The sequence below is a fragment of the Balaenoptera ricei genome, chromosome 6 (assembly GCF_028023285.1).
Source record: "Balaenoptera ricei isolate mBalRic1 chromosome 6, mBalRic1.hap2, whole genome shotgun sequence".
Lineage (NCBI taxonomy): Eukaryota > Metazoa > Chordata > Mammalia > Artiodactyla > Balaenopteridae > Balaenoptera > Balaenoptera ricei.
This window is the reverse complement of record NC_082644.1, coordinates 28,098,888-28,243,066: the sequence shown is the minus strand read 5'-3', so window position 1 is coordinate 28,243,066 and position 144,179 is coordinate 28,098,888. Positions and strand designations below refer to the sequence as shown.

General features: G+C 43.9%; 1 protein-coding gene and 1 long non-coding RNA gene across 2 annotated transcripts; one reads left to right on the top strand and one right to left on the bottom strand.

Moving 5' to 3' along the window:
• Nucleotides 1-51,628: 51,628 nt before the first annotated feature.
• LOC132367776 (NUT family member 2G-like) lies at nt 51,629-140,478 on the top strand. The gene is made up of 13 exons (XM_059926363.1): nt 51,629-51,668; nt 54,396-54,638; nt 57,555-57,663; nt 57,722-57,919; nt 58,115-58,257; nt 58,381-58,875; nt 58,971-59,051; nt 134,768-135,482; nt 136,436-136,564; nt 137,611-137,783; nt 138,236-138,531; nt 138,947-139,063; nt 139,585-140,478. The coding sequence occupies exons 1-13, from the start codon at nt 51,629-51,631 to the stop codon at nt 140,374-140,376; spliced, it is 3,531 nt and encodes a 1,176-aa protein (XP_059782346.1). The 3' UTR covers nt 140,377-140,478.
• LOC132366917 (uncharacterized) lies at nt 128,012-128,989 on the bottom strand. The gene is made up of 3 exons (XR_009503600.1): nt 128,891-128,989; nt 128,290-128,374; nt 128,012-128,157 (listed from the first exon to the last, which is right to left on the bottom strand). It is a non-coding gene; the product is annotated as an uncharacterized LOC132366917 (long non-coding RNA).
• Nucleotides 140,479-144,179: the final 3,701 nt, after the last annotated feature.

The following is a 144,179-nucleotide window of genomic DNA, read 5'->3' as shown; positions in this document are numbered from 1 at the left end:
GGAAGAAATGGACAAATGCTTAGAAAGGTATAACCTTCCAAGACTGAATCAGGAAGAAACAGAAAATATGAACAGACCAATCACAAGTAATGAAATTGAAACTGTGATTAAAAATCTTCCAACAAACAAAAGTCCAGGACCAGATGGCTTCACAGGTGAATTCTATCAAACATTTAGAGAAGAGCTAACACCTATCTTTCTCAAACACTTCCAAAATATTGCAGAGGGAGGAACACTCCCAAACTCATTCTACGAGGCCACCATCACCCTGATACCAAAACCAGACAAAGATGTCACAAAGAAAGAAAACTACAGGCCAATATCACTGATGAACATAGATGCAAAAATCCTCAACAAAATACTAGCAAACAGAATCCAACAGCACATTAAAAGTATCATACACCATGATCAAGTGGGGTTTATCCCAGGAATGCAAGGATTCTTCAATATACGCAAATCAATCAATGTGATACACCATATTAACAAATTGAAGGAGAAAAACCATATGATCATCTCAATAGATGCAGAGAAAGCTTTCGACAAAATTCAACACCCATTTATGATAAAAGCCCTGCAGACAGTAGGCATAGAGGGAACTTTCCTCAACATAATAATGGCCATATACGACAAACCCACAGCAAACATCATTCTCAATGGTGAAAAACTGGAAGCATGTCCTCTAAGATCAGGAACGAGACAAGGATGTCCACTCTCACCACTATTATTCAACATAGTTTTGGAAGTCCTAGCCACAGCGATCAGAGAAGAAAAAGAAATAAAAGGAATACAAATTGTAAAAGAATAAGTAAAACTGTCACTGTTTGCAGATGACATGGTACCATACATAGAGAACCCTAAAAATGACACCAGAAAATTACTAGAGCTAATCAATTAATTTGGTAAAGTTGCAGGATACAAAATCAATGCACAGAAATCTCTTGCATTCCTATACAATAATGATGAAAAATCTGAAAGAGAAATTAAGGAGACACTCCTATTTACCACTGCAACAAAAAGAATAAAATACCTAGGAATAAACCTACCTAGGGAGACAAAAGACCTGTATGCAGAAAACTATAAGACACTGATGAAAGAAATTAAAGATGATACCAACAGATGGAGAGATATACCATGTTCTTGGATTGGAAGAATCAATATTGTGAAAATGACTATACTACCCAAAGCAATCTACAGATTCAATGCAATCCTTATCAAATTACCAATGGCATTTTTTACGAAACTAGAACAAATCATCTTAAAATTTGTATGGAGACACAAAAGACCCCGAATAGCCAAAGCAGTCTTGAGGGAAAAAAACGGAGCTGGAGGAATCAGACTCCCTGACTTCAGACTATACTACAAAGCTACAGTAATCAAGACAATATGGTACTGGCACAAAAACAGAAACATAGATCAATGGAACAAGATAGAAAGCCCAGAGATAAACCCACGCACCTATGGTCAACTAATCTATGACAAAGGAGGCAAAGATATACAATGGAGAAAAGACAGTCTCTTCAATAAGTGGTGCTGGGAAAACTGGACAGCTACATGTAAAAGAATGAAATTAGAATACTCCCTAACACCATACACAAAAATAAACTCAAAATGGATTTGAGACCTAAATGTAAGACCTGACACTATAAAACTCTTAGAGGAAAACATAGGAAGAACACTCTTTGACTAAATCACAGCAAGATCTTTTTTGATCCACCTCCTAGAGTAATGGAAATAAAAACAAAAATAAACAAATGGGACCTAATGAAACTTCAAAGCTTTTGCACAGCAAAGGAAACCATAAACAAGATGAAAAGACAACCTTCAGAATGGGAGAAAATATTTGCAAACGAATCAACAGACAAAAGATTAATCTCCAAAATATATAAACAGCTCATTCAGCTCAATATTAAAGAAACAAACAACCCAATCCAAAAATGGGCAGAAGACCTAAATAGACATTTCTCCAAAGAAGACATACAGATGGCCAAGAAGCACATGAAAAGCTGCTCAACATCACTAATTATTAGAGAAATGCAAATCAAATCTACAATGACGTATCACCTCACACCAGTCAGAATGGGCATCATCAGAAAATCTACAAACAACAAATGCTGGAGAGGGTGTGGAGAAAAGGGAACCCTCTTGCACTGTTGGTGGGAATGTAAATTGATACAGCCACTATGGAGAACAGTATGGAGGTTCCTTAAGAATCTAAAAATAGATTTACCATATGATCCAGCAATCCCACTACTGGGCATATACCCAGAGAAAACCATAATTCAAAAAGACACATGCACCCCAATGTTCATTGCAGCACTATTTACAATAGCCAGGTCATGGAAGCAACCTAAATGCCCATCGACAGACAAATGGTTAAAGAAGTTGTGGTACATATATACAATGGAATATTACTCAGCCATAAAAAGGAACGAAATTGAGTCATTTGCTGAGCCGTGGATAGATCTAGAGACTGTCATACAGAGTGAAGTAAGTCAGAAAGAGAAAAACAAATATCGTATATTAATGCATGTATGTGGAACCTAAAAAACTGGTACAGATGAGCCAGTTTGCAGGGTAGAAGTTGAGACACAGATGTAGAGAACGGACATATGGACACCAAGGGGGGAAAACTGCTGTGGGGTGGGGATGGTGGTGTGCTGAATTGGGCGATTGGGATTGACATGTATACACTGATGTGTATAAAATTGAAGACTAATAAGAATATGCAGTATAAAACAAACAAAGAAAACAACTAGTACTAAACTTTCATTGGGTTATTTGTATGGAAATATGTTAATATAAATGTTTCAGACATTACATGAAATTTCAAAAAAAAATATGTAATTCATTGTGATTTATTTTCTTGTTATAGACATTCATAAGCAGAGGTAATTTTGTACCTATTTTGTCTTCTTTTATTTAAAGGGTTTCCCTTAAAACTCTGTAAGCATCAAGGCCTATAGAGTTTTGGACATCACTGACATGTTCCCTGGACTAAGTTAGTTTACCTGTGTAATCCTAGTCCGAGGAGGAGGTGGGTTTCTCAGAGAAACAAACATGCAATACCCATCACTGCCATGGGAACATGAACTCACTGAAGATTAGGAGAGTGGCAATAGCTCCTGGCCTGCAGTAGCATATATTTACTAAGACTTTCTACTGTTTAAATGAATTAGCTACTGCTGTGTAATAAAGTACTACAAACACTTGATGGCCAAAGCAACAACCACTTATTTAGCTCCTGAGTGGCTCTGTTGATCTGGGCCAGGTCCAGCTAATTTTGGATAGGCTGCTGGTGCTTCTGCATCAGCCATCCAGTGGGCCAAAAGTTGGCTGGTTTAGGATGGTCTCAGCTGTGATGACTCATCTCCACTCATCTTCCAGGTAGTCAGTCTCTCATCCTCTAGGAGGCTAGCCTGAGTGTTCATATGGTAGTTGGGTAGGTTCCAGGAGAGAGAACAAATCACATGGGGCTTCTTGAGACCTGGATTCAGAACTGACCATCACTCTTCTGTTGCATTCTGTCAGCCTAAGCAAGCAGATGTCTCTCCTTTCCCTAAAGCAGTTAAGGAACACCCTGGTAAAGGAGACCCAGCATCTTTGACAAATTTGATGGTGACTCTTTGCTATTGGCCTGAATTGACAGTGGGAGATACTACCATGGCAATACCAATGAGGATGTAGAGATTCCAGAATGGCAGAAACCAAGAGGCAGCACTTAATTATCAGTGGGAAGGTGGATATAATTACATAATAGAGCAGTGCAAGAGTGGTTACCAAGTACCTTGACCTTTGGATTGTATAACAGTGGCTACTTTGTCATAGTGTCCCTAGGGGCAAGGTAAATGTAGAGCACACTAGCATTTCTTTAATTGCATGATACTGGCTCCTCCCCTAGTATACAGAATTCGTGTCAGTTCACAGACACACAAACCAATCAATGAGGGGACTGTTGACTGTTTTTCCTATCTGAAGAAAAACATGGTAATACCAGTGTGTGCGTGTGTGTGTGTGTGTGTATTGTCCTATTTCCCAAAGGTTGTTGAAGTTATTATTCAGAGTAACTGTGGGGATGGGGAATATGAAGACTCTTCAAAGCCTCCATAAACCCAATCTGTGTATAGCCCCAGCTCCACAATGTATAAGTGGGATAGATGTGGGAATAGATGCTGCAGAATCCTCCCACTGATCTTCAAACTTGTAGAGTAAGAGCTATTTCAATAGAAAGAGCCAAGTGGAAACCCTGGAAACTGACATTTTAGCCAAAACAACAACTCAGAAAGAATAATGCACTTCAGGAGGATTTACTGAGATTAATGCCAGAAGAGTCATAAAAGATGTAGTGGTAGTAGTCTCCATGATATTCCTTTTCCATTTATGATCCTTGCAAAACCAGAAGAATCATAATGGATAACAGTAGTCTGCTATAACAAAGTATGGTAGTCTCAATTTATAACTTCTATGCTGAGTGTTGAATCGTTGCTAAAAGACATCTACCAAATTCAGACACTTAGTATGTGGTGTTGACCTGGTGATCACATTACTTTCCATTCTCATTAATGAAGAGGCTGGGCTTCCCTGGTAGCGCAGTGGTTAAGAATTCGCCTGCCAATGCAGGGGACACGGGTTCGAGCCCTGGTTCGGGAAGATCCCACATGCTGCAGAGCAACTAAACCCGTGTGCCACAGCTACTGAGCCCGCATGCTGCAACTATTGAAGCCCACGCTCCTAGAGCCCATGCTCCGCAACAAAGAGAAGCCATCACAGTGAGAAGCCCATGCACTGCAACGAAGAGGAGCCCCCGCTCACCGCAACTAGAGAAAGCCCGCGTGCAGCAATGAAGACCCAATGCAGCCAAAAATAAATAAATAAATAAATAAATAAATTTATTTTAAAAACAAGAGGCTCATGAGCAGTTGGCTTTTTCATGGGAAAACAGAAGTATACATTCATTGTCTTGCCAGGGGCCCATGTTAACATTCTTGCTCTTTGTCACATATAGTTCACAGGGACCTTGACTTTATGCAGAAATACCACAACAGTCCACAATAATATCAAACTCTTGATTGGACCTGGTGAACAAGAGTGACAAACAACTCAGATGCCCTAGTAATTTACATTTGAGTTTAGCTGATCAGTAGGGCTGCCTTAGGCTGACTCTGTCTCTCAGCTGAGGTCACTGCTTCTCTCAAGGCAACCTTCTGCACATGAATTTCACCTTCTGTGTTCCAGCAACCTTCAGTGCTCCTCCTCACTTTGGTCTTGGAGTTAGCAGTAGCTCCACAGGTACAAGTTCTGGGTGTATCACTATCTCTTGTTTGTTTCCCTACCTCCTGCTCACACATTTAAAAGTTCCTGTATTAAACCCTCATAAGTTGCCTGAAGTATCCCATCTGTACTCTGCTAGGACCTTGGTGGGACATGTCCCACTGGTTGGAAATTCTCAGGAGAGAATATTTTCTCAATTCACCTATAAGGGATGACAGCTTTCCATGTATGGAAAGTCTATGTATGTCTCTGTCTTGGCCTCCCAATTTCACATAGGTCTCAATGTTTGTACTGTGTCTTTTTGTACTGCAGTCTTTTAAAGTTCAGCTGTGGGGTTCTAAAGTAAAATGCTTTAGTTTTTGCTTATTTTCATGGATTCATAATCACAGGTGACTTTGATTACTTGCAGTAATTAACTCTGAAGGATTCAGAGGATTTTCCTCTCAAACCAGCCCCAGTCTGAATTCAAAATACTAACCTCCCTCCCCCATATACTCTCATATTCCTTAGATTGAAATTCTATTATGGTATGTTTGTTTGCTACCTTTATCTCCATCTAATTAATACTCTGCCCAGGATTAGAGCAAATGTTTCTTACTACTCTTACTCCACAATGCCAGCTGAAGTGTCTTTTTCTGATCCATAGAAGGCAGTTTTTTCCTAATACACTTAACATAATTATTCTGGGCTTGCCAATCAAAATCTACTACACCTAGAATGATGAGACAAAATTTACTTCATTTTTTACCATAACACATTTTCAAAGAGTACATCACCAGAAAATTGTGTCCAGTTTTTTCTTGACATAGCACACTCTATGCTCACATCATCATGTCTGGCTTTGGATATGTAGCTGCAGACAGAAGGGACATCATCACCAATGGGGAAACAGGCATGCAGCTGGTTCTATTACCAAACATATAAAGCAAAGGTTGGACAGAGATATAGCTCACGTTGGAAAAACCTGACAAGCCTATGCTTAATTGGCTCACTCTTGGATTTGGATTTGAATACATGAATTATCTGAGAGGGTATCACTGCATTTTTAATCTCAGGAGGGACTGAGATAACAAAGGCACCCAAGTTATAACTCTGCCCGGAGTCTTGAGTTCTGTCTGATTTGAAAGGTTCTCTGGTTCATCAATTATGAAAGAGGATTTTCACCAAAAATGGCTTTCTGTTTGTGTCAAGGCTATTCAGAGAATGTTATAATTATCTATTTTCCAGAACTACTCAATTGACAGATAAGTGGAACAACTAAAACCGAACTATTTTTGTTATCCAAGATTGTTTTTCATTTTTAAATTTGTATATTTTCCTAAATATTTATAACTAAGGTATAGAGTATAACACAAGAAAATTATTTTTTAATCCCTTAAAAATATACATTAACAGGTATCTAGGACCCAAACAAAAATGTAGGCCAAATATACACAATTGTGGAATTTTAAGCAATATTTAAGGAACAGCAGTTAGATGCTAATTACACTTCATAAAGTCAGGCTGATCAAATATGCCTTCCTTGGGTCTCATGGATGTACAGGCCTAACATTAGGTCTGTTGTATTATTTTAAAACATTTCCCCTTGGCGCTTTAACATTAATGAGGTATGATCACAGCACTTCTCAGTATGATACACTGGCCCTGAAGGTAAGTGACAGACCTGCCAACTGCTGACTGCCAACTGGCAAGTGGTGGTGAGAGCTAGAGTGTGAATCCTGGCTCTAGCACTCACTTGCTGAGTGACTTCAGACAAATGATTTCCATCTGAGGCTCAGTTAAAATATTAAATATGTACTTTATTTCTTGTAGAACTTTTGAATGACTAGTATGGTACTAAGCTAGGTGCTGGGGTTCCACACGAAAGTCTCAGTTTTGTCTTTATGAGGCTTGTGGTAAAGGAGAAAGAAACAAATAATCACAAACACACATAATTACAATATGTAATTGGTTCTATAAAGGCAAAACATAGCATGCTGTGTGAGACCATAACAAGGACAGTGAATTATAATTGTGGGTGCCATGGAGAAAGTCTTCTAAGAAAGTCATAACTAAGCTACAGCATGAAGAATAAGGAAAAGTGAGACCAGCACAGTGGTCAGGAGCAGTAGTCCAAGCAGGGACCAGAGATGTGAAGGGTCTGATGGGAACATCATGTTCTTGAAGGAACTGGAGGGAGGTCAGTGTGACTGAAGCACAGACGAAGATACCAAAGAACAAGGCTGTAGACATTGGCTGGGCCTCATCAGCCATTATAAGGATTTTTAAAGAATCTTAAATGCAAAGGAGATCCTTCTTGGGCTTTTAAGCAGGGGTGTGAAATGATTTGAATTGCACTTTAAAAACCTCACTCTGGGCCCTACAGAAAGGATAGATGGCAATGGAAAAGGAAGGACTTTGGGAAAGACAGTAAAGAGCCTGGGAAAGCAGTGTAACTCCAGGTGAGAAGTGATGACTGAGAATTTTTCAGACTGTATGAAAATACATGAATCCTTGAGAAAGAGCACAAAAATTATCAAAAATGTGAAATAAAAATTGTACATCTTTTAAGATTCAGAGCACCAAAGGCAAAGGAGAATTTTTAAAAATAGAAGAAAGCATATGAGTAGTAATCAATTGCATTCTTATATACAGCAAAAAAACTAAACAGATTTTTAAAAAGATAATATTTATAATGACAAATACTATCAATATATTAATTATATACACGACACAATAAATTTAATAAAACTTGTGAAAAAATAAACAAAACTTCAGTGAGACATGTTAAATAAAAATTAGATAACTGTTAATTATATATATGTATGTATGTATGTATATATAATTAACATATAATATGTATGTGTGTGTATATATATATATATATATATATATATATATATATATATATAACTATGGATGGGAAGAAAATGTCATAAAGATGTCAACTCCCAAATATAACCATATATGCAATGCAATTTCAATAAAAATAATGACAAGGATTTTTATGAAAATTCCAAAGCACATATTAAATTTCTTATGAAAGATAAAGAAGCCAAACATAGCCAAGACAGTTTTGAAGAAGAGCAAGGCAAAATTCAGTGTAGAAGGGGCATGTTTTAAAGTTTAATAAGTTTTGATAGGCAATAATGTAGCAAAGATAGGGGTGAGATAAGAGAAGAGAATAAAAAATATGCAACATAATCACAATCATATGGAAATTTGATATATGACTAAGGTGACACTGAAGATAATTTGGCGAAAGAATGGATATGCTAGAGTCAAGACGGCGTACTAGGAGGACACGGAATTCACGTCTCCTCACAACCAGGGTACCTACCAGGCACCAGTGGGGGACCACAGACACCTAAAGGGAAGGGAGGAACCCCCAACGACCGAGTAGGACACGGGGAATGGGGGGAGTGAAGGGGGAGAAGTGGAGGCGGGACAGGACTGGCACCCCTGAGGGGTGGCTCGGGGAGGGGAAGGGATCCCATGCCCGAAGGGGGAAATTGGGGAACCATTGGGAGGGCAGAGGATCAAAAGGGAGTATGGCCAGGTTTCCCCTGCCCACTTGGACCCCCAGGAACCTGTTGGGATCCTGGGCCTGATCCTCTGCCCACCTAGACCCCCTCCAGCCACGCAGGCCCTGAGGGAGTGGGAGGGAGGGAAGGGGGAGAAAAAGTAAAGGCTGGAGCTCCAGGACTGGCACTCTGAGTGGTGGCTGTAGTTTCTACACCCAGCGGGACCCACCTACAGTTAGGGGTCCAGCGGTGACAGGGGAGACCGTAGGGGAGGGGCACAAAGGAACGGAAGGGAATGCAGCCAGTGCTTTCCCTGTCCACTTAGGCACCAGGAACCCTGTTGGGTTCCCAGGCCTAATGCTATACCCTCAGAGCCTCCCTCCTGCCACGCAGAGCACAAGCCCCACCACTACATCCCCACCCAGGGCCCTACTTCTACACTTGGAGAACCCCTCCAACGAGCTGGGCCTAAACCCCACACACACACTCTCACTCAGGGACCTACCTCCAAACTCCGGAACACCACACTCCAGAGGCCCTCTCACCTTCTGTGCAGGTCCTAAGCAGAGGCCCGGCCCCATGCTTGAAGGTCGCCCCACCTAGGCCCCATCCAATGCTCAAACGTAACCCCCCCACCTGCCTAGGTCCTGCCCCACCAAAAACCACGCCCCTGCCTAACTTCCACCCCTGCTTAAACTCCGCCCCATAGCCAAGGCTTTTTTTTTCCCCCCCTCTTTTAGATTGGGGTCCTATTTTACCTTGTTGATTCATTGTTGATTCTTTTATATTTTTATTTTTCCTAATACATCTTTTATTTTTCTAATTTTATTTTATTCTTTATACTTTGTTAGTGTTCTCTCCTTTTGGCTTGCCACCCCCCCCCTTTTTTTTTTCTTTTTTCTGTTGTGGTTTTATTTTACCTTGTTGCAGTTGTTTCAAATGTAGTTTTATTTTTCCTAATATATTTTTTATCTTTCTAATTTTATTTTGTTTTTTATTCTTTGATATTGTACTGCTCTTTTTTTTCTTTTTTTCTTCTTTTTTTTTTCCCTCACCATGAAGCTTGCAGAATCTTGATTTCCAGGCTGGAGGTGAGGCTCAAGCTCCTGAGGTGGGAGCTCTGAGTCCAAACTGCTGGACTAACAGAGAACCTCAGACCCCAGAGAATATCAATTGGGGTGAGGCCTCCCAGAGGTCCTCATCTCAGGACCAAGACCCAGCTCTATCCAACTGTCTGTAAACTCTAGTGCTGGATGGCTCAGGCCAAACAACCAGTAAGACAGGAATACAGCATCACCCCCCCCAAAAAAAAGAAATGACAAAAAAATTTGTTACAGACAAAGGAGCAAGGTAAAAACTTACAAGGCCAAATCAGTGAAGACGAAGTAGGCAACCTACCTGAAAAAGAATTCAGAGTAATGACAGTAAACATGATCCAAAATCTCGGAAAAAGAATGGAGAAAATAAAAGAAACATTTAACAAGGATCTAGAAGAACTAAAGAGCAAACAAATAGTGATGACCAACACAATCACTGAAATTAAAAATACTCTAGTAGGAATCAATAACAGAATAACTGAGGCAGAAGAACGGATAAGTGAGCTGGAAGATAAAATGGTGGAAATAACTGCCAGGGAGCAGAATAAAGAAAACAGAATGAAAAGAATTGAGGAGAGTCTCAGAGACCTCTGGGACAACAATAAACGCACCAACATTCGAATGATAGGGGTCCCAGAAGAAGAAGAGAAAAAGAAAGGGTCTGAGAAAATATTTGAAGAGATTATAGTTATAGAAAACTTCCCTAACATGGGAAAGGAAATAGTCAATCAAGTCCAGGAAGCACAGGGAGTACCATACAGGATAAACCCAAAGAGAAACCCACCAAGACACATATTAGTCAAATTATCAAAAATTATTTTCAAAGAAGAAATATTAAAAGCAGCAAGGGAAAAGCAACAAATAACATACAAGGGAATCCCCATAAGGTTAACAGCTGATCTTCCAGCAAAAACTCTGCAAGCCAGAAGGGAGTGGCAGGACATATTTAAAGTGATGAAAGGGAAAAACCTACAACCAAGATTACTCTACCTAGCGAGGATCTCATTTCAATTCCATAGAGAAATTAAAACCTTTACAGATAAGCAAAAGTTAAGAGAATGCAGCATCACCAAACCAGCTTTACAACAAATGCTAAAGGTACTTCTCTAGGCAAGAAAAACACAAGAGAAGGAAAAGACCTACAAAAAAAAGCCCGAAACAATTAAGAAAATGGTCATAGGAACATACATATCGATAATTACTTCAAATGTAAATGGATTCAATGCTCCAACCAAAAGACACAGACTGGCTGAATGGATACAAAAACAAGACCTGTACATACGCTGTCTACAAGAGACCCACTTCAGACCTAGGAACACATACAGACTGAAAGTGAGGGGATGGAAAAAGATATTCCATGCAAATGGAAATCATAAGAAAGCTGGGGGCTTCCCTGGTGGGTCAGCGGTTAAGAATCCACCTGCCAACGCAGGGGACACAGATTCGATCCCTAGTCTGGGAAGATCCCACATGCCACAGAGCAACTAAGCCTGTGCGCCACAACTACTGAGCCTGCACTCTAGAGCCCATGAGTCACAACTACTGAGCTCACGTGCTACAACTACTGAAGCCCACACACCTAGAGGCCGTGCTCCGCAACAAGAGAAGCCACTGCAATGAGAAGCCTGTGCACCACAAGGAAGACTAGCCCATGCTCGCTGCAAATAGAAAAAGCCTCTGCACAGCAAGGAAGACTATCCCATGCTCGCTGCAAATAGAAAAAGCCTCTGCACAGCAAGGAAGACCTAAAGCAGCCAAAAATAAATAAACTAATTTTTTAAAAAAAGAATATTTGACATTGTAACATTTAAAATATTTAGGGCTTCCCTGGTGGCACAGTGGCTAAGAATCCACCTGGCAATGCAGGGAAAACAGGTTCAAGCCCTGGGCCGGGAAGATCTCACATGCCACAGAGCAACTAAGGCTGTGTGCCACAACTACTTAGCCTGCACGCTAGAGCCCGTGAGCCACATCTACTGAAGCCCACGTGCCTAGAGCCTGTGCTCTACAACAAGAGAAGCCACCGCAATGAGAAGTCCGAGCACTGCAATGAAGAGTAGCCCCCGCTCGCCACAACTAGAGAAAGCCCACGCACAGCAACAGAGACCCAACTCAGCCAAAAATAGGAAAATAAATTAATTAATTTAAAAATATAATATTTTTTAAAAAAGCAAGCTAGAGTAGCAATTCTCATATCACACAAAATAGACTTTAAAATAAAGACTATTACATGAGACAAAGAAGGACACTACATAATGATCAATGGATCAATCCAAGAAGAAGATATAACAATTGTAAATATTTATGCACCCAATATAGGAGCACCTCAATACATAAGGCAAATGGTAACAGCCATAAAAGTGGAAAACATCAGGAACACAGTCATAGTAGGGAACTTTAACACCCCACTTTCACAAAAGGACAGGTCATCCAAAGTTAAAATAAATAAGGAAATACAAGCTTTAAAGGATACATTAAACAAGATGGACTTAATAGATATTTATAGGGCATTCCATCCAAAACCAAGCAAATACACTTCTCAAGTGCTCATGGAACATTCTCCAGGATAGACCGTATTTGGGTGACATATCAAGCCTTGGTAAATTTGAGGAAATTGAAATCTTATCAAGTATCTTTTCTGATCACAATGCCATGAGACTAGACACCAATTACAGGAAAAAAATTATAAAAAATACAAACACAAGGAAGCTAAACAATACACTACTTAATAACCAAGAGATCACCGAAGAAATCAAAGAGGAAATCAAAAAAATACCTAGAAACAAATGACAATGAAAACAAGACGGGCCAAAACCTATGGGATGCAGCAAAAGCCGATCTAAGAGGGAAGTTTATAGCAATACAATCCTACCTCAAGAAACAAGAAACATCTCAAATAAACAATGAAACCTTACAACTAAAGCAATTAGAGAAAGAAGAACAAAAAAACCCCAAAGTTAGCAGAAGGAAAGAAATCATAGAGATCAAATCAGAAATAAATGAAAAAGAAATGAAGGAAACGATAGCAAAGATCAATAAAACTAAAAGCTGGATCTTTGAGAAGATAAACAAAGTTGATAAACCATTAGCCAGACTCATCACGAAAAAAAAGGGAGAAGACTCAAATCAATAGAATTAGAAATGAAAAAGGAGAAGTAACAACTGACACTACAGAAACACAAAGGATCATGAGAGATTACTACAAGCAACTATATGCCAATAAAATGGACAAGCTGGAAGAAATGGACAAATTCTTAGAAAAGCACAACCTTCCAAGACTGAACCAGGAAGAATTAGAAAATATAAACAGACCGGGCTTCCCTAGTAGCGCAGTGGTTGAGAATCCGCCTGCCAATGCAGGGGACACGGGTTCGAGGCCTGGTCTGGGAAGATCCCACATGCCGAGGGGCAACTGGGCCCGTGTGCCACAACTACTGAGCCTGCGCGTCTGCAGCCTGTGCTCCGCAGCAAGAGAGTCCGCGACAGTGAGAGGCCTGCGCACCGCGATGAGGAGTGGGCCCCGCTTGCCACAACTAGAGAAAGCCCTAGCACAGAAACAAGGACCCAACACAGCCATAAATAAATAAATAAATAAATAAATAAAAATTTTTAAAAATATAAACAGACCAATCACAAGCACTGAAATTGAGACTGTGATTAAAAATCTTCCAACAAACAAAAGCCCAGGACCAGACGGCTTCACAGGTAAATTCTATCAAACATTTACAGAAGAGCTAACACCTATCCTTCTCAAACTCTTCCAAAATATAGCAGAGGGAGGAACACTCCCAAACTCATTCTACGAGGCCACCATCACCCTGATACCAAAACCAGACAAAGATGTCACAAAGAAAGAAAACTACAGGCCAATATCTCTGATGAACATAGATGCAAAAATCCTCAACAAACTACCAGCAAACAGAATCCACTAGCACATTAAAAGGAACATACACCATGATCAAGTGGGGTTTATCCCAGGAATGCAAGGATTCTTCAATATATGCAAATCAATCAATGTGATACACCATATTGGCAAAATTGAAGGATAAAAACCATATGATAATCTCACTAGATGCAGAAAAAGCTTTTGACAAAATTCAACACCCATTTATGATAAAAACTCTCCAAAAAATAAGCATAAAGGGAACCTACCTCAACATAATAAAGGACATATATGACAAACCCAAAGCCAACATCATTATCAATGGTGAAAAACTGAAACCATTTCCTCTAAGATCAGGAACAAGGCAAGGTTGCCCACTCTCACCACTATTATTCAACATAGTTTTGGAACTTTAAGCGACAGCAATGAGAGAAGAAAAAGAAATAAAAGGAATCCAAATCGGAAAAAGAAGTAAAACTGTCACTGTTTGCAGATAACATGATACTATACATAGAGAATCCTAAAGATGCCACCAGAAAACTACCAGAGCTAATCAATGAATTTGGTAAAGTAGCAGGATACAAAATTAATGCACAGAAATTTTCTGCATTCCTATACACTAATAATGAAAAATCTGAAAGAGAAATTAAGGAAACACTCCCATTTACCATTGTAACAAAAAGAATAAAATACCTAGGAATAAAACTACCTAAGGAGACAAAAGACCTGTACGCAGAAAACTATAAGACACCGATGAAAGAAATTAAAGATGATACAAACAGATGGAGAGATATACCATGTTCTTGGATTGGAAGAATCAACATTGTGAAAATGACTCTACTACCCCAAGCAATCTACAGGTTCAATGCAGTCCCTATTAAACAACCAATGGCATTTTTCACAGAACTAGAACAAAAAATTCCACAATTTCTATGGAAACAGAAAAGACCCCAAAGAGCCAAAACAATCTTCAGAAAGAAAAACGGAGCTGGAGGAATCAGGTTCCCAGACCTCAGACTATACTACAAAGCTACAGTAATCAAGACAGTATGCAACTGGCACAGAAACAGAAATAAAGATCAATGGAACAGGACAGAAAGCCCAGAGATAAACCCACGCACATACGGTCACCTTATCTTTGATAAAGGAGGCAAGATTATACAATAGAGAAAAGACAGCCTCTTTAATAAGTGTTGCTGGGAAAACTGGACAGCTAGATGTAAAAGAATGAAATTGGAACACTTCCTAACACCATACACAAAAATAAACTCAAGATGGATTAAAGACCTAAATGTAAGGCCAGACACCATCAAACTCTTAGAGGAAAACATAGGCAGAACACTCTATGACATATATCACAGCAAAAGAAATGGAAATGAAAACAAAAATAAACAAATGAGACCTAATGAAACTTAAAAGCTTTTGCACAGCAAAGGAAAGCATAAATCAGACGAAAAGGCAACCCTCGGAATGGGACAAGATATTTGCAAATGAAGCAACTGACAAAGGATTAATCTCCAAAATATACAAGCAGCTCATGCAGCTCAATATCAAAAAAAACAAACAACCCAATGTAAAAATGGGGTGAGGACCTAAACAGACATTTCTCCAAAGAAGATATACAGATTGGCAACAAACACATGAAAAGATGCTCAACATCACTAATCATTAGAGAAATGCAAATCAAAACTACAATGAGGTATCACCTCACACAGGTTAGAATGGCCATCATCAAAATATCTACAAACAATAAATGATGGAGAGGGTGTGGAGAAAAGGGAACCCTTTTGCACTGTTGGTGGGAATGTAAATTGGTAGAGCCACTATAGAGAACAGTATGGACGTTTCTTTAAAAACTAAAAATAGGGGCTTCCCTGGTGGCGCAGTGGTAGAGAATCTGCCTGCCAATGCAGGGGACACGGGTTCGAGCCCTGGTCTGGGAAGATCCCACATGCCGCAGAGCAACTAGGCCCGTGAGCCACAACTACTGAGCCTGCGCGTCTGGAGCCTGTGCTCCGCAACAAGAGAGGCCATGACAGTGAGAGGCCCGTGCATCGCAATGAAGAGTGGCCCCCGCTTGCCGCAACTAGAGAAAGCCCTTGCACAGAAATGAAGACCCAACACAGCCAAAAAAAATAATAAATAAAAAATAAAATTTTTTAAAAATTAAAAAAAAATTAAAACAAAAATGTACCCTTATATCCTTTAAAAAAAAAAAAAAACTAAAAATAGAACTACCATATGACCCAGCAATCCCACTACTGGGCATATACCGAGTGAAAACCATAATTCAAAAAGAGTCATGTACCACAATGTTCACTGCAGCACTATTTACAATAGCCAGGACATGGAAGCAACCTAAGTGTCCATCGACAGATGAATGGATAAAGAAGATGTGACACATATACACAATGGAATATTGCTCAGCCATAAAAAGAAACGAAATTGAGTTATAGTGAGGTGGATGGACCTAGAGTCTGTCATACAGAGTGGAGTAAGTCTGAAAAAGAAAAACAAATACTGTATGGTAACACATATATATGGAATCTAAAAAAAAAAATATGGTTCTGATGAACCTAGGGGCAGGACCGGAATAAAGACACAGACATAGAAAATGAACTTGAGGACATGGGGAGGGGGAAGGGTAAGCTGGGACAAAGTTAGAGAGTAGCATTGACATATATACACTACCAAATGTAAAATAGATAGCTAGTGGGAAGCAGCTGCATGGCACAGGGAGATCAGCTTTGTTCTTTGCGACCACCTAGAGTGGTGGGATAAGGAGGGTGGGAGGGAGTCGTAAGAGGGAGGGGACATGGGGATATGCGTATGCATATAGCTGATTCACTTTGTTACACAGCAGAAATTAACACAACACTGTAAAGTAATTATACTCCAATAAAAAGTTTAAAAAAAAAAAGAATGGATATGCTATATTTGGAATTATGTCTTCCTGATGAATTGATCCTTTTTTGTTTAATAAGGTTTTTTAAAAATAAATTTATTATTATTATTTTTTTAAATTTTTGGCTGTGTTGGGTCTTCATTGATGTGTGTGGGCCTTCTCTAGTTGTGGTGAGTGGGGGCTACTCTTTGTTGTGGGGCACAGGCTTCTCATTGTGGTGGCTTCTCTTATTGCGGAGCACTGGCTCTAGGCACGTGGGCTTCAGTTGTTTTGGCACACAGGCTCAGCAGTTGTGGCTCGTGGGCTCTAGAGCGCAGGCTCAGTAATTGCAGCACACAGGCATAGTTGCTGCACGGCATGTGGGATCTTCCCAGACCAGGGCTCAAACCCGTGTCCCCTGCACTGGCAGGTGGATTCTTAACCACTGCTCCACCAGGGAATTCCCTGTATTGATCCTTTTCTCATTTGAATTATATCTGTTTTTTTTTATAATACTCCTTAACTGGAGATTACTTTTCTAATAAACCACTATAATTTTCTAAGGAAAAAAAAAAAAGAATGGATATGGTAGGGGTTTTAAACACTGGCTATGCATTTAATTCAACTGGGGAGTTTATAGAATAATTTCCGGGCCTCAGCTCAAAATCACAGACCTTGAAATAGGGAAAAGACTGAAGCTTTATGTTATATGAAAAATTTAATGCAGTTATTCAGCCAAAGAGACAATTTTCAAAAGTGAACACAGAGGCCAAGGGTTCAACTTCTAAGAATGGTGAAGTAACAGGTAATTTTAAACAATAAACACACTGAAAATGACTAAAAAATGATACAGAATATTTTTTTTTCAGAATATTTTAAAATCTGTTGTGAAGGAGAAGAATGTTCTAGAGGTATATTCCAAGAGCCTAACTTTTTTTTTTACCTGTAGAAAAAAAAGAATTTACCAATTCTATAAATGGCAGCAAAAAAACCTGAGGAGAAACCTGAGGAACTGATATATTAATGGAACTAACATATAAAAACTGATGTGAAAATCCTCACAAAGGAGAAGGCCCTTGTAAACCATGGAATGGCTATACACCATGGGTTAGGATAAGTGGAAAACAACCCAGCTTACACAGAGATTAAAACCCAGCTTTTAATCATCTCAATCTCTTATTGGACTAAGAAGATTGGAGGTTACTAGTGCCTGAGTATCCTTCCAGAATCAACTATAAATCCAAATTCCCTATTCAACTTTCCAAAACCAATTTCTAGTATTCAAACAAAAATAACCAGATATAAGAAAAGACAATATCCAAATAACCCAAAACAAACAAAAAGACCTTTGAAACAAAATCAGAGATACAGATAATGAAATAACTATGCATGTATATAAAGTAAATGTCCTTAATATTATTTGAATAATTAAAATGTAAGATTGTAATATTCCATTGTATATATGTACCACATCTTCTTTTACCCATTCCTCTGTCTATGGACATTTAGGTTGATTCCATGTCTTGGCTATTGTAAACAGTGCTTCAGTGAACATTTGGGTGCACATATCCTTTTGGACCATATTTTTCTCTGGATATATATACAATGGAATATTACTCAGTCATTAAAAAGAATGAAATAATGTCATTTGCAGCAACATGGAAGGACCTAGAGATTGTCATATTGAGTGAAGTAAGTCAGATAGAGAAAGAGAAATATCGTATGATATCCCTTATATACGGAATCTAAAAAGAAACGATACAGATGAACTTACTTACAAAACAGAAACAGACTCACTAACTTAGAGAACGAACTTATGGTTACCAGGGTGGAAGGGTGGGGGAAAGGGATAATTAGGTAGTTTGGGATTGACATGTACACACTGCTATATTTAAAACAGATAACCAACAGGGACATACTGTATAGCACAGGGAACTCTGCTCAATGTTATGTAGCAGCCTGGATGGGAGGGGAGTTTGGAGGAGAATGGATACATGTATATGTATGGCTGAGTCGCTTTGCTGTGCATCTGAAACTATCACAACATTGTTAATTGGCTATACTCCTATATAAAATAAAAAGTTTAAAAAAATCAATAAAATAAAATTTACATGAAAAAGTAAAAAAAAAAAAAGTAAGATTATAATCTAGGGCAGAGAATCCAGCAGAATTCCCAGGCTTGAAAAATATAACTTAAATTACAAACTCATTAAATGAGTTTCACTTCAGATTAGATACTGCCAAAGAGAGAATGAAGTGTTCTAGAACCGTGCCTCTCAAAGTTTGGGCAAATCACAGCAACATAAGCATCAGCAAAGAGCTAAAAAGAAGTGCACATTTTAAGGCCCCACCCCAGAAGTACTAATTGAGAATTATGAAGGTGGACCCAGGAATAAACTTTATCAAGATCTGGTGATGAAGAATTCTGGGAAGGCTTGGATGGGAAATTGTGCTTAACTTCAGTCAATTTCAGCTCTTAGCATAGTAGCAATTATCCATCCCCCACCCCCAGCCACATGGCAGGCAACTGTGCACATCTCCTGAAGCAGCTTGTACACAGCTTGTGGGAGTCAGGGTGGGAAAAAAGGATCCTATGCTCCAAATATTAGGGACCTGTGCTCTGATTTCTGATCGCTGCTTCTGATCACAGAGGTGCAGTCAAAGAAGTCAGTGGCCATTTTTGTTGTACCTACCGTAACTGTTACAAACCCCTCCCCCTCCAGCTAAAGTAACTTCCATGGGATATAAAGGGCCAGTACCTTTTCTTTCCCCCTCTTCATTTTTCTACTTTTCCCCTTTTAGGAGACATTAAGACACTCAAAAACAACTTCAAATATGGGGAAAACTAGAAATGCCCAGGAAAAGTTGCAGACTAAGAAAAGACCTGAGAAGAATTAAAGTTTACACCTCAGGCTGATCCTTGCCACAGAGACAGTCTACAACAATAAAATAAACAAACAAGACAATAACAAAAAAAGCAAACCATGGGGGAGGGAGAGAATCTGATATTCTGAGTTACAACCTCATTAGATTCAAATAGCCAGTATTCAATAAAAAATCAAAGAGCATACAAAGAGACAGGAAAGTATGGCTAATTCAAAGGAAAAAATACGTTAACAGAAACTGTCCCTGAAAATGACCTGATGGCAGACCTACTAGACTAAGACTTTTAAAAAACTGTCTTAAAGGTGTTCAAAGAACTAAAGGAAGACATGGGGAAAGTCAAGAAAATAACGTGTTAACAAAATGGAAACATAAATATAGAGAAATGCAACCTAAAAAGAGACCAAACACTAAATTCTGGAGCTGAAAAGTACAATAAATTAGATGAAAAATTCACTAGAGGGATTCAAAGGCAGATTTGAGTAGGCAGAAGAAAAAATCAGTGAAATTGAATATAAGACAATGGAAATTATTGAGGTTGAGGAACAGAAAGAAAAAAGATTTTAAAAAGCAAACAGACCCTAGGAATACCCTAGGAGACCCTAAGAGAACCCTAAGAGAACTATGGGACACCAACAGAAAGACCAACATACACATCATGCAAGCCCCAGAAGGAGAAGAGAGAAAAAGGGGCAGAGAGAATATGTGAAGAAATAGTGGCTGAAAACTTCCTAATTTGATGAAAGTCATGAATATAAACAGTCAAGAAATTCAATGAACTCCAAGAGACCCACAATGAAATAAAATAAGACCCCCATCGAGACACATTATAATCAAATATTTGGAAGACAAACACAAAGAGCAAATCATGAGGGGAGCAAGAGAGAAGTGAATACTAGGGATCACATACTAGGGATCCTCAACAAGATTAGTGGCAAATTTCTCATCAGAAACTTTGGAGTCCAGAAGACAGTGGGCTTGTATTTAAAGTGCTAAAAGAAAAAAAAAACCTGTCAATTCAGAATCCTAAATTCAGGCAGAATCCAATTTAGGCAAAACTGTCTTTGAATAGTGAGGGATAAATCAAGATTTTCCCAGATAAACAAAAGCTGAGTGAGTCTGTGACCATTAGATCTGCCTGAAAAAAATGCTCAAGGGAGTCTGCAAGGTGAAACAAAAGGACGTTGGACAATAATTTGAAACCATGTACAGAAATAAAGATATCTATAAAGGTAAATACATGGGCAATTATAAGAGCCAGTAGTATACTTTTTAAAAATTTCTTGGCTGTGTCACGCAGTATGCGGGATCTTAGTTCCCTGACCAGGGTTTGAACCTATGGCCCCTGCAGTGGAAGCATAGAGTATTAACCACTGGACTGCCAGGGAGGTCCCAAGAGCCAGTAGTTTTTTTAACAATGGTCTATAACTGTATTTTTTGTTTGCTAAAAAAACCCCCAAAAAACAAAAATTAATATGTTTAAAAAAAATTAACATAAAAGCTATTATTACTGTACCTTATTTTCTATATAACTCAGGAGACTAATGCATTTAAATCATTTGTTTGGGAGCACACAATGTATAAAGATGTAATTTTGTGATATCTACAACCAAAAGGGATGGGAATGGAGTTGTAAAGGAGCAGAGTTTTTATATGTTATTGAAGTTCAGCTGCTATAAATTCAAATTTGCATGTTATAACTTTATGATTAAATGTAATCCCCATGGCAACCACAAAGAAAATACCTACAGATTATAAACAAAAGAAAATTTACAAGGAATTTAAACATCTCACTGTGAGAAAACCCAACTAAACGCAAAAGAAGTCAGGAATGTAGTCAATGAGGAATGAAAAAGCTGTAGGGCATATAGAAAACATTAGTACAATTACAGAAGTAAGTCCCTGCTTACCAGTAATTACTTTAAAGGTAAATGGATTAAATTCTCCAATCAAAAGATAGAGATTGGCAGAAGAGATAAAAATACATTACCCACCTATATGCTGTCTACAAAAGACTCACTTGATATCCAAAAACACAAACAGTTTGAAAATAAAAGGATGGAAAATGATATTCCATGCAAACAGTAACTAAAAGAATGCAGGAGTGGCTATACTTACATCAAACTAAATATACTTTAATCAAAAAAGTTTACAAGAAATAATGAAGGCTACTATATATTAATAAAGGCCCAATGCAGCAAGATGTAACAATTATAAACAATTATGCACCTAATGACAGACCATTGAAATACATGAAGCAAAAACTGACTGAATAGAAGGGAGAAATAGACAATTCTGCTGTAATAGTTGGCGATATTAATCCTGCTCTTAAATAAAGGATAGAACAGCCAGACAGAAGACAAGTAAGGAAATAGAGAACTTAACACAATAAACCATTTATATCTAATAGACATATACAGAACACTCCTTCCAACAACAACTGCACACACGTTTTTCTCAAGTGCACATAGGACATATGCCAGGGTAGACCATATGACAGGCAACAAATCAATTCTCAAGATTTTAAAAAGATAAGTATCGTACAAAATATCTTCTCTGATCACAATGGAATGAAGTTAGAAATCAATAACATAAAGAACACTGGAAAATTCACAAAACTGTGGACATTAAATAATACACTTTTAAGTAATCAGTGAATCAAAGAAGAAATCACAAGGAAATTAGAAAATACTTAGAGATAAATGAAAACAAAACACAACATACCAAAACCTATGGATGCAGCAAAAGTGGTGGTAAGAGGGAAATTTGTTAAATTAAAAAAGAAATTTCTTGAATCAACAATCTAACTTTACAACTTTAAGGAACTATAAAAAGAATGAACTAAATCCAAACCTAGCAGAAGGAAGGAAATACTAAAGATTACAGCATAGGTAAATGAAATAGAGAATAGAAAAATGGAGATAATCAATGAAACCAAAAGTTGATTCTTTGCAAAACGTCAACAAAATTGACAAATCTTTAGCTAGATGGACTAAAAAATAGAAGACTCAGATTGCTAAAATCACAAGTGAAAGTGGGGACAATACTCCTAAATCTACAGAAATAAAAAGGATTACAAGAGAGAACTATGAACAATTTTATGTGAACCAATTGGATAACACACATAAAATGGACAAATCCCTAGAAAAACAAAACCTACCAAGACTACATTACACACAAAAAGAACAATCTGAAAAGGATCAGCCATGATGGTAGAGTATAAAGACTCTGAGTTCACCCACTCTCACAGGCACACCAAAATTTAAATTATTTACAGAACACCTATCAAAAAGACCAGAACCTACCAGAAAAGAGCTTCTACAAAGAAAGATATGAAGAAGGAACCACAACTAGGTGGGTAGAAGGGGTTAAGTGGTGGTATAGCCAAGACCCATACCCGTGGGTGGGTGACCCACAAACTGGAGAATAATTATAATTGAAGAGGTTATCTCCAAAGAGTGAGTGGTCTGAGCCCCACATCAGACTCCTCCACCCGGGGGTCCCAGAACATTTGGCTTTGAAGGCCGGCAGGACTTAACTTTGGGAGACCCAGAGGGCTGTGGGAAATAGAGACTCCATTACTAAAGGGCACACACAAAATCACATGCTACAAGATCCAAGGCAGAAGCAGTAATTTGAAAGGAGCCTGGGTCAGACCTACCTGCTGATCTTGGAGAGTCTCCTAGAGAGGCAGGAGGCAAGTGGAACTCACCCTGGGAATACAGACATTGACAGAAACTACTTTTGAGAGCTCATTCTACTACATGGACACCAGTACTGATAAGCACCATTATGGAATACTCCCTCTAGCTTATTAGCCTCAAGAACCAACCTCCAACTCCACCCCCTGCCCATCTAACAGCCTGTAGGCACCAGCACTGGGATGCCTCAGGCAAAGTATTAACTGGGCAGGACACAGCCCCACCCACCAGCAGACAGGCTGCTTTAAGAACCCCATAGCCCATAGCTACCCCTGGACATGGACCTGCCCTCCAGAGGGCCCAGAACCTGGCTTCCCACACAAGTGCACAGACACTAAACCTAGGACCCCCAATGCCCTGCAGTCAGAGACCCTGGGACCGAGCTGTGTGCACCAGAATGCAGGCAGCAGCCAGAGAATCTACAGCTCTGGCCGTCAGCAAGCCTGCTTTAGCTATGGGACCAACCTCACCCACCAGCAGGTGGACACTGACCCCACGGCAACTGTACTCCTGCAGCCTATGGACCCAGCTCACATACCAGCAGGCCTGCACCGGCCCTCAGACTGGCTGGGCCCCAGCTGCATCCAGCTTCCAGCCACCACAAGCTTCAGGACACCCCAAACCCTGAAATCAGCTGTGTCAGGAACCAGCTCAACCCACCAGCAGTCCAACACCAGCTCTGGGAACCCTGGGCCCTGCAGCCAAACTCCATGTCCCAGCATTAACCCTAGGACCTGGCTTCATCCATCAGAGGGTAAGCACAGGCTCAGGATCACCTGGACACTGACTCCACCCGCCAGGAAGCCAGCACTAGCCCTAGAATCCCCCAGGGTTCAGCAACTAGCTGCCTCATGACCTGGCCCTGCCAACCAGAAGCTGGCAGCCTCCACACAAGGTAGGGCTTGGCAACCAACCATACCGGGGGCCAGCCAAGCCTACTAGACTGCCCATTAGTAGTCAGCCCAACACAACAGAAGGACCTATGCAGCCCACATAGGCAGCAGCCCTAGAGCATATAGCTTTGGTGACCAGAGGGGAGCACACCGCTGGGATGCATAGGATGTCTCCTACAAAAGGCCACTTCTCCAAAGTTGGGAAATGTAACCAACTTAACAGATAAACAGAAATAAAAACAGGAAGTTAGGCAAAATGAGGTGACAGAGGAACATATTCCAAATGAAGGCACAAGATTAAAAACCCAGAAGAAAAACCAAGTGGAGAAAAGTAATCTACCCAAGAAAGAGTTCAAGGTAACAATCGTAAAGATGATCGAAGAAGAGAAGAGAAAAACGGATGAACAGAGTGAGAAGAAATAGACATTGTTAACAAAGAGAAAACATAAAGAACAATCAAAGAGAGATGAAGAATACAGTAACTAAAATGATAAATACACTAGAAGGAATCAGCAGTAGAATAAATGATACAGAGGAATGGATCAGTGAGCTGGAAGACAGAGTAGTGGAAATCACTGATGCTGAACAGAGAAACGAAAAAGGAGCAAAAAAAAATTAGATGGTCTAAGAGACCTCTAGAACAACATCAAATGTACCAGCATTCACATTATAGAGGTCCCAGATGGAGGAGAGAGAAAGGGGCAGAGAATGTATTTGAAGACATAACTGCTGAAAACTTCTCTAACCTGGGAAAGGAAACAGACTTTCAAGTCCAGGAATCAGAGTCCCAAACAGGATCAACCCAAAGAGGACCACACCAAGACAAATTGTAACTAAAATGGCAAAAAAGTAAAGATAAAGAGAGAATATTAAAAGCAGCAAGGGAAAAGCAACAAGTTACATACAAGGAAACATTCATAAAGCTATCAGCTGACTTCAGCAGAAACTCTGCAGACCTCAAGGGGAGTGACATGATATATTTAAAGTGATGAAGGGAAAAACCTACAACCAAGAATACTCTACCCAGCAAGACTCTCATTCAGATTTGATGGAGAGATTAAAAAAGTTTTACAGACAAGCAAAACCTAAGAGTTCAGCACCACTAAACCAGCTTTACAAGAAATGTTTAAAGGATTTCTCTAAACAAAAAAGAAAAGGCGACACTAGAAACATGAAATTATGAAAGGCTAGACCAACAATAAGAACTTAAGGGATACACAAAAAATTAGATGTAAAATATGATGTCAAAAACAGTTATCGTGAGAAGAGGGTAAAAATGCAGAGTAATTTAAAAGTGTTTGAAATTAAGAGATCAACAAATTTTAAAAATCATTTATACATATAGAGTTCTATATACAAAACTTGTGGTAACCATAAAACAAAAATCTATAATTGACACATGCCCAGAAAAAGGAAAGGAATCAAAATAGAACACTAAAGACAGTCATCAGATAACATGAGCAGAGAGAAAATAAGAAAAAAAACAAAAAAGAACCACAAAACAACCCAAAACAATGAACAAAATGGCCATAAGTGCATACATATCAATAATTACTTTAAACATAAATGGACTAAATGCTTTAATCAAAATATATAGAGTAACTGAATGGATATAAAAACAATACCCACGTACATGCTACCTACAAGAAACTCACTTCAGATTTAAAGACACACAGACTGAAAATGAAAGGATGTAAAAAAGTATTCCAGGCCAATGGAAACCTAAAGAAAGATGGGGTAGCAATACTTATATCAGACAAAATAGACTTTAAATCAAAGATTGTTACAAGAGACAAAAAAGGACATTTCATAACGATCAAGGGAGCAATCCAAAAAGAATAACAATTGTAAAGATATATGCACCCAATATGAGACAATCTAATTAACTAAAGCAAGTATTAACAGATATAAAAGGAGAAATTGACAGTAACGCAATAATATTAGGGGACATTAACTCCTCACTTACATCAACAGATCATCCAGACAGAAAATCAGTATGAAAAACCAGGCCTCCAGGCCTTATATGACACATTAGACTAGATAGACTTAATGGATATATACAGAACATTCCAACCCAAAGCATCAGGATACACATCCTTTTCAAGTGCACATGGAACATTCTTCAGGGTAGATCACATGCTGGACCACAAAACAAGTCTTGGTACATTTAAGAAAATTGAAATCATATCAAGCGTCTTTTCACACCATAAGGCTATGGCACTAAAAATCAACTCTAAGAAAAAAACTGCAAAAAATGCAAACATGTGAAGGCTAAATGATATGCTACTAAACAACCAATGGATCACTGAACAAATCAAAGAAGAAAGTTTTAAAAACACCTGGAGACAAATGAAAACAAAAACACAACGATCCAAAATCAATGGGACACAGCAAAAGCACTTCTAAGAGGGAAGTTTAGAATGACACAAGCTTACCTTGGGAAACAAGAAAAATCTCAAATAAACAACCTAACCTTACACCTAAAGGAACCAGGACAAGAAGAACAAACAAAACCCAAATGTAGTAGACGATCAAGGCAGAAATAAGTGGTATAGAAACTAATAAAACAGAAAATGAAACAATGAAATTAATAAAACAGAAAACTAATAAAATGAAACAATGAAACTAATAAAACAGAAAACTAATAAAATGAAACAATGAAACTAATAAAACAGAAAATGAAACTAATAAAACAGAAAATGAAACAATGCAACTAAGAACCGGTTCTTTGAAAACATAAACAAAATTGATACACCTTTACTCAAACTCATCAAGAAAAAGAGAGGGCACAAATCAATAAAATTAGAAATGAAAAAGAAGTTATAACCAACACCACAGAAATAAAAAGAATCTTAAGCAATTACTACAAATATGTATTTGTCCAATAAAATGGACAACCTAGAAGAAACAGACAAATTCCTAGAAATGTGTAATCTCCTTGAAAACATAAACAGACAAATTACCAGTAATGAAATTGAATCAGTCATTTTAAAACTCCCACAAACAAAAGTCCAGGAACAGATGGCTCACAGGCAAATTCTACCAAACATTTAGAGAAGAGTTAACACTTATTTTTCTCAAACTATTCCAAAACCTGAGGAGGAAGAAAGGCTTCCAAACTCATGTTAGGAAGCCAGCATCACCCTGATAACAAAACCAGAGAAAGATATCACAAAAAAAGAAAATTACAGGCCAATATCACTGATGAACATAGATGCAAAAATCCTTAATAAAATTTTAGCAAACCAAATCCAATGATACATTAAAAGGATAATACACCACGGTCAAGTGGAATTTATCCCAGGGATACAAGGATGGTTCAATATCTGAAAATAAATCAATATGATGCACCATATTAAAAAATTGAATAGTAAAAATCATATGGTTATCTCAGTTAATGCAGAAAAAGCTTTTGACAAAATTCAGCATCCATTTATGATTAAAACTTCAGAAAGTGAACTTAGAGGGAACACACCTCAACATAATACAGGCCATATATGACAAACCCACAGCTAACGTCATACTCAGTGGTGAAAACCTGAAAGCTTTTCCTCTAAGATCAGGAACAAGACAAAAACGCCCACTCTTGCCACTTTGATTCAACATAGTATTAGAAGATCTAGCCACAGCAATCAGAAAAAAGAAAGAAATAAAAGGAATCCAAATTGGAAAAGAAGAAGTAAACCTGTCACTGTTTGCAGATAACATGATAATATACATAGAAAATCCTAAAGGCATCATGAAAAAACTACTAGAGCTCATCAATGAATTCAGTAAAGTTGCAGAATACCAAATTAATATACAGAAATCTGTTGATATCTGTTGATATCAGAAAGGGAAATTAAGGAAACAATCCCATTTACAATCACATCAAAAACAAAAAAGTACCTAGAAATAAAACTACCTAAGTATGTAAAAGACCTGTGCTTGGAAAACTATGAGATACTAATGAAAGAAATAGAAGATGACACAAACAAATGGAAAGATATATCATGTTCATGGATTGGAAAAATTAATATTGTGACAATGACCATACTATCCAAGGCAATCTACAGATTCAATGCAATCCCTATCAAAGTAACAATGAAATTTTTCACAAAACTAGAACAAATAATTTAAAAATTTGTATGAAAACACAACAGACCTCTAAATAGCCAAAACAATCTTGAGAAAGAAGAACACAGCTGGAGTTATCACACTCCCTGACTTCTGAATATGCTATAAAGCTACAGTAATCAAAAGAGCATGGTACTGGCACAAAAACAGTCACAGAGATCAATGGAACAGAATAGGAAGCCCAGAAATAAATCCACATACTTGTGGTCAATTAATCAATGATAGAGGAGGCAAGAATATTTAATGGAGAAGAGACAGTCTCTTCAATAAGTGGCGCTTGTAAAACTGGACATCTACATATAAAAGAATGAAATCAGAACTTTTTCTCACACCATATACAATAAATTCAAAACAAATTAAATAATTAAACATAAGACTAGAGACCATAAAACTCCTAGAAGAAAACATAGGCAGAACACTCTTTGACATAAATAGTAGCAATAATTTTTTGCATATGTCTCCTAAGGCAACGGAAGTAAAAGCAAAAATAAACAAATAGGACCTAATTAAACTTAAAAGCATTTGCACAGCAAAGGAAATCATCGACAAAACAAAATGACAAAAAAACAAAAATATAACATACTGAATGGGAGAAAATATTTGCAAATGATATGACTGATAAGCAGTTAATATCCATAATATATAAACAGCTTGTACAATACTAAAAAAACAAACAATCTGATTAAAAAATGGGCCAAAGACCTCAATAGACATTCTTCCAAAGAAGAAATACACATGGCCAATACATACATGAAAAGATACTCAAAATCACTAACCTTTAGAGAAATGTAATCAAAACCAGAATGACTTCCAATACTATGTTAAATAAAAGTGGTGAGAGTGGGTGGTTTTGTCTTGTTCCTGATCTTAGAGGAAATGTCTTCAGCTTTTCACCATTGAGTATGACATTAGCTGTGGGTTTGTCATATATGGCCTTTATTATGTTGAGGTATGTTCCCTCTAAGTTCACTTTCTGGAGAGTTTTTATCATAAATGGATGTTGAATTTTGTCAAAAGCTTTTTCTGCATTAATTGAGAGGACCATATGTTTTTTCATCTTCAATTTGTTAATATGGTGTATCACATTGATTGATTTGTGGATATTGAAAAATCCTTGCATCCCTGGAATAAATCCCACTTGATCATGGTGTGTGAACCCTTTAATGTATTGTTGGATTCAGTTTGCTAATATTTTATTAAGGATTTTTGCGTCTATGTTCATCAGTGATATTCACCTGTAATTTTCTTGTGATATCTTAGTCTGGTTTTGGCATCAGGGTGATGGTGGCCTCATAAAATGAGTTAGGAAGTCTTCTTTCCTCTGCAGGTTTTGGAATAGTTTGAGAAGGATGAGTGTTAAGTCTTCTCTAAATGTTTGGTAGAATCACCTGTGAAGCAATCTGTTCCTGGACTTTTGTTTGTTGGGAGTTTTAAAATTACTGATTCAATTTCACTACTGGTAATTTCTTCCTGGTTCAGTCTTGGGAGACTGTACATTCCTAAGAATTTGCATATTTCTTCTAGATTGTCCATTTTAATGTCCACTTTGATAGTTGTTTGCAGTAGTTTCTTATGATCTTTTGTATTTCTCTGGCATCGGTTGTAACTTCTCCTTTTTCATTTCTGATTTTATTGATTTGGGCCCTCTTCCTTTTTTGTTGATGAGTCTGGCTAAAGTTTCATCAACGTTGTTTACCTCTTCAAAGACCAGCTTTTAGCTTCATTGATGTTTTCTATATCACCTCACAGCTGTCAGAATGGCTATCAGCAAAAAGAACACAAGTAACAAATGTTGGCGAGGATGTGGAATAAAGGGAACCCTTGTACACTGTTGGTAGGAATGTAAATTGGTGCAGCCACTGTGGAAAACAGTATGGCAGTTCCTTAAAAAATTAAAAATAGGGCTACCATATGATCCAGCAATTCCACTCCTGGGTATATATCCCAAGAAAAGGAAAACGCTAATTTTAAAAGATAACATGCACCTCTATATTCATAGCTGCATTATTTACAATAGCCAAGATGTGGAAGCAACCTAAGTGTCCATCAACAGATGAATGGATAAAGAAAATATGGCATATGTATACAATGTAATATTACTCACCCATAGAAAAGAATGAAATCTTGCCATTTGCAACAACATGGATAGAGCTGGAGTGTATTATGAAGCAAGTGAAGAAAGTCAGACAGAGAAAAACAAATACTGTGTGTTATCACTGTTACATGGAATCTAAACATAAAACAAATGAATGAAAATAACAAAACAGAAATATATGCACAGATACAGAGAAGAAACTAGTGAAGAAACTAGTGATTACCTAATCACTAAGAAACTAGTGATTACCTACCTAGAGAGAAGGGGGGAGGGGCAAGATTAAGGTAGGGGATTAAGAGATACAAACTAATATGTATAAAATAAATAAGCTACACGAATATTGTACAGCACAGGGAATATAGCCAATATTTCAAAATAACTGTAAATGGAGTATAATCTGTAAATATGTTTAATAACTATGTTGTACACTTGAAACCAATATGATATTGTAAATCAACTATATCGCAACTAAAAAAAAGAAAAAAAACGGGGTGTGGGGGGGTTCCCTGGCAGTCTAGTGGTTAGGATTTGGTGCTTTCACTGCCATGGCCTGGGTTCAGTCCCTGGTCAGGGAACTGAGATCCTGCAAGGCACGCAGCACAGCCAAAAACAAACAAACAAAAAGGTATCTAGAGGTAAATTCATACACCTCTCCCCCAAAAAAGATACAGACAATCAGAACTGTAAGTAGTAAGGAGACTGAATCAATAATCAAAAATCTTCCAAAAAAGAAAAGCCCTGGACCTGATGGCTTCACTGGCAAATTATACCAAACATTTAAAGAAGAACACTAATCCTTCTCAAACTTTTCCAAATAATTGAAGAGGAGGAAACACATCCTAATTCATTCTGTGAGGCCAAAATAACCCTGATACTAAAGCAAGACAAACACTATAAGAAAACTACAGATCAATATCCTTTACAAACACTGGTGCAAAAATCCTCAAGAAAATACTAGTGAACAGAATTTAGCATATATTGGAAGAACTTTACCCCATGACCAATTGGGATTTATTCCTGGAATTCAAGGATGCTTCAACAAACAAAAATCAACCAATATGCCACATCAACAAAATGAAAGAAAAAACACACGAACATCTGAATGATGCAGAAAAGTCATTTAGCAAAATTCAACAGCCTTTCATGATTAAAACCCTCAACAAAATAGGAATAGAAAGAAAGTACCTCCACATAATAAAATCTATACATGAAAAACCCACAGCCATCATAATTCTTAATGGTGAAAAACTGAAAGTGTTTCCTCTAAGATCAGGAACAAGGCCAGGATCCCCACTTTCACCACGTCTATTCAACATAGTACTGGAAGTTTTAGCCAGAGCAATTAGGCGAGAAAAAGAAATTAAAGGCTTCTAAATTGGAAAGGAAGAACTAAAATTATCTTTGTTTGCAATTAATATGATCTTATATCTAGAAAACCCTAAGATTCCACATCAAAAAAGTTAGAACTAATAAATGAATTCAGCAAAGTGGCAGGATATAAAGTCAACACACAAAAATCAGTTGCATTTCTATGCACAAGCAGTGAGCAATTTGAAAAAGAAAAAATTTTTAAACCCATTTACAATAACATCAAAAACAATAAAATACTTAGGGATTAGTTTAACCACAAAAGTGAAAGATTTGCAAAATGAAAACTACAAAACATTGCTAAAAGAAATAAAAGAAGACATAAATAAATGGAAATACATCCCAGTTTCATGGACTGAAAGACTTAATATTGTTAAAATGTCACTATTACCCAAAGTTATCCACAGAATCAATGTAATACTTATCAATATCCCAAAGATATTTTTGCAAAAATAGAAAAAAACCTAGCCTAAAATTCATATGGAATTTCAAGGGACCTCAGACAGCCCCAAAAAATCTTGAAAAAAACAAAACTGGAGGGCTCACACTTCTTGGTTTCAAAACATATTACAAAGCTACAGTAATCAAAACAATATAGTATTGGCATAAAGACAGACATATAGAGCAATGGAGTGGATTACAGAGACCAGAAATAAATACATATACAATCAAATGATTTTTGACAAGAATACCAAGACCATTTAATGGGTAAAGGGTAGTCTTTCCAACAAATGGTGCTGTTGAAAGTGGATATACACATACAAAAGAATGACATTTGATCCTTACCTAACACCATATACAGAATTGACTCAAAATGGATCAAGAACATAAATATAAGACCTAAAACAACAAAACTCTTAGAAGAAAACACAAGACAAAAGCTTCCTGATATTTGATTTGGTAATGACTTCTTAGAGAACAACGAGTACTGACAATGATGTGGTGAAATTGGCACACTTGTGCACTGTCAGTGGGAATCTAAAATGGTACAGCTACAATGGAAAAAAGTATGGCGGTTCCTCAATAAATTAAAAGTAGAATTACCATATTACCTAGAAATTCCACTTCTGGGTATATACTAAAAACAAAGTAGGGTCTTGAAGAGATATTTGTACACACACATTCCTAGCAGCATTATTCATATTATTTAAAACATGGATATAACTCAAGTGCCCATCAAATGAGGAATTAATAAGCAATATGTGGTATATACTTACAATGGAATATTTTGTTGTTTTATTCTAAAAACTTCCTTTTTAGGAAGGAAATTCTGTAATATGCTACAACATAGACAAACCTTGAATACATTATGTTAAGTGAAATAAACCAGTAACAAAAAGACAAAAACTGTATGAGTCCACTGATATGAGGCATTTACAGTAGTCAAAATCAAAAAGACAGAACATGTAATGGTGGTTGCCAGAGGCTGGGGGAATGGAGAAGTTGAGTTGTTTAATAAGTATACAGTTTCAGATTTACAATGAAAAGAGTTATAAGGATGGATGGTGGAGATGGCTGCACAACAATGTGAATGTATTTAGTACCACTGAACTGAATGCTTACAAATTATTAATATGGTAAACTTTATGTTAGATATATATTTAACTCAATAAAAAAGAAAGGTTAAAAAAAAAGAAAGGAAAAAAAAGAGACATCACTGAAAGCTAACATGAAACAAAGCTGTGTCTGGGTCCCAGTCTGCATCCCGTCTGGGTTTGCTGGCATCACAGAAACCCATCTGGGTACTTGGCAAGTTTGAGAATAGGATGTGGGCACCTGTAGGAAAGTTCAATGTGTGCGTGACAAATGCTTCCCTGCCACTTGGAAGGGCACCACACATTGGGTATAATGAATTAAATGGTCCCCCCACTGAATATGTCCATGTTCTAATCCTTGGAACCTGTTAGTGTGACCTTATTTTGGAAAAGGGTCTTCGCATATGTAATTATATCAAAAAGTAATTTGCAATCATTCTAGATTATCCAGGTGGGCCCTAAATCTAATGACAAGTGTCCTTATAATAAGAGAAGAAGACACAGACAGAAAGGAGGAGAAGGACCATGTGAAAATGGAGGCAGAGATTGGAGTGCGCAGCCACAAGCCAAGGAATGCCAACAGCCATTCGCTGAAGTTGGAAATTGCAAGGAAAGGAATCTTTTCTAGAGTCTCCAGAGAGATCGTGGCCCTGCAAACACCTTGATTTTGGACTTCTGGCCTCCAAAACTGTGAGAAAATAAATTTCTGCTCTTTTAAGCCAAAAAAGAAAGAAAGAATGGCTGATACCTTCCCAATCTGGGGAGAGAATATTTGGACATACAAGTTCATGAAGCTAATAAGTCAACACCAAATATCAACCCAAAATGATCTTCTCAAAGACACACTATTAAAAAACTGTGTAAAATCAAAGACAAAGAGAGAATTTTTTAAACTGTCAAGAGAAAAACAAACCCTCACATAATAAAGGAACCCCCAATAAGGCTATCAGTGGATACTCAGTGGAAACCTTGCAAGCGAGGAGAGAGTGGGATGAAAAATTCAAAGCGCAGAAAGAGAAACACTGCCAAAGAAGTTTATCCAGCAAAGCTATCTTTCAGAAACGAAGAAGAGATGTTTGTTCTCAAACAAAAGCTGAAGGAGCTATTCTACACTAGACCTGCCTCACAAAAAACGCTGATAGGATTTCTTCAAGCTGAAAGGAAATGACGGTAATTACTAACATGAGAACATATGAAAATATAAAACATTCTGGCAAAGGTATATATATAGGCAAATTCAGAATACTGTAATACAGTGTTGTGTTAATCACTTTAGTATAAAGGTTAAAGGACAAAATTATTAAAAATGACAATAATAATAATTTGTAAAAATATACAATATACAAAGAGGTAAATTTTGACATGAAAAACATAAAATGTGGGGTGGGGGAGTAAAAGGGTAGCATTTTGGTATGCAATTGAAGTTAAGTTGTCATCAACTTAAAATAAACTGTTACATCTATGTTTTATGTAAGGTTCATGGTAACCACATAGCAAAAACCTACAATAGACACATAACAGTTAAAGAGAGAAGAATCAAAGCTTACATTACAGGAAATCATCAATTCACAAAGAAAGCAAGAGAGGAAGAAAGAACAATGGAATTACAAAAGAGTCAGAAGAATATTAATAAGATGGCATTAGTAAGTCCTTACCCATCAACAGTTATTTTAAATATAAATGGATTAAATTCTCCAGTCAAAAGGCAGAGGAACTGGATGTTTTTTTATAAAAGATCCAACTAAATGCTCCCTACAGAAAACTCACTTCAGATTCAAAGACACATACAGACTGAAAGTGAAGGGAAAAAAAAATATTTCCTGCAAATGCAAACAACATGAGAACATGGATAGCTATACTTATATCAAACAAACAACTTTACTTAATTTTTTTAACATTTTTATCGGAGTATAGTTGTTTATAATGATGTGGTAGTTTCTGCTGTATAACAAAGTGAATCAGCTATACATATACATACATCCCCATATCTCCTCCCTCTTGCATCTCCCTCCCACCCTCCCTATCCCACCCCTCTAGATGGACACAAAGCCCCGAGCTGATCTCTCTGTGCTATGTGCCTTCTTCCCACTAGCTATCTATTTTACATTTGGTAGTGTATATATGTCCATGCCACTCTCTCACTTCTTCCCAGCTTACCCTTCCCCCTCCCCGTGGCTTCAAGTCCATTCTCTATGTCTGCATCTTTGACAAAGAGACTTTAACTCAAACACTGTAACAAGAGACAAAGAAGATCATTACATAATGATAAAGGGGTTGATTCACCAAGAGAATATAACAATCGTAAATTCATATGCACCCAACATTGGAGCACCCAAATATATTAACAGTGAAGAAGGCAGAAATAGACAACAATACAATAATAGTAGAAGACTTTACTATCCCACTTTTAACAATGAACAGACCATATAGACAGAAAAATCAATAAGGAAACACTGGACTCAAACTATACTTTAGGCCAAATGGACCTAACAGACATATGCAGAATATTCCATCCAAGAGCAGTGGAATACATAATCTTCTCCAGTGCACATGGAACATTCTCCAGGATAGATCATATGCTAGCTCACAAAACAATTCTCAGCAAGTTTAAGAAGACTGAATTGATACCAAACAACTTTTCAAACCATGATGGTATGAAACTAGAAATCAATTAACAGGAGAAAAGCTGAAAAACTCAGAAATATGTGGAAATTAAACAGCACACTCTTCAACAACCAGTGGGTCAAAGAAGAAATCAAAACAGAAATAAAATATCTTAAAACAAATGAAAATGGAAACACAACACACTAAAACTTATGGGAAGCAGCAAAAGCAGTTCTAACAGAAGTTTGTAACAATATATGACTACGTTAAGAAAAAATAAATATCTCAAATAAACAACCTAACTTCACACATCAAAAAATTTAAAGAAAAGAACAAACTACATCAAAAGTTAACAGAGGAAAGGAAACAACAAAAATCAGAGCAGAATCAAATGAAATAGAGACCAGAAAAACAATAGAAAAAAATGGAACAGCACATTAAAAGGATCATACACCATGATCAAGTGGAATTTATCCCTGTGCTGCAAGGATGGTTCAACATATGCAAATCAATAAATGTGATACACCACACTAATAAAATGAAAGATAAAAATAATATAATCATTGCAATAGATGGGGAAAGAGCATTTGATGAAACAAAATATCCTTTCATGATAAAAAAAAAAAACTCTTCACAAATTGAGTATAGAATACGGTCATATTCAACAATCCTACAGCTAAAATCACACTCAAGAGTGGAAGGGTGAAAGCTTTTCCTCTAAGATCAGAAACAAGAAAACAAGACAAGGGTACCCAGAGTGGCACCACACATATTCAACATGATACCAGAAGTCCCAACCAGAGAAGTCAGGCAAAAATAAGAAATAAAAGGCATGCAAGTCAGAAAGAAAGGAGTAAAACTGTTTGCATATTTATGATCTCATAGATAGAAAATCCTGAAGACTCCATCAAAAACTGTTAGCACTAATTTTTAAAATTCAGTAAAGTTCCAGGATACAAAAATCAACATCCAGATATCAATTGCATTTCTATACACTAGCAACCAAATATCTGAAAAAGAAATAAAGAAAACAATCTTATTTATAATAGCATCCAAAATAATTAAATACTTAGGAACAAATTTAACCAAGGAGGCAAAAGATCTGTACACTGCAACTCTATGACTTTGATGAAAGAATTTGACAGACACAAATAAATGGAAAGATACCCCATGTTCATGGATCAGAAGAATTAACATTGTTAAAATATCCACATTACCCAAGGCCATCTACAGATTCAATGTCATTCCTATCAAAATTCCAAGGGCATTTTTCACAGAAATAGAAAAAAACAATCCTAAAATTCAAATGGAACCACAAAGACCACGAAAAACCAAAGCAATCTTGACAAAGAATAAACAAAGCTGGAGTTACCCCACTTCCTGTTTTCAAACCTTATTACAAAGTTATAGTAATCAAAAGAGTATGGCATAAAAACAGACATATAAAACAATGGAACAGAGTAGACAGCCCGGAAATAAACCCACACATATACAGTCAATTATTATTTGACAAGGGAGCCAAGCATACTCACTGGGGAAAGGATAGTCTCTTCAAATAATGGTGTTAGGAAAACTGGATATCACGTGTAGAAGATGAAGCTGGACTCTTAACTTACACCACTCACAAAAATTACCTCAAAATAGATTAAAGACATAAACATAAGACCTGAAACTGTAAAACTCCTAGAAGAGAACATAGGGTAGAAGCTCCTTGACATTTGTCTTAGTGATATGACATCAAAAGCACAAACAACAAAAACAAAAATTAAAAAATGGGACTACATCAAACTAAAAACCTTCTGTACAGTAAAGTAACAATTCACAAAATGAAAAGGCAACATATGGAATGAGAGTAATATTTGTAAACAAACTAATAAGGGGTTAATAACCAAAATACGTAAGAAATTCATTTAACTCAACAGCAAAAAACCAAGCAATTCAATTAAAAAATGGACAGAAGATCTAAATAGACAGTTTTCCAAAGAACACATATAAATGACCAACAGGTGTATGAAAGGATGCTCAACATCAATAATCATTAATGAAACACAAAATCAAAACCACAATAAGATATCACTTCAAACCTATTAGAATGGCTATCATAAAAAAGACGAAAGATAAAAGTGGAGGAAAAGGAATGCTTGTACACTGTTGGTGGGAATGTAAATTGGTACAGCCATTATGCAAAACAGTATGCTCAAAAATTAAAAAGAGAACTACCATATGATCCAGCAATCCCACTTCTGGGTATATAGCCAAAGGAAATGGAATAAAATTACTAATTACTATCTCAAAGAAATATCTGCACTCCCATATTCACTGAAGCATTATTCACAATAGCCAAGATATGGAAACAACCTTAGTGTCCATCAACAGAAGAATGGTTAAAGAAGATGTGACAAATATATCTATACATATATAGATATACACACAATGGAATATTATTTAGCCAAGAAAAAGAATGAAATCTTGCCTTTTGAGCAACATGGATTGACCATGAGGGCATTATGCTAAGTGAAATAAATCAGAAAGACAAATACTGTGTGCTATCGCTTATACATGGAATGTAAAAAAGCTGAAACTCACAGAAACAGAGTAGGGTGGTAGTTGCCAAGGTCTAGGCATTGGGGGAAATGGGGAGATGTTGATCAAATGGTGGAAACTTCCAGTTATAAGACGAATAAGTTCTGGTCATCTAACGTACAGCATGGTGACTACAGTTAACTATACTGTATCATATACTTCAAAGTTGCTAAGAGAGTAGATCTCAAATGGCTTAACCACACACACACAAAGGTAACTGTGAAGGAATGGAAAAGTTAACTAACCATACTGTGGTAATCATTTTGCAATTATGTATGTGTAGCAAATCATCACATTGTATACCTTAAACTCATTCAATGTTATATGTTAATTATTTCTCAATGAAGATGAAAAACAAAACAAAACTGCAGTCCACCACTGTTCGCTTAGTTGATCAGACTGGCATCCCAACAGAGTCTATTGGAGGAAGCCTCTCCTCACTCACTTTTGGGAGAAGCCTCTGCCTTGTATGTTAACTAGTTATTCTAGTCACTCCTAGGGTCACCAGCCTAAAAAGCAGGTATGTTGATCTCAGACAAAAAGAGACTGATGAGATGAATCTGTCCTGGCTAAGGTGCCAACTAGTGAATTATAGCCTTTTCAGACCTATACTATAGCACCTTTAAGTTACAGAAGGAGCTGAGAAGGACCTTAAGGACTACTCCCTCAAGATCCTATAACAATTTAAGTTGGAATACAGCATATGGTAGACACAGCACAAAGTGGCAGCAGCCAAAGTGCAAATGCACCAAGAACTAACAGTGCCGTCTTAGGCAGAACTTGCTGTGTGGTAAAATCAGTTAGAAAGCCAAGAGCAGCCCAGAGGTGGCCCCTCCATTGAACACTTGAGTCATTCTGCTCACTGTGCCAACTGTTCTAAAATTATGTCCAGGATTTAATTTACGGAGGTGACCAAGTGATGATACAGAGAGGCCAATGCCTCTGAAACTCATTAGTTACATTTCCTGAAAGAAGGGGACATGCAACACCACACAGGGCTAGTGGGTAAGTACCAGGTTTGGTCAGGAGGCAGAAGCAGGAACAAGGAGAAAGCCTATGCCAGAGCGTTTATTGGAATTTTGACAGAAAATGTAAGGGAGGGCAGAGTAAACAATTTAGGATTGCTTAGTTTGAATAATTCTGGTGGGTTTTAGGCTATAGATGTGGTCGCTAGTTGCCTGGTACCTGGCCCTGGGACATTTTAGGTCAGGGGAAATATTGGCTTAGTGTGTAAGTTAGATGAATGGGGTAATTGGGGCTCTAGACTCCAGATTGGTTGGTTGATTTGCATATGAAAGACAAGCTCCCAGAGAACCCTTTGCTAGCCCAGTGTGGGGCAGTCTCTCCCTGGCCAGACAGCTTTTTAAGATGTCAAAACATCACAAAATACAGAAAATGAAAACTTGATTAATACACTGCTGCTGCTCTACATGGCCGTTTGTCCACCAGGCTCACTCATCTCAAGACCCATATGCCAGGACCACACAAATGCTGAAGGAGTGTGAACCTGCCTAGGTACAGACACCCTGAACCCATCTGCATGAAGAGGGGCCAGAAATCATCAACATTTATGGGGATTCTTTGGCCCTAGAGAATGGACCAACTCTAAAAATAGAGTTACCATGTGATCTTGCAATCCCACTCCTGGGCATATATCCAGAGAAAAGTCTAATTTGAAAAGATACATGCACTCCAAAGTTCATAGTAGCACTATTAACAATACCAAGACATGGAAACAACATAAGTGTCCATCAACAGATGAATGGATAAAGAAGATGTGCTATTTATATGCAATGGAATATTTCTCAGTCATAAAAGGAGAATGAAATAATGCCACTTGCAGCAACATGGATGGACCGAGAGATTATCATACTTAGTGAAGTAAGTCAAACAGAGAAAGATAAATATCATTTGATATCACTTATATGTGGAATCTAAAAAAAAAGATACAAATGAACTTATTTATGAAACAGAAATAGATCCACAGACATAGAAAACAAACTTATGGAACCAAAAGGGAAAGGAGGGGAGGGATAAATTAGGAGTTCAGAATTAACATATACACACGACCATATATATAATAGATAATCAACAAGGACCTACCATATAGCACAGGGAATGATACTCAGTATTTTGTAATAACCTGTAAGGGAAAAGAATCTGAAAAGAATCACTTTGCTGTACACCTGAAACTAACACAACATTGTAAATCAACTATACTTCAATAAAAAAAATATAATGCTTCCTTTGGAATTTTCCTGAAGGTCAATGACCAGTGGGTATATTTACTGTGCATTGGCAGGAGGTTATCTTAACCCATGAACTGATTATTTTGCTATCGATGAATAGAAAATTTAGTCCATACATAACAATTTTTTAAAAAGAGACAATTTATTTATTAAATATTTATTTATTTGTTTGTTTGTTTGTTTGGTTGTGCCAGGTCTATAGTTGCTGCATGCAGGATCTTCGTTGCGGCATGCAGGATCTTTAGTTGTGGCATGCGGGAATCTTTTAGTTTCGGCATGTGGGATCTAGTTCCTTGACCAGAGATCGAACCTGGGCCCCCTGCATTGGGAGCGTAGAATCTTAACCACTGGACCACCAGGGAAGTCCCGAGACAATTTATTTAAGAAACTGACAATTCGTCCTTATCATTTTGAGTGCAATTTGAATCCATCCTCACTTCTAAATTCCACTGCCACTTACTTATTGTGAGTCACTTCACCAACCAGAACAATTACTGCGATCCGAATTCCACTCTTTCAATCTTGCAGTAGTGCCTCTGCTCAGCTTCTAAAACTGCCATTTTCTTGTTTAAAACCTTGCCTGGGAAACTGTCCAGCTACAGATTGTAATGGTGACCACCTGAATCTGAATCTCTTCAACCTTCCAAACCAGAAGATCAACAATGACAAGTAAAACAACACAAATAAAGAACACTAATAAAATTGCTATTGGCCATGTTTTAGATATACTAGGGTACAGAGAATACCACGAACTTCTAATTATTTACAAGTAGAGAAATGAAAAACAAGTTTCAACAGGCTCTCACTGAGACAGGCCTGGGACATGGGACCTTTTGCTGCAGTGCTGCAATGCTTGCACCTGGACAAACCTCTCCTCAAGCAAAAAAATACAAAGAAACTAAAAGGGGCTAAAAATAACTGCATGCATGCGCAGTTGGGACAAATTACGTACAAAAGATACAAAAAGAACAAAAAACCTCCCTACTGTCACTTCTGAAGACCTAGGAGCAAAAAAACAGGGTGTCCGGAGCAAAAGCAGGGTACTGAGCACGCCCCCTGCACTCAACACCACCAGAGGGGTGGACAAAACACTTAAGCCGCCCCTCTGGCCCGACCCCTGGACACCCCCTATGCTCACCCCATATAAAGAACCAGCTCACTTCCCCCCACCAAGGGAGCAAGTGAGCAAGGGAACCTGTAACTTGTTCTGGCTCCCCACTGCTGCAGCAGGGGCCCCAATAAAGCCTTGCCTGAATTTCTTGTCTGGCCTCTAGTCAATTTCTGTTTATTGAGGAAGGCCAAGAACCCTGGTCGGTATCATCATGGCTGGTAAAAGTCTACAGGCATGAAGAATGAGGGAAGGCAAACTTAAGAGATTCTGTGAAAAAGAAAAGTGGAACAGAAGATGCAGATAAAGATAGACAAAATCACTTCCAGAAAGTGAGATTACAAGAGTAAGTGTCAAAATGTTAAACACAAGTTGAAGAATTGTCAATTTCTGGCATCAGCTATAAGAATTGGGCTTGAAAGTAAGCAGAACTGTAGATATTAGCCTTTGGGAAGCATTGCTTCTTGGGGGAGAATCTGCCAAATGGAGAAGTGGTGGCAGTGAAAAGAAAGAAGGAAGAAAAAGGAAGAAGTAAAAGTTAAGGATCCTACAGAAACCAAAGACAAACATGTCACACCACCTCTCCTCTCTTTCTGCCGCCATCCCAACCATTACCAACATAATCAAAAATTTTAAATGCATTTGAAAATACTGGTAAAAGAGGGCACTCTTACGCCAGGAAAATTATCAACAAAAGGCCTAGGATTGAAAAAAAATTAACTCAATTCAACATAAAGTACTACAAAAAGTAAATAGAAAATTCAAATTAAAATATTTCCTGTGATAGATATTCTTTCCAAAAATTAGTAAGGGAGCAGAAGAATACTGTAACAAACTTCTAAATTGAATTAAATATTCATAAACAAGCAATTAGTTTTAAAACAATAAGTTTTTTAACATTGAATGCATGCATTGAATCAGCAATTTTAAAAACTAATGACAAAACAGGACAAAACACACAAAAAATTCAATGAAAGTCAATCAAGTTCAGAAAAGGAATTGAAGAAAAAGACAAAGTCCACCAGGGAAGGAAGAACAAATTAGAGGGTGCCCAAGAGAGTACAGATTGGAATAAAATTTTAATAAGGGACTTTGAGGAAAGGCAGGAAGACAACCAAGAGAGTACATCTGAGATTTTTTTAAAAGAGTAAAAATGTTTAAGGAGAAAGTGGATGAAATGCCAGGCAGGCAAGAAAAAAAAGTCTGATCTTTATATAATTAGAGTTACTAGAAATGAAAAAGAAACACAACAGAAATAAATATTGATATTTAAATCTGTAAGGCAAGAAAACTATCTGGAAATAAAAGATAACTTAAATTGACATGTTGAGAGGGCCTACCTTGTACCCGGGAAAATGATTCAAAAACAAATCACTTTGAGAAATATGTTAGTAAAATGACTCTAAGGAAAAAAATCATCAGGTCCTCTAAACAAAATAATCAAATTACCTATAATGAGAAGAATATTAGTCTAGCACCAGCCTCTCAAGAGCAGCATACAATGCAAAGCAACAGTGGAACAGCATTTTCAAAATATTCCATAGAACAAAAGTTACCCAAGGTTTTTATATTCAGCCAAGCTGCCTTTAACGTATCAAGTCTATAAGTAAACAGTTTTGACTGTGCAAGAACCCAGGGACTATTGTGCAGGTGAGTCATTCATGAGGAATCTACTATAGGATGAGCTCATGTCAACAGCACACACTGAGGAAACCTTGGTAAATGATTGCTGGTGATTATTTAACATATTTAATTGTAAATCAAATACTAACACAAGAGTAGGGTAATGGGTGAGAGAATAGGGTTCAATTGTTACATGTTCCGACTATGTGGAAAGAATTCCATTAAAAATGGGAGGAGAAGAGAGGGAGAAGAGTGAAATTTGAAAAAGGTAACTGACTGTTGTATATATGAGTGTCAGTGAGTACCATTTAAAACTGACAGACTAGATAGCAAAAGATTTTTTAAGAAAAAGGAAAATTAAGGGCACTGTAACAGGTATACATATAAAGAGTACTTAGAACAAAACAGAATCTAAAAACCTAATAAAATACTAAAAGAAAATTTTGTTATATTTATTGTAAATAAAACATATCAATTATAGCATAAAATAATATGTCAGAATTGAAACAAAATGTACTTGTAACATTAAAAGTAGATGGGCAAGGAAAAAAAAAAAAGAATGCACCAACTTGATCGACCAGGGTCAAGGCACACATACCAAGGCCCACAGCCCCTGAATGCCCCACTCAAAATTCTCATAGAGTCTCCCATATACGTACGCACTGATGCCTGAATATTCTTACTTGACACACACACACACACACACACACACACACACACTCACACACACACACACACACACACACCAGTGATAAATGCTGATGAATGCTTAATAAAATGCTTTCCAAGGGCAGGTAGGAAAGCTTTGATTTACGGAGCTTCACAACTTACCTGGTGTAACTATTCTCAGCATGACTAATTTCAACCTGACGTCACAGAGCTGGGAAGAGATATGCACCATTGACTATACCAAGCTAGTACGGGCCACTTCCAGCACACCCTATCCCCTTTCATGTGAATATGTGCACACAGTCTGACTGCACCCTGAGTAACACCCTGAACTCTCACCCCAAATATACAAACAAAACCACACTACATATCTCCAGAACATATCTCAGAACATACAATCTTTCATATACACTAAATACACCCATACAACTGCTACCTGAAACCTGAATGTACATACAAAACACCTCTCACTACCTGATTTTTACACAAAACCACTCACCTTGAATGTGCTCAAATACCAACATATGCAACCAACACACTACCTGTATATTCACAACAAATAACCTGTAGACATATAGGCTCTCAAAAAACACCAAGTATACAGTTGTTTCATGAACCACCAAAAAAATACCCACACACAATCCCACAGTCCCAAAATACATATACTCCACAATTCCTGAACACACAACCTATACAGCCTCTCTGTTTCCAAATACATACACTGAAGCGCTCCCATATCTCAGAATACACACCCCGTAAGCCCCATGAACCTAAAGACACACACACAGGCACAAAACAACCAAACTTACCAAATATATACAGGACCATCCCACGAACATTGAAAATACACATATAAGCAACTCCACCAAGTTCTTCAACCAGTACATTCCAGAAGTGACACAAAGAGGATCCCTGAATACTTTAATACACACACAAAGCCCTTATGCACACTCTCATAAACTAACCATGAACATACACCCCTCACGCTCAGATACATACAAGACACAAAAACACCAACAATCCCTCAACTGTAGCTACTATACACTCATGACCTCCACACACTCATGGACACACACACCAGCAAATATTCCCAATCTCTAAATATATATATCCCCCCAAAGACTATACATCATCCTTACATTTCCAGAATCCAACATTACCACCACAATCCCCAAACATTTCCAAACACAAAAATCCCAGCATTCCGGGAAACCACTGTGACCATTTCTGACAACCTCAAACCCTATGAATTCACCCATGCCCTGATGGATATACACACAAACCAGTACACACTCCTAAGACACATGGACACATCTCCAGAATATCATATATAAATACACATAAAACCCCTTCCAAGTCCCAAATTACACATCTTAAACCTCCATACCCCTAAATACTTACTTAGAACCATATCATATACTTCCAGTACAAATAAATTCTCCCATTCTCCTGTATACACATAACTCCATTACTATATCAACACAAAAATACTCACTTCCAGATACAAATAACCCCCAATGAAAAATGTAAACACATACTCTAGTAAATATTCATCTAATCGGCTACGCTCCTTGAATACACACACAAACTCAACATACATGTTTCTCACCACAAGCCCCAAATACACCCCCAATTACTCAGCATACTACAAATATGGAAATATACCAACCTATAACCAAAAATAAACATAAGGCTTCACACTATCTGCATATACATAATCCCACACTCCCAAATACTCACACTGAAATAACACCACCTGCTTCCAGAATACAGATTCATATAAACCCCACACCAAACAACACATTCATATGCACATATACATTATACCACCAGTCCCATAAAATAGTCATACACCTGCCCTCACACACCCCAAAACACACAATTCCTGAAAACCACCAAAAGAAACGCACATAATACAGCATGCCCTAAATATACAAATGATCCCTCTACATTTCAAAAATAGGCAAAACACATGACCCTACACCAAAAATAATAAACACAAGTACTTTTTCCAACTTTTCCACTTATGTACATGCAGCTAACCCTTCAACTCGCGCCATTTGTGTTAAATTCTTGTGGAAGAAGATGAGGGTGCAAGGCTGCAGGCTCGGTCCTCCCAGGGAAACCATTCACCTCCCAGCCCCCCTCCACAGGGAACCTGCAGAGTTGGCGATGAGCATGGACACTGCTTGGATCAGGTGGGAACTGGTCTTTGCACCTCATCAGTGACTAGACTGTTCTGGGCTGGGTCCTGGACCCACTAGGAAAGACCTAGTGAGTGTTTGCTGAAGGAATGAATGAACACACTTTGAAACACGTGTGCCCATGATTAGTCTAGAGGGGACACAGTGCAGCATGGTGGCTGTCAGGTTGGGTGTTGGGGTTATAGGTGAAGTCCCCTTCTCAGAACTTTCTCTGATAGCACACTGCTTCAGTCAAGACATAAGAGAAAAAGTAGCAGATGTTTATGGGGATGAAAGCACTTATCTCAAAGAAAATGCCTTAAATACTAGAAAAGGTGGGTGCGAGGTGATTCCCAAGGTGGGAGTGAGGGAGAGAGACCCCATCTGTGAGAGAGTTCACAGGGCTGGCTCTGGCCTCCACACTGCCAGTGGGAGGACCATGTGAAGACCCTGAAGAGTTGAGGTGTGGCCTCGCGTTTCAGCAGGGCGGGCTGGTGAAAGTCAAGGCCGACAGGCTTTGTTAGTTTCAGCTGCGTTTGGGGAACTGGATGGGACCTTGGTGTGGATAGGGGTGCTGGGGCTAGCTGACTCCACATCTAGGCATTTACCCCATGAGCTGCATTTCCGCAGGTTATTCTGTTTTTGTAGAAGCAAAAAGGTGGAGTCACCAAAATGCCCACAACAGGGCTTGGGAAGATAAACATGGCACATGGTGCAACAAAACGCCACGTGGCCATCAACAGAGGAAGGTGAACTGGAAGTGATGGTCTTCAGTGAGCATGAATACAGCAAGGTCCACTCGCCCATTGGCTGGGCTAGGTTCCCCGGGGAGGGCGGGGGGGAGTGGGACAGCACCCCAGGACTGCCCACCATGAGAGCAGCTCCCCTGCTGGCACAAGCCCAAGGGAAGTGTGGGAACCCTCACCAGGATGTTCTGAGCAACCTTCCCCAAAAAGCCCATCAGTGTCACCTTAGTGACGGAGTATAGGGCCATGGTCCTCCGTGCTGCAGGCACCTACACACTGACCACAGGCCTCGTGGACGCTCTCAGTGGAAGCAGCAGCAGGACTTCCGGGCGTGAGGCCCTGCTCCATGACATTGCAGACAGGGCGCTCAGACTCGAGCTAGGTTCCCTGGGCCCTTGTGGTTTTGAGGTTGGAAAGGCTCACCCGGTGCCTCTCCTGCCCTGCCCTTGCCCTGGCAAAGTCATCTGCAAGGTTTGCAAATGTTCGTTTGGTAGCAAAATGACAGACAACCAAACAGCAACCAGGCTGTGATTACTGTGAAAGCAAGGTTGGGGCCACCTCTGGGGTGTCAGGACCCAGGAGGACAGAGTTCTGGCATCACTGCAGGTGTCACGTGAGTGTGTACTTTGTAGTGATTCTTTAGGTTGTTTAATGCATGTTTCTGGGTTGTTTGGCATTTTGCAGTAGAAAGTGTTTACAATATAAATAGACAAACCAATGACCGGAATTTTGAGGAAAGTGAGGCAGCAGTGTGCCTGGCCTACCCCCACGTGGGCAAACCCAGGAGGGAAAGGGTCCATGTGTAGAAAATGCCTCTGAGGACACAGAAGCCGGCACCTCCTGTGGCCCATGTGGAGGGAAACAGGCAGGGGGTGGAGTGTGAGAGACCTGCTGGGCTCCCGGAATGCTGAGTCCTACGCTGTATTCTTGTTGGAAAAGGTGGGATTAAAATGCTGCTGTGAATGGAGTCCCAAGCTGCTGCTCTCAAAGCAGGTGTTCAGGCCCTGGCTTGCCTGGGCCGCAGGGAGGGAGGGACTGAGGGGGGTTGGGTCACTCTGAAGAGAGCAGGATGCAGCCTCATGGAGACCCAGCTGAGGTGACCTGATGGATGTCCCTGCCCTTGCGGAGATCACCTCCTTTGGGGGTGTGATAACGGGCCAGGCTACCTTGGGACCCCGTGAGTGAATGCTGGTGCTGGGGCTTTGTGAATGGCCGGTCCCTGTTCACCCCTGGGCCATGCTGGCCCCTCCCCAGGTGCCACCCTGAGAACACCCTGGACTCCAGTCAGCACTACCCACAGTCATCGGTCCATGTGGTGTGGGGAACGCTGGCCTCTACCACTGGAGCCGGGCATGGGCTGCAGTCAGCCATGGGGACCACGGGGTGGGGTTCTGGCTAGCAGGGACCAGGCATGGACTAACTGATCAATCCAGCAGCCCTCACCCCAACCATGGCACAGGCTGACAGTGGGCCCTGGGAGGGGAGACGCTGACCCAGCCCTAGCATAATCTGGGGAGGATGGAGCGCTCAGGGGCATGGTCCTTAGCTGCCTAGAGCTGCAGTGACCAATCCTCCTATGTTCTGGCCTAGGCTGCCTACTGGAAGCACTGCAGATGTCTGCTCTGTCACATTTATGGTGACATTGGGGGTTGGCAGATAGGAAACTGAGGCCCAAGAGGTGAACTTATTGCAGGGCACCCAGCCTAGGCATCTCTCCCTCAGGGTGGTGTGGCCTACAGTGGCCCAGGGGCTGGACTTGAGTCCAGGCCACACTCCTGATGGCCACATACAGGCCTTCATCTTGAGGCTAAAGGCCTTGCTCAGTGGGGAGCTCAGAAGAGTGAGATGGGTCAGTTAGCACAGATTCATCTCCAACTGGCTCAGGGCCTGCTGGGAAGATGGAGGTACCAGCACCAGAGGGGCAGGGTCCCTGGGCTGGGACCTGAGTGTCTGTTGCAGAGAAGCAGATGCTTCGATGAGGATGAGTTCAGGCAGGGCTGTGGGTCCCTCAGGGACCTCACCTCTCTGCGGAGGTGACTTCTGACCCTAGGGCTGACGGAGGAGACAGAGCCAGCCACTCAGAAGCTGAGCGAAGGTGTTCTGGGGGTCGGCAGGGCAGGGAGACGTCAGCCCCTATGAGGACAGCTCAAAGAAAAGAAAACTGGTCTGGACCCATGGGCAGAGGCTGAGCTCACGCATGATGGGAGGCATGGAAATTAAAGCCTTGCTGGGATATGGCGTTTCTTCTAATGCAAAAGTCAATTAACGTGCTCTGTGGGCAAGTCTGCATCACTGGTGGGAGTGTAAATTGGTACAACCTCTCCTGAGAGCGATTTGACAAAATCTGACACAATTACAAATGCATAAACTTCTGACTCAGCAGCTGGTTCAGGGTTGGCCAAGCAGGTGAGTGCATGGTACAGCTGTGGGACAGCTGTGGCTGCCAGAAAGGCACAAAAACAAAAAATGGAATTCACCCAAATAGAAATAACCACTGCTGATATCTGGTGTATTTTCTTTGAGATCATTCCTTTATTTGCTCTTTTAACAATTGTTCCTTGACCTTCCAGGATACACCAAGCTTTCTTGAGCCAGGAATCCAGTGTGGAGTGTATCAGTCCACATTTGCTGCAGTAACAAGTGATCATAAACCCCTTGGCCTAGGATAATGAAGGGTTACCCAGGCCTCCGCCTGGAACTTTGTCATTTCCAATCGTTTGGCACTTATAGTAACTCTAAGGTAAACCACTCTAGGTCTAAATCTTTGCTTTCCTCAGGGTAGATCCCAAAAGTGAATCAGAGTAAGAATAAGTGTGAGGCTTTTCCAAGCTGCTTTCCTGAAAGGCTGGACCAACCGACTTGCTCACAGCTTGCCTGTCTGCACCGGGCCTTATTATTAAACCAGGACTGCTAATCTCCATGTGAAGATGCCTGTTAGTCTTACTTGCCTTATGACAGGTCCTGGTGAGACGAAACTGTGGTTCTACATATTCCGTGACTTTCTGTGCTTGTCTGAGCATGACTTTCACTCTCTTTTCTTTTGGGAATTTGGACTTTTCCACTCATACTGAACCCATATTGACTCATATGAGTTTTTGCATATTAATGATAACTCCCCTTACCTTTTGTATCTGCTGTGAATCTTTTTCCTCAAGGAAATGCCTGCCTTTTGATCTTGTTTCTTAATATTTTAAAATTTGGTCAGTTTTACCTTTCCCTTTTTTTTAAAAAAAAATTATTTATTTATTTATTTGGTAATGCCGGGTCTTAGTTGCAGCAGGTGGGCTCCTTAGTTGTGGCTCATGGGTTCCTTAGTTGCTGCACGTGGCCTCCTTAGTTGTGGCATGCGAACTCTTAGCTGCAGCATGCATGTGGGATCTAGTTCCCTGACCAGGGATCAAACCCAGGCCCCCTGCATTGGGAGCACAGAGTCTTAACCACTGTGCCACCAGGGAAATCCCCTACCTTTCCTTTTTAAATCTCCCCTCTCTCTTCCCTGCCCAGTCCCCTGTTGCTCTTGTGTCTGGAAGTTCCCCCCAACACACACACACATCTGATGAATGTTCATGGAAATCTCCCTCTGGCTGAGACAAAGCCTCTTTTGAACCTGGAGCCCTGGTTCTGTAGCCTGCTCACTGTATGCTCTTGGCCTTTTCATCTCTGAACCTCGGTTTCTCCTCCTGTTAAAAGACCTACTTTGCTCTTGCTGGTGTCTGCGCTGGCCTCCGCCCCTCAGCTTCAGAAGCAAGGCACCCTGCCCCCCACCACCACTCACATCCTCAGAGACACAGACCAGAAACATGTCAAGCCCCACACAGCACACGATGCCCCACATCCTTATCCCGTGGATTCTAGGGCTCAGCTCCTGCCTGGCTGTCCCTGTGATAATGATGCAGAAATCACCCCAGGCCCCGAGGCTGCCTGTAGTACCCCGCTGAGGCCCTGCGGATGCCAGTCATGTTGCAGGTCCTTATTCAAAGCAGAGTATGCTTCTGGTCATTGGTGCTCAATTATCTTGCAAAATGGCAATTCTGTCTCTAAGACAGATAAGTATTTGTTAATTGAGGGGTCACTGCTATGGTTTATTGATCAGTGACTTCATTCCTGGATGTGTAGTTCGCATAAAACCTTCTAGAAAAACACGTTGCAGCCTGATGGTCCCAGCGGCTGTGACCTGCTGCTTTAGCAGGTGTGTGCGGAGCGCTGAGCCCAGGAGGGCAGCATTAGTGTTTAATGAGCACCTACTGTGTGCCAGGTTGTCTTGGACCTTTGCATTCTCCCTTGCGTGGCCTGATGAGGTGAGCCATTTAGCAGATGAGAAAACTGAGGCCACGAGGGTAGGAAGTGTGCGTGGGGCTCCCTGGGGGTTGGTGCAGGTCTTCAAAGGGGAACCAAGCCTGCTTCCCCAAGGTCAAGGTCAGGGTGTAGGTGGGATGCTTCCCCTTATTTTGGAACAAGCCCTCCTCCCACATGCAGTCCTTGGACCCATGGGAGACAAGTGCCCAGTCTGGCACATCAGAACATCCCAGCCCTGTCTACAGGGGTGGTTCAGGGATGAACACGTGACCTGTCAGCTAAAGACATTCCGTTCCTGGGCTTTCCCTAGGGCTATGGAGGGAAAAGCTGGGAATTTCGACATGGCGCTGCTGGTGGACATGCGTGCCTCCTCCAGGAAGGGTCAGACTGTGCATGAAGCCACCGCAGAAGGAAGCATAGCTGAAAGACAGGCAGTGCCTCCTCACGCAATGTGGCCATTTTCCGCTGTGTGCACTGGGCCTGGCCCCCAGTAGGCTCGACAGGTGTTTGATGATATATTATGTCACCTGGGCACCTCTTCATTCTGAATGAACAGGCATTCCCAGGCGCAGGCATTGCAATTCGAGCTGGGTCTGCTGGAAAACCCCAAGTCAAGCAGGCTGAGTCTCCAGCCAGAGGAAAGTGCCTCTTCTGCATCACATGGAAAACTGTGTGGCTCCCCTGGGAGCTGATGGGGGCTGACGAGGCCCACTGAGCGGAAAGTGGAAACTCTGGGTGGGAGAGACCCCTGGGAACCCCTGGGGTAGTCAGCTACCCCAGCTGGCAGGACAACCTGACTCGGCCACTGGTCAGAAGCTGCCCTGGACAGTGGCATGGCTCTGGTCTGAGGACCCCTGCCAAGCTACTGTGGCACCTGGCTCTCCATGCTCCTTCTCTCTGCTCTGTCCGCACGAGCCCACATGTCTGCCCCTCCACTGGCTAGCTCTGTGGTCCTGAGCAAATCACTAAGACCTCAAACCTCCATGTCCCTCTGTGGAAATGGGGATTGAATGGCTCTCTTGAATCGGGGCCATTCCTCTCTCCATGACAGGTCCCACCAGCAAGGAGACAGGTGGCAAGGCAGGAGGTGGCCAGAGTCCAGGATGGCTATCATGTTTCAGTCCTACTGGGCTGCTGGACGCCTGGGGATTCCTTTAGCGATTCTTTCACAACCCCGGGAACTGGGTGCCACCACCACCTGGTGACTGAGGAAACTGGAGTTCAGAGAACTTAATTAATGAGTTGAAGGTCATGGCCAACGGGTGGTGCCAGGATTTGAATCGGATCCATGCCTCTAGACCCTTGCTGGATCAGCGTGCCCCTCTTTCCCAAAGACACGGGCCAGACATTAGGTGGAGTTGCCTCTTGTCCAAAGTGCAGAAAAATGCACAAAAGCAGAAGCATCCACTGTTAACATTTTGGTGTGTTCCCTTCCAGTTTTTCTCCTGTGCACTGTCACTTCAAATTATCTCCTGCCTCATTATAAAACTACACGAAGAGCATTTAAATGGCTTCATCATCTTTGACTACGTAGGAATAACACAGTTTACTGAGCCATATTCCAATTGCTGAAAATTTACATTATTCCTAATGCTTATTATAAACAACCCTTCAGTGAACATCTTTATGCACCACTATCTGCATAGCTGGTCACTTCACTTGTATAAATTCCCCAGAAGGGAATTACTGACTTAAAGGGTGTAAACATTTTTTAGATTCTTGCTCTAACTTCGAACTGCTTTCCAGGAAGCCTGTGCCAATCTGCTCAGTGATTCCACTTGGGCAGCAGGATGAGACAGAGGCAGTGGATCCGCGGTGAGCGAGGGCTGGCGTGTGCCATCAGGACCAAGAGGAGAACATGGCCCAGAATTTGGGGCCTCACCGGTATGTGGCTGCTCTGGAGGGCAGTGGATAGATGTGGTTGGGCCTGAGGTCAAGCTAGAACTGAGGGAGTGTCCTGACTCCTCGGCTTGCCCATTAAGACGGACCCCCTAAGAGGAAGGAGTTTAGAGTTGAGGAGAGAGCTGAGGCTGGGACTGGGTGGAACATCCATTCAATACCAGGGGTTCGATGCCAGGTGCTGGCAGGGCTGAGTGAGCACAATGGGGGCTCTGCTCCCATTGAAACCCAGACTGCAGCGCACACTCTGGGTATGGACAGAAGGAAGCTGCGGAGCTTGGAGGGGCAGCCACCCCAGGGGATGCTCAGCCCCGGGGATTGGGAGCGTAGAGGAGGAAGCTGCTGTGCTCTGGCTGCTTCCTTGAAGGGGAGCAGAGCTGTGTGACTGGCTCTGGGGACCAAAAGAAGCCTGATGGAGAGCTCTTTCTACCCCCTGCCCAGTGGATGTGGATGGGAGCCCCTTCCAATCTGCTGCCACCAGCACCTCCTCTGGCAATGCTTCCCTGAAGCTGCTGGGGGCTGGGAGAGGTGGAGCACAGATCCCCATCCCCAGTGCTCTATGGGGTGGAGCTGGAGGTGGGCTGCGTCACGGGCATGTGACAGCAGAGCCAGCAGAGCTAGAGCTCCAGGGGCCATGTGGACAGAGGTGCTAAGAGAGGATGAGAGAGAGCTGGCACGATGGAGAATGTGCCAGCTTGCCGAAGACCGGCCCCTGTAGCTAGCGAAAGTCGATGGGCAAGGACTGGCCACAAAGTCCTGAAAAGGCTGGATGGCAGCAGTTGCAGGCTGAGAGGCAGCTCCCTGTGGGGTGTGGGTAAGTTGGTCTGGTTCACCTCCCGGCCTACTGCCTGCAGTCGACTAACTCAGGCAAGTCTCTTTGCCTCTCTGCTGCTTCCCATCTGATAACAGGGCCCTCGAGGACAGTGTGGGGCAAGACAAGAGAATTCCTGCAAAGACTCAGCTCAGCACTGGGGATCATCATCATTATCATTATTTCAGCAGCATGACTTACTGAGGCCCCACCACCCACTGGGCTCAGCGACCCACCCCCATTTTGGATGGCTATCAGTTACTCAAGATCCCTGGGTCAAATTCCTGGGGCTTTAGGAGAGACGAAAACGTGGAAAATGACCTGTGTTTTCTTCTGCCTGTCTCCATATTTCGTGATCCATGCAGGTCTCTAGGACCACTTGGCCCTTCTCTTTGCAGATCAACTTCAATCCTGCTCTGAGACACTAAAAGAGGGCTCACTCAGTGGGTCTCAGGTGGTGGACACTGGCATCATCTCTTGCGAGCAACCAGAGGAAGTCACACCCCGTCTACTTCTACCGAGTGCTGAAGAGGCTGAGAATGAAGGGCAGGCTGTGACCAAGGATGACAGTCAGGGTGAACGCAGTGCTCCAGCTCCCGAATTTACCGCAACTCCTGCAGAGGTCGAAGGCTGGTCTGAAGGTGTGCAGGTGCCCTCTGTGCCCACCTAGCAGTTCCCCACTGAGACCGATCTGCACCCCCATGGCTCAGGCCACTGAATGGGTAGGAATGAGCACTGAGTGGTCTTAGCTGTTCTTCTTCAGACTTTCAACCAGAAAAGTTTAAAAGTTGTTTCTAAAAGTTGTGCCCATTAAAACAAAATTCCTGGGGCCAGGAACTGAGTGGTGCAGTCTGGGAGTGGTCCCTGAGGGGACCCTGAGTGTTGATAGCATCCCCCACACCTGGCAGCAGGCTCACTTCAACAGGGTGATGGGTAGAGGATTTCAAACATCTGCACATTCCAGGACATCTGAGGGCTAAAGCCGCATTCTCTGGACTGAACCAGCTAGGATATGAACCTAGCATCTGGTGCGAGCCTAACTGTGTAAAATTAAAAGGTAACTTGTTGCATAGGAAAGAAAAGGTTTGAATCATTTTTTGGAATTATTATGATTTTTTATAAATTTATTTATTTAATTAATTTATTTTTTGGCTGCGTTGTGTCTTCGTTGCTGCTCACGGGCTTTCTCTAGTTGCGGCGAGTGGGGGCTACTCTTCGTTGCGGTACGCAGGCTTCTCATTGCGGTGGCTTCTCTTGTTGCAGAGCATGGGCTCTAGGCATGTGGGCTTCAGTAGTTATGTCACATGGGCTCCGTAGTTGTGTCTCATGGGCTCTAGAGTGCAGTCTCAGTAGTTGTGGCGCATGGGCTTCGTTACTCCACGGCATGTGGGATCTTCCTGGACCAGGGCTCGAAACCATGTCCCCTGCATTGGCAGGAGGATTCTTAACCACTGCGCCACCAGGCAAGTCCCCATTATTTGGTTATCTGATGCAAGCCTGCTGAGCTTCTCCTGAGTGGACAGCTGCACATGGAAAGACATGTGCCTGCCACGGGAGGTGCCATGGGATCACACTTGGGTAACAATTTTAAAAAGTTTTTATTTCTACTTTTTCTATCTTAAATTTCTTTAATGAGTACTTGCTCCTAAAAAATCAATATGGCCACAAAAAGAAGTGAAGTACTGATACATGCTCTAATGTGGACTAAGTGAAACATTATGCTGAATGAAAGAAGCCAGTCACAAAGGACTGTTGTATGATTCCATTTATATGTGATGTTAGGAATAAGCAAATCTATAGAGTTGGAAAGTAGATCACTGCTAGCCTGGGGCTGAGAGAGGGGTAATGTGGAGTGACTGATAATGGGCATGGGTTTCTTTTGGGGGTGATAAAAATGTTCTGGAATTAGACAGTGGTGTTGGTCACACAACTCTGTGAATATACTAAAAACCACTGAATTGTACACTCTGAAAGACTGAATTTTATGGTATCTAAATTATATCCCAATGAAGCTGTTATTTAAAAAATCAACACGTTTTCAAATTTTTACAGAGAACAGAGTAAAAGAAATCATCTTTTTATACATCATCTTATTATAAGAGAGGAAAAAAACTGTGTTATAGAACTTCTTGGCCCCCACTGGATGGGGAGACTTCCTCAAGGGGCCAGAGCCCCAGGGGCCCCATTATTTGCCCAGCCAGTTGCAGGAGCTTCCAGGGCCTAGGAACCCAAGCTTGCGAGGTCCATATACCCCCACTCCATCTGTCTGCCCCAGCACCCTTCCTTCCGTTCCCTGAGAAGCCTACCCTGCCCCCATCACCCCAGGACACTCCTGCTGCCCCCATCACCCCCGGATACCCCTGTTGCCCCCAACTCTGCTCTCCTGGCACAGTCCCCCCATTTGCCCCTGTCCCCTTATGGGACCTGGGTTCTCCACTGTTTCACCTGCCCTGGGGTGGGCCACATAGTCGTCAAGTGAGGAGCCACCTCCCCATGTAGTAGCCTGTGGAGGGCACTCAGGGAGGTGGCCCGGCTGCACTGGGTCTGACCACTAGACTGACCCCTGAGCCCACTCAAAGGCAGACCCATCCTCAAAAGTACCTCTTGACTGGGGCTCCCTGGGGGCAAGGCCAGACCCTGATCTTCCTACCAGTGGGCTTTGCTGGGGACTGACTGGAGCAGAGGCAGAGGGTAGGCCCTGTCTCCTTTCCTCCCTGCCTCTGTAAGCATTTGTTGAACACCAGCTGTGCACTGACCATTATGTCCATCTCATGGATGAGCAAACTGTGACCTAACTGCTTAGCTGTGTTCTCATGGGTCATGGGTCAGCATAGAGAGTGAGCTCCCTGTCATGAGAGGTATGCAAACAGGGCTGCCCAAAACTACCTCTAAGGGCTCAGAGAGCACATAGCGCTGAGTCAAGTACAGGTCCTCTCCAGTCCCCCAGCACCTAGGTTGCTGCTGCAATGTGTGGGGATACTGCTGCCGTATTATGTACATCTGCCAGCTGTGGGTGGGCAGCAGTCTGCCGGCAATGACGTGAATTGCCAGACATCTCCATTACCAGGCAGGCATGATACCCACATGTCACCAGCATGTCCCAGGGAGCACGGAGGAAGCCAGACCGGCTTGCATGCGTCTGTCTGGAACATGCTTAGCTCCATCCCTTCTCAGTTTTCCCTTTGATAGGCCTAGGCACGTCATCATGGACAGGCTTGAAACGGATAGGCTTGCAACTCAGGGTGTCTTCCTGGACTGACCGAGTCTTGGAACTGGCAGCCTTTCCAGGTGGACAAACTAGGATGGCCAAGCCAGGTTTGCAGGGGGGATAACAGACCATCCGCGGCCAGCAGCCGCGTGGGGCATTCCAAAGATCCTCAGGCGCCAGCAGTAACATCCGGAGGGGGAGCATAAAGGCCGCAGTGGGCCTGCGCGGCCCCGGGGGCTGGCCCGCAGGTGGCCTCGCGCGCGCCCGAGGACAGGTGGGCGTGCCAGGCCCCGCCCCGCCGCGCCGGCCGGGGGCGGGCAGCCGAATGCCCCGCCCTCCTCGCGCGCAGGGTCTGAGCCGGTGCGGGAGCGCAGCCGCGCGGAGCTGAAGCGGCATTCGGGAGTGCTGCCCCGCCGCGGGCCGGCTGGAGGAAGTAGCGCCGCGACCCGGCGCCAAGGGTGACCCGGGTCTGGAGCGCAGACCCCGGCCCTGAGAGCGACCCCGGACCGAGCGCAGACCCCAGCCCCGAGCGCAGATCCCGGCCCTGAGCGCGGCCTCGCCCGCCCGGGCCGCCGGGCCGCGGGCATGGACGGCGCCCGTTCGCCCTGTGAGTGCCGAGCCCGCCGCCTTTGTGTGCGCGCTGCGCCGCCGCATCCCCCTCCCCGCGCGCCCCTCCTGCGCCCCAGGCAGCGTCCTTTGTGGAGCCGCCGCCGGGCCAGTACCTCCTTCTTCCCCAACCTCCTTCACCCCTCCGCTGCCCAGGGCACGGCATCCCCACTTCCCCAGCCCGGGCCTCCCGGCCCCGTTTTAACCACCCCCACCTCCCAGGGGCATCCCAGTAGGCCCCCTTCCCCGGGGCTGGGCAGGGCACAGGTGCCCCTCTCCCCGGCCTTCCGGCCCCCTCTGCAGCCTCCCTCGTGTCCCCCGGGACAGCCCAGCAGGGCTCCTCTCTGGCCCAGGCCTGAGCCGGGAACGGCTCCCTCCCACCCAGCCCGGCCTCCTGATCCGGTCTGCAGAACCCCCACCCCACCCCCCGCCCCAGGCACAGCCCGGTAGGCCCCTCCGCGGCCGGGGCGGGCAGGCCGCGGGCCCTGGGGCGGCACTGTCTCATCCCACGTCCCGGGCAGGTGCGGCGAGGCCCGCGCTCACACGGGCCTGTGTGTCCTTGCTCGCAGAGATGGACGACGATGGCGGCCGCCGAGACGCCCCCGGCGCACTGATGGAGGCCGGGCGCGGTGCGGGGCCCGCGGGCATGGCGGAGCCGGCGGCGGTGCCGCGGGCGCGGGCGGCGCGGCCCGGGCCCCAGCGCTTCCTGCGACGCAGCGTGGTGGATTCTGACCAGGAGGAGCCGCCGGGCCTGGAGGGGGCCGAGTCGCCGGGCGCGCAGCCTCCGCAGCCGCTGCAGCAAAGGGTGCTGCTACTCTGCAAGACGCGCCGCCTCATCGCCGAGCGCGCCCGCGGTCGCCCCGCCGTCCCCGCGCCTGCCGCGCCGCTGGGCGACCTTGCCGACCCCGGTCTTGAGCCCGCGGGCGCTCAGGAGCCTGGCCCGGACCCCGCGCCCTCGCCCGCGCCTGCCCCCGAGGGCGGCCCCCGCGAGGAGGAGGCGGCGGCGGCCGCGAGGAAGGAGGACGTGGGGGCTCTCGAGGCGAGGCCAGAGTTCGGGCGCGCACGCCGGGAGGAGCCCGAGGAGGAGGACGACGACGAGGACGATCTCAAGGCTGTGGCCACCTCCCTGGACGGCCGCTTCCTCAAGTTCGAAATTGAGCTTGGCCGCGGTTCCTTCAAGACGGTCTACAAGGGTCTGGACACGGAGACCTGGGTGGAGGTAGCCTGGTGCGAGCTGCAGGTGAGGGGCGAGATGGCCGTAGGTGGGTGGTGGGCGAGTGCGTTCTGGCATCGGGCCATGCCTGGCCTTAGCCACCCCTGGCAGCGGCCATCTGTGTGTCACCCTCTGGGTGGGTGGTTGGTTGTGCTGGCGGTCTGTGTGGTGACGGTTGGGTGATGGAGGTCGGACCTCGCAGTGTGTGGTGTCTAAGTGTGGCACGATGTGGGCCCATGATGGAGACTGGGCACTTGGAGGGCGTGTCTTTCAGTGCTGATCACTGCCGCTCCTTCTTCTGGGCTGTACTGACCCAGGCTGTCTGGATCGTCCGTGTCTGTGCAGAAGCAGTGTGGGGGCTGTAGGGCCCTGTGTCCAGGTGGTCACAGGTTGGTTTGGGGGACTCTCAGCTGCTCTTAAATGAGCACCTTACTGCGTCTTGCAGAGTGTAGATGCCCCAGTTGGGGATGTCTGAGGGGCTTTTCACCTGGGGTCTGTTTACGGTGAGGGATGGTGGGCCCTGGGGCCTCTGGGGCAAAGCCTGGAAGTGTTGTTGTCACTGTGTCCTGTTAGTTCACAAAATGGATATGTGAGAAGTCTTAAAACCCAGTCATGTAAAATACGGGTGGCGTTTGGTATTGTTTTGTTTTGTTTTGGTTTTTGTGGATGCAAAGGCTCTGAACTTGCATTTTTCATAACCTTGCCCTCATGTTGGCTATATCAGCCCCAGCCCTGGAAGATTATATAAACGGTAACTCAGGCTGTCCTGGGCCGGCCGTGGAAGCTGGGGCAGCGCCTGTCGCAGTGGGTGTTTATTGACCCTCCCTTGTTTGGGGGAACAGCTGTCAGGCATGGGGCTGGACTCTGCGAGAGCTGGCCATGCAGATGTAAGCCTACCCCAGCGCCCTGGAAAGTTAGCTGGGCCTACCAGTCCTGATGCAGGCCGCCTGCCACACTGCAGGCAGCCTGCCTTTTTGGCTCAGAAGTGGGATTTGGTTGCTTTGTCCTCTGGGCCCCTGCAGGGTGGCCTGTGTGTGTGTGTGTGTATATGTGAGCTGGCTAATTTGTCCAGTGTCCACCGGTCCTCAGCCTTGCTTCTGAGACAAAGAGCTTTAGAGACCACCCCTCCTCACAGCTCCTTGGTTCTCTTGTGGAAATAGGGACTTTTCACGGTGGAGCCAGGGGTGGCCTATTGAGTCCCTCACGAGGGACTGAGAACTCTCCTCCCTCACGGTTGCAGGTTCTGGGACCTGCTGAGGGGTGGCCTCAGTGGTCTGTGGTCTGGGGCCCTATGGATGGTTTGCTGGGATGGCATAGGAGTGAGCTGGGCATCACTGCTGTGTGTGAACGCACAGGGGAGAGAGGACCCGGAGAGGGAGAAGAGGATTCCTGATTCTAGAGTGTGGCTGTGTGCCTTCCCTCCCCACCTTCTCGCTCTTGCTAAGTGACCTGGTGTGGAACTCCAAGCACCCACTGGTGCTCTGCTGCGGAATGCCTCTGCGGGTGGAGGACAGGAGTGGGGGTGCTGCAGCAGGCAGGAGCTGAGTTAGACCTCAGCAGCAGAGCCCAGCTGATCTGGTTGAGGCATTGCAGGCACATGTGACCCTCGGAGGAGGTTGTTAATTCCCATTCCCTTTAAGGCAAGGCAAGCTGTTTTGCCTCTGGGTCCCTAAGCAGAGCGGCACCAGCGTGGACCCTGGCTGCTGTCCAGGGGGCTTTTACTCCTGTACTCTGGGTGGGAGTAGGAAAGTGGGAGATGGCTGCTAATCTGTCTGGTTTTGTTTCTCATACAGTAGTTACTGGGGGCCCCATGCCAGCCGGGAAGCTGTTCCTGTATCTCCCCCAACAAGAGGGCTGATACGCAGCATTTAGGGTCAGCTGCCTTCTGCTGGGTGGGTCTGAGAGGGTTTTACACCAGAGGGGGCTGGGAACCAACTTAGGACAGCAGCTGAGAGCCTGCTGTGTGTGCACTCTCCTTTTCACCAAACAGGAGGCTGTTGTTTCCCCCATTTTATTGTTGAGAGCCCACCAAGGTCGCCTGTGAGGATACAGATGGTAGAGGGGGATTGCAGCATCATGGGAAGAGGCCACCTGGCATGGCCGTCCTTAGGAGAGGAGATAAGCGTGGAGGGCAGGGCACCAGGTTAGTCCTCTCAGACCACCAAGCACCAGGGAGGGCGACAGGTGGCATGCTGGCTTTGCGCCTGGGGAGGGGGTTTCCGAGTGCACAGGGTGGAGACGTTCATCCTCCACCCAGCCCCCAGAATTCCCAAGCATCAGGGCTCCCACTGGAGGGTGGGTTGCCAGGAGCATTGCCTTCAGTACGGGGAGCTTTGCAGTATTCCTCCTGCCCTCCAACCCTCCCTTCCCCAACCCCCATAAGCTCCTCAGCTGGCATCTTTGGAATGCCCTGGAAATCAACCCTCAAAAGTCTGTTTCCTCCTCTCAACCTTGGGACCATAGGGGATGTTGGGCACCTGCCTGCCTCCCCCAGAACTGAGACAGTGTCACCCGCTTGCTTTTTCCAGGGTTCCCTGCCAAGGGGAGGAAAGGCCGCATTTTTGGACCTAATAAGTCTGGCTTGGAGGATGTAAGATCCCCATGACTTCCAGTTTCCTTCTATAATTTAGTGTCGAAAGAGCTTTGCAGAAAGCGCAATATGCGTTCATATCACAGTGAAGGGCAGCGAGGTGTTTTCACCTCCTGAATTCTCCAGACGTTTGAAGCTGACGTTGATTTTTTGGGGGAAGCCATTTTAAAATATTACCTCCCCTTCTGTCTTCTTTTGAATGAATGTTCATTTCTGGCACCAGGACACATTATAATAGCAACAGGGAAAGTACAAAATGCACCCAGAACCACTGCCTTTACTCTGGCTCACATTTCCCACGTCCCTGTGGCCAGCTATGGCCCCTCACAGACCCCATCCTGTCAGACAGTGCACGGGATAGCTGGAGGCTTCTGGTTGACTCTGGGTTGCCTGGGGTGGGGGTAGGTGTGGACCACTGACATGGTCTCAGGTGACTCAGGCACCCTCTCTCACCCGCTGATGCCTCTGAGCCATGGGTGGGGCCTCTGAGCAGAGAAAATGCGGCCAACCCAGATCCCAGCCAGTGTCCAGAAGCCTCGTTGGAGGCGGCCTGTTGGCCTTTCCTGGACCACCTGCTTAAATGTCTTCTTCGAGAACTTGAAGAGAACCTTGGTTTTCAGCCCCCTTGGTAAGTGCCACCCCCTCCCGTCAGCAGGCCCCTGTCTCCAAGTGTCCTCTGTGCTGCCTCCTCCTCACAGAAGGCTGCTGTGAGCTGCGGTTACAGGGTTGGGCACGGCCTCTTGGGGGATTCCACCATCAACTCATGTTTCCCTCGCTTGTGTCCTGGCCTGTGCCCAGTGTGGGAGTCATTTAGCCTCATGGAGGTATCAGTCCTTGACCCTCTGCCTGGAGTACTTGCAGGGGCTTTGAGGGCCATGAGAGTCCTGAAGAGGTACCATGGGGCCTGAGCCCCCATCAGCCAGGGACAGGTGTCTGGACCCCTCAGGTGTCATCATGAAGCTGTCCTCTTGCTGCTCTGCACTGCCCAGAGGTCGCTGGGCTCCCGTGGGGTGGTGATGGCCTGGACTCCAGGCCGGGGAGAGGCTGTGGATGTGGGGACCACAGGATCTGCTGATGTCTCCTTCGTGTGGCCATGGAGGACTCGTTTGTTCCCAACTCACCCACCCCAACCAGACCTCCGTGTCACCTTCCTGCGCCCTGGCAGCGGATAATGCCTGTAGGGGCCTGTCGTGTGCAGCCGTGCTGAGCGTGCCGGTCCCCTTGCTGTCCTCAGAGGGTGGCCAGGTCTGCCTGCTATCGGTGTGGTCTGGCACCTCTCCCATGTCTGTGGGTGCCCCACCTGTACTGGGCGCTGAGCTCACACACCTGACCACGCAGGTGCACCATCGCCTTTCATAGACCAGGCACGTGCCTGTGGTGCTGGGCAGCCGCAGGCCCGGGGTTGAGAGGTCTCCCCTGTGGCCTCATGTGGGAGGGTCAGGTGTTGCTTTCAGAGGAGCCACAAGCAGCCCAATCTGGCTGACATGCGGAGATGAGGGGATGTGCGGAGGAGATGGTGCTCACTTGCTGGAGCAGGATGCTTAGAGAGGGCTCAACTCAATTTGGCTGGCGGTCACCCTGCTTTTATATTTTTATTTAAAAAAAATCTTCTTAGGGCGCAATTTTGTTGGAAGAGGTGTAATTTGAAAGCAGTTGGGTGTCAACACTGAACTTGCTTTCCCAAATGATGTTTCATGTGTCATCTTGACCACAGTTATGGTTTGGTTGGTGAGAAAGTTTGGTGCCAACTTCCTGAGAGGCCGGTGAAATGCACTGGGGAGGGGCCCATCAGTGCAGAAGGGTGGGCATCCGGAACCCAGAGGCCCCTCCCCTATCCCCAAGCTTTGTTGGGGAGGTGAGTGTGGTCAGCAATGATGAACAAGCAGCCCGAGCTGTGGGTCACCACCGTGGGCACATTGGGCATTGCAGCTCATTCCCTGTTGGAAGCAGGTGCTCCTGTGGCCGAGTGTGTGCCTTTCAGGGTATCCTCAGGGCCCTGGCGTGTGAGGGTACCAGGCTGAGCGTTTCAGGCCTGAATTGCCCAGTGACTTGGACCCCAGAGGGAGGCTCCCCAGACTGTCTAACTTGGGTGGAGGGCTAGTGGGCATCTCCCCACCTCTCGTGCCATTTCCAGGTGGTGACTGGGTAACTCTGAGGTGGGTGAAGCTTTGCTGGTGGACTGTTAGCTGGAACATTATAGTGGCAAGGGAAAGAATTGATAAGAGGAGGGTAGAGAGTGGACGTTCCCTAGGCTTCCCAATGCTGGGTCTCGTGTCCGGGCTCAGCAGCGCAGGCTGGTGTGGTTTATTGGCTCAGCAGGCATTTTTTGAGCATGTGTCCTGGTTCCAGCCCTGGTGTACCACAGTCAGCAGGAGAGTCATGGTGGGAGAGGCAGGTTCTCACAGAGGAGGGGTGTTTGCAAGAAGCCTGCAGGAAGCAAGGGAGTCAGTCTGTGGAGAGACTGTCCTGCGGTCCTGGGCTGGCTGGACTTGTTGAGTGCCTGCCACTCACCTTCCAGAATGGCTGACTCTAGCAGCCCTCTGCCTGGCTGTAGGCATCTCCTGGGGCCAGTAGCTTGGGCTGGCGTCAGGCCGGAGCTGGATGGTGCCGAAGGTGAGAACACACAGCTGTAGGTCACCACTTCGTTGGAGAGGAACTTGACTCCGTCCTGCAGGGGTTCAGGCCACAGGCCCGGGTCTCCTGTGTGGTCTGCCTTGGCTGAACGGTGCCGGCATCTGCCTGAGGCGGGGGGAGGGGTGCTTGGGAGCCTCGCCGCCAGGCAGGGCACACTGTGCAGTGCGTACAGACACTCGGGGTGTCCTGCTGCATTTGGGCCCCAGCCCCACAGCTCCCAGCGGGGAGGCCGTAGAGAGGGCACCTGCCTTTCTGGACCCCGGTTTACCCATTTGTGCGATGGGGATGGTGCTAGCCAACCCTCACAGGGCCATGGGGACTGTGGCGAAGCACATTCAGCACCGAGTATGCAGCACTGCTGAGAGCGGGCGCTCAGAATTAAGCCTCTTCTCACCCTGCAGATAAACAGTTTAAGAAGCTGAGATTGAGGTGGAGAGCACGCTGAACCTGGAGGAGCAGGGAGGCCTGCCTGAGGCTGGAGGTGGGCCCCTGGGGTGGCCCAGGGGCCTCCAGGTGCAGGCAGGCTGAGGGCCTGTGCCCCCGAGCACCTGGCTGCTGAGCTGCAGATAAGGAAAGGGTGTGAATGAAGCAGGTGGAATCTCTAAGAAGCAGATTAGGATCTGCTTCTGGCCAGGAGCTGTGTTTTGGGTGGAGAGGCCCCCTGGTGAGGATGCAGAAGCCCAGCCTGTCTGAGGTTGGCAACCTGAGTCAGCTGTAGGTTTCCCCGCTTCAAGTATTTTTCATATCCGGTTCTGTTCCTGAGAGACTTGAATTCTAAGATTTCCTGGAATACTTGATCATTACCTCCAATTTATGTCAGTGTTCTTTAAATAAATGTTAAAGTTTTGGAAAAGAATAAAAGAAGAATGATCAAGGCAGTGTGGTATAGAGAAATAGATCAATGAAACAGAATAGAGAGCCCAGAAACAGATATACATAAATATATGACCTGACCTTTGACAAAGGAGCAAAGGCAACACAATGGAGAAAGGTGGTCATTTCAACAGATGGTACTGGAACAACTGTACATCCACATGCAAAAAAATGAATCTGGACACAGACCTTATACCTTTCACAAAAGTTAACTCAAAATGGATCATAGGCCTAAATGTAAAATGCAAGACTGTAAATTTCCTGGAAGATAACATAGGAGAAAATGTAGGTGACCTTGGTTTTGGCAGTTACTTTTTAGATACAACACCACAGATGTGATCTATGAAAGAAAAACTTTCTAAGTTCAGCTTCATTAAAATGAAAAACTTCTGTTCTGCAAAGGCCTATAAGCAAATGAGAAGACAAGATGCAGACTGGGAGGAAATCTTTGTCAAACGCATATCTCATAAAGGGCTGTTACCCAGAATATACCAAGAACTCTTAAAACTTAACAATAAGAAACCAGACAACCAGATTAAAAAATAGGCCAAGACCTTTTCTGTGGGTCACGGAAGGGGAACACAGAACCATGGTCCCCTCCTTGCCTCTGACCTTGGCTTCTTGAACAGAGGAAAGCTCGGGGAGCGGGCGGGGGTGGGGGTGGGGGGAAGTGGGCTAAAGACCTTAACAAACATCTCATCAAAGAAGATATACAGATGGCAAATAAGCATATGAACAGACACTCCACATCGTGTTTCACTGGGGAAATGCAAATTAAAACAATAAGATATCACTACACACCTATTAGAATGGCCAAAATTCAGAACACTGGCATCACCAAATGCTGACAAGTATGTGGAGCAACAGGAACTCTCATTCATTAGTTGTGGGAACGCAAAATGGTACAGCCACTTTGGAAGACAGTATGACGACATCTTACAAAACTTTACATACTCTTACCATATCATTCAGCAATCATGCTCCTTGGTATTTACTCAAATAAGTTGAAGATTTATGTCCGCACAAAAACCTGCACACAGATGTTTATGGCAGCTTTATTCATAATTGCCAAAACTTGGAAGCAACCAAGATATCCTTCAGTAGTTGAACAGATAAACTGTAGTACATCCAGACAGTGGAATATTATTCAGTGCTAAAAAGAAATGAACTTTCAAACAATGTAAAGATATGGAAGAACCTTAAATGCACATTAGTAAGTGAAAGACGCCAATTTGAAAAGACTGCATACTGTATGATTCCAACTATATGACATTCTGGAAAAGGCAAAACTGTGGAGACAGTTAAAAGATCAGTGGTTGCCAGGGGTTAGTGGGGAGGGAGTGATGAATAGAGCACAGAGGATTTTTAGGGCAGTGAAACTATTCTGTGTGATACTATAATGATGGATACATGTCATTATAAATTTGTCCAAACCCATAGAGTGTGCAACACCAAGAGAGAACCATAATATAAACAATGGACTTTAGTTAATATCAATATTGGCATGCCAGTTATAACAAAGTACCACACCAATGCAAGATATTAATAATAGGGAAAACTGTGTGCAGGTGTGAGGGAGTACAAGGGAACTCTGTACTTTCTGCTCAATCTTTCTATAAGCAGAGAACTTCTTTTATAAAAATAGTTCATTAATTAAAAAGCAAAACAAAGCAGTATAACAGCTACATTAAAGAAGTATGCAGAAATGAAAAAACTACTCATAAATCAAGTGAATATAACTACTTACTATTTTTGCACATTACCTTCAAGTTCTTGTTTCCCCATGTATATCTTTTATAAATACAGCTATAGTCACTAAGTGTCACAGCTTTTATTTTTTAATCTATTTATATATTTAAAAAATAAAGTTATTTATGTATATATGTACGTATGTTTGGCTGTGTTGGGTCTTCCTTGCTGCGTGCAGGCTTTCTCTAGTTGCGGCGAGCAGGGGCTACTCTTCGTTGCGGTGCGTGGGCTTCTCATTGTGGTGGCTTCTCTTGTCGCAGAGCACGGGCTCTAGGCACGTGGGCTTCAGTAGTTGTGTCACATGGGCTCAGTAGTTGTGGCTCATGGGCTCTAGAGAGCAGGCTCAGTAGTTGTGGCGCACGGGCTTAGTTGCTCTGCGGCATGTGGGATCTTCCCGGACCAGGGATTGAAGCCATGTCCCCTGCATTGGCAGGTAGATTCTTAACCACTGCGTCACTAGGGAAGTCCCATCACTGCTTTTAAAATTTATCTTTTTATTTGTTTCTAGAGTGTCTCTTAATGCAATTTATTGGTTTGCAAGGAGAGGCTGTGGTTTGGGGTCCGTTCCTGTCTTTGTGCTTTGTGTTCCGGTCCTCTTGGACGGGTTTTCCAGAAAGCCCTGCCCAGCCGTGCTCTGGGGGGAGGCTGCAGGCTGGGCAGAGCGTCCTTGGCCATAGAGAGGTGGCCCTGGATTGTGGGCTCCCTGAGCATCTGCTTCCAGGGGCTTCTGTGCCAAGCGGTCCTCATGCCTTCATGGCACAAGTCAGGAGGACTGGCCAGTGGTCCCCCTCATGCACCACCTCCCTGAGGTCAGCCCTTGAACTGGGCATATTTCCCAGGTGTTCAGGAGTGGGGTCTCTCTGCGGTGGCTCCAGAAATTAAAGATGGCATGGCATGAACCCTGCCCAGGCACATGGGCAGAGGAGCCAGTGGAGTAGAGAGTGGTGCTGGGCGAGGCTTGGTGCCCCCGAGTCCTGGTGGTTTGCACAGGGCTCTCCTGACTTGGCTTCAGGGGCCTCCTTGGCCCGGAGGTTCAGGCCTGGCTGTCAGCTGGCCATGGGCAGGAGGGCAGGAGAGAAGCTGTGGTATGGTGAGGACTTTCTTGGATGTCTGGACCCATGTGTGAGTTTTATCAGGTCCTCAGAACCACTTTGAGAAGTTTTGGGACTCTGTTTTCATAGATGAGAAGGAGACTCAGGGAAGGTGGCTCACATCCAAGCTCACACTGAGAGACAGCAGCTGGTGGCACGCTTCCTGCCTCTCCCTGGATTGTCATTTTCCATGTGTGATCAGAGGGTTGCTTTGGAAAGGGGTGTTACTAAATAGGCTTGAAGAGTGCTGGGTCAAGCATGAATTGGTGTTGTGGGACTTCTCAGAGCGTTTAAAATACTCACTGTGTTGTGAAGCTCTTGACAGAGTGTGAGAGGCCTTGCACCCCTTCCACCTTTTCTTTAGTTTTGCGAACATCTCATGGGACCAGGATGGGCTCCGAGGAGTGTCCTGTTGGCTGACTGTTGGTAGAGTTCCAACAGTGCCAACATTGGAACATAGAGTTCCAGTGTTCCCATGGCATGTCTTGGCTGCGTTGCAGACGTTGCGGACATGGGGGTTCCCATCTCACTTATTGGTGGTGCTGTTGGCAGCACTTGGATCTAGACATGGAAAGCTGGCCTTGCCCTTGAGAAGACTCTCTACCTGTCTCAGGCCAGAAGCTGCCCTGGAAGGACCTGTCCTCCTGATGTCCACTTTTTCCCCCAGGCCTCCTGCTTTCCTGGCTGTCTGTGTGCTTTCTCAGGAGTGGATAAGCTGGGAAAATTCTTAGCTGCAAGCCAAGTATGGCTAAGCAGTGCAGACTTTTGATCATCCCCAGAATCTGAAATCTGGGGATGGCCTGTCCAGGGCCCTAGTGACTCAGCAATGTTGGCAGGGAGAAAGGTGCTGTCCCTCTTTCTCTTCTACCTTCCTCAGCCTTGTTGGATTTGTCCCCAGTCTCGTCACCTCATGGTGGCAGAAAGGCTGCCATAGTTCCAGGCATCACAACCATATTTGAAGACAGGAAGCAAGCAGGTGGTTAGGTGGAGGTTAAGTAAGGTGTCCATATTTTAATCCATAAAGGAAAACGTTTACCAGTAAGCCTCTTTGGTTTTTCTGGTTACAGTGAGATTGTGTGGTCTCCCTTAGCTGCAAGGGCATCTGGGAAAGGCTTGATGGCATAGATGGGTTATGATCTATTCCCTGGGGCTGGGCACAGTGGGTTTTGTTGGTAGACAGGGGTGGCAGACAGTGGGCGAGTGCGAGGGGTGCCTGCCCGTGTCTGTCTTGGTTACTTTATCCCCCCAAGGTCTTATTGGTGCTCATTACCTCATCCCTCCAAGATCTGATTGGTGCCCATGTTTGATGAGGCCCTCTTCCACCTGGGCCCGTCTTCCGAACAGAACAACCCACATACCCTACTGCTTCTAGGTGCCTCCAGGGGCTGCCGTGCCCTGCTCCCTTCACCTCTCACCTCCGGGAGTCTGTGGCTGGGACCCTGTGACATGGCCTCCCAGCTGTCTACCCGCTGGCCCTACCCTCTCCTCTTTCCTCTTCCTCTGAGCTTTCTCCTTTCTGCCAGCAATCTAGTTTACACTTCCCCACAAACTTTTTATTTTGAAAAACATGGATGGGAAAGTTGGAGTTACCAGTTGTAAACATTTTGCCACATTTGCTTTATCTCTGTACCTCTGCATATGTGTTATTCTGGCCCATTTCCACCTTGCCCTGAAAACTTCAGCACACATCTCGTATAGGAGTGCGGACGTTTTCCTACAAAACCATAGCTCAGTGTCACACTCAAATCTAACTTGGGTGCCGTCAGCCACACGTCTGGCGTGGACTGTGCCTTCCTGATAGTTTTCCTGTTTGGATCCAGGATCCAGTCAAGAGTCAGGCATTGCATTTGGTTGTCATGTCAGTTTTAATCTAGAACAATCCCTCCGCCCAACGTGCTAGCCCTGGACCCCCTCCAATGAGTGGGGGTTGTGAGGATGGAGGGGGTGGTGGATGATGGATGGGGAGGCCACTGTGGGGTTTTGGGGGGGTACGTTTCAAGCTACCTAAGTTAGGGTTAGGGTGATGGACATGACAGATGCTGAAACCTGAAAAAGAAAAAACTGCCCCAAATCTCTTTCCTCTGACATAACTGTTTTCACTTTGGTACATGCCCTTCTTGTCTCTTTTTTATGTTCTGGGTATTTTGCAAAGTCATAATTGTAGCATTTGTGCTAACATGTGCAGTGATGATGAATCACCACGTGGCCTGCAGCTCCCGCCTCCTTGAGCTTTAGCGAGAGCCCACCACTGGGACGAGTGGATCCACGAGCCTCCCCTTTCCCCTGGGGGGTGAGTTCAGGGTGGGCTCACCCCCAGCCCTGCCCACAGCTGGGCCCAGGTTTTTGCATGTTCCTCTCATCTCCAGACTGGGGCCAGACATGTCAGGGTGCTTCCCCCTGCACCCTGTGGGATGCAGCTTCTCAGCCTGTGTGCTGCTGTGGTCCCCCCAGAAGGAGCTGGCTGTTGTGCTGTGTCTTCAAGCCAGGAAGTCCTTTTGCTGCATTGGCCAGCAGCAATCCACTGACACCTGCCTTGACAGGTTTTGAGGCATTTCTTCTCTTTAATTAAGAGTTTCAAGCAGGAGAGTAAATTTGGCTTTTTTGGAAGAACGTTGAAAGCTTGAAGGACGGAGGAGACTGACTGGATGAGGAGCAGGGCAGGGATGCAGTCACCAGGTGCCTTCCTGGGTGTGGTGGGGGCCCATGTGTGCTTGGATTTTGGAAATACTCCATCCTCAGGTGTTTTTGTGCAACAGCAGTAATTGACATAAGGGGACTGCAGGGTCGTTGGTTATCAGCATTGCGAGGGTCCCCTGCCACTGTTGAAAGACCCCCTGCCTCCTCTCAGGTCTCTGGGGCCATCCTGTGTTCCCAGTTGGAAGCATGTTCGCAAAGGTCTGGGTCTGGGTGGCCACAGCCACAGGCAGAGTGGGCTGGTTCTAGGGGACCCTCTGGAACAGTCTCGATGTCTGCACATTCTCGGGCCCTGGGGACCCAAGCAGCACCCCGCCTCTCCCTGGCTATGCACTAGACCTATGACATATGTGAATGATCTGCTCTAGCTTTTGCTTGGGATGGTTGCCCCGACCCTGCATGATGTAGGTCTTGGCCTGGTCACCTGGACTGTTGGGCTCCTAGGGGGACAAAAGCTGCCCTCAGTGGTGGCTGTCTGTGCTTTGACAAGCGTCCAGACATTTCCCTAGGGACATCTGATTGGGGTGGTTCTGCCCCATGATAGCTGCCTCTGAGCGTTCTGGGTGAGGACTCTGGGTTGAGGGCATGGGGCCTGGACTGTGGGTCTTGTGTGTGTGCTGAGTGGTTCTGAACCTGGGGCCACCATGTGGGGAGAAGGTTATCAGGTGGGGAGGAGCCATTTTGTGGAGAGGGGTGGGGGCTGTGTTGTGTGGGGAGCGTGGCTGGCTCTTGGTGTCTTGGGTGGCCAGGCTGGGCAGCTGGGGGTTCTGGTTTTACCAGGGGGTGATGGGGAACACTGAGGCTTCTCTGTTAGCACAGGTGTGGTGCTGTGAGTGATTTGGAGTCACACAGAGGGGGCTGGTTCCTGGGGGTGGTCGAGAGCCTGAGGCAAGGGTGTTCCCAGGCATTGGTGGCCCTGACTGTGAGTGGGATTCTGGGCCTTTAGACGCCAGTGGACCCACCTTCCCCACCTATACTGTCTCCTGGGGTTTGGGGCCCAGCCTCAGAAGGGCTTGCCTGCCCCCTCCCATCTTGCTTAGTTGCTTTTGCAAGTTGGAAGTTAACATCCCCTGGACAGCACCCCTGGGGTACATACAGGACTGGTGTGGGTTTTGGGGCCCTCAAGTGGTCTGCCCGGGCTGGGGTCTGGTTGCTGTGGCCGCAGACCCAGCTCAGCCTGAGAGGAGGTATGCACAGATGACTGCGTTTGCTGTTTGTGAAAAGAAGGTTAAAAAGGAGACTGGAAGTGCATAAACTCAGCTAGGCGTACTTCAGAGGAAGAGGACAGGATGAGTTTAGGGAAAATGGCAAAATACATTAAAAGCTATCAGTTAGAAATAAAATGAAGCAAAAGCAGATGAAAATAAACAGTGAAAGAGTTTTTAAGAAGAAAGGGATAGATGGTATTCTCTGAAAGTAAAGGAAAATAAAATGCTGAACAGTAGAGGGGCGTTGCTTTATTATTGTGGAAGTCAAAACTGCTGGAGCCTACAGAGCAGGTCAGTGCGTTGTGAGCCCTACCTGGCAGAGGTAGACATTTCCCTGTAACCCTGGCCCCAGGTCCCGTTGCCCGCCTACTGTCCTGTAGATCACCTGCCTGCCCTAGAATTTCCTTCACGTAGATCACACAGTGTGTGTTCAGCCTTTTGTGTCTGCTGCCCACACGTGTCAGTATGCCCTTTGGGACTCAGCCCTGGCTGCACCGATCAGCGGTCGGTCCCTTTTCTACTGTGTAGGTGTTCACAGTCTGCCTGTCGATCCATGGACAGACTTGGGTGGTTTCCAGTCTGGACTGTAACAGATTGGAGGGAGGAGGCTGAGGTGCACGTGGCGGTCCGGGGCTGCTCTCACCCTGTCCTTGGCAGCTCTAGGCCTCTGCTTGCCTGGGCTGGAGTGGGTGCCTGCTCACTCCCTTGCTGTTGACTTCCTGGGAGTCCTGAGTGTGGGGAGCCCTTCAACCTGTGCCTGTGTACTTCTTGCAGTGGGGACAGCATAGAGGCAGCCTGCTCTGGGTTCTACGTGCAGACAACAAGGACCCAGACCCACGGTGGGCATGTTTGCTCCGGTCGGAGAGAGCAGCGGCTGCCCTGCAGGAAACCTCACCCCTCTGGCCGCCCTGCCTACTCACCTGCACCTCCGCCTGTCCTGGGAAGTGTGGTGTTTGGCTCACGGCTGGCCTGCCTGAGATGTCTGTCAGCCTCTGTAAATATTTGATGACGGTGATGATAAAAGACAAAGCCCTGCCTGCTCTGTTCCTGGAGGGGAGCAAGATGGTGACTCTGGAACGTTCTGGCCCTGCTGGCTGCTTCCTGGAGAGCTTTATAGATGCACTTTTGAGGCAGGCCCTTTGTGTCCTTGATCTGGCAAGGCAGAGCGGAGGCAGCGTAGCCAGCTTTCCACCTGGAGCCAGGCTGGGCCTCTGTGAGCGGGGCTGGCCAGGCCAGAGGTCACAGTGGGATCTTGCCCTTCAGATGTGACTTGGGATAAACCCCTGGCCACAGGTCCTGGGGAGGAGCGCAGAGGAGCCGGGAGACTAGGGTTTGGCACAGGCGCCAGACTGTATAGCAGAGGGGTCCATGGCTGGCCAGTACCGTCAGGTCCTGGTGGGCTTAGCTGGGCTCTCATGGCTGTTATTGCATGCCTGCCCCCATGGCCCTGCCCCCATGACCCTGCCCCCGTGGCCCTGCTCTTGTGCTCCTGCTTCCATAGTCCTTCCCTTGTGGCCTGCATGTGGCAGCAGTGGCACCTGACTCTGGCTTCCCCACCACTGGCTGTTGCTTATGCAGGTTGCGTGTGCGGTGAAGAAGCCCCATCAGGCCTTGCTGGCCTTGGTGTGCATTTCTCTCTGTCGTCTTGGGTTTGTGTGCCCGAGAAGAGGCCTGCCTGCCCCGTGGGTGCCTCTGTGGGAAAGACAAGCCCTTTGAGGCAGCCTTGCCCCCGGGAGCAGGCCTCCAGGGTTCTGGAGTCAGGGCCACCGCCCTACCAGGCAGTGAAGCCTTTCTCCTTGGGTGGGGCAGGAACTGCCAGTGGGCCTCTGTGCTCCTGGGGAGGGGGGTGGGTGTTCCAGGCGGGTGTTCTGGCTGATGGCCTTTCAACAAAGGGTTTCTGCTGGGTTTTCTCTTTGGAGGAAGGAAACTACTGTGGGTGGAGCGGAGGGTAGGTGTAGTTTGGTGGAGGTTGGATTATGAGGGTTTCAAAGGACCTTGCCTCTGAGTATAATTATTAATGGTCGTGATAACAGCTACAGCAACTTCCTGAAAGCTCACTGAGGCCCTGTGCTAAAGTGTGTGCTTACGTTTCTCACTGAGTCCTGGGTTGCTGCCCCAGGAGGCTGGCTCATCTCTGAGGCCCACGAAGGCTGTGCGTGCTGGAGAGGTCCTCCACTGCCCTGGGCTGCCTTTGCTTGGGATTCCTGTTGGCCACTCAGAGTACCCACAGTCTTGCTGGGGCGGGGCAAGGCTGGAGCCCCCACTGCAGGGCCTGGAAGGGCCTTTCCTGGGGGTTGTGGGAAGGGCGCCAGCCAGTCCGACTCAGGCGGGGGGCCCTGTTGGGGGCCTTGAGCATGCGTTGCTGAACCTGGCTTGTGACGTGAAGCTGGAATGAGGGCACTGGGCCTGGTGGGTGAGATGTGGCCCAGAGAAAGGTGGGGTGGCCAGGAAGGGACACAGGCGTGGCAACGTGGACAGATGGCGCCTGTGTGGGCAGTGATAGTCGGGATGTAGATGAAAGAGGGCCCACGTGGGGCTTCCTTCTTCATTTTGAGAGGGAAAAGATGAATTAAAAAAGATGGCATTGCCGCCTCAACATCAGGCGTGAAGCTGGGTGACAGCCGGCCCCAAGGAAGGTTGGAAGGGAGCCTGAAATAGGCGGCTGCTGGGTCCAGGCCCAGGGTCAGGTGGGCCAGGAAGGGGTGTGGGAAGCTAGATGATGGAGGCGTCCACGGCCTTATACCCTAACCTCTGAATATGCCACCTGTGTGGCTAGAGGGACTTTGCAGATGCAGTTGGATTGAGGACCCTGAGGTGGGAGCCGATCCTGGATTATCCAGGTGGGTCCAGGGTCATCACTTGGGTCCTTTATAAGAGGGGCCAGGAGGGTCCCACGGAGACGTGACTACAGAAGACGGAGGATGGAGCCATGAGCTGAGGAACATGGTGGCCTCTAGAGGCTGGACAAGGGGATGGATTCTCCATGGAACCCCAGAAGGAAGCAGGGCGATGTGTGACACCTTGACTCTGCCCATGAGTCTGCCTTCTTGCTTCTGGCCCCCCCGAACTTTGAGAGAATGTGTGCTGCTTGGGCTGTAGTGGTGGCAGCTTGTACAGCAGTGACAGGAAGCCAGCCAGCCTGCCTCCTGGTGGACAGAGCACAGCTCGGGGCTGGACACCCAGCAGGCCAGGAGAGGCCACCTGTGGGAGGAATGTCCGGGGGTTTATGGGCTGTGGGTGGAGCCACTGGTGGTGCCTCCGGACCGTGCTCCCCCAGGTGGGTGTCGGGGAACAGCTGGCTTGGGGAGAGATGTGTCTGACATGAGTGCTGGAGCGGAGGGGCTCAGGTCAAGGAAACACACTGGCAGTGTCAAAACCTGGTCAATGTGTATGAGGGGCTGTTGCAGGCTCTTGGGGGCTGATATGAAAACAGGGTTCAGGGACACGGGCCTGACAGCTTCATGTGAGGTGGTGGGAGCAGTAGAGACAGAGAGTGGCCGTGGCGCCTTCCTGGGGACCTGTCCATGCAGGCAGCCTCCTGGCTCACATCACTGCTGGGGGAGGCAGAAAGCAATGAAGCCTCCAACTGTGACATGTGATGAACAGCCTGTGGCCCCACGGAGGGGTAGGGAGGCCTCTGGGGAGAGTTGGGAACAGAAGCCTGTGCGCAGTGGGGAACCTCTGGGCAGGGGTGGCTGAGCAGCCAGCCCATGGGCCCTTAGGGTTCTATTCTAAAAGCTCCTGCCCAGGACCTGGCTCTGGGGCTGGTGGCACATGTGCCCCCATCTGCCCATCACAGAGCTGAGGGGACGTTACCTGCCAGGTGGGATCTCCCAGGGCTGGGGTCTCCATGGCAGGGAGAGAGGGAGTGCAGGAGAGGACACGGCCAGCTGTCCTGTGGCCATTCCCTCGGGCTCCCTCCTGGAGGGCTGTCCTGCTGCTCGCTACAGGCCGAGAGTAAACTCAGCCCATAGGAGGTAACAGTTTTAGGTGAGAGAAGTCAGTGAATAGTAGGAATCAAGGCTCTCTGGAGGAATATGTTGGACTTGTTGCGCTCAAATCAGAAAAGCGTTCACGTTTGTGGGAGATCCTGTTTTCCTCCTTCCATTCTGGTACAAATATTACTGTTTAGCGACCTCCCTCCCCAAAGTCTGTATTTGCAGATCAGCTTTACCAGTGATGGGGGGCATGAGGGCCAGGGCTGGCCAGGTCCCTCCCTCCAGCTGACCAGCCCGTCTCTCCTGCCCCCTGCTGGTACCTCTCTGTTCGTCCCCCCCATCTCTGTCCCCCCATATCCCATTGCTGTATTCCCCTCCCCCACTAGTCCCCCTCCCCCATCTCTGTCCCCACCCCTTTCTGGCAGGAGCCCTGTATCCATAGCAACGGTTGCTGCTGTGGAAACCGGTGCCTGCCTCCTCATCCCGTGGGGAGGTATTTTTGGCACTGCAGAGAGATTTTTATTTTATCTTTGGTTTTGACTTTTACTCTCTGAGTGAGCACTACGCAGACAGAGCTGGGGCCAGCATTCAAGGAGGCCTTTGCACTGGGGGGCACTGGGCCTGAGAGCCACCCTGTGGTTGTGTAGATGCAGGCCCTTCCCCATGGGATCCTGTAGACTCGGTCAGAGATGCTGGCTCCTTTGAGCAGCCTCTGGGGCCATAGATCATGGGGTCCACAGATTGCACTGGGGGCTTTAGGCAGTGACTCTGGACAACAGGAGAAACCCAGGGGGTGAGCCTGTACATGTGAAGTGGTTTGACTGAAGCCCTTCAGCCTTGGGCCTGAGCCAGTGGTCATAATAATAGCTCACTGGGAGTACCCGGGGCATTTGCTTTTTGGGCACCAACGCAGCTCTGGCCCTGTGTGGAGCCTAACGCTGCAAGTTCCTGTGATGCTGCCCAGGGCCCATTTTACAGATGAGGATACTGATCCCACCAGGGTGGTTTTGGGCACCTCTGCTAGACATCTCCTTCTGAGACGTCTTCCTGTCCCCCCAAGGCCCATGGATGGCATGATATCTGGGGTCAGCTTCTTCCATCATCTCTCTGGGGGCTTGGACTGTACCCCTCCCTCACCCTGGTCTTGGCAGCTGCGATTATAGGTGACCCCAACGTGTGGCACCTGCCCTGACACAAATTCGCCCCTTGCCGGGGTTGCTACTGGGATGCCCAGGAGACCCCAGGGGCATGGGATCTGCCCTGTCTGGCCCTGGCACACCCTGGCATTGTGGCTGTGGGGGCTGTGGGTTCCCAGGTGTCCTTGATTGGGATGCCAGGGAGGCTGGCAGCCACGTGGCTGATGGGGTGGACAGGTCTTCCCGTGAGCCAGTGCTGGGGTTGACTTGACGTGTGCCGGGCCTGCCCTTGAGGAACAGTCACTGAGGATGGTCCACAGTGCATCTGCTGCCATTGGTGGGGAGCTGTGGCCCCTTGGGGAGGGAGTCCAGCCCCCTCTCCTGGTTTCCTTGTTGGGGAGGTGGCTTGGGCGTGCTGCACCCCAGGGTGACGATAAGAGCTGCTCCCTGACCCATCATCTCTTCATCTTCCAAGTGGGGGTGATGGCAGCTTGCAGGGGGCCGTGGCATTGCCCATGATGCCCATGCCTGGCCAGGTCTCCCTGGAAAGGTCATGCCCAGGGCGTCTAAGTCAGAGGCAAGGCCACTGGTACTGACTGAGGGCCAGAACATCCCAACTGTTATTGCTGACTTATCATCATGGAAATTCCAAATAGAACAGAAAAGTAGACTAACAAACCTCATCCCACCCTGAATTATTATCAGGAGTCTCTTGTACTTTATCTTCTCAAATAAACTCCCAAATGCAGACCTAGGGGGTTAGACCTGCCCAGATCTCTGGGGGGACCTCAGTTGCCATCCCTGACAGGCAGGACCCTAGTTCCCCCCAGCTCCCGCAGAGGGTCTCATCTCCCGTTAAGCAACACACAGTAAGTGCTCAGTGCACACTCAGGGGGATTGGACTGATCCCTCTTCTTTGCCCCCTGGAGGAGATGGAGCTCAACAGGAAGAAGCATTCAGGGTTTGTGGGTTTTACAGAATCAGGAATTCTGTCTCCAGTGAGTGCGTCCGGTGCAAACCCAAAGCCATTTATAGAACAGATGCCAAAGGGAGCATTTGAAATAAACGCCATGGTAACCTCACTCTAGGGAGGAAAATAGCCTTGCAGTAAGCATTGCTGCTGCCCAGAACATGGTCCCGGGGTGTAGCCGGTGAGTGCTTTTTGTTTTTAGTTTCATGAAGTTCAGCAGATTGCAGAGAATGGGGGAAACAGAGGGAAGGAAGAAAAAAGTCCCTGTGCCCTCCTCCCTGAACGCAACCCCCATTCTGGTTGGCTGTTTTGTTCTCACTGTGTGAATTTTATTAAATCCCAGCCTGGTGCTTTTCACCCTTGCCTGTCTCACCACTTTCCTCAGTAATCGGGGTTTGTAACTGCCCCGTGGACCACATGACCCACATCACCGCTGCCAGGCCTGTCCTGGGATGTCTGGTTATTTCTCGAAATTATAAATAACCATCCAGTGAAGAATTCCAGACACACACACAGAGGCATCATGGTCTTGGATGACTTCCCTGGGGGGGAGCCCCAGAGTGAGAGTCCCAGGTGGGAACTGCAGGGCTCAAGACAGGCTGTGGGTGCGCTTCCTGGGTTGTGGTGCCTGCTGGCATGAGCAACTGAAAATGGAGTTTTTGTGTTAACGTTATCTGCTACTCTCTTATGCTGTATCCTCTGAGAAATATTTTAAATACAGTAGAGGAAATAGCTTTTTACAGGGGAGAAACACCCGACTCCTGTCACTGGTCCAAGTGTGAGCACTTGCTCCTGCACGTGTCCCTGCAGCTCCTACCCGTGTCCTTTTGCGTGTGCGCCTTCACACACGTGCAGTCGGGCTGTGCTCAGCACTTGCCTGGCTGCTCAGACGTAGGGTTTGGGGTGCGTTTCTGAGGAGGAGCAGCTCAGAGGAGACAGCTGTGCCCGGCAGAGGCAACAAATCCTGCGTTGCAGGGAGCTGAGCGTCCGGCTGTGTGGCCTCGGGCAAGCACCTGCCTCTGGTAGTCTAGTGAGGGTGGTATGAGCATTGGGGGTCACCACTGCCCAGTGGCCTTGCAGGGTACCCTCCGCCAGGCTTCTTCCTGGGTCAGGGGTCAGAGGGAGGGTGGTTGCAAAGAGTTACGAGATGACGGTGACCCTGGCAGAGAGGGCCGTGAGCGAATGAGTTGGCTGTGTCCTGTGGTTTACATTGACTGAGCATCTACACCTGTCTTAGGCATTTCCTGTGCTGCCAAACCACACAAGGAGGTTCCCCATGTCAGTGGCAAGGAAGCTGATGGGGCTGGTTCACGTGGGTCACGTGATGCCTAAGCCCTGGCCCTGACCTAGGGAGTTGTGGGTGCCTTGCGGCACAGCAAGGGAGGAGCCCACGTGTGGTCTGAGGAGTGAAGGGTGCTGGAGGTCACTGAAGAGCACTGTCACCTTCTCAAGGCTCTGGGCTCTGGTGGGGAGGGGAGTTGTGCTGTGAGGATGGTGGAGTTGGGTAGAGTCAGGGCTTTGACCCACGTACCTGGGTGGGCAGGCCCCGTGGCCAGGTGGCTGACGTGCTGACTGCTCTGGGCACTGTCCCTCATGGGGAGTGGCATCCCCACCTCTCCCTGCCATCTCTCCACACTGTGATGTTCCTGCCTGTGTATTTGGGGAGAACCAGGGGTCTGGGGGAGGGGGAGCTGTTTGTGCTCCTGGGGCCAGGTAAAGAGACTCTGGAGTGAGTGCAGCTGGGATGGGTGTGGGGGAGGCCAGGTGCCACATGATTCTGTGCTGGTGGCTGTGGTACCTGCCACAGCCTGGGTGCTGACTGGGGCAGGCTGTCTGGGAAGGGGTATGAGCAGGACTTGGTGATCTGCAGAGCAGCCCTGGGAAGGGTGAGCTGGAGGGTGAACTTCGGGAACTCACCCTGCTCTCTGCTTGTACGTGCGTCCTGGGTTCTTTCAGGCCTCCCCACCTGGAGCGATGTGTGCACCGCACTCTGAGATCTGCCCGTCTTCTGCAGCCGTGCTTCACCCATGTCAACCATGTTCCCAGCAGCCCGCACACACCTGGAGGCAATGGGAGCCAGGTTGGCTGGGTGTCATGTTCTGACCTGCTGCTTGTGGAGGTGTTGAGCTTCTCTGAGCCTCAGCTTCCTCTTCTGTAAAATGGGGGCAGCACCGACTTGCATGGCTCATAGGGTTGAGCACCAAAGGCAGGGGTCTTGTTTTAAGGTCACCTTAGTGAGGCCAGCGTGTGGCCGTCCAGCAGGTCATGGCTGTTGGTAAATGTTTGCCTGAGGGAGAGATAGATGCAGGTGTGGAGGAGGTGGAGGCATTTCTTCACCCATTAGGGTGTAAGTGACAAGGAGAGAGACTCACTGACACCAGCTTTCCCGACCCTGAGTTCACAGGGTGTCAGACCTCAGAGTTTCGCTCCTGGGCCTCAGGAGCCTTTCCAGCTGTTGGAGGTGAGACATAACAAGTGGAGGCAGAGAAGTCCCTGTGGGATGCCAGACATGGCATCTGTAGGTCTCGGTCGTGAAATGGGGAGGTGGCTTTACCATCCCCCAGGGAGCAAACCCTCCTACGGAAAGGAGCTAGTGCCCCATTGAGCACTAGCTCTGTACTGGATTTGGGATTCTGTTCTGCTCTTGGGAAGACCATACGATCGTCCCATAGGTTACTGGGGCCACAAAGATGGTTGTCTTTTGCAGGTATGCCCTGGGGAGACCTGGGCTATAGGCCTGGATAACCCAGGAGGGCAGGATGGAGGGTGACAGAGAGCAGGATAATTGGGATGGTGTGCTTATTTCACCTGTCATTTCATTTTACTTCATTTCACTGTGTATTTGTAATTTTTGGTCATTATTTCATTGCATACTTGTGTATACACATAGTGGTAATTTTAACAACTGAGGTGTGGTTTCAGGTGTGTCTGCCTTGTTATTGGACGAACCAATCGTAGAGCTCTGGACTTTGGGCAGTTTAGAGTTTGTACTTAGAAAGTTTGTTATGCATTCTCTTCTAAGTTTTTTAGTAGTCCGACTAGAGATTACCACAATGTATCCTTGGTTATTAAAGCCTAGTATGAAGTAGAACTTCTACCACATCCTGGGCAAGGCAGGGGTCTTGCAGTGTCGAATTTCATCTACCCACCCCTGCCTGCCTTTTGTGATATTGTGTCTAAGATTTTCCTGTGTGTCTGAATTTGCAGGAGTTTTGTTTTGCTGCAATGTGCCCTGGTGTGATTTTCCTTGTATTTAACCTGGTTAGGGTTTATAATACTTACTGAATCAATGTCTGGATGTCTTGTTTCAGTTTTGGAAAACTTTGGGCTGCTATTTTATACATATTCCTTTTGTTCCATTCTTTATGCCCTCTTGTTCCAGAACCCCATTTATGCATAGGTTGGACCTTTTCACTGTGTTCTATGAGTTTTTAAAAATCCTCTTTCCTGTATTGCCCATCCATTTGCCTCCATGTTTCACTCTGTATATCTTGTACTCACCTATTTTCCAGTTTGCTGATCCTGTCTTTAGCTCTGTCTAACCTGCTGTTAAACCCATATATTGAGTTCCCAGTTTCATTTCTTTCTTTTTTTTTTTTTAAATATCTATTTATTTATTTATTTATTTTTGGCTGTGTTGGGTCTTCGTTTCTGTGCGAGGGCTTTCTCTAGTTGTGACAAGCGGGGGCCACTCTTCATCGTGGTGCGCGGGCCTCTCACTATCGCAGCCTCTCTTGTTGCGGAGCACAGGCTCCAGATGCGCAGGCTCAGCAATTGTGGCTCACGGGCCTAGTCGCTCCGCGGCATGTGGGATCCTCCCAGACCAGGGCTCGAACCCGTGTCCCCTGCATTGGCAGGCAGATTCTCAACCACTGCGCCACCAGGGAAGCCCCCAGTTTCATTTCTTGGTTTTAGTTTCCATTTGATTCCTATTCCATAGATTTTAGTTCTGGTGAAATTATGTCTCACTATCTATTTTCTAGACCACACTAATCAGGATTTTACAGTCTGTGTCTAATAACTGTAATATTTGATTCCTCTTGTAGTTCATTGCCATTGTCTTTTTTTCTCTCTCAGTTTTCTGTCATTTGGCTTTGTCTCCTAGTCTGCCTGGCCATTTCAGATTTATGTGTTTAAAACTTATGGAGGTATTTGAGGGAGGTTGTGGGTGATTTTGTCTTTCTCTAGAGAAGATTTACTTTTGTTCCCAGAGGTAGTTAGAATTAGAGGAGATCATGTTAATCCAGTCTGAAATTGAGCTAATTCAAAGCTGAGCTTCAGCCTTTGTGAGGGCTGCTCTGTTCCATTTTATCCATTTTCCTAGCTCTTTGTCCTCCTAGGGGGGACTAGACTAAAGCCTGGGTGTTTGCTGAGGCCTCTCTTCCTCAGCAGTCCCTGTCAGACTGCTGAAGCTCTGCCCAGCATTTCAGCGTCTAGTCTACTGCATAGTGCCGGTGCTCTAAGGCAGAGCAGCACTGGTCCTACAGAAATGTGTTGTGAGCCATATGTGTAATACATAGTTTAATAGCCACATTAAAAGTGTAAAAAGAGCATGTAGAGTTAATTTTAATAAGATATTTTCCTTACCTCAATATACCAAAAATATCTTTTTAACATGTACAGTTGACCTTTGAACAACACGGGTTTGAACTGCGTGGGTCCACTTAATACATGGATTTTTCCCCCAGTAAATGCATGCCACAGTATTACACGATCCTGTGGTTGGTTGAATCCATGGATGTGGAACCATGAATATGGAGGGCCAACTGTAAATTTGTATGTAGATTTTCAACTGTGTGGGGAGGGTCAGTGCCCGTAGCCCCCGTATTGTTCAAGGGGCAGCCCTAATTAATGTAAGATTATTAACGAGACTCAAAAAAAATTCCTTTTAAAAATGCTATGTCTTAGAAATCTAGTGTATATCTTACACTTAGATTACATCTCAGTTTGGACCAGCCTCATGTCAAGTGCTTCATAGCCACATGTGGCTTGTAGCTATTGTCTTAGGCCACACGACTCTAGGGGAGAATGTGCTGAATGTGGGGCTCCCTTCTCTTCAGAGGAGTCAGACCCAGACCTTACTGCTCATTTCACATGCATGTGCCCCATGTGCCTGCTGTCTTGTTTTGATTGTGGCCCCAGGGCTTTTGCTGCCATCTTGGGGAGGAACCAAGGAGTTGGTTCACAGGATTGGGGCAGATGGGAGCCACTGGGCTTTCCTTCGTTCCAGACGACGCTGAGCCTCTGTGGTCCTCTGTGGCCTTGATCGCATGTATTGTCCATCTGTCAGGGCCTCCCCCAGCCTTGCGTTCTGGTGCAGCACCTGGCCCAGAGGGACAGCCCCAGCTTCTTGTCCTGCAGCCCTGGTACAGCGTCTGGCCCAGAGGGACATCCCCCTGCCCTGTACCCTGGCGCAGTGTCTGGCCCAGAGGGACACCATGGATGTTTCAGTCTTGGGAGCATGTTCGCTCAGCAGACACTAGCCTGAGGCCATCGGTCTGCAGCCTGGCCCGTGCGGTCATCTTATCTCTGTTGGTTGGATTACTTGGGCTGCCCAGGGCCTCTAGACAGGAGAGGAGTGAGTCTGGGCCACTTTTTTCTGGGGTGGGGCTTAGAGGACTTGGCTGGACGGGGCCTTCTGCAGTAGGAGGCATTGGGTTCTCCCTCCTCTCTGCTCCTGAGCAGCCAGCGCTGCAGGTCTGCATGTTCCCAGGCTTGGAGGTGTGTGGAGGAGGGTAAATACCTTTTACTTTCTGGTGGAGTGTCCATAGCATTCAGCAGATTGTTACAAGGACCCTGCACCCCACTGCTACCCTAGGGTGCCCCAGCCACAGGGGGACCCTGTACAGGAAGTGGGGCCAACGAAGAGGCCCCAGAGGAGTGACTGGTCAACAGCCCAGCCCTGGTGTTGGGCAGTGTTTGCTGTCCTGCCCGCTCCTCCCCACAGGCTCTGTCCTTGGTTGAGGTGTTCATCTCAGCTGACCCACGTCCATGGTGCGTCCATATCTATCTTTAGGTGTCCCTGTGGGGAAGTGGCCTGGGGTGGGGCCAGCCCTTCCTAGAAACCAGACTTGTGGTGTGGTCAGGTGTAGGGGTGGCTGCCGCCCAGCCTCTGCTTGCTGGGCCTTGGGGCCACCTCAGGCTACTGCTCCTGGTTGGGGGGTTGTAGGGGAGCCAGGGCTGGCGCAGGGAGTGGCCAGTGGGATTTCTCTTGCTATAGCTCCCATGCTCACCAGCCTCCTGTTTGCATTTCACACCATGATGACCCACTGCTCTGGCCCAGGGTGCCAGGGTTAGAGCAGATGTTCCCCTGAGAAGAGCAAAGCCTTCCCTCCTCTCCCTTGGCTGCCATCGTCCTGCATGGGTCTGCTCCCCTGGCCTCCTGGTTTCCCTTGCCCCACTGCCCTGTTCTCCCTTGTCCGCCTGCTTCTAGGAGAGAACGGACCTGAGTTTGGTACCACCCCCATTAGATCTCCATCCTTTCCCATTGTATGGAGGGGGAATAAGTGCGGTGAGACCACAGCTGTAGAGTCAAGACCCCATGGCCAGGCCAGGAGTGACTATAGATGGACCGTGGAGGGCTGACTCCCCAGGCCTTGCCAGGGAGGCCTGCTCAAGGCCGCTGTGACGGGAGGAAGTGTGTCTCGGCCGTGGCCATCTGTCATTACCTGGGACTCTCTGCGGGCTGGTTCAGGTCTGACTGGCCCGTGTGAGGCCTGAGGTCCCATAAAAGGTTTTGTGGGGTGGAGGGCTTGGGGGTGGGTACTGCAGGAAGGCTCGGGCCTGCCCAGCGAGTTCCTGCCCTTGGGGATGCTGGTGGGCTGTGGCTGTGTCCCTGATCAGGTGCTGCCTCCCCCCACCCGCGCCCCCCCCAGCCTGTCTGCTCGCTCAGAGATATCCCCCATCCCCCATCCGGTCCTCTTCCTCTGTTCGGCTCCTTTCCTCCACCTGTCCCTACCAAGTGTGGCAGCTCCTGCTGGCTTCTCACCATGGCCTGGTCTGTGTCCTGCGATGAGGAGGGTAGGCGGGCCTGGGGTGGGTGGGGTCCTGTAGCTTGCCCATGACCCAGAGCCTGGGATGGGGCATGGGGCAGAGGCCTCCACCCCAGGGGTGCCCAGCACAAAGGGCCTGTCCCAAAACTGACCCACTGTGTTCATGCCAGGGATAGGGGCTTCCTAAAGGGTAGGCAGGGGTCACCCCCCACCCACCCTGGACCTCACCTCTGACCCTGCCCAGAGTAAAAAGCAATGCTAGACCCTAGTGAGGGTCTGGAGATGGGGCTCCCACAGACGGGGTGGCACACTCTATGTCCATAGAAATGGAGGAGGCCCTGATGGGGCTGCCAGCTGGTCCTGAAGAACTGCTCTGTGCTGGAACCATAACTGCTGCCTCGCCCCATCTGCTGGCTGATGTGAACCAGAGATGAACAGAACTGATGCTGGCTCAGCCTCAGTCGAGTGATAACTAAGGTTCACCAATGGAGAATGTGTGAAGTGATAGGGAAAAGGCTCCACCTGGCTCACTAAGATCTGCGTGTTCAGTCACATTTGTTAACTGTTTGATCAACTACGCACTACTCTTTTGTAATAATAACTCAGTGCAGAAGAAAAACGTTTGGCCCTCAAAGCTGTATGACCATAGGAAATACAAACCCTAAATTCCAACATGCATCATTTTATGACAGACAAATGTGGCCAGGTGATCAATAAAGACTTTCAGGAAACACTGTATTATATTAGGTTTTTGGAGTGGAAATAAGAATTTGCACTTGTGTATTTTTATAATATAGCTGGAAGACCATGAAGTTCCATGGAACCATTTCATAGAGCATTAAAATAATAACGGTATTTATGCTGGAGATGACGGTATTTATGCGGCTGGTCCAAACTGAGATGTAATCTAAGTGTAAGATATACACTACATTTCTAAGACATAGCATTTTTAAAAGGAATTTTTAAAGTCTTGTTAATAATCTTACATTAATTAGGGCCACCCCTTGAACAATATGGGGGCTACGGGCACTGACCCTCCACACAGTTGAAAATCTACATACAAATTTACAGTTGGCCCTCCATATTCATGGTTCCACATCCATGGATTCAACCAACCACGGATCGTGTAATACTGTGGCATGCGTTTACTGGGGGAAAAATCCATGTATTAAGTGGACCCACGCAGTTCAAACCCGTGTTGTTCAAAGGTCAACTGTACATGTTAAAAAGATATTTTTGGTATATTGAGGTAAGGAAAATATCTACATGCTCTTTTTACACTTTTAATGTGGCTATTAAACTATGTATTACACATATGGCTCACAATACATTTCTGTAGGACCAGTGCTGCTCTGCCTTAGAGCACCGGCACTATGCAGTAGACTAGACGCTGAAAGGCTGGGCAGAGCTTCAGCAGTCTGACAGGGACTGCTGAGGAAGAGAGGCCTCAGCAAACACCCAGGCTTTAGTCTAGTCCCCCCAGGAGGACAAAGAGCTAGGCAAATGGATAAAATGGAACAGAGCAGCCCTCATGGAGATGCTGGAGTTGACGTCTTTTACAGCTACTTAAACTTATGACATAGTTGGATCCCAGCTCACACGTGGTGAAGGCACCTAGTTTTACATAGTCCTTCTGTAGGTGGCAGAAGGGGCAGGGCCCAGTGGGACCCTTGCTGCTGCTGGTGGCTCTGCCTTTTGTGGGAAGGGCAGTGGCCCGGGTGGCCTTAGAAGAACAAAGGCCCTTAAGGACACTAATTTTGAGTCATTTGTGCACCTAAATCTACCACCCCACACCAAAGAAGATAGTATTATTTATGAAAGCAGTGAGGGGCTGGATAGTGATGATCATGTTTCCTCCTCAGGGAATTACAAGCTTGTTGGCACCCATGAGAAAGAATGTGTAAGTGTTGGAGTGCCCGACCCTCCCTGACCTGTGTGTCCTCTGAGATTTTACTCTCAGCCCGTGCCCAGTGGGATCTTCCTTTTTCTGTGACTCCATAGACCCTTCATGTTGCGTCTATGCTTCCTCAGAAGTGGGATGCCATCTTAAGGCAGTGGTAGGAGGACTTTACACTTTAATAATGATGCCTTTATTTTATTTTAGTTTAGTTTAGTTTATCTTTTATTTTTTTATTTTTTATTTTTTCAGAAGCAAAGGAAAGCTGTATTCTTTGATCAAAGAATGGAGAGGTGTGAGCTCTTGCTCTAGAGTACATGCTCTCTGATGCCTTTGTTTTAAAATGAATTAGAAAAAGCATACTTCCCTCTTCTGTGAGTTCACATATTTTATTGCTTAGATGTGGCTAAGGAGAGCACTTGAGTTTAAAAGAAGTGAATGTATTTTTAAAACTACAGTAAGGGGGGGGGCCTTCAAGATGACGGAGGAGTAAGATGGGGAGATCACCTTCCTCCCAACAAATACATCAAAAATACATATACATGTGGAACAACTCCTACAGAGCACCTACTGAATGCTGACACAAGACCTGAGACTTCCTGAAAGGCAAGAAACTCCCCACATACCTGGGCAGGGCAAAAGAAAAAAGAAAAAACGGAGACAAAAGAATAGGGACGGGATCTGCACCTCTGGGAGGGAGCTGTGAAGGAGGAAAAGTTTCCACACACTAGGAAGCCCCTTCACTGGTGGGGGCGGGGGTGGGTGGGGAAGCTTTGGAGCCAGGGAGGAGAGCACAGCAGTAGGGGCGTAGAGGGCAAAGCGGAGAGATTCCCACACAGAGGATCAGTGCTGACCAGCACTCACCAGCCTGAGAGGCTTGTCTGCTCACCTGCCATGGTGGGAGGGGGCTGGGAGCTGAGGCTCAGGCTTCGGAGGTCAGATCCCAGGGAGAGGACTGGGGTTGGCTGAGTGACCACAGCCTGAAGGGGGCTAGTGCACAACAGCTAGCCAGGAGGGAGTCCGGGAAAAAGTCTGCAGCTGCCGAAGAGGCAAGACACCATTGTTTCAGGGGGCTCCAGGAGAGGGGATTCAGAGCACCGCCTAAATGAGCTCCAGAGATGGGCGCGAGCTGTGGCTATCAGCTCGGACCCCAGAGACGGGCACAAAACGCTAACGCTGCTGCTGCAGCCACTAAAAATCCTGTGTGCAAGTACAGGTCACTGTCCACACCCCCCTGGGAGCCTGTGCAGCATGCCACTGCCAAGCTCCCGTGATCCAGAGACAACTTCCCTGGGAGAACTCATGGCACGCCTCAGGCTGTTGCGACGTCATGCTGGCCTCTGCTGCCGCAGGGTTGCCCACATTCCGATTATAACTACTGTACCCCTCCCTCTCACCGGCATGAGTGAGCAAGAGCCCCGTAATCAGCCGCTGCTTTAACCCCTTCCTGTCTGGGTGGGGAACAGATGCCTGAGGGCGACCTACATGCAGAGGTGGGGCCAAAACCAAAGCTGAACCCCAGGAGCTGTGCGAACAAAGAAGAGAAATGGAAATTTCTCCGCGCAGCCTCAGGAGCAGTGGATTAAATCCCCACAGTCAACTTGATGTGCCCTGCATCTGTGGAATATCTGAATTTTTTTTTTATTTTAATAATTTTTAAAAGTTTTATAATCTTATTTTTCTTTTTTTAATTTATTATTTCTTTTTCTTTCCTTTTTTCTCCCTTTGCTTCTGAGCCATGTGGCTGACAGGGTCTTGGTGCTCTGGCCTGCTGTCAGGCCTGAGCCTCTGAGGTGGGAGAGCCGAGTTCAGGATATTGGACCACCAGAGACCTCCCGGCCCCACATAATATTAATTGGCGAGAGCTCTCTCAGAGACCTCCGTCTCAACGCTAAGACCCAGCTCTACCTAACAGCCAGCAAGCTCCAGTGCTGGACGCCCCATGCCAAACAACTAGCAAGACAGGAACACAGCCCCACCCATTAGCAGAGAGGCTGCCTAAAATCATACTAAGTTCACAGACACCCTAAAACACACCACTGGGCGTGGCCCTGCCCACCAGAAAGACAAGATCCAGCAGCACCCACCAGAACACAGGCACCAGTCCCCTCCACTGGAAAGCCTACACAAGCCACTGAACCAACCTTACCCACTGGGGGCAGACACCAAAAACAATGGGAACTATGAATCTGCAGCCTGCGAAAAGGAGACCCCCAAACACTGTATGTTAAGCAAAATGAGAAGACAGAGAAATACGCAGCATATGAAGGAGCAAGGTAAAAACCCACCAGACCAAACAAATGAAGAGGAAATAGGCAGTCTACCTGAAAAAGAATCCAGAGTAATGATAGTAAAGATGATCCAAAATCTTGGATGTAGAATGCAGAAAATACAAGAAACGTTTAACAAGGACCTAGAAGAACTAAAGAGCAATGATGAACAACACAATAAATGAAATTAAAAATTCTCTAGAAGGAATCAATAGCAGAATAACTGAGGCAGAAGAACGGATAAGTGACCTGGAAGATAAAATAGTGGAAATAACTACTGCAGAGCAGAATAAAGAAAAAAGAATGAGAAGAATTGAGGACAGTCTCCGAGACCTCTAGGACAACATTAAACACACCAACATTCAAATTATAGGGGTCCCAGAAGACAAAGAGAAAAAGAAAGGGTCTGAGAAAATATTTGAAGAGATTATAGTCAAAAACTTCCCGAACATGGGAAAGGAAATAGTCAAGTCCAGGAAGCACAGAGAGTCCCATACAAGATAAATCCAAGGAGAAACATGCCAAGACACATATTAATCGAACTATCAAAAATTAAATACAAAGAAAAGATATTAAAAGCAGCAAGGGAAAAGCAACAAATAACATACAAGGGAATCTCCATAAGGTTAACAGCCGATCTTTCAGCAGAAACTTTGCAAGCCAGAAGGGAGTGGCAGGACATATTTAAAGTGATGAAAGGGAAAAACCTACAACCAAGATTACTCTACCCAGCAAGGATATCATTCCAATTTGTCGGAGAAATTAAAACCTTTAGAGACAAGCAAAAGCTAAGAGAATTCAGCACCACCAAATCAGCTTTACAACAAATGCTAAAGGAACTTCTCTAGGCAGGAAACACAAGAGAAGGAAAAGACCTACAAAAACAAACCCAAAACAATTAAGAAAGTGATAATAGGAGCATGCATATCGATAATTACCTTAAATGTAAATGGATTAAATGCTCCAACCAAAAGACATAGACTGGCTGAATGGATACAAAAACAAGACCCGTATATAGGCTGTCTACAGGAGACCCACTTCGGACCTAGGGACACATACAGACTGAAAGTGAGGGGATGGAAAAAGATATTCCTTGCAAATGGAAATCAAACAAAAGCTGGAGTAGCAATTCTCATATCAGACAAAATAGACTTTAAAATAAAGACTATTACAAGAGACAAAGAAGGACACTACATAATGATCAAGGGATCAATCCAAGAAGAATATATAACAATTGTAAATATTTACGCACCCAACATAGGAGCACCTCAATACATAAGGGAAATGCTAGTAGCCATAAAAGGGCAAGTCGACAGTAACACAATCATAGTAGGGGACTTTAACACCCCACATTCACCAATGGACAGAGCATCCAAAATGAAAATAAATAAGGAAACACAAGCTTTAAATGACACATTAAACAAGATTGACTTAATTGATATTTATAGGCCTTTCCATCCAAAAACAACAGAATACACTTTCTTCTCAAGTGCTCATGGAACATTCTCCAGGATAGATCATATCTTGGGTCACAAATCAAACCTTGGTAAATTTAAGAAAATTGAAATCATATCAAGTATCTTTTCCGACCACAACGCTGTGAGACTAGATATCAATTACAGGAAAAAAAAACTGTAAAAACAAACACATGGAGGCTAAACAGTATGCTACTAAATAACCAAGCGATCACTGAAGAAATCAAAGAGGAAATAAAAAAATACCTAGAAACAAATGACAATGAAAACACTACGACCCAAAACCTGTGGGATGCAGCAAAAGCAGTTCTAAGGGGAAGTTTAGAATCCTACTTCAAGAAACAAGAAACATCTCAAATAAATAAACTAACCTTACATCTAAAGCAATTAGAGAAAGAAGAACAAAAAAACCCCCAAAGTTAGCAGAAGGAAAGAAATCATAAAGATCAGAACAGGAATAAATGAAAAAGAAATGAAGGAAACAATAGCAAAGATCAGTAAAATTAAAAGCTGGTTCTTTGAGAAGATAAACAAAACTTGTAAACCTTTAGCCAGACTCATCAGGAAAAAAAGGGAGAAGACTCAAATCAACAGAAGTAGAAATGAAAAAGAAGTAACAACTGACACTGCAGAAATACAAAGAATTGTGAGAGATTACTGCAAGCAACCATATGCCAATAAAATGGATAACCTGGAAGAAATGGACAAATTCTTAGAAAAGCACAACCTTCTGAGACTGAACCAGGAAGAAATAGAAAACATAAACAGATGAATCACAAGCACTGAAATTGAAACTGTAATTAAAAATCTTCCAACAAACAAAAGCCCAGGACCAGATGGCTTCACAGGTGAATTCTATCAAACATTTAGAGAAGAGCTAACACCTATCCTTCTCAAACTCTTCCAAAATACAGCAGAGGGAGTAACACTCCCAAACTCATTCTACAAGGCCACCATCACCCTGATACCAAAACCAGACAAAGATGTCACAAAGAAAGAAAACTACAGGCCAATATCACTGATGAACATAGGTACAAAAATCGTCAACAAAGTACTAGCAAACAGAATCCAACAGCACATTAAAAGGATCATACACCTGGCTTCCCTGGTGGCGCAGTGGTTAAGAATCTGCCTGCCTTTGCAAGGGACACAGGTTCAAGCCCTGACCCTGGAAGATCCCCCATGACACAGAGCAACTAAGCCCGTGTGCCACAACAACTGAAGTCTGCGTGCGTAGAGCCCGTGCTCTGCAACAAGAGAAGCCACGACAATGAGAAGCCCTCACACTGCAATGAAGAGTAGCCCCCGCTCACTGCAACTAGAGAAAGCCCACGCACAGCAATGAAGACCCAACACAGCCAAAAATAAATAAATTAATTAATTAAAAAAAGAAAAAGGATCATACACCATGATCAAAAAGTGGGTTTTATCCCAGGAATGCAAGGATTCTTCAATATATGCAAATCTATCAGTGTGATACACCATATTAACAAATTGAAGGATAAAAACCATATGATAATCTCAATAGACGCAGAAAAAGCTTTCGACAAAATTCAACACCCATTTATGTTAAAAACTCTCCAGAAAGTAGGCATAGAGGGAATTTACCTCAACATAATAAAGGCCATATATGACAAACCCACAGCCAACATCTTTCTCAGTGGTGAAAAACTGAAACCATTTCCTCTTAAGATCAGGAGAAAGACAAGGTTGTCCATTCTCACCACTATTATTCAACATAATTTTGGAAGTTTTAGCCACAGCAATCAGAGAAGAAAAAGAAATAAAAGGAATCCAAATTTGAAAAGAAGAAGTAAAGCTGTCACTGTTTGCAGATGACATGATACCAAACATAGAGAACCCTAAAGGTGCTTCCAGAAAACTACTAGAACTAATCAGTGAATTTGGTAAAGTAGCAGGATACAAAATTAATGCACAGAAATCTCTTGCATTCCTATACACTAATGATGAAAAATGTGAAAGAGAAATTCAGGGAACACTCCCATTTACCATTGCAACAAAAAGAGTAAAATACCTAGGAATAAACCTGCTTAAGGAGACAAAAGACCTGTATGCAGAAAACTATAAGACACTGATGAAAGAAATTAAAGATGATACAAACAGATGGAGAGATATACCATGTTCTTGGATTGGAAGAATCAACATTGTGAAAATGACTCTACTACCCAAAGCAATCTACAGATTCAATGCAATCCCTATCAAACTACCACTGGCATTTTTCACAGAACTAGAACAAAAAATTTCACTATTTGTATGGAAACACAAAAGACCCCGAATAGCCAAAGCAGTCTTGAGAAAGAAAAACGGAGCTGGAGGACTCAGGCTCCCTGACTTCAGACTACATACAAAGCTCTGGTAATCAAGACAGTATGGTACTGGCACAAAAACAGGAATATATATCAGTGAAACAGGATAGAAAGCCCAGAGATAAACCCACTCATATATGGTCACCTTATTTTTGATAAAGGAGGCAAGAATATACAATGGAGAAAAGGCAGCCTCTTCAATAAGTGGTGCTGGGAAAACTGGACAGCTACATGTAAAAGAATGAAATTAGAACACTCCCTAACACTGTACACAAAAATAAACTCAAAATGGATTAAAGACCTAAATGTAAGGTCAGACAGTATAAAACTCCTAGAGGAAATCATTGGAAGAACCCTCTTTGACATAAATTTCAGCAAGATCCTTTTTGACCTACCTCCTAGAGAAATGGAAATAAAAACAAAAATAAACAAATTGGACCGAATAAAACTTAAACGCTTTTGCACAACAAAGGAAACCATAAACAAGACGAAAAGACAACCCTCAGAATGGGAGAAAATATTTGCAAACGAAGCAACTGACAAAGGATTAATCTCCAACATATACAAACAGCTCATGCACCTCAATAGTTCCCTTCTATTTCTAGTTTACTGAACGTTTTTGTCATGAATGAATGCTGGATTTGTCAAATGCTTTTTCTGTATCTATTAATAGGACCATATAGTTTTTCTTCTTTAACCTGTTTATATGATGAATTACACTAGTTGGTTTTCTTATGTTGAACCAGCCTTGTATACCTGGAATAAATCCCACTTGCCCATGGTGTATAATTCTGTTCATACATAGTTGGATTTGATTGACTAATATTTTGTTCAGGATTTTTGCAACTATATTCATTTGTCTGAATTTTTCCTTTTTTTTTGTAATGCTTTGTATGCTTTTGGTGTTAGGATAATGCTGGTTTCATAGAATGAGTTAGAAAGTATTCATTCTAGTTCTATTTTTAGAGAATAAGCATACATTTTCCCTAAAATATTTGTTAAAATTCACCAGTGAACCAATCTGGCCCCAGTGCTTTCTTTTCGGCAGGTTATTAATTATAGTTTCAAATCCTTTAACAGATATAGGCCTATTGAGATTGTCTGTTTCTCCGTGTGTAATTTTGGTGCTGGAACAACTGGACAGCTACATGCAAAAAAAAAAAAAGATAAAGAAGATGTGGCACATGTATACAATGGAATATTACTCAGCCATAAAAAGAAATGAAATGGAGGTATTTGTAATGAGGTGGATGGAGTTAGAGTCTGTCATACAGAGTGAAGTAAGTCAGAAAGAGAAAAACAAATACAGTATGCTAACACATATATACGGAATCTAAGGAAAAAAAAAAAAAAGGCCATGAAGAACCTAGTGGCAAGACGGGAATAAAGACACAGACCTACTAGAGAATGGACTTGAGGATATGGGGAGGGGGTGGGGTGAGATGTGACAGGGTGAGAGAGTGTCATGGACATATATACACTACCAAATGTAAAATAGATAGCTAGTGGGAAGCAGCCGCAAAGCACAGGGAGATCAGCTTGGTGCTTTGTGACCACCTAGAGGGGTGGGATAAGGAGGGTGGGAGGGAGGGAGATGCAAGAGGGAAGAGATATGGGAACATGTGTATATGTATAACTGATTCACTTTGTTATAAAGCAGAAACTAACACACCATTGTAAAGCAATTATACTTCAATAAAGATGTTTAAAAGATGTTTAAAAAAAAATGAATCTAGACAAAGACCTTACACTTTTCATATACATTAAATGGATCTCAAAATGGATCATAGAACTCAATATAAAATGCAACAGGACTTCATTAAAATAAAATAATAATAAAATAAAATGTAATGCCCCCGGTAAGCCTTTTGAGATTCTTAAATCATGTGTTTCTCCCTAATTATGCCGTAATTTCACCTGGTTTATACCTCTGCAATATTTATAAAAGAAATCTTGCATGTTATATGTACATGCCTATCAACTCCATTGGACTGTGACCTCGTTGAGGGCTGGTAGGATGTGTCATTCATCTTTGGTGCCAGTTCAACATTTGTTCTGGTACAAAATAGTAAGTAGAATATATCCTTTGAATTGAACAATGCAGAGTTTTTGTTAATTTAAAATTCAGTTTCACAGGCCTACAATTACTAAATGGTATAGGGACACAAAACTCTTTATAACTAAAACATTCACGAGTCCATTTATGAAATCAGTGTCCTCTCAGCTCTCCTTTGCTCATCATAGTGGAATTGATCCCCACCCACCAGGTCAGGTGTTTTTTTTTGTTTTTTTTTTTTTTTTTTTAAATTTTTTATTTATTTATATATATATTTTTTATTTTTGGCTGTGTTGGGTCTTCGTTTCTGTGAGAGGGCTTTCTCCAGTTGCGGCAAGCGGGGGCCACTCTTCATCGCGGTGCGCGGGCCTTTCGCTATCACGGCCTCTCTTGTTGTGGAGCACAAGCTCCAGACGCGCAGGCTCAGTAGTTGTGGCTCACGGGCCCACCTGCTCCGCGGCATGTGGGATCCTCCCAGACCAGGGCTCGAACCCGCGTCCCCTGCACCGGCAGGCGGACTCTCAACCACTGCGCCACCAGGAAAGCCCCAGGTCAGGTGTTTGATTAGTTCTTTTTGATAGGGGAATGGTGCCAATAACCACTAATCAAAACAATTGCAATGAAGTTGATTGCAAGGGAAATAGTCCCATCAAAGGAGTATGATTAGACTTGGTAAAAGAGGGGCAAAGGGAAGGGAGAAGGAAAAGCAGAAGTGTACAAGCAATCTCCCCAAGTAAGGGGGAAGACCAAAAAGAAGGAAGAGTGGGGCAGTGGTGGAGGTTCTCCCCAGGTTCTCTGCAGGCAGACAGCGGGAACAAGCAGGGCAGGGAGGTGGTGGTGAGTAAGGACACCTCAGTGTTGTAGGTGTAAGGACACCTACAGTATGGAGCTGCAGGCTTAAACTTTCCAGAATAAATCTCAGCTTTGGATAGGAGCCTGTTATCAGACCCACCCTCAAATCACTAGGCACTAACTATCCTATGGAAAAGGGCAGAGTCCAAATTTTTGATTAACAATAATATATGAGCTTAAAACAAATATAAGCCTACATATTTTTAACAGAGAAACTTAACATATCTACTAGATATTGGGAAATCTGAGCTCTTATGAACCCAAATAAAAGCAGGGAAAAGATAGCAGAGATACTGTTTGAAAATGACCGGTTTTTTGGTGTGTATGTCCATGCAGGTAGCCCTTACTTTGTGTGCCCATGGTTTGTTGACTGGTGCACCTTGTGCTACTCACAATTGCTCCTTGTCAAAGTATCATTTTCATAAATTAAACTCATGACTCTCATGCAAATGTAAAATGAGTATATGTCACAGATTTAATGAACCCATTAATAGGAGAACTGGCATGATGGTAGTGCTGATTCAAAAGAACTAAATCGGGTAGAAGCTTTTCTAGTAGCTGGAAGAATTCTTAAATAGGATTACTGATTTTAGATAAAAAATAGCTAATGTTCTGTAGGGAAAATCAGCTAACATTCTGAATTTTGGAAATTGTATTTTCCCTCAGAAAGGAATCATTTGCATCCCTACTGAACAGACATTATTTGTATTGCTATCTGACAGAATTCAAGGTACCAATTAACATCAACCCCTTCAGAATTACACCATACCTTTATCAATAGTAAATAACAAGTTAAACAAAGATGCAAATCTCTAGATGCCTAGAGATTCAGATAATCCGCAGGCAGGCCTGATAATCAAACCCTAGCATAACTAAGAAAGAACAGGCAAAAGTCCCTTTAGTTTTTTTCAGGCTTTTGGATAATTTTCCTTAACACCATTTTACAAAGGTTTTTCTCTTCCGTATCTTACTGATGTCAAGGAGACTAGAATTACTGGGAAGGGTATTCTCAGATATAGTATCAAGTTATCCCATTGTAAAAAATACCAAAAACCAAAAAACGAATCTTGAAGCTATCCACATAATTAAAGAAAAACTATACCATGTGGGGGACAATTTTGAGTGAGAGCAGAAACTGCTCTTAGAAAGCATAGTATTAGTGAGTTCTTACAGGCTCCCAGGTAGCTACATCATCAGAGAGAAGGAAGCACCAGAAGAGGTATTTTACCCATGTTTGGTCAATACGAGGGAGTGCAGAATTGCTTTTGACACAGTCTAGAGGCTGACATTGATACCATGCCAGAGACCCGTAAGCATGTTGTGCTTTCTCAAAGGTCTTCTCTGTGAGCTGAGCTGCCTTCGAACTTAGAACATGAATTGTATGGTTTTACCTTGAACAAAATTCTGGAAATAGTTTATAAAATAATATCTGCATATATAGGCCTCACCTTGGAGAGAGCTCATGACATTCCTGGGCACTGCAGTGCTACCAGATACCATGAGAAATAGAGGCAGGACAAGAATACCACGGGAGGGTTGCTCAGCATAGATGACTGATGTGACCATTGTGATGATCTGACCAACTCCAAAGTTCATTCCCATGTCACCACTAAAACATTTTTTCCCCTTCATTGCTGATGTCTGAGAGGAAATTTCTTTCTTCTACCCTCTTAGGTTTATTCTTAGGGGCCTGCAAAGTAAACTGACAAACGACAGAATAATGGAAGAAAAAACATAAATTATTTTAATTAATATTTTCTGTGTGAAAGAGTCCAACAGGAAGGAAGTGAAACTCAAAGAAGTAGTTAGACTTGGGGGCTTATATTCCATTTTTAAGAAAGGAAAGGGGGTTTGGAGGCAAGTGAGTAGGAAATATATGGGGATACCGATGGGAGATAAGCGCTATTTTCATAAGGTTTGTTTATGTAGACTCATCTCAGTGCCCATTCTCCACCTTTGGTGACAAAAGTCACTGTCTTCTTCCTGGTTCGGGAGAGGGGGCCCCGATCTCAGGGAAAATTCATGCCCTGCTTTTAGGGAGAAAAGGGGAGGGAAGATTTCTTCCTGCATCTGCTGATTTTCAATTGCTTTCAGCTCAAAACCATATTTATGCCAAAGTGGCATTTTTTTTTAAATTTATTTATTTTTGGCTGTGTTGGGTCTTCGTTTCTGGGCGAGGGCTTTCTCCAGTTGCGGCAAGTTGGGGCCACTCTTCATCGCGGTGCGCGGGCCTCTTATTATCGTGGCCTCTCTTGTTGCGGAGCACAGGCTCCAGACGCGCAGGCTCAGTAGTTGTGGCTCACGGGCCCAGTTGCTCCGTGGCATGTGGGATCTTCCCAGACCAGGACTCGAACCCATGTTCCCTGCATTGGCAGGCAGATTCTCAACCACTGCACCACCAGGGAAGCCCTCCCCAAAGATTTTTATTGTTCCTTTATAAACTTGCCCTCCCACCCCTCTTTGCTCTTCCCATCAATTGACCATTAGACATGATGCCATTAGACATCAGGTTAATTTGCATAGAAAATTTTATATAAATAGAGTCATACAGTATATATTGTTTTTTGCCTGGTTTCTTCCACTGCATAATTATCATGTAATTAATCCACATTCTTGCACTTATCTATAATGTATTTATTTTTATTATCGACTATTCTACTATATGGATTTACCACAGTTTGTTTATCCTTTCCCTTACTGATAAATATTTGTGTTGTTTCCAGGTTAGGCATTATAAATAAAACATTTGCTGTCATTAATCTTTTTAATTTTAGCCATCTAACAGGTGTGTAGAAGAATACCATTGTGACTTTTGTTTGCATTTCCCTAATGACTATCATATAGAATAGCTTTTTATGTGCTAAATTGTGTTACATATATCTTTGGTAAAGTGTCTATTCAAAATTTTTGGCCACTTTTTCAAAAGGTGGGTTTTTAAATTTGTATTATTATTTAAAAAAATTAAAGTATAATGACACACAACATTATATTAGTCTCAGGTGTACACATAATGATTCAAAATTTGTATATATTGCAAAATGATCATTGCAATAATTCTAGTTAACATCCATCACCATACATAGTTACAAAATTGTTTTTTCTTGTATTGACAACTTTTAAGATTTACACTCTTAGCAACTTTGAAATATGCTCTACAGTATTATTAACTATAGTCTCAGTGCTGTAGTTGACATTCTAATGACTTATTTATTTTATAACTGCAAGTTTGTACCTTTTGATCCCCTTTACCTATTTCATGCATACCACCATCCCCCACCTCTGGCAACCACTAATTTGTTCTCTAAATCTATAACCTTGTTTTGTTTGTTTGTTTCTGTTTTCCTTAGATTCCACATATAGGTAAGATCATATGGTATTTGTCTTTCTCTATCTGACATATTTTTCTTAGCATAATGCCCTCAAGGTCCATCCATGTTATCTCAAATGTCAAGATTTCTTTCTTTTTTTATGACTGAATAATATTTCATTGTGTATATATATATATATTTTTATACATTCATTCATCAGTGGACACTTTGTTTCCATATCTTGGCTATAGTAAATAATGCTGCAATGAACATGGGGGGTGCATATATCTTTTCGAGTTATTGTTTTTATTTTCTTTGTCTAAAAACCCAAAAGTGGAATTGCTGGATCCCATGGGAGTTCCAGTTTTAATTTTTTGAGTAACCTCATACTGCTTTTCACAATGGCTATACCAATTTACTTTCCCACCAAGAGTGCAGAGGGGTTCCCTTTATTCCACATTCTTGCCAATGCTTATCTCTTATGTTTTTGGTGATAGCCATACTAACAGGTGTAAAGTGATATCTCCTTGTGGTTTTGATTCCCATTTCCCAGTAATTAGTGATATTGAGCATCTTTTATGTGCTACCTGTTGGCCATTTGAATACCTTCTTTGGAAAAATGTCTTTTCAGATTCTTTGTTCATTTTTTAATTGGATTATTTGACTTTTCTGCTATTCAGTTGCATGAGTTCCTTACATATTTTGGATATTAACTCCTAATCAAATGTGTGGTTCGCAAATATTTTTTCCCATTCCATAGGTTGCCTTTTCATTTTGTTTATTACTTCCTTTGGTGCTCAGAAGCTTTTTAATTTGATATAGACTCACTTGTTTGTTTTTTATTTTGTTGCTTGTGCTTTAGGTGTCATATCCAAAAAAATCATTGCCAAGATCCTTGTGAAGAAGGATTTTTTTATGTTTTCATCTGGGAGTTTTATGGAAGCCTGGTTTCAGAGCTTACTACATTCAAGTCTTTAATCTATTTCGTGTTAATTTCTGTGTATGGCGGAAGACACTGGTCTTGTTTTATTCTTTTCCGTGTGGTTGTCCAGTTTCCCCAGCACCATTTCTTAAAAAGACTGTCCTTTCCCCATTGTATATTCTTGGCTCCTTTGTTACAAATTAATTTACCATATACATGTGGGTTTATTCCTGGTCTCCCTATTTTGTTCCATTAATCAATGTATCTTTTTTTTAATACCAATGTATATCATAGTTTTGATTACTATAGCTTTGTAATATAATTTGAAATCAGGGAGCATGATGCCTCCAGCTTTGTTCTTCTATCTCAAGACTGGTTTGGCTATTTGGGGTCTTTTGTGATTCCATACAAATTTTAGAATTTTTTGTTCTATGCATGTGAAAAATACCATTGAAATTTTGATGAGGATTGCACTGAACCTGTAGATTGCTTTGAGTAGTATGGACATTTTAACAATATAAATTTTCCCAACCCATGAGCACAAAATATCTTTTTCTTTGTTTCCTCTTCAACTTCTTTCATTAATGTCATAGTTTTCAGTGTACAGGTCTTTCACCTCCTTGGTTAATAAAAGTGTGGGCATCCTTGTCTTGATCCTGATCTCAAAGGAAACTCTTTCAGCTTTCCACCATGGTGTATGATGTTAGCTGTGGACTTGTTATATAAGCCCTTTATTATGTTGAGCTATAGTCCCTCTATACCCATTTTGTTGAGAGTTTTTCTTAAATGAATGTTGAATTTTGTCAAGTGCTTTTTTTCTGCGTCTATTGAGATGGTCATATGATTTTTATCCTTCATTTTGTTAATGCAGTGTGTCACATTGATTGATTTGTGGATATTGAACAATCCTTGCATCCCTAGCATAAATCCCAGTTGCTCAGGTATGTGATTCTATTAATTACTGTAGAATCTTGTTTGCTAATGTCTTGTTGAGGATTTTTGCATCTATGTTTACTGTTCATCAGGGATTAAATCTTTGGGAAAGAAATGGGTGATCCAAAATGATTAGGTTATAAAACATGTTCTTATTAGATTCTTGTATTTATTTTTATTAGTCATTATATGAGCCATTTATTGATTTTATTTTTTTGGCATCCTTTTCTGGTTTTGGTATCAGGGTAACGCTGGCCGCCTAAAATGAGTTTCAAGGTGTTTCCACTTCTATTTTTTGGAAAATTTTGAAAAGGATTGGTATTAATTCTTCTTTGAATGTTTGGTAGAATTTACCAGTGAAGTCATCTGGTTCTGGACTTTTTTGTTGGGATATTTTTGATCACTAATTCAATCTCTTCTTGGTTTGTTCAAATCTTATTATTGGGTTTTAAGAGTTCTTTATATGTTCTTTATAGATACCAGTTCTTTATCAAATATGTTACTTACAAGTATTTTCTCCAGTCCATGGCTCCTATTTCGATTTTCTTCACTGTGAATGCTTTTTTCAAAGAGCAGACATTTTTATCATGATGAAGTCCAGTTGATTGATTTTTTCTTTTATGTATTGTGATTTTAGTGTCATTTCAAAGAAATATTTGCCTAACCCAAGGTCACAAAGATTTTCTCCTATGTTTTCTTGTAAAAGTTGTATAATTTTAGGTTTTACAATTAGGTCTACAATCCATTTTGAGCTAACTTTTGTATAAAGTGTGAGATATGAATGAAAATTTATTTTTTGTTTACACAAGGATCAAATTGCTCCAGGACTATTTGTTGAACAGACGATCTTTTCTCTACTGAGTTGCCTTTGTAGCACAAAATCAAAACTATTATGTCATGAGTTTTGCCCAAACCCAGTCAGATTCCCATCTTGAAAATCCACCTTAAACCATTGGAGTTCAGACCCCTAATCTTGTAAATATGTTCCCACAACTCCTGCTTCTGATAACTGCTAAGATTCTGCCAAGGTGGTGTTCTCACTCGCTGATGGAGGTTTAAAAAACTTAGCGGTGCTTCATGGAGAGATAACCAACTGACAAATTCCAACCCAATTTGATAATTATTTTTTTAATTGAAATAATTATTTAAGAATGTGTTTAGATAGGAGATATTATACTTTATTAGGGTTCATTTTGTCAGGTGTGATTTCACAAGGAATTTTTTTATCATAACTTAAGACTTACTGTTGTGAAAACTATTTGACAGTAGCTTTTGAAAAGCACAATTAGTCAAATTTGCACTTAAAATTATAATTCTTTTATTTTTAAATTAGAACTGTTTATCCTTTAATATTTAATAAGGGCTTCATAGGAGTGCTTCTCACTTTTATTTGTTTATTCATACAAAAATTACTTTTGGGAAACATTAGTTTGTAACACTGCAACAAGAAACTACAGGAACTATAGGACTAAAAACAGTAACATTTGGTCACAGCAACTCGTGGCAAACATAATATAAACTACAGCTTAGAGACCAGGATGGTATAGATTAAATCTTTGGGATAGAAATGAGTGATCCAAAATGCATTAGGTTATAAATAACATATTCTTATTAGATTCTTGTATTTATTTCTGTTAGTAATTATAAATATAAGCCATTTATTGAAGTCTCATGATATTTCTAGCCGTGATCATTTTCCAGGAAGTGTTTTTATAAAATACACGTGATTTTATTCTCATATTAAAACTGTGGATACTGAGGGCTTCCCTGGTGGCGCAGTGGTTAAGAATCCGCTTGCCAATGCAGGGGACACGGGTTCGAGCCCTGGTCTGGGAAGATCTCACATGCTGCGGAGCAGCTAAGCCTGCAAGCTACAACTACTGAAGCCCGCGCCTAGATCCCGTGCTCTGCAACAAGAGAAGCCACCGCAATGAGAAGCCTGCGCACCGCAAGAAAAGGTAGCTCCCGCTTGCCGCAGCTAGAGAAAGCCCACGAGCCCAAGGCAACCAAAAATAAAATAAATAAACATAAATAAATTTTTTTAAAAATGTGGATACTGAGATTTAGAGAGCTCTGGTGAGGAGCAGAGCTCCAACGCCTTCCTTGTCTCCTATCCTGTTGGGCTCTGTACCCTCTCCTTCCCTAGGTCCACAGAGCCTCAAGTCTATTGAAACTGATTTGGTCCTCTCTCCTCAATGTCAACCTGCCTGTTTTCTTTGTTGCTTCTTTGCTCTAATACACTACCCAGATCGTGGCTTGGAGGATTTGTATGCAGGGTTATTTACTATCCACAATTAGGAAACCCCTCCCCGTGTGTTCTTCGGTCTCTGGCCATGGCGTTGGCAGTAGTCTGGGCTCACTCTCGCTTATCACTGAGCCTCTGATTGGAGTCCTGGCGGCCGAGGCACTGTCACTCATGACAGCACAGCCTTTCTCCTTCGATACTTTCATAATCTGAAAATGAAATGCACATCTTTCACTGGTAGATTAGAAATAGAATTTTCTTCTCTACTTTTCGTTTGCAGACTAGGTTTTAAAGCCTCAAGTGACTGTGTGAACTTTATCTTGTCTCTGCCAGCTGTCTGCATCAGCAGCATGGGGTGACTTTGGTTGCCAGACCTTTCTCATGCTATCCACCCATCAAATGGCTTCAACCCTGGGTCCCAGGAGTGTGTTGGTTTCCTGAGGAACAAAATCCTATCTTCCAATAGAACTCTTACTTCCAGCTACTCACTGGCACATACAGAGTCATACAGAGTTTGTAAACCTAGCTTTTCTTCTTACTACTTGGAGATTAATCCTATAATGCCCTCATTCTTCCAGAACAATAGTTCTCCACATGAGAATTAAACAATTGCTTCTTTAAGCCACATTGAGCCACATCTGGCAGGAAATGTTGTGCTGAAAATTGGAAGATCTAACTGGTGGCTGGATTTGACATCGCTGAGTCTTTTGTAATATCCTCTGCTTCATTTTGCTGAGAAATGAAAGTTTGCATTAGGTGGTCTGGAGTTGTGAAACACAAATGTGGACATATGGAAAAAATTCTCAAAGCTCTTTTTATTTTTCTTGAAGTGACAATATTGCCTTATGTTTAAATCCATTGAGTAGAATAATATTACTTATTTAAAAGCCTACATATTTTCAGCTTTATCATATCAGGCATGCCTATGGAAAGAAGCCTTTCATCAGAGAGGGGAAATAGTGAGTATTTAGAATGACAATTGTAATTTTAGCAGTTTAACTGGGATTTTTTATTTTTTATTATTTGGTTAAAGGGCCAGATAGTAAATATTTAGGCTCTGTGGGCCTGCAACTACTGAACGCTGCCACTGCAGAGTGAAAGCAGCCTTGGACTGTACTTAATGAATGGGTGTGGCAGTGTTTTCAATGAAACATTGTTTAGACAGGAACAAAGCAGATTTGGACCTCATGCCAGTTTGTTGACCCTTACCCTAGAAAAAACTCTGAGTTTCACATTCTTTTTTTATATCCCCATGACCCTCCTTTTTAAAATCATCTGCCATCTATACGGTGCAGTGCAATGTTAGGTTGCCAGATTTATGTTTGTTGATTGTAAGTATGTCTCCCAAACTATATATTTATATGAAATTCAAATTTATCTGGGCATGGTGTATTTTACCTGGCAACCCTATCCCAGTGACCTTTTTCCCACATATTCCACCTTAATTTGGAGCTTGATGTCCTTCCCTAGATCAAAATCTTCTTTGGAAAATGTCTGAAGTTCTTAAAGATCAGCTGAGGGGGAATTTAGGGCCACACTGCCTTTCCTACAATTGCCTTTGTTGCATGTTAGGAACAATAATGAAGGAAAAGGAACAAAGTTTTTGTCTCAGGCTAAATACAAACACATCTGTACTTGTGCAAGAGAGGTTTGGTGGAGCCGTGATTTCCTTTCCATTCCCTGAACATCCGCCCTGGTCACAGGTTACCTATTGTTTCTAGGTAAGTGAATCCTGATGGAGTCAACATGGAGGACGATATTCAGAGAAGAGGGGTCTTAAAGGGACACCTATAAATTGTTTTAAATTTTAATGTTTGGTGGCATTATGATATGATACAGAAGAGAACCTACCTAGTACAGAGCAAATGCTTCAGTGCATACATGTTCATTATCATTCCCTAGTCCTTTAACATCCCAATTATTTCAATTCATTCAATATAAAATATTCAAAGAAAAATTCTGCCCATATCCTCTGTACTTGCTTAATAAATAAGCATCATTAAAGTTAAAATTTAGAAGAATGAGACTATACAAGTCACAAGATCAAGGTATTATTTCAGTCATTCTAAATGATGTTGGTATTTGAGTTCAATTTACATTGCACGCTGGCTCTGAAAGTGGCAGAATTATTTTCCAGAAAATGTTGGCAAAGATCTGCTAGGCTGTGAGAAGTTGGTTCTCATGTACTGTGGGCTGTGAGAGAACACTGTGTCTTTTCCCATGAACACGAGGGAAGGTGAACGGGCTCTGGGGACTTCTGATGGGGAAGATAATGAAAGGTGCCTTCATACCTCAGCTGTTCAGCACCATTAACCTTCCCAGTAATTGAAACACACAAAAGGGGGTGGTAAGTGAGAGGCCTCCCTCTCGTCTATGACCTGGCAGGTACAATTACTTAAGCCTTCAAATAAAGGAACGACTTTAGGTTCCTTTTAAACCATTCTTTACAAAAAAATCAACCAAAGCTTTTTGTTTTTTAACTCTAATTTTATAATCATTTCTTTCTTTTGATTTGTGCCTGTGGATTAAAGCATACCCAGCTCAATAAGGTGAGCATTTGTTATTTAATTAATGTAACTAATAAAGTCCACCATGTAGAAAAGGTTACAGCAACAAAAAAAAGAGGTCTTAAAGGTTTACCATAGGAGACCAATTTACGATTCAAAGTGGTTTTAGACTGACAGGCAAAAATAAGATTTCATTTTCCACATGGAAATGAAAAATACAAATGCAAAATTTTAATCTAGTTCAAGCTGAGGAATAACATCATATTGTAATTACAATACAAGGAAAATGAACCTAATCCTATAAATGTGTGTATGGACATGAAGGAAACTAGTTTTCATCAGTTATGTCAATGACGTAACAATAGAGCAATGGAAGTGTGTGTGTGTGTGTGTGTGTAGGGAGTTGTTATTAACACTTCTCTATGCGAATTATACATGTACATATAACAATGTATTTCTGTGATAAGACAAGAACATCTAGAAAAGCATTTTAAAAAGTAGTTATCTTTGCAAAAGCTAAAAGTTCCTATAACTAAAAAGCCAGTCATCCAGCTCATGTCACGTACTCACAGTATCATCCAGTGGCATTTATATCAAAACTTGCATTATAAGTTAGATTCTATTTGCCTTTGAATCTACTTGAATTATGCAGCCATTATTTAAGCAAAATTACAAAAATGTTAAATGTTTCTATTATCTAAATCAAGATGAAACAAAGATATTTCAAAGTTTCTGATACAATTTTTTTTTCTTTTTTAAAGGGGAAGAGGAGGAAATGAGGAGTCTTTTTTGTTTTAAATTGATTGTTGATTGATTGCTATGTTGGGTCTTCGTTTCTGTGCACGGGCTTTCTCTAGTTGCGGCAAGCGGGGGCCACTCTTCATCGCGGTGCGCGGGCCTCTCACTATCGTGGCCTCTCTCGTTGCGGAGCACAGGCTCCAGACGCGCAGGCTCAGTAGTTGTGGCTCACGGGCCTAGTTGCTCGGCAGCATGTGGGATCTTCCCAGACCAGGGCTCGAACCCGTGTCCCCTGCATTAGCAGGCAGATTCTCAACCACTGCGCCACCAGGGAAGCCCTCTGATACAATTTTAAGTGAAACTGGTGAGAAAGTGAAGCTGCCAGATGGCAAATATTTAATTTCTGCTCAGTTTTCTTCCATCACAAATACCCTGTGCTGGGCAGAGACTGAGGTCTAAATGGTCCTCATTCTTCACGCTCCTGGATTCACCCTCTTTGCCACATGGCTTTTCAGCTCCTTTTACTGAAGAGGCAGAATCTGTTCTCCCGACCCTTGATCCCGAGTTAGGTTATGAGATTTACTTCGGTCAGTGGAATGCCAGCTGATGTGACACACGAAGATCAGAACAGACTTGTATTTTTCTGCTTCTTCTCTTAGTTCTGTGCCACCGCGGTGAGAGGTGCCTGGGTTTGTTTGCTGCGCAATGATACACAAGTCCAGTCATCTCAGATGGGGCCATTCTCCATCAGCGGACAACAGCCTCCCCAAGGCAGGTGCGCAGGAGACCAGAACACCTGCTGAGCCTAGAGTGTGGTCTTGAGACCCCTGAGCTCAGTAAAGTGGTGTCTGCCACTGAGGTTTCTGGTTGATTCACAGCATGATTATGGCAGTAAATAACGGATATTGCTGCTTATGTTTTTTAACTCCCATTTTTCAGTTACATTTCTATTTGGAATAGTGTGGTAAAGTAGATGTCAATGGATTCAATGTTTTTCTAGAGTTTCTGTATTCCTTTTTAAAAACAGCTTTGAGATATAATTCACCTACTGTACAATTCACCTACTTAAAGTGTCCAATTCAATTGTTTTTTGTATATTCACAGAGTTGTGCATTCATCTCCACAATCTATTTTATCAATTTTATTGATAAAAAAAATTTTGGAAATTTTATCAATTTCCAAAAAAAGAAATCTTTCTTTTTCTAGCCTACAAGTCTCCCATCTCCCACAGCCCCAAGCAAACACTCATCTACTTTCTGTCTCTATAGGTTTGTCCTTTTTGACATTTCATATCAATGGGCTCATATAATATATGGTTCCTTATGACTAACTAATTTCACTCAGAGTATTTTCAACATTCCTCTGCATTGGAGTACTTCATTCATCAGTACTTCAGCCTAAAAAAATATCACTGGAATTATGGAATAAACTTAATCCTTAAGGGTGTATTTTTTTAATTAACCAGCACTATTACAAGTTCTCAGTCTTGTTTTCAATTTAAAAAGACTTTTAATGATAATCATTAAAATGCTTATGGTTGAATTTAGATTCAATTCTGTGCAATAAAATCAAATTGGTTATAACACAATAAAGGCCGTATATGAGAAGCCCATAGCTGATGTCATACTCTGCGCTTTTCCTCTAAGATCAGGAATAAGAGAAAGATGCCCACTCTCGCCACTTTTATTCAACATAGTATTAGAAGTCCTAGTCAGAGTAATTAGGCAAAAAAAAAAAAAAAAAAAGAAATCAGCAGCACCCAGCTGGAAAGGAAGAAGTAAAATTGTCAATATTTGCAGATGACATGATATTATATATAGAAAACCCTAAAGACTCCACCAAAAAAACACTGTTAGAACTAATAAACAACTTTAGTAATGTTGCAGAATACAAAATCAATATACAAAAATTGGTTGCATTTCTATATGCTAGTAATAAAACAATACCACTTACAATTGCATCAAAAGAATAAAATACCTATGAATAAATTTAACCATGGAGGTGAAAGACCTGTACATTGAAAACTATAAGACACTGATGAAAGTAACTGAAGAAGACACAAATAAATGGAAAGATATTCTGTGGCTCAAAGATTAGAAGAATTAATATTGTTAAACTGTCCATACTACCAGAAGCAATCTACAGATTCAATTCAATCCCTATCAAAATTCCAATGGCATTTTACACAGAAACAGAGCAAAAAAATCCTAAAATGTGTAAGTAACCACAAAACACCCTGAATAAGCAAAGCAATCTTAAGAGAGAACAAAGCTGGAAGCATCATGCTTCCTGATTTTAAGTTATATTACAAAACTATGGTATGGTATTGGTATAAAATCAGGCACATGGATGAATGGAGCAAAATAGAGAGCTCAGAAATAAACGCACACATATATGGTCACTTAATTTATCACAAAGGAGCCAAGAATATACAATGGGGAAAGGACAGTCTGTTCAACAAATGGTGTTGGCAAACCTGACAGCCACATGCAAAAGAATAAAACTAGACTACTACCTTACACCATACAAAAATTAACTCAAAATGGAATAAAGACTTGAATTTAAGACCTGAAATCATAAAACTCCTAGAAGAAAACATATACGGTAAGCTCCTGGACATTGGTCATGGCCATGATTTTTTGGATATGACACCAAAAGCAAAGGCAATAAAAGTAAAACAAGTGAGACTACATCAAACTAAAAAGCTTTTGTACTGTAAAGGAAACCAACAACAAAATGAAAAGGCAACCAACTGAATGGGAGAAATATTTGCAAATCATGTATCTGATAATGGGCTAATATCTAATATATATAAAGATCTCGCACAACTCAATAGCAAACAAACAATCTAATTAAAAATGGGCAAAGGATCTGAATAGACATTTTTCCAAAGAACACACACAGTTGACCAACAGGTATAGGAAAAGATGCTCAACGTCACTAATCATCAGGGAAATGCAAATCGAAACCACAATGAGATATCACTTCACACCTGTTTGTATGATTATCATCAAAAGATAAGAAATAACAAGTGTTGGCAAGGATGTGGAGAGAAGGAGACACTTGTGCACTCTTGGTGGGAATGTAAATTGGTACAGACAGTATGGAAAATAGCATGGAGTTTCCTCAAAAGATCAAAACTGGGACTACCATATGATCCAGCAATTTCACTTCTGTGTATTTGTACAAAGAAAATGAAAACACTAACTCCAAAAGATATATGCACACCCATGTTTATTACAGAATTATTTACAATAGTTGAGACATGGGAACAACTTCAGTGTTCATTGATGGGTGAATGGCTAAAAAAATGTGATACACACACTGGAATACTATTGAGCCATTAAGAAAAAGGAAATTTTGCCATTTGTGACAACATGGAGGGACTTCGAGAGCATTATGCTAAGTGAAATAAGTTAGAGAAAGATAACCTATGGTCTCACTTACATGAGTAATCTTAAAAAGAAAAAAAAGGAGCTCATAAATACAGAGAAGAGATAGTTGGTTGCCAGACTGGGGGGGTGGGAAGTAGGTGACATGAGTGAAGGGGGTTCAAAAGGTACAAATTTCCAGTTATAAAATAAATAAGCCACAGGGATGTAATGTATAGCATGGTGAATATAGTTATTAATACTGTATTGCATATTTACAAGTTGCTGCAAGTAAATCTTAAAAGTTCTCATCACAAGAAGAAAGAAAAAAATCTGTGACTGTGTATGGTGATTGATGGTAACCAGACTTACTGTGATGTTCATTTTGCAATACACACAAATGTCAAATCATTGAATTGTACACCTGAAACTAATATAGTGTTCTATGTCAATTATACCTCAATAGAAAAATTCTTAGGTCAAGATCAGATGTTGATTTTAATTTTAAATTAGAAAAGGACTTTTAAGGATCCACTCAACTCTGCCTCCCTCTTCCTACCCCAAAGAAGTAAAGAAAAATTGTGACCTTTTATGCCTTTCATAAAATTAGAAATTTTGTTTAAAGGGTATAATATATCTCAATTTAAAAAGTTTAAAAAAAAAAAGAATTTTTTTTCCTGGACACTCATGTAGTTGATTCTGTGAATTTATCCTTCTTTGTGATATGATAGAAGGAAGTTCTAGAATCTCCCTTTTCTCTATATGTATGCACCTCAGCTGCTGCCATCAGTGGACATGTGTGCAAGATGATATTGGAGACTGTGGTGCTTGAATTGGGTAGAATGCTGGACAGCTGACTCTGCACTTCATTTTAACGTTAAGCCTCTCTGATTCTACTTGTGCCAGAATGTCAGGAAAAGTGTGTTGTTTATGCGCAATCCTGTGAAATGTTTATTAAGCACTTTTGGAAATACCATGCAGTATTGCTTTTATACTTCAAGTTCTTAGTTGTGGTTTGTTCTATCTTAGATACCAGTGTTTGTTAGTCCCCAAAAGTCCTCCTGGGTTGAAATGGGCTGAATTGGAAAGAAATATCATAAGCAGATAAGGTAGGGGGGGTCTATGGAGAAAGGAAACCAGGCATGGCTTTCTGGACATAAGAGAACACCTATTAATTTAGTACAAGCCATTTTGTGATCTAAGCCTGGCCAGAGTGCTTGCCCTTGAACAGGTCTCAGTAATTAAGGATCTTAAGGGAAAACAAGAATGCTGACTGTTATCAGGCAAGAGAAGTAGCACTAGTAATAATGTATCAGTTGTAAAGACTACCAGTTCTGTTTCCATGGTAAAAATGAGCCTGAAGCACTCAACCACCAGGTGAAACGGAACCTAAGGGATGATGGCGTTGACCTTTTCTGATCCTCCAGATTTCAATCAACTAAAGCCTGGGCTCTGCCTACCTCCCAAGTCCTTTCATGAATATACATGTACCCTTAGCTTAAAACTTCCCCAGTTTTGCTGTTTGGGGAGACACTGCTTTGGGAAAGATCCCTGGTGTTCTACTTACTTGCTGCAAGTAACAAATCCTTCCTTCTCTCACTCTTTGTCTTGGTTGTGTCTTTTGGCTCGACACCCACCAAGAGGCGAACCTAGTTTTTCGGATAACAATATGAGGCTGACTATTCTCTAGCTGAGATTTATGTAATTAGATGCATAATCCTTTGGTTGTTAAAACCAGGGCTTCCAAGGGCTAGTTATAAGGAACATAGCTCATCAGAGATAACCTGCAAAGACACCGTGCAGTGTGTTTTTTATCACACATGTGACAATTCTTCTCCCTGCAGTCTGTCTCTCCATAATTGTTCTTCAGGATTTGTTGCCTGGGGGCTTATGGGAAACATGACTCCTAATAGAAATACTATTATATTTTATTCACAGTGTTCTTTCAGAGGATTTAATGATAAATCTGTTCCCATTACAGGAGTAAAGTTAAATGTATTCCCAGATTTAGATAAAACACGCAGAAATAATTTACAGGGAGAAAACTGCTGAATAAAGAAGAAAAATGAATGGAGTCATGTTTTGATCTACGGAGAGCATTGAGAAAGGATTTCATTCGGGTGGGGTGAGTTGATCCTTCCTCTTCTCGGTAGGGAATCCTGAGTGCACAGACTGCTCCCAGGTGAGCAGGAAAACAGAAGACTTTGGTCAGGAAATGCCAAGGGTGTAGTTTCACTTAGAATATACTTTCCTAGGCAGCCTGTCTGCACTTACACATATGAGGGTCCACACACTTCTGAACATCGGCAGTTGATTTCTTGTCTTTTATTTGTGACGTGTGCTGATTTCAAGTTCCCTTTTGTGTTTGGTGTGAACTCTGCAGACACATACATATATGCGCGTGCGTGATTTGTGGGGTTTGAATCATCACTTATAGAAATGTGCAAGATTAGATCTACACATTTTCTTCACCTTTCCTTTGTTTTGATTTTTTTTAAATTTAATTTAATTTTATATTGGAGTATAGCTGATTTACAATATTGTGTTAGTTTCAGTTGTACAGCAAAGTGATTCAGTTATACATATACATGTATCCATTCTTTTACAGATTCTTTTCCCATATAGATTATGACAGAATGTTGAGTAGAGTTCCCTGTGCTATACAGTAGGTCCTTGTTGATTATCTGTCATCTTTCTTATATAAAAGAGCAAAGGGCTGTGGAAACAGGTCACAGAATGCAGCGGACTGCCCCTGGCCTGCAGGGATTTAGCTTGGAGGCCTTGGCGGTCCCGTTAGGCATCCTTTCTCCTCTGAGCCTGGAGCTCTAGCATCAGCCTACCTGATCCAGCGCCCTGTGGATGAGCATGGTGTTAAGTACTTGACATTCATTTTCTCCTGTAACCCTTGGATCAGTTCTCTGCTGGTCAGACTTCTATTATCTTATGAAACAGACAACGAAGCTGAGGATCACAGATGCTGAGCAGCTGCCGGGGGTCTCACGGGTGGGTACCAACTCCCAGGGCAGCTCTGGGGCTGGTACGTGGAATGCTCAGCAGTTTCCATCCCTTTGTGGGGGTTTCAGGCCTGTAATTTCATAACAGCTCTATGACTGGCTATCATCACCATTCTACAAACAAGAAAAGTGAAGCACAAAGCCACGAAGTCTCCAGCGAAAGAAGGCAGCTGGAAAGGGGTAAAACCAGGAGTCGCATCAGCTGTCTGCTGGCAAGTCCCTGCTTTGGGCCCTGCTTTGCCTGGTCTCTTCAAGCCTCCTCACCTGGGGCTGCCCTTGTCTTGGAAGATCATGTAATAGCCCCAGTGCTGTCCAGTGGTCAATGCTGTGCACTGCACAAGGACATCTGCCTGCAAATCTCAATCCCTCGTGGGCTGTTTCATCTCTGACTTGGAAAATCCATCCTGAATGTCTGCTCAAGTAATTTACCAGCATTGTCCTTTTTGGTTTTAATTGACATCAATTATTGAGGCGCCTTCTAACCCATTTGAAATGGATTTCCCATGAACAACTGAATAGAGTTTTCCCAGGTGACAACTTTTCTGTTTCAGAGACCTGAGGGCCAGTGAGAAGGGGTTTCAGAGCTCAGCTGACCTGGTCCAAGTCTGGCTTGCTTTGTGACACATCCATTAAACTCTCTGAGGTTAGTCTGTCACTAAAATGTCACTATTACCCAAAGTTATCCACAGAATCAATGTAATACTTATCAATATCCCAAAGATATTTTTGCAAAAATAGAAAAAAACCTAGCCTAAAATTCATATGGAATTTCAAGGGACCTCAGACAGCCCCAAAAAATCTTGAAAAAAACAAAACTGGAGGGCTCACACTTCTTGGTTTCAAAACCTATTACAAAGCTACAGTAATCAAAACAATATAGTATCGGCATAAAGACAGACATATAGAGCAATGGAGTGGATTACAGAGACCAGAAATAAATACATATACAATCAAATGATTTTTGACAAGAATACCAAGACCATTTAATGGGTAAAGGGTAGTCTTTCCAACAAATGGTGCTGTTGAAAGAGGATATACACATACAAAAGAATGACATTTGATCCTTACCTAACACCATATACAGAATTGACTCAAAATGGATCAAGAACATAAATATAAGACCTAAAACAACAAAACTCTTAGAAGAAAACACAAGACAAAAGCTTCCTGATATTTGATTTGGTAATGACTTCTTAGAGAACAACGAGTACTGACAATGATGTGGTGAAATTGGCACCCTTGTGCACTGTCAGTGGGAATCTAAAATGGTACAGCTACAATGGAAAAAAGTATGGAGGTTCCTCAATAAATTAAAAGTAGAATTACCATATTACCTAGAAATTCCACTTCTGGGTATATACTAAAAACAAAGTAGGGTCTTGAAGAGATATTTGTACACACACATTCCTAGCAGCATTATTCATATTATTTAAAACATGGATGTAACTCAAGTGCCCATCAAATGAGGAATTAATAAGCAATATGTGGTATATACTTACAATGGAATATTTCGTTGTTTTATTCTAAAAACTTCCTTTTTAGGAAGGAAATTCTGTAATATGCTACAACATAGACAAACCTTGAATACATTATGTTAAGTGAAATAAACCAGTAACAAAAAGACAAAAACTGTATGAGTCCACTGATATGAGGCATTTACAGTAGTCAAAATCAAAAAGACAGAACATATAATGGTGGTTGCCAGAGGCTGGGGGAATGGAGAAGTTGAGTTGTTTAATAAGTATACAGTTTCAGATTTACAATGAAAAGAGTTATAAGGATGGATGGTGGAGATGGCTGCACAACAATGTGAATGTATTTAGTACCACTGAACTGAATGCTTACAAATTATTAATATGGTAAACTTTATGTTAGATATATATTTAACTCAATAAAAAAGAAAGGTTAAAAAAAAAGAAAGGAAAAAAAAGAGACATCACTGAAAGCTAACATGAAACAAAGCTGTGTCTGGGTCCCAGTCTGCATCCCGTCTGGGTTTGCTGGCATCACAGAAACCCATCTGGGTACTTGGCAAGTTTGAGAATAGGATGTGGGCACCTGTAGGAAAGTTCAATGTGTGCGTGACAAATGCTTCCCTGCCACTTGGAAGGGCACCACACATTGGGTATAATGAATTAAATGGTGCCCCCACTGAATATGTCCATGTTCTAATCCCTGGAACCTGTTAGTGTGACCTTATTTTGGAAAAGGGTCTTCGCATATGTAATTATATCAAAAACTAATTTGCAATCATTCTAGATTATCCAGGTGGGCCCTAAATCTAATGACAAGTGTCCTTATAATAAGAGGAGAAGACACAGACAGAAAGGAGGAGAAGGACCATGTGAAAATGGAGGCAGAGATTGGAGTGCACAGCCACAAGCCAAGGAATGCCAACAGCCATTCGCTGAAGTTGGAAATTGCAAGGAAAGGAATCTTTTCTAGAGTCTCCAGAGAGATCGTGGCCCTGCAAACACCTTGATTTTGGACTTCTGGCCTCCAAAACTGTGAGAAAATAAATTTCTGCTCTTTTAAGCCAAAAAAGAAAGAAAGAATGGCTGATACCTTCCCAATCTGGGGAGAGAATATTTGGACATACAAGTTCATGAAGCTAATAAGTCAACACCAAATATCAACCCAAAATGATCTTCTCAAAGACACACTATTAAAAAACTGTGTAAAATCAAAGACAAAGAGAGAATTTTTTAAACTGTCAAGAGAAAAACAAACCCTCACATAATAAAGGAACCCCCAATAAGGCTATCAGTGGATACTCAGTGGAAACCTTGCAAGCGAGGAGAGAGTGGGATGAAAAATTCAAAGCGCAGAAAGAGAAACACTGCCAAAGAAGTTTATCCAGCAAAGCTATCTTTCAGAAACGAAGAAGAGATGTTTGTTCTCAAACAAAAGCTGAGGGAGCTATTCTACACTAGACCTGCCTCACAAAAAATGCTGATAGGATTTCTTCAAGCTGAAAGGAAATGACGGTAATTACTAACATGAGAACATATGAAAATATAAAACATTCTGGTAAAGGTATGTATATAGACAAATTCAGAATACTGTAATATTGTAATACAGTGTTGTGTTAATCACTTTAGTATAAAGGTTAAAGGACAAAATTATTAAAAATGACAATAATATTAATTTGTAAAAATATACAATATACAAAGAGGTAAATTTTGACATGAAAAACATAAAATGTGGGGTCGGGGAGTAAAAGGGTAGCATTTTGGTATGCAATTGAAGTTAAGTTGTCATCAACTTAAAATAAACTGTTACATCTATGTTTTATGTAAGGTTCATGGTAACCACATAGCAAAAACCTACAATAGATACATAACAGTTAAAGAGAGAAGAATCAAAGCTTACATTACAGGAAATCATCAATTCACAAAGAAAGCAAGAGAGGAAGAAAGAACAATGGAATTACAAAAGAGTCAGAAAAATATTAATAAGATGGCATTAGTAAGTCCTTACCCATCAACAGTTATTTTAAATATAAATGGATTAAATTCTCCAGTCAAAAGACAGAGGAGCTGGATTTTTTTAAAAAAAAGATCCAACTAAATGCTCCCTACAGAAAACTCACTTCAGATTCAAAGACACATACAGACTGAAAGTGAAGGGAAAAAAAAATATTTCCTGAAAATGCAAACAACATGAGACCATGGATAGCTATACTTATATCAGACAAACGACTTTACTTAATTCTTTTAACATTTTTATTGGAGTATAATTGCTTTATAATGATGTGGTAGTTTCTGCTGTATAACAAAGTGAATCAGCTATACATATACATACATCCCCATATCTCCACCCTCTTGCATCTCCCTCCCACCCTCCCTATCCCACCCCTCTAGATGGACACAAAGCCCCGAGCTGATCTCTCTGTGCTATGTGCCTTCTTCCCACTAGTATCTATTTTACATTTGGTAGTGTATATATGTCCATGCCACTCTCTCACTTCTTCCCAGCTTACCCTTCCCCCTCCCCATGTCCTCAAGACCATTCTCTATGTCTGCATCTTTGACAAAGAGACTTTAACTCAAACACTGTAACAAGAGACAAAGAAGATCATTACATAATGATAAAGGGGTTGATTCACCAAGAGAATATAACAATCGTAAATTCATATGCACCCAACATTGGAGCACCCAAATATATTAACAGTGAAGAAGGCAGAAATAGACAACAATACAATAATAGTAGAAGACTTTACTATCCCACTTTTAACAATGAACAGACCATATAGACAGAAAATCAATAAGGAAACACTGGACTCAAACTATACCTCAGGCCAAATGGACCTAACAGACATATGCAGAATATTCCATCCAAGAGCAGTGGAATACATATTCTTCTCCAGTGCACATGGAACATTCTCCAGGATAGATCATATGCTAGCTCACAAAACAATTCTCAGCAAGTTTAAGAAGACTGAATTGATACCAAACAACTTTTCAAACCATGACGGTATGAAACTAGAAATCAATTAACAGTAGAAAAACTGAAAAACTCAGAAATATGTGGAAATTAAACAGCACACTCTTCAACAGCCAGTGGGTCAAAGAAGAAATCAAAACAGAAATAAAATATCTTAAAACAAATGAAAATGGAAACACAACACACTAAAACTTATGGGAAGCAGCAAAAGCAGTTCTAACAGAAGTTTGTAACAATATATGACTATGTTAAGAAAAAATAAATATCTCAAATAAACAACCTAACTTCACACATCAAAAAATTTAAAGAAAAGAACAAACTACACCAAAAGTTAGCAGAGGAAAGGAAACAACAAAAATCAGAGCAGAATCAAATGAAATAGAGACCAGAAAAACAATAGAAAAAAATTGAACAGCACATTAAAAGGATCATACACCATGATCAAGTGGAATTTATCCCTGTGCTGCAAGGATGGTTCAACATATGCAAATCAATAATTGTGATACACCACACTAATAAAATGAAAGATAAAAATAATATAATCATCGCAATACATGGGGAAAGAACATTTGATGAAACAAAATATCCTTTCATGATAAAAAAAAAAAAAACTCTTCACAAATTGAGTATAGAATACGGGTCATATTCAACAATCCTACAGCTAAAATCACACTCAAGAGTGGAAGGGTGAAAGCTTTTCCTCTAAGATCAGAAACAAGAAAACAAAACAAGGGTACCCAGAGTGGCACCACACATATTCAACATGATACCAGAAGTCCCAACCAGAGAAGTCAGGCAAAAATAAGAAATAAAAGGCATGCAAATCAGAAAGAAAGGAGTAAATCTGTTTGCAGATTTATGATCTCATAGATTAAAAATCCTGAAGACTCCATCAAAAACTGTTAGCACTAATTTTTAAAATTCAGTAAAGTTCCAGGATACAAAAATCAACATCCAGATATCAATTGCATTTCTATACTCTAGCAACCAAATATCTGAAAAAGAAATAAAGAAAACAATCTTATTTATAATAGCATCCAAAATAATTAAATACTTAGGAACAAATTTAACCAAGGAGGCAAAAGATCTGTACACTGCAACTATACGACTTTGATGAAAGAATTTTACAGACACAAATAAATGGAAAGATACCCCATGTTCATGGATCAGAAGAATTAACATTGTTAAAATATCCACATTACCCAAGGCCATCTACAGATTCAATGTCATTCCTATCAAAATTCCAAGGGCATTTTTCACAGAAATAGAAAAAACAATCCTAAAATTCAAATGGAACCACAAAGACCACGAAAAACCAAAGCAATCTTGACAAAGAATAAACAAAGCTGGAGTTACCACACTTCCTGTTTTCAAACCTTATTACAAAGTTATAGTAATCAAAAGAGTATGGCATAAAAACAGACACATAAAACAATGGAACAGAGTAGACAGCCCGGAAATAAACCCACACATATACAGTCAATTATTATTTGACAAGGGAGCCAAGCATACTCACTGGGGAAAGGATAGTCTCTTCAAATAATGGTGTTAGGAAAACTGGATATCACGTGTAGAAGATGAAGCTGGACTCTTAACTTACACCACTCACAAAAATTACCTCAAAATAGATTAAAGACATAAACATAAGACCTGAAACTGTAAAACTCCTAGAAGAGAACATAGGGTAGAAGCTCCTTGACATTTGTCTTAGTGATATGACATCAAAAGCACAAACAACAAAACAAAAATTAAAAAATGGGACGACATCAAACTAAAAACCTTCTGTACAGCAAAGAAACAATTCACAAAATGAAAAGGCAACATATGGAATGAGAGTAATATTTGTAAACAAACTAATAAGGGGTTAATATCCAAAATACATAAGAAATTCATTTAACCCAACAGCAAAAAACCAAGCAATTCAATTTAAAAATGGACAGAAGATCTAAATAGACAGTTTTCCGAAGAACACATATAAATGACCAACAGGTGTATGAAAAGATGCTCAACATCAATAATCATTAATGAAACACAAATCAAAACCACAATAAGATATCACTTCAAACCTATCAGAATGGCTATCATAAAAAAGACACAAGATAAAAGTGGAGGAAAAGGAATGCTTGTACACTGTTGGTGGGAATGTAAATTGGTACAGCCATTATGCAAAACAGTATGCTCAAAAAATTAAAAAGAGAACTACCATATGATCCAGCAATCCCACTTCTGGATATATAGCCAAAGGAAATGGAATAAAATTACTATCTCAAAGAAATATCTGCACTCCCATATTCACTGAAGCATTATTCACAATAGCCAAGATATGGAAACAACCTTAGTGTCCATCAACAGAAGAATGGTTAAAGAAGATGTGACAAATATATCTATATATATAGATATACACACAATGGAATATTATTTAGCCAAGAAAAAGAATGAAATCTTGCCTTTTGAGCAACATGGATTGACCATGAGGGCATTATGCTAAGTGAAATAAATCAGAAAGACAAATACTGTGTGCTATCACTTATACATGGAATGTAAAAAAGCTGAAACTCACAGAAACAGAGTAGGATGGTAGTTGCCAAGGTCTAGGAATTGGGGGAAATGGGGAGATGTTGATCAAATGGTGGAAACTTCCAGTTATAAGACGAATAAGTTCTGGTCATCTAACGTACAGCATGGCGACTACAGTTAACTATACTGTATCATATACTTCAAAGTTGCTAAGAGAGTAGATCTCAAATGGCTTAACCACACACACACAAAGGTAACTGTGTGAAGGAATGGAAAAGTTAACTGACCATACTGTGGTAATCATTTTGCAATTATGTATGTGTAGCAAATCATCACATTGTATACCTTAAACTCACTCAATGTTATATGTTAATTATTTCTCAATGAAGATGGAAAACAAAACAAAACTGCAGTCCACCATTGTTCGCTTAGTTGATCAGACTGGCATCCCAACACAGTCTATTGGAGGAAGCCTCCCCTCACTCACTTTTGGGAGAAGCCTCTGCCTTGTATGTTAACTAGTTATTCTAGTCACTCCTAGAGTCACCAGCCTAAAAAGCAGGTATGCTGATCTCAGACAAAAAGAGACTGATGAGATGAATCTGTCCTGGCTAAGGTGCCAACTAGTGAATTATAGCCTTTTCAGACCTATACTATAGCACCTTTAAGTTACAGAAGGAGCTGAGAAGGACCTTAAGGACTACTCCTTCAAGATCCTATAACAATTTAAGTTGGAATACAGCATATGGTAGACACAGCACAAAGTGGCAGCAGCCAAAGTGCAAATGCACCAAGAACTAACAGTGCCTTCTTAGGCAGAACTTGCTGTGTGATAAAATCAGTTAGAAAGCCAAGAGCAGCCCAGAGGTGGCCCCTCCATTGAACACTTGAGTCGTTCTGCTCACTGTGCCAACTGTTCTAAAATTATGTCCAGGATTTAATTTACGGAGGTGACCAAGTGATGATACAGAGAGGCCAATGCCTTTGAAACTCATTAGTTACATTTCCTGAAAGAAGGGGACATGCAACACCACACAGGGCTAGTGGGTAAGTACCAGGTTTGGTCAGGAGGCAGAAGCAGGAACAAGGAGAAAGCCTATGCCAGAGCGTTTATTGGAATTTTGACAGAAAATGTAAGGGAGGGCAGAGTAAACAATTTAGGATTGCTTAGTTTGAATAATTCTGGTGGGTTTTAGGCTATAGGTGTGGTCCCTAGTTGCCTGGTACCTGACCCTGGGACATTTTAGGTCAGGGGAAATATTGGCTTAGTGTGTAAGTTAGATAAATGGGGTAATTGGGGCTCTAGACACCAGACTGGTTGGTTGATTTGCATATGAAAGACAAGCTCCCAGAGAGCCCTTTGCTAGCCCAGTGTGGGGCAGTCTCTCCCTGGCCAGACAGCTTTTTAAGGTGTCAAAACATCACAAAATACAGAAAATGAAAACTTGATTAATACACTGCTGCTGCTCTACATGGCCGTTTGTCCACCAGGCTCACTCATCTCAAGACCCATATGCCAGGACCACACAAATGCTGAAGGAGTGTGAGTCTGCCTAGGTACAGACACCCTGAACCCATCTGCACGAAGAGGGGCCAGAAATCATCAACATTTATGGGGATTCTTTGGCCCTAGAGAATGGACCAACTCTAAAAATAGAGTTACCATGTGATCTTGCAATCCCACTCCTGGGCATATATCCAGAGAAAAGTCTAATTTGAAAAGATACATGCACACCAATGTTCATAGTAGCACTATTAACAATACCAAGACATGGAAACAACGTAAGTGTCCATCAACAGATGAATGGATAAAGAAGATGTGCTATTTATATGCAATGGAATATTACTCAGTCATAAAAAGAGAATGAAATAATGCCATTTGCAGCAACATGGATGGACTGAGAGATTATCATACTAAGTGAAGTAAGTCAAACAGAGAAAGATAAATATCATTTGATATCACTTATATGTGGAATCTAAAAAAAAAGATACAAATGAACTTATTTATGAAACAGAAATAGATCCACAGACATAGAAAACAAACTTATGGAACCAAAAGGGAAAGGAGGGGAGGGATAAATTAGGAGTTCAGAATTAACATATACACACGACCATATATATAATAGATAATCAACAAGGACCTACCATATAGCACAGGGAACTATACTCAATATTTTGTAATAACCTGTAAGGGAAAAGAATCTGAAAAGAATCACTTTGCTGTACACCTGAAACTAACACAACATTGTAAATCAACTATACTTCAATAAAAAAAATACAATGCTTCCTTTGGAATTTTCCTGAAGGTCAATGACCAGTTGGTATCTTTACTGTGCATTGGCAGGAGGTTATCTTAACCCATGAACTGATTATTTTGCTATTGATGAATAGAAAATTTAGTCCATACATAACAATTTTTTAAAAAGAGACAATTTATTTTTTAAATATTTATTTATTTGTTTGTTTGTTTGTTTGTTTGGCTGTGTCAGGTCTTAGTTGCTGTGTGCAGGATCATCGTTGCGGCACGCGGGATCTTTAGTTGTGGCATGCGAGAATCTTTTAGTTTCGGCATGTGGGATCTAGTTCCTTGACCAGAGATCGAACCTGGGCCCCCTGCATTGGGAGCGTAGAGTCTTAACCACTGGACCACCAGGGAAGTCCCAAGACAATTTATTTAAGAAACTGACAATTCGTCCTTATCGTTTTGAGTGCAATTTGAATCCACCCTCACTTCTAAATTCCACTGCCACTTACTTATTGTGAGCCACTTCACCAACCAGAACAATTACTGTGATCCCCAATTCCACTCTTTCAATCTTGCAGTAGTGCCTCAGCTCAGCTTCTAAAACTGCCATTTTCTTGTTTAAAACCTTGCCTGGGAAACTGTCCAGCTACAGATTGTAATGGTGACCACCTGAATCTGAATCTCTTCAACCTTCCAAACCAGAAGATCAACAATGACAAGTAAAACAACACAAATAAAGAACACTAATAAAATTGCTATTGGCCATGTTTTAGATATACTAGGGTACAGAGAATACCACGAACTTCTAATTATTTACAAGTAGAGAAATGAAAAACAAGTTTCAACAGGCTCTCACTGAGACAGGCCTGGGACCTGGGACCTTTTGCTGCAGTGCTGCAATGCTTGCACCTGGACAAACCTCTCCTCAAGCAAAAAAATACAAAGAAACTATAAGGGGCTAAAAATAACTGCATGCATGCGCAGTTGGGACAAATTACGTACAAAAGATACAAAAAGAACAAAAAACCTCCCTACTGTCATTTCTGAAGACCTAGGAGCAAAAAAACAGGGTGTCCGGAGCAAAAGCAGGGTACTGAGCACGCCCCCTGCACTCAACACCACCAGAGGGGTGGACAAAACACTTAAGCCACCCCTCTGGCCCGACCCCTGGACACCCCCTATGCTCACCCCATATAAAGAACCAGCTCACTTCCCCCCCACCAAGTGAGCAAGTGAGCAAGGGAACCGGTAACTTGTTCTGGCTCCCCACTGCTGCAGCAGGGGCCCCAGTAAAGCCTTGCCTGAATTTCTTGTCTGGCCTCTAGTCAATTTCTGTTTATTGAGGAAGGCCAAGAACCCTGGTCGGTATCATCATGGCTGGTAAAAGTCTACAGGCATGAAGAATGAGGGAAGGCGAACTTAAGAGATTCTGTGAAAAAGAAAAGTGGAACAGAAGATGCAGATAAAGATAGACAAAATCACTTCCAGAAAGTGAGATTACAAGAGTAAGTGTCAAAATGTTAAACACAAGTTGAAGAATTGTCAATTTCTGGCATCAGCTATAAGAATTGGGCTTGAAAGTAAGCAGAACTCTAGGTATTAGCCTTTGGGAAGCATTGCTTCTTGGGGGAGAATCTGCCAAATGGAGAAGTGGTGGCAGTGAAAAGAAAGAAGGAAGAAAAAGGAAGAAGTAAAAGTTAAGGATCCTACAGAAACCAAAGACAAACATGTCACACCACCTCTCCTCTCTTTCTGCCGCCATCCCAACCATTACCAACATAATCAAAAATTTTAAATGCATTTGAAAATACTGGTAAAAGAGGGCACTCTTACACCAGGAAAATTATCAACAAAAAGCCTAGGATTGAAAAAAAATTAACTCAATTCAACATAAAGTACTACAAAAAGTAAATAGAAAATTCAAATTAAAATATTTCCTGTGATAGATATTCTTTCCAAAAATTAGTAAGGGAGCAGAAGAATACTGTAACAAACTTCTAAATTGAATTAAATATTCATAAACAAGCAATTAGTTTTAAAACAATAAGTTTTTTAACATTGAATGCATGCATTGAATCAGCAATTTTAAAAACTAATGACAAAACAGGACAAAACACACAAAAAATTCAATGAAAGTCAATCAAGTTCAGAAAACGAATTGAAGAAAAAGACAAATTCCACCAGGGAAGGAAGAACAAATTAGAGGGTGCCCAAGAGAGTACAGATTGGAATAAAATTTTAATAAGGGACTTTGAGGAAAGGCAGGAAGACAACCAAGAGAGTACATCTGAGATTTTTTTCAAAGAGTAAAAATGTTTAAGGAGAAAGTGGATGAAATGCCAGGCAGGCAAGAAAATAAAATCTGATCTTTATATAATTAGAGTTACTAGAAATGAAAAAGAAACACAACAGAAATAAATATTGATATTTAAATCTGTAAGGCAAGAAAACTACCTGGAAATAAAAGATAACTTAAATTGACATGTTGAGAGGGCCTACCTTGTACCCGGGAAAATGATTCAAAAACAAATCACTTTGAGAAACATGTTAGTAAAACGACTCTAAGGAAAAAAATCATCAGGTCCTCTAAACAAAATAATCAAATTACCTATAATGAGAAGAATATTAGTCTAGCACCAGCCTCTCAAGAGCAGCATACAATGCAAAGCAACAGTGGAACAGCATTCTCAAAATATTCCATAGAACAAAAGTTACCCAAGGTTTTTATATTCAGCCAAGCTGCCTTTAACGTATCAAGTCTATAAGTAAACAGTTTCGACTGTGCAAGAACCCAGGGACTATTGTGCAGGTGAGTCATTCATGAGGAATCTACAATAGGATGAGCTCATGTCAACAGCACACACTGAGGAAACCTTGGTAAATGATTGCTGGTGATTATTTAACATATTTAATTGTAAATCAAATACTAACACAAGAGTAGGGTAGTGGGTGAGAGAATAGTGTTTAATTGTTACATGTTCCGAGTATGTGGAAAGAATTCCATTAAAAATGGGAGGAGAAGAGAGGGAGAAGAGTGAAATTTGAAAAAGGTAACTGACTGTTGTATATATGAGTGTCAGTGAGTACCATTTAAAACTGACAGACTAGATAGCAAAAGCTTTTTAAGAAAAAGGAAAATTAAGGGCACTGTAACAGGTATACATATAAAGAGTACTTAGAACAAAACAGAATCTAAAAACCTAATAAAATAATAAAAGGATATTTTGTTATATTTATTGTAAATAAAACATATCAATTATAGCATAAAATAATATGTCAGAATTGAAACAAAATGTACTTGTAACATTAAAAGTACATGGGCAAGGAAAAAAAAAAAAAGAATGCACCAACTTGATCGACCAGGGTCAAGGCACAAATACCAAGGCCCACAGCCCCTGAATGCCCCACTCAAAATTCTCATAGAGTCTCCCATATACGTACGCACTGATGCCTGAATATTCTTACTTCACACACACACACACACACACACACACACACACACACACACACCAGTGATAAATGCTGATGAATGCTTAATAAAATGCTTTCCAAGGGCAAGTAGGAAAGCTTTGATTTACGGAGCTTCACAACTTACGTGGTGTAACTATTCTCAGCATGACTAATTTCAACCTGACGTCACAGAGCTGGGAAGAGATATGCACCATTGACTATACCAAGCTAGTACGGGCCACTTCCAGCACACCCTATCCCCTTTCATGTGAATATGTGCACACAGTCTGACTGCACCCTGAGTAACACCCTGAACTCTCACCCCAAATATACAAACAAAACCACACTACATATCTCCAGAACATATCTCAGAACATACAATCTTTCATATACACTAAATACACCCATACAACTGCTACCTGAAACCTGAATGTACATACAAAACACCTCTCACTACCTGATTTTTACACAAAACCACTCACCTTGAATGTGCTCAAATACCAACATATGCAACCAACACACTACCTGTATATTCACAACAAATAACCTGTAGACATATAGGCTCTCAAAAAACACCAAGTATACAGTTGTTTCATGAACCACCAAAAAAATACCCACACACAATCCCACAGTCCCAAAATACATATACTCCACAATTCCTGAACACACAACCTATACAGCCTCTCTGTTTCCAAATACATACACTGAACCTCTCCCATATCTCAGAATACACACCCCGTAAGCCCCATGAACCTAAAGACACACACCCAGGCACAAAACAACCAAACTTACCAAATATATAGAGGACCATCCCACGAACATTGAAAATACACATATAAGCAACTCCACCAAGTTCTTCAACCAGTACATTCCAGAAGTGACACAAAGAGGATCCCTGAATACTTTAATACACACACAAAGCCCTGATGTACACTCTCATAAACTAACCATGAACATACACCCCTCATGCTCAGATACATACAAGACACAAAAACACCAACAATCCCTCAACTGTAGCTACTATACACTCATGACCCCCACACACTCATGGACACACATACCAGCAAATATTCCCAATCTCTAAATATATATATCCCCCCAAACACTATACATCATCCTTACATTTCCAGAATCCAACATTACCACCACAATCCCCAAACATTTCCAAACACAAAAATCCCAGCATTCCGGGAAACCACTGTGACCATTTCTGACAACCTCAAACCCTATGAATTCACCCATGCCCTGATGGATATACACACAAACCAGTACACACTCCTAAGACACATGGACACATCTCCAGCATATCATATATAAATACACATAAAACCCCTTCCAAGTCCCAAATTACACATCTTAAACCTCCATACCCCTAAATACTTACTTAGAACCATATCATATACTTCCAGTACAAATAAATTCTCCCATTCTCCTGTATACACATAACTCCATTACTATATCAACACAAAAATACTCACTTCCAGATACAAATAACCCCCAATGAAAAATGTAAACACATACTCTAGTAAATATTCATCTAATCGGCTACGCTCCTTGAATACACACACAAACTCAACATACATGTTTCTCACCACAAGCCCCAAATATACCCCCAATTACTCAGCATACTACACATATGGAAATATACCAACCTATAACCAAAAATAAACATAAGGCTTCACACTATCTGCATATACATAATCCCACACTCCCAAATACTCACACTGAAATAACACCACCTGCTTCCAGAACACAGATTCATATAAACCCCACACCAAACAACACATTCATATGCACATATACATTATACCACCAGCCCCATAAAATAGTCTTAAACCTGCCCTCACACACCCCAAAACACACAATTCCTGAAAACCACCAAAAGAAACGCACATAATACAGCATGCCCTAAATATACAAATGATCCCTCTACATTTCAAAAATAGGCAAAACACATGACCCTACACCAAAAATAATAAACACAAGTACTTTTTCCAACTTTTCCACTATGTACATGCAGCTAACCCTTCAAAACCCACCATCAGACACGCATTTCTAACATGCTGGGAGAAAACACACAAATAAACGCACATTCCCAAAGTCTTACACTACAAATACATAACCCAAACAACTTGACTACATCTGAATTACATCTCAAACCCTCTACATAAACTCAAATACATCCACTCTCACAACAACACACTCATGTCTTCCACTTAACCCCAAATGTCCACACAGACACCACCAACCCACAAATACAAATACACTACTCAGATTCTCACCAACTCCATAAATACACAAATAAACCTCACGCCAGGAATTCATGGAAACATATTCCCAATAGACTCCCAAATAATGATATACATAAAACCACCCACTGCCCATGAGGTCCTACAATCCCTGGAAGATCTACAAATACGCATATACAACATGACACTTCCAGATACACATAAACACCCACAACTCCCCAACTGCCAAAAACAAGGATGTAACTTCTTAATATCCTTAAATACAGACACTGAACTCCAACAAGCCACAAACGCACATATATGTAATTCACACTACAAACACACCCACACAGTACTTTCACAACCTCAGAATACAAACATAAACTACCTTAAGCCCCATACGCACCTGCAGTGGTGTGTCATCAAGCAAAGCCTTAATAACCTGAATCAGCACTCCCTAAAGAAATGTGGAGATATATACCATATAATTAATTTTAAAGATATAATGGATGTGTGCACAGAATTTACAAATAACTTAAAATGTACACTATTCTTCACTGTAAATTCTATATACCGAATTGATTCTTACCTACTCCTTTCGTTGATTTTTGCTGAACTTTTGCATCACCAGCCAAACTATGCTTGCAATTCCGTCATGATCTGAGAGTATCAGACTACGAATAAATGCTTATTGTTAGATTCAGGAAACTTACTCCTCTCATTGACAAAAGAGTACAGTTTGAACATAAGTGTTGATTGATATTTTTATGTTAAAAAGTTACTAGTGAAGCTGTGAGGATGTTCGCTAGATCTTCACTCATATTCCAGTGACCTGAGATACACCTTTGGAACCAGATGAGAGGGTTTTCAACTCGCAAGAACGTCCCTCTAGCTTTTGTACTCTTCAGAACGCGCAGCCTAGAACGGCACCTGGGCACCTGTTTAATAGCTCGCACACACTATTTCCCCCCCACTGTAGGCCCCGCAATCACTGAACCCTTCATGCAGCCGGCTCCCCAGTGGAGCCAATAACCCTGGGGTAAACCCCTCAAGGGAATCGAGCTCTATGGGGGCGTGAATCCACATTGTGGGGAGTCTCCTTACACGGACAAGGGCACAAATAACCCACAGGGTGAACAACAGCGCAGAGCGGTGACACCTGAGGGGTGAAAAGTCCCCGTACCCCTTACCTCAGGGTTCCTGGAATTGACTCTCGAGGCCGCCATGACAGGCCCCGCCCCCGCCGGACGGCCGTTGGGGCCCCACCCTCCGCGCTCGCGCATGCGCTCCTGTCTTCTGGAGCCGACTGCCCCAACAGACGCCAGGAGCCATTGGAGGACGGCGGTCCGCGTGCCCGAGAGCCCCGCCCCAGTGGGCGTGCGCAGGTGTGCAGGCGAGGGGCGCGCGGGGATCTGTAGGTCTCTGCAGGAGAGGAGAGAAATGCAGGGTCGGGCACGCTACGGAGCATCTCTGGCGACGCTCCTCGCCGGGAACCTTCGTGACGGTCTCTTCTTAAAACCAGCTCTTGTGAGATGTGCACTCCTGATTTTTATACTGCACACGTGAAACCCATGCACTTAGCTACAAATAGTTCTGGAGAGCTCTGCTCTAAGCACAGTAGCCTCAAATTGGGGCAAGTGCTTTCATGCCCTTTGGACTGCACTTCCTTGGTTCTTCTTTATGCCTTTCAAAAAACAGTAGGTCCTTTTTCCTAGCAAGCCTGAAGTTTCCGTTAAAGAACAATTCTAGCAAAGAATTCAGACCTGGGAAACACTCTTAAGATACTGTCTCCTGACTCCGTTCCTAGAGTTTTTCCAAACGCATTTACTCTACTAGAATATTTTTTCTCAGTGTATTTAATACATGGAGGTTTTTCAATAAATGTTGATTCACAGGTGTTTCCTTTGTACGGTTTTTTTTTTTTTTTTTTAAATAACTTTGAGAGAGAGTGGACAATCTGGGCCAATTTCAACACAGCAGGTAGTATGGGAACAATTTTACTTTCCCTCCCTCCTTTTTTGTAATATCTTGCAGACTTTCAGTTGGCATTAAAAACAACAACAACAATAAAAATAGTAGCGGGATCAACTTACTGACCTGACTTTGTAATACTTCCCAAAGAAACTTCAATCATCAGATCCTCTTTCTGGTCAATTGCAAGATTAGAGCATTTCTCACTCAACAGGATGCCTCTGAAGACCCCTCACATCTAACAGCACTAAGCGCCTCCAAGTGCACAGACTTGAAAACTCCACAAGACACAAACATGGTATCTCTTCGTTTCTTTAATGTTTCGTGATTGAGTGGAAGATGAACTGTCTTCTGAGGCTTGTGATGCATGTCCAGAGTTGTTTTTTCTCAGTAGTCAATGCCTGCCCGCAGCCTCTGTGCAGGAATAGTCAGAGATCATGATCCAAAGGACTTTTAGATACTCCCTTCTGTGACTGCTCTTCCCAAATTACATTTGGGCTAATTTGATTATCTCTGTCCCTGGGGTGTAGGATTTTGAAGTATTACAAAAGTGATTGCAGAATTGGGACTGGCTAATTTTAGCACAGCGCAATTTTTGTATCAGTGGCCTTGAGAAGAGTCCTTCAAATACTGTATCAGAATTATGAGTGAGAATCTTATAAATAATTGGTTGAATGACTGAACAAAGGGAGGAAGCAACAAGGAAGCCTGCCTTTCTCGAGTGCCTGGGTACAATATTTTGCCTCACCATCCCTCTAGTGTGAAGTTATTGGTTGACAATCATTTAAGTTTTCCTTCATTATAAAAGCTCCAGTACTGACCGTTATTCCCAAATTGTTTATTTTTTTCAGTCCCCAAGAGGAGTTTCTTTAGATATAAAGTTCACCATGATGTTGCTTGAAATATTCTCACCTTATCTTCTCATCTTCTTTTGAGTCAATTTTTCCTGACAAGGGGCAAGGAACTTCTTAAGCACCAACAGGAGTCTCTTTCACACCGTGGAACAGTCCTTCTAAACCTCTGTTTCCTTCCAACACCCCACAATCAGTAGGAGTTGTACTGCTGCTACAGCAGTGAGTGAATCTCGTCTCCCAAGAGATTTGGTTGCCATCCTCTGAGGTTTTCAGCCTTCATCTCCCTTGACAAGTTTCCTAACAGTCCTCTCCTCTCACAACACAAAACACAAGTACTCTTTCATATCATTTTGATAGTGTTAAACTGACTGACATGGATTCTCAATATGAAAAAAATAATCAAACAAGTTTTGTAAAAGGAATGCTACCATGATTCCCGTGCAGATGGGACCATATGCAATGATGAGGCCTAGATTCTAAAGAGCAAGGGTAAGAAATGCAGACAGGAAATTAACAAACTTGTAAGCAGGGCTTGCAGGCTAGGATTTAGATGGAAGTGGGTTTGTCTGAATGGGGATTTGTAACTGGTAGATAAACTCTTGGCATTGTGTCAAAGTGCACATCCATTTCATGGGTAGTGGATTTTTAACACCTAGAAAAACCAGGGCTCTAGGATGTTTAGTCCCTTTACCATAAGGAAAGAGAAAAAGATTTTCTGCCTTCTTGTTCCTTACTTCTGTCCTTACCCCTACTAAGCCAAGATATTCAGTGCTTATATGATGGCTCTTCCAAATCCATTTCATCCAAAGAGCCTGCAGATTTTATGTATGTTTACAGTTGTGTTTTCTGCTGGAGCCAATGTGCACACTTGAGTCTCTTTACTCCAAGTTCTCTTTCTCATAAAGATGAGTAACTAATAATAGCTTGGTATGTTTATACTTTCTTGGTAGTGTTGTCAGATAAAATACAGATTTCAAGTTAAATGTAAATTTCAGATAAACAGGGAAAGAATTTGCAGTAAAAGTATGTCCAAAATTTGCATGGGACACCGTTATACTAAAAACGAATTCATTGTTTATGTGAAATTCAAAAATCAAAATCAGTTAGGCATTTGTTATTTTTCTTTGCTAGATCGAGCCACCCTATTCTTTCAGGTACTTTGAAACGTAAGAGACTGTAGAAATTCTTGTTCTAGGAATCTAGTGCAGAAACAGAGGAGCCACGATACCCATACAATCATTGGAAATATCCTCAGATATATTAGAACATATATGAAATTTCAACTAGAAAAAAAAATGAAGGCATTTTAAAAAATGAAAACAGATTGCCTTCGTTTTTAGTTGCATGGCGTATCCCTGGAAAGATTTTAATGAAACAGGTAACACTGGTTTCCTCCGGGAAAGAGGTGGGAGGAGGACTCGCCACTGCATATTCCATTTTGCACATTTTAATTTTGAACGATGAGAAGGTGTTGCTCGCTTAAAATATTATACTAAAATCATTTAAAAGGTAAAAAACTAAATGTTTTACAACCATGGAATACTATGAGAAAGACATTTAGTGAATTCTGGTCTTGGACATGGAGGCTGCATGACGGTTTTTTGATGGACGGGGGCTTTCCAGCACAAAGGATCATTAGTAAGGCTGGTCCTGCTGGATGTTGGTTGGAGCACAAGGACCACTCCTTTAGGAGTGATGTACATACAGCAGTCAAAGACACTGGATCTGCTGAGACAATCCTAATTTCAAATACTCAGTTCCATGTGGCCACAAATACCCAAGTGTTTATCAGACTAACAGTTCTGAATTTTGTTCAGAAAGTCTAGTCTCTGCTGAAGTAAGTCAAGAGCCAGGTAGGAAGCAGAGTGTGTTGAGGGACACAAAACTAGGTTGATGGAAAAAGAAGTGAAAGGAAGGGACCGTCAAGTCCAACCTCGGTGCCTTGAATCAAAAAAACAGTTTATAAACTGCGTAAAGAGGCACACGCCAATTGTGTTGCCACTGTGTGAGGTGGAAGGAACTTCCGGTTCTTGCCTACCTGCCAGAGCCCTCGTGGAATGTCTCCCCACCCCCACCCTACCCAGACCCACGTGCCCTCTGCCCCTCCCCCACTGCAGAATGTTTCAGCCACATTCTACTGTTATGACTCAAACTGCCCCTCCTTCAGTTGGATCCTGAGCGTCTGTTGAAGCAGGTCACTCTCTGGGTCCTGGTCTTGACTTTTCTCATTGAGGCTACCAGGCAGCAGTAGTCCGTGCCCAAGCCTGCAGGATGGCTTCAGAAGGAGGTAAGCCTATAGGCTGGGGGTGTGTTCTCAGAGACCCTGCCATCCCTCACATCCTTCGGGTTCACACGTGACACTTCACGGTGGGCACACAGTTGGACTGAAGTAGAGGGAGAAGAGAGCCCTGGACACACGAGGACATTTCACCTGGGGAGACTGGGGAGCCTGAAGAAACCTGAGACTGCACTGGGGAGGAGGGGTCATTGGAGGTGGATCAAGAAGAATTGCCCTGGCTATGGAGAAAGGATGGCAGCAGGCAGGTTGATTCTTTCTAGAAGGGAGACAAGCCACTTTGAAACGTGTGTGTAAGGATGTGTGTGATGTCCTGGTGGTGACACAGGGAGGGTCATGAGGAAAGCCTAGACCTGTCTTGTGTTCCTGAGGCACCTGAAGCTTGCCTCACCATATCTTTCTAAGGGATTTGAACAGGAGCATACTGTATCTAAGGGGGCCGTGGGGAGAGATGGTCTTGGTGAGAAAACTGTTCAGTGGGGCTGTGTGTGGCCACACCTGCAGTGAAGTGTCCTCTCCGAGAGCTAGGCAGGAGGTTACTCTAACTGCCGCAGCCCACACCTCGTCCACTCCTCCCAGCCCAGAGCTCACTTCTCAGTTCAGGCAATTGTTGCTTGGGATTCAACAGGGGATGGGCAACCGTGTAACTTCAGCCAAGAGAGGGCTCAGGTTCCTGAGTTGCTCTGAATTGTTCTTCCTTTTGTGGAATCGTAGTACTTCAGACCTACTTCATCTCGTCCAGTATCTCATGGTGGACCCTCAGGCTGCCTTGAGAGGAAGAGTTTGTTCATATTTCCTGTCACTCCTTCATGGACAGGGGACAGATGTGGAGTGGGGTTGTTTCGGGCGGAATGTCTGTGAAGGCTGCTTCCTCTTTTAAAGGGGGAAGGAGTGTAGCCCAGGGGCAGGAAGACGATCTTCTGTGTTATTATTAAACGTCCTATGACACCTGTTCTGGTTAAGTAGGTGCACCGTGGTGTGTACCTTGTTCTCCTGAACAGGGATGTGATCCAGACAACTTGATCGCCATGGCAACTGGCTTCTGCCTGCTTCTCAGATTGTCTTTCCGTTATTGGGAGCTGGAGGGGGAAGGACCACAGGCGGTCTGTACTCCCATAACCAATGTAACATGACAATTCCCTGGCCCTTGTTTAATCCTCTGCAGCCATCACTGGCTGTGAAATGACAGAATCTAAGGGACATGCGCCTACTTCTCACACACCACTCCCCCCACCCCCGCCTCCTAGGAACAGAACTCCTGAGTGATGACAGTGACTCTGGGCACTGGGGAGGGGGTGACAGGACCTGGCCCATGTTACGTGTCTGCTGTGGGTTGTTCTGAGATGCAGGTGCATTCTGGGCCAGTGTTATGGGTTTGTATCAGGATTCCATTAGAGAGATATTTTCCAGCATTTTGTTTTGTTTTGTGAGGCTAGGAAAGAAAGAGGGGATTTCTACTGAGCATCAGGAGAAGGAGGACTGAGGAGGAGGTGGGGCCCTAATATTTTACACAATACCTGTCCACAAAGGGCCTTTGGGTGCCTAGAACTTACCTTGGAGAAGGTCCCTACCTGCTAGTTCGCCGGCTGAGGGGCATTTCTCACAGAGCGGATGTCCACACAGTTCCAGGTCTTGGGAGACAGCCTGTGAGGCTTAGGTGCCAGGGGGTGCTTTAGGTAGGCTCTCCAAGTCAGTGCTTGCTGAGGCGATTTCTTCTCGGCAGACAGGGGTCAGGGACCTTGGTGGATGGGCACGGGGTCACCAGTGGAATAATTCTCCACTGGAGGTCAGGGCGTGAAAATCACTTGAAGACATTTGCACGCCGCACAGTTTCCCTTGTCCAAGTGTCCCTGACCTGTGGAGATTTACACTCTGATGCCACAGAAAGCCTCAGTCCCACTTGCCCATTCTCCTCCTCCATTCACTCCTTTCCTTTGCCTCCACAGCATGGCCAGTGCTGGGAACGGATGTGACCGTGAACCCCGGTGCCTCCTTGTCTACTTTCACGGCAGTGCCCTTCCCTCCACCCACTCCTGGCGCCCAGCACCGGCCACCCTGGCAGCAGCACCTGCCACGTCCCCTCACCCCAGCATTCCCTCCTGGCAGCAGCCTGCTGCTGCCAGCTTTCCCCAGGACGCCTTTGGTGGCTAATGGTGGCCGTGGCCCCAGTGCCCCTGGGGCTTGCAACCTCACTGTCCAAGTCAGGTCACAAGGGAGGACAGTGGAGGCCCCCCAGACTCAGACCTTTGTCGTTACTCAGGCCCCCCTCAACTGGAGCGCTCCAGGGGCCCTCAGCAGGAGTGCTGCATGTCCTGCACCCGAATTCATAGCAACCCCTGTGATGGGGACCGTTGTGACTGCTTCAGCTGTTGGAGTTAGTCAGGCTGGCAAGGGAGGCTGGACCCCAGGCTTTCCTCCTCAAGCTCCACCACCAGCTGCCCAGCTGGCCCCTATCATTCGCCCAGTGAACTCTGGGCCATGGCCACATGGCACTTCCAGGGAGGGCCGCCTGGCCACCAACCAGTCCAACGCCTCGCAGGATGGCTCCTCTAACCCCCAGAGAGAGTACAGTAACTTCCTACGTTGGCAGCACATCAAGCCCCTGGCCCGGAGACACTTTCACCTGAGTCCTGATGCAGAAGCTTTTTCCTGCTTTCTCATGTGAGTGAACGCTCAGGGGGTCCTGAGCTTATGGGAGCTTTTAGATAAAGAGGAACTGGGGATGGACTCGCACGTTAGCTTTCTAGGGATACTGGAAGGAAGGTGTGAGGGCGATGTCCATGCTATGAGAAGGCACACTGTCGGTCACATGGGTGGGCCTACCAGTCCGTGACATCAGGACTGAAATGTGCCCTATCTCAACTGGCCCCACCACCCTGTGAGTCTGGCCAGCTTGCTCTTCCATGATTCTCATGGTAATATGGACTGAAGACTTGCAGTCAGAGAGGGTCGTGGTGTAAGGTGAGGAGCCAAGGAGTGGATGCCGCACTCTCCTGTGGTGCCGTGTCCTTCATACAGGACTTGAGCGTACATGGCCAGGGGAGGTCACTTCAGAGGAGGGGGAGGAGCGCGGGGCCCAGGAGGGCGCTTTATGCATGCCTCCACTTCGTTGTGGAGAATTCCACGAGGAACAGGGTGATGGTAGAGCTCTCTTAAGGGCGTGGGCTCTCTCCCACTAGACTTGTGAGCCTGGCAGGCATTTCCATCCTAAACCTCCGGTCCCTCGTAAAAAGGGGACACTTACACTTCACTCAGAGGACTGTGCAGAAGACTCCTTGGGCTAATCTATGAAGTGTTAGCAGATTGCTTGGCACATGACACGCCTCATTGATGATAGTGATTTTTATTATGAAAATGCAGCCTTGAGGAGGAAAAGAGCTCCCCAAGGCACAATGTCCCAGCTCTAGCCTGGGAGTGGATGGTCATCCTTGAGTGAGTGTGAGGCGGTGACAGCAGTGGCCGGGAAGGCTTCTCTTTGCCCTCCCAGACGCCCGCCTCTCACCCTCCTGTTGCTCAGTCATTCTGGGTTGAGTGATGTGTGGTCCACATGGGCGGGTGGGGTCAGGCAGGTGCGGGCTGGGCTGGGCCCGGAGACTGACCCCAAGGGCTTACAGCCCAGTGCTTCGATCCGTGGCCCGCCTGAATCCCTACATGCCGCTGGAGGAGGGACTGTGGAGGGCCGTGCAGGAATGGCGGCGCTTGAGCAACCTTGACCGGATGATCTACTACGAGAGGGCGGAAAAGTGAGTCAGCGTCCTGGGCCCAGGGGCTGCGTGGAGGGTGAGGCGAATGGGTGAGGGCAGGGTCTGGCTGTGGGGGTGCTCATCAGAGAGGACAGAGGAGAAGGGCTGTCACCCAGCACAGGGTCCCCGCAGCCCAGGGGCCCTACTGTCCCCCAGAAACCCCTCCCTCACCTTGAGAGTTTGAGACTTCTGTCCTTCCTCCACCAGGAGCTCTGCCCTCCCCTGATTTTGACCTACCCTTGCCTTGACATGAAGGTCTCAGGACGGGGCAGGGTGAAGCTGTGTGTCCAGTAGGGGTCCAACTCCGGCCATATGGGCTGGGCCGGGGAAAGAGCTCCACCCGCCAGCCTGCTGCTTCCTTAGTGGTGGGTGGCTGGCGGCCACTAACATAGATTTGGGACCCCCTCTCCTCATGAAAAGTGCCCTGAGTGGGTACCCTGGCATCCCTGAAGAGGCTGGGGAAGCCAGCTGTCGTCGGCCCAAGGGTCTCCGGCCCTTCCAGTGTTTGCTCCATGGTAATCCCCTTGGTTTAAGAAACAAAAGCAAACAAACGAGCGCCTCTCAGAGGAAGGGAAGGCCTCTCCTCTAAGCTCAGCATCCACACCGTCCAGCCTCTCCTGGGCCCTGTCTCCAGGTCTATGTTCCAGGAGGCTCAGTCCTAGCCCAGGGTCCTGGATTCGGGCAAGGACCCCTGTGGGGAACACATGCCTGTTCCAGCCTCTGGCTGTCAGCCCTTCATGTGGTTCTGGATGGGGACGGGGGCATGAGGAGGGTGCCCCCTGGGTCAGCCATGTGTCCCGTTGACCTGGTTCAATTCAGCGACCTGGGTCTATGCTGTTGAATGCCCTCCAGTGCTGGTGAGGCAGGAAGGGTCCCAGATCTTGTTATCACTTCCAGGAGCAGCTCTCTGCTGTGGACAGCACCTCACAGGGCCTTGACGGCCCCAAGGCACATCCTCTCCCAGTGCCTCATTCTTGGCTGCCTTTGTTGGGCTCCAGAACCCAGGCCTTTTTCTCAGGGTGGCCTGTGTCTCCGTCACCCCCCAGGTTCATGGAATTTGCGGCCAAGGAGGAGACGCACATTCAGCATTTGCAGTGGATGCAGTGCGCGCAGCACCTGCCTCCTCCAGCCCCACCGAAGCTGGATCCTCGGGGGCCCCCAGCCCCGAAAGTGGGCCTTCAGCCAGGCACCCAGCTTCCCACTGGAGCTGAAGGCACAGGTAACAGGGCCTAGGCTTGGCCACCGTCCCCATGTGGATCCTTTTCTTTCAAGACAGGGGCATTGGTCTTTCAACCAAAACAGCCACCGAGGCGGGGGGTGGGGGGGTGGGGTCTCAGCTGCCCTTTGTCACTACGGGGTATTGACTTGGTCAGTTTTGTAACTCCTCTCACACCTCCCTGTCAAAGGACCCCACACTAAGTCTGCCTAAGAAGTGGGCTTGATGGGGAGACCCCTAGAAAATTGGAAGTTCCCCACTTCCTTACTTGTGACTCTCTTAGATGACCCCCTAACCTCCCCTCTCCAACTGTGCATGAGGCTTCAGATGGTCCTGACCCCTCCCACACCCACATCAACGTCCCCCAAACAATGCCCTCACCAACGTGCGCTCGGTGGTCAGGAGGTGGACCGGGAGTCCCTCACCTTCCTTCCCTTCCTCCTGCTCTGCCTCAGCCTGTGCTCCCAGGATGTCCGGCCCCAGGGCCCAGCCCTCGCACCCGAAGCCACACAGATCCCAGTGGCCCCCGGAGCCCAAGGCGCCCAAGGAGATTCCCCCTGAGACTGTGAGGGAGGATGTGGACAGGATGGAGGCGCTGGTGGGGCCCGTCCACTCAGCCACAGGCAAGTCACCTGCAGAATGTGGAAAGGACGGAAATGAGCTGAAGCAGGAAGAGGACGACACCTACTTGGACCCGTGTCTCTTGAGCTACACTGACGAGCTGCGTTCCCGGGAACACTCTGTCACCAAGGTAGGCTGGGCCTGGAGCCTGGGGTCTACAAGATGCCAGGGCATGGAACTCTCAGCACCCAAGATCTGGGTTCTGCTCAGGCCGATGGGACTTAAGCTCAGCTCCTTGTTCCTGAGCCTGGTGTTAGGGGAGGTTTACGGAGATGTATGTGTGTATATGTTTGTGTCTGTGTGTATGCCTTTGTGTGTCTGTGTATGTGCATCTGTATATGTGCTCTTTTGTGTGTGACTGTGTATGTGCATGTTTGTGTGTGTGTGTGTGTGTGTGTGTGTGTGTGTGTGTGTGTGTGCTGACCATCCCCGCCTTGTGGAGGAGAGTGGGGGTGGGTCTCTGCTTTTCACTTTCCCTCCTGGTCTTCTTGTGTCACAGGCCACTCCTGGCCAAGGATGCTCACAGCCTCTTCTTTCTGTCCGAGGTGGAGGCAGTCATTCATCCTCGATTCCCGGCAGAATTGTTTTCCCCGGACCCACAGCTGGATGTCTTGGCCCTTGCTGAGGAGCTGAAGCAGGAGGAAGGACTCACCCCTGAAGAAGTGAGCCAGGGGAGGGAGAGGGACACTTAGGGAGCCAGGGGACTCCAGGGGAGGGGGGACCCCAGGTGATCCAGGGGACAGGGGAAACCAGGTGGCCCAGGGGAGCCAGAGGAGGGAGGGATCGCAGGTAGAACAGGGGAGACAAGGGACACCCAGGAAGACCAGGGCACGGAGGGACCCCAGTGAGCAGGGGAGAGCTAGGGCCCCAGAACAGGAGGCCCACATGGCTCTGTCCGTCCCTTCCCTGCCTCGGAGGCCTGGCATGGGGAAGGGCCCTCTCTGGGGTGGGTGCAGCGCAGGGTGATAGGAAGGAGAGGATGGGGAGCCGGGAGCGGAGGGAAGGACACACAGCTGGGAATAAGGTGCAGGAGGATGGCAGGAATGCCACCGTGTCTGTATTTGGAGTCTAGTCCTGGGGTCACCCGTCCCCTCCTCCCCCCCAGGGCCATTGTCCCACTGCCCAGTGCTCCTCCTCTCACACGTGCGCGTGGAGCCGTCACTGTCCTCCTCCCTCCTACCAGCTGGTGCAGAAACGACTCCTGGCCTTGAAACAGGACGAGGGTGGGCCGGCAGCCGCGAGCCACAGTGCACCCGGAATGGGCTCAAGTCCATCTGAGTCCCACGCCGGCCAAGGTGCCCAGAGGCACGACCAAGACCGCCATCGAGGGGTCAGTGATGAAGCCTGCCCACCAGAGATTGATGTTGAGGCTCTTCATAGGCCCATCCGAACAGACACTGGCCCGTTCGTGCTCAGAGTCTTTGTTCCCTGTCGAGGACGTCAGGAGGTCTCTCCATTCCGGGCCGGACGGCCCTCCCCTCCCCAGGGTCAAAGGCGCACTGGCCCTCTACTGGGACCCAGGGATGCGTCTGTTCTCAGAGAGGCGTCTCCTGTTCCGGAGGCCCGAGGGCCCAGGGACGCGTCCAGTGAGAACGAGGAGGCGCTCCCCAGCCTGGCCTCCCTCTTGGCCTCTCCGCAGAGCCTGCCGCCTTGCGGGCTGTCCCAGAGTCCTGCCCCTGCCTCAGGCCTGGCCTCCCCTGGAGGTTGGGGGGCCCAGAGTGCTCCCCAGGCCCCCTCCCCTCAGAGAAGAGGCCCCAGCCCAGCTCCACCAGCCGCTCCCAAGTCGAGGAAGCGGGCTCTGTGTGGGCGCCCAGCCGCTGCTGAGAAGCTGCCCATCCCCGGGGCTGGCCACGGGGTCTCTGCGAGGCCAGCCTTGGCTCTGGGGCTGGCTCGCCCCTCACAGCCGAGAAAGAGAAAGCGTGACCCGTTTGTCACAGGGAAGAGGAGGAAGAAGAGGAAGCACTGCAGCCAGTAGGGAACAGCCGGGCCGGCCCTCCAGGGCGAGCCCCCAGGGCGGCCCCCAGGGGAGCCTAGGGGCTCCTCCTCACCCCAGAGCTGATCCTGGGATTGTGGGGGGTTAGGGAGGTGGGGGAGGTGGGTGTGGGCAGGACCTTTGGAGTGATGTATGAAAATTGTGAATAAAGATAGTTTTGGTGGGAAATGCTCTCAGGCCACTGTCATCTTCTTCGTGTGGAGCTGCTCCGCAGAGAGCGAACCTGAGAGGAAGGAAGGGTGAGGGAGGTCACAGGAGCTATGGATCTACAGGTGGCCAAACCTTTCCTCCACATAGACAAGGACTCCTCAGGCTGCCCCTGGGAACGCATAGCTCTCACTTTCCCCAGGGACCCCCTCACCATCCCCTTCTCTAAAGCCTGCTTGGCTAGGGGCCTTCTGGGGCATCTGTAGCATCTTCTGCATCCCTGAACCGTCTGGGGAGGGAGAGCTGCTTTTGTGCCTCTCAGCCCTCTGGACACTAACCAGTTTGTAGGACGGAGCCTGGAGACGGCCCTTGTCTTTATGGAGCTGCTCTCTGCTTCCCTGAAGTGGCCAGGCGATGGCGCTGGGGTGACCCTCCGCTCATCCAGGGTTTCCTGTGTGGGTGGCCTGACCAGAGAGGAAAAGTCTTGGCCATGGGGACAGGACTGTCTGCCTCGTCATAGCGGGAGCGTTCTCTAGTCCCACTGGGATTATTGCAGTGTGGAGAGTGGTTGAGGCAGCTACCTCTTAATCCCAGTGAGGATGCAACGAGGGGAATGGGCGCGGGGAAATTCATGGGGCACCCGTTACAGGTGTGTCTAAGGGAAACGACAGTTGGGCCCCTTTGTGGAACTTGTGGGATTTCTGTGCAGCAGCATCTCGTTCAACTGAGGGAGGAGGACCCATCTGGCTGTGGCTGTGGGGACTGGCCTTAGGGGCCTAGGGGTGTGCAAAGACACCCCAGAACTACTGTCCCTTCCCTTTCCACCCATGGCTGGACATGTGTGTGTATTGGTATCAACACTGATTTGTATTCCCATAGAAAACAGTTCCTCCTGACAAACTATGACCGTGTTTCACAAGAACAGCTTGCTCACAGGGGCAGCAGGGGTGGGGGAGAGGTGTCTGCGGCCCCAGATCTGGGTGGGAGCTGGGATCCATGCTGAGGAGTGTGGAGGCCTCAGTCACCGTCCTGCGGTTGCCGGCAGAGACTTTGAATCATCAGAGCAGGGGAAATGACCCGCTCATAAGGGTGAGACGAGCAAACAATGAGGGGCAGGGAGCAGACCCCTGCTGTCTCCCCGAACTGACCCCCCTCGCAGCCTGCTTAGCCCCCGTCATGGCCTGTGCTGGCCCACCTCTGAAGCCCCTTCCTCCTAAAGCACTCAGATGCTCTGATCTTTTGTAGACCTGCCCCGGGCCTCACCCCCCTTCCCTGCTGGCCAAAGGCTCTTCTCCAGGTTCTGAGTTCTGATTCCTTCCCCAGGACCCAGGCGGGGGTTAGGACAACAGGGACTCCCTGAACATGACCCCTACACCATCAGCATGCAAAACTGGGGCCGCAGGCTTCCACAGGTGGCATGGCTCTCTGCTGGACCCTGCAAAGAGCTTGGAGAAGAAAGGGGCTCATGTCTCTCCACCTCCACTAATCTGTAGGTCAGCCTCACAGGTCCTCCTCTGTCCAGGTGGGCAGCACATATGTGCTCCCAGCCCTCCTTGACCCTTTGTGAAAGAAAGTTTTTGCAGCTCAGTAGTCTATTAGTCAAGGTGTCTCAGGGCTTGTTCCTTTTGAAGCCCTACAGGAGAATCTGTTTCCTTTCCCTTTCTGTCTTCTAGAGGCTGCCTGCATTCCTTGGAATTAGTCCCTTCTTCCATCTTCAAAGTGCATCACTTTAATCTCTGCTTCCCTCATCACATGGCCTCTCCAACTCTGACTCTTCCTGTGTCCCTCCTATACAAATCTTTGTGTTTATATATAGCCCACCCAGAAAATTTATGATAATCTCTTCATCTCAAGATTTTTTACTTGGTCACAGCTGCAAAGTCCTTTTTTCCATACAAGGTGACATTCACATATTGTCATAGGAGGGGTTAAACACGGACCTTTTTGGGGAACCGTAATTTACCCTACTAGAAGAAATCCACAAGAATACCTACCATCAGAATCCACATGAATAACAGACTATGACCAAGTGGAATTTATTCCAGGGATGCAAGCCTGGTTCAATGGTAAAAAATCATCAATGTAATCTACCATATTGAGTCTAAAGGAACACATACTGTCACACCAATTAATACAGAAAAGGCTTTTAACGAAATTCAACACCCATTCATATTAAAAATGCTCAGAAAACTAGGAATAGAAGGTCACTACCTCAACCTAATAAAGAACATCTACAAAAAACCTACTTCTAACATCACATGAAATGGTGAAAGAATGAATGTTTTTCCCTGAGTTCAAAAACAAGGTTAGAATGTCCACTCTCATCTCTTAGTTTTCAATGTAGTACTTTAGATTCTAGTTAGTGTAGTGCAGCAAGAAAAGGAAAACAGAGGCATACATATTAGAAAAGAAGAAATATAATTGTCATTATTTACAGATGACATAATTGTCTACATAGAAAATTCCAAGGAATGTATAAGAAAACTCATAATAAATTATAATAAATTGCTGTAGCAGGATCTCAGAATATAAGATCTATACGTAAACATTAATACACAACATTGATCATATTTCCATATACTAGTAACAAACTGAACGATTGAAAACCAAAATTTAAAACGTAGTAAATAGGTTCCAGTTCAAGGTGGCAACATAGGAAGATCCTGAACCCACCTCCTCCCACAAACGCACCAAATCTACAGCTACATATGGAAAACTTTCCTCTGAAAAAAACTAAAAGATGGTGGAGCAACCCCTTCACATCAGGAAAACCAGAGGGAAACCACATCAAAACAGGTAGGAAAGGCTGAGACACAATTTTTCCATAAATCCCATCCCTGGTGTGGAGACACACAATCAGGAAGGAGCTCAAAACCTGGAGCTTCTCCCTGAGAGGTGAAGGGTTTGGACCCCACATTGGGCACTCCAACTTTTAAGGCTGGCACCTGAGAGATAGACCCCCAAAACATCTGACTTTGAAGACCAACAAGGCACATCCCATGAGACCCACAGGGCTGTGGTGGACTGAGGAACAGCTCTTAAAGGGCCTGTGCACAGACTCACCTGCCCCAGGGCCAAGTGCAGAAGCAGCCCTTTGAAAAGCACTCTGACTTTTTGTGAAAGAGACTCACTTCCCAATTTTAAAGCATTAATCTGAGGAACAGGGGCCTGCTGGAATACTCCCCAGGGGCAGAGGCTGGCGGGTGCCATCTTCCTGCTCTCTCTCTGCCTTGATAAAGCTGAAAGGTGCCATCTTTTTCCCCCTTTTTCCTTTCCTGCAGGTGACAACTTTGTGCTCCAGCCAGCTGGCTCCTTCTTCCCTGCTCTTCCTCTGTCTTGCTATATATATATATATATTTTTCTTCTTCTTCTTTTTCTTTTTTTCTTTTCCCTTTTCCCCTTTATTCAGATGGTGTCATCTTTGCACTCTTCCCACCGCCTCACTCCAGCCAGTAAGCATCATCTTCACACTTTCCTTCTGATGTGCTCCAGAGAGCCAGAATCGCCAAGACGGGAGATCCCACTTTTGTGGCCTCCACTCAGGGGATGCTCCTTGATCACCTGGCTCTGGAGGCCAGGAGGGATCTCTTTTCTGCATCCCATGGGACTGTAACAATTGGAGAGACAGTTCTTGGCAG

Bases quoted from the DNA above. Each gene is read 5' to 3' on its own strand.
- LOC132367776 (XM_059926363.1), top strand. From the start codon at position 51,629: ATGGCGCTGCTGGTGGACATGCGTGCCTCCTCCAGGAAGG. The intron at 57,920-58,114 runs GCCAGTACCTCC...CCCCCTCTGCAG, and splicing joins CTTTGTGGAGCCGCCGCCGG to CCTCCCTCGTGTCCCCCGGG. The intron at 58,258-58,380 runs GTAGGCCCCTCC...CCTTGCTCGCAG, and splicing joins CCCGCCCCAGGCACAGCCCG to AGATGGACGACGATGGCGGC.